Below are 123786 nucleotides of genomic sequence, written 5' to 3' on the forward strand. Positions count from 1 at the left end.
TTTTATGTTGATGTTGTATTTTAATCAAATGTACTGTTTTATATTATGGAAACAGACTTAGGTATTTATTTGTGTTTTACTCCTTTGTATTTCTGAGATCCATCATTATTGATGTACCCTGTTCAGGTCTTTCGTTTTCATTGTTGGATGTTATGCCAATATGTGGTACCTCCACTCTGCTATCTGCGCTTCTATTGATGGACATATATGTTGGTTATAGTTTCTTTGGTGTTAGTAACAGTGGGTATAATATGTTTTGACATGTTCATGAGAGTCTCCAGGGAATCTAACAATGGGAATACTGGGTCACACAAGAATACTTTTTCTCCACTGTCAGGTAGGTCCCAAAGAAACCTGGGACAAGTCTCACTCAGTATCTGTGGCTCCTCTCAGCACTTTTTTTTTCTTTTTTTAAATTGATTTTTTTATTGAGCTCTACATTTCTCTGCTCCCCTCCCTGCCTCTCCCTGCCCCTTCAACCCTCTCCCAAGGTCCCTATGCTCCCAATTTACTCAGGAGATTTTGTCTTTTTCTACTTCCCATGTAGATTAGATCTATGTAAGTCTCTCTTAGTGTCCTCATTGTTGTCTAAGTTCTCTGGGATTGTGATCTGTAGGCTGATTTTCTTTTTTCTTTTTTTTTTGAATTATGGGAATTTATTTATTTTTTTTAATTTTAATTTTTATTCTTTTTTAATTAAGATTTCCACCTGCTCCCCATTTCCCATTTCCCTCCCCTCCTCCCAAATATTGCCCCCTCCCCCACTCCCCTCCCCCTATCCCCACTCCTCTTCTCCTCCCCCCACACCATTCCCCCTCCCTCTCGATACTGAAGAGCAGTCCAAATTCCCTGCCCTGCGGGAAGACGAAGGTCTTCTATCTACGTCCAGGAAGGTGAGCGTCTAAACAGGCTAAGCTCCCACAAAGCCAGTTCATGTATTAGGATCGAAACCTAGTGCCATTGTCCTTGGCTTCTCATCAGCCTTCATTGTCCGCCATGCTCAGAGAGTCCAATTTCAACCCATGCTTATTCAGTCCCAGACCAGCTGGCCTTGGTGGGCTCCCAATAAATCAGTTCCACTGTCACAGTGGGTGGGTGCACCCCTCGTGGTCCTTGCTCATGTTCTCCCTCCTTCTGCACCTCATTTGGACCTTAAGAGCTCAGACCGTTGCTCCAAATTGAGTCTCTGTCTCTAGGCTGATTTTCTTTGCTTTATGTTTAAAAACCACCTATGAGTGAGTACATGTGATAATTGTCTTTCTGGGTCTGGGTTGCTTCACTCAAAATGATATTTTCTAGCTCCATCCAATTGCCTGCAAATTTCAAGATGTTATTTACTGCTGAGTAGTACTCTAATATGTATATATTCCATACTTTCTTCATCCATTCTTCCATTGAAGGGCATCTAGGTTGTTTCCAGGTTCTGGCTATTACAAACAATGCTGCTATAAACATAGTTGAGCATATACTTTTGTTGTATGATAGGGCATCTCTTGGGTATATTTCCAAGAGTGGTATTGCTGGGTCCAGGGGTAGGTTGATCCCGAATTTCCTGAGAAACCGCCACACTGCTTTCCAAAGTGGTTGCACAAGTTTGCATTCCCACCAGCAATGGATGAGAGTACCCCTTTCTCCACAACCTCTCCAGCAAAGGCTATCATTGGTGTTTTTTATTTTAGCCATTCTGACAGGTATAAGATGGTATCTTAAGGTTGTCTTGATTTGCATTTCCCTGATCGCTAAGGAGGTTGAGCATGACCTTAAGTGTCTTTTGGCCATTTGAACTTCTGTTGAGAATTCTCTGTTCAGCTCAGTGCCCCATTTTATAATTGGGTTGATTAGCCTTTTACAATCTAGTTTCTTGAGTTCTTTATATATTTTGGAGATCAGACCTTTGTCATTTACTTCTGACTTTCCTTAAAGATAGACAGGGATATCTTTTAGTTACTCCAAGATTTTTTTTTTGAGATAATTGAGGTGAATAAAGTTGATCTCAAGTTCTCTGACTTCTTTCCCTTTGATAGTCTTTATTTTGTTTTTGTTTTTGAGACAAGGTTTCACTTGGCTATCTTGGAAATCTCTGTGTAGACCAGGCTGGGCTTCAAATCCCAGAGATTTGCCTGCCTCTGCCTCTTGAGTCCTGGAATTAAAAGTGAGCGCCACCAGTCCTGGTTATACTTCTCCCTTTGAGAGATTCATTTTTCATTTCCTTGAAACTGAACTAGTCTAAATAGTTTCAATCACTGGAGTAAAACAATGACCAGTGGCTGTTCTAAACCGAGACTTTAAGAGATTGGGCAGCTGGGGAGCAGAGATGACTCATCAAAGACTTCCTGTCTTTGCAGAGGACAAAGGCATGGTTTCCAGCACCCACATTGTAGTTTATAACCATCCTTAATTTTAGTATGAGGTACTGATGTCCTCTTCTGGCTTCCTCCAGCACCAGGCACACTTTTCAGTTTGTAGACAAAAACACACACATAAAATAAAAATAAATCGATATTGTTTTAAAAAAGGTACTGGACAGTTTCCTCTGTGCTTGGTCCTCTGATTTTAAGTCAGCTATCAGCCCTCTACCAGAAGTGCAGCTGATGAAAATCTTCTCCCATCCCCTAGACTGCCAGTTTGTTCGAATGACTGTGTCCTTGCCGTGCAGAAGCTTCTGTTTCATGCGTTCCCATTTATTAGTTGTTGATCTTGATGCCTGTGCTACCCTTGTTCTGTTCAGAAGTCTTTTCCTGTGCCAATGAGTTCCAGGCTATTCCCCACTTTCTCTTCTATCAGACTCAGTGTATCTAGCCTTATGTTGAGATCTTTGATCCATTGGGAGTTGAGTTTTGTTCAGGGTGATAGATATGGCTCTATTTGGATTCCTCTAAATGCAACCATCCAGTTTGGCCAGCACCTTTTGTTGGAGATGCTGTCTTTTCTCCAGTGTATTTCTGGCCTCTTTCTAAAAAAACAGGTGTTTATAGGTGTGTTGATTTATGTCTGGGTCTTTAGTTTGATTCCAGTGGTCAACATGTCTACTTCTGTGACAACATCATCCTGTTTTTATTACTATAACTTTGTAGTACAAATTGAAATTGGGGGTAGTGATACCTTCAGCAATTTTTCATTATTCAGGATTGTTTTAACTATTCTAGAGGAAAAAAATCCAAAATATTTAAGAAATTCAAGAAACTAGATATCAAGAAAACAAATACCCCATTAAAAATGGGGTACAGATCTAAACAGAATTCTTAGTAGAGGAAACTCAAAAGGCTGAGAAACACTTAAGAAATGTTAAGAAATGTTCAACATCCTTAACTATCAGGGAAATTCAAATCAATACTACCTTGAGATTTTATTTTACATCTGTCAGCATGGTTAAGATCAACAAAACAAGAGACAGCTTATTCTGGTGAGGATGTGTACTAAGAGGAATACTCATACATTGCTGGTGGAAGTGCAAACTTATTCAGCTTTCAACCTGTTCTACCACAGGATCTCAGAACTCGGGGATCCTGTGGTAGAGAAGGCCGAAAGCATCTAAGAGCCAGAGGGAATGGTGAATGCCCAGAAAACATGGCCCTCTAAAGCAACACAGAAACTCACAGAAACTCACAGGGACTGAAGCAGCATGCACAGGGCCTGCACGGATCTGCACCATGTTCTCTGTGGATATACGATGGCTCCAGCTTAGTGTTTTGTGAACTTCTGAGTGTGCAAACGAGTGCGTCTCTGATTCTTATGCCTTCTCTTGGGTTCCTTTCCTTCTGTTGGTTTGTCATGTCCAACTTCAATGTGATCGTTTTTGTTTTCTCATTATAATTTATTTAGTTATATTTAAAAAAAATGAATGAATGAATGAATGACCGAAAACCTGCCACTAGGATAAAGGTCAACAACTGAACTGTCCCTTATACCTGCTGGGAGAGGGAAAACCAGTCTTCTCCAATACAATGGTACTGGCTATATTAGCCTATTCAGGGCACCTCATGTTCAGAAGTAGTTGACAAACATCGACTCCACAGGTTTTATTTTATTTACTTATGTTTTTATGTGTATGTGTGCATGCTTGCTTTTATTTGTTTATAGTTTTTTAAATTTTGGGCATGGTTTTATTTTATTTTGTTTTCTTGCTGTATTGGTTTTTTGGGTTCTTTTTTGAGAAAGAACTTAAAGTTGGGTAGGTAGTGACAGGGAGAATATCTGAAAGGACTGGGGGACAATATGATCAAAATATACTTAAATTTAAACATTGTTTTAAATAATAAAAATATAGTAAAAAAAGAAGAAAAAATATGTCAGTCATCAGATAAGAAGTCATGTAGAGAACCATGAGATGCATACGGAAGGAGAAATGTGTGCGTGTAGGCTTTTCCATTTCTACCAAGACCCTGGTGCCTGCAAAGCCACCTTGGACCCTCCTGCCCAGCCCAGTCACCAGTAAAATAGCACACCACATAGTTGATGCTTACATGAGCCACAGGAATCACCTAATAGCCACTCTTAGTTTGTGACATGAAAAGCAGTGGACTATGAACTACAACAGGGTGGGTATTGTTTCAAGTCATTGTGCTCTAGGATAGCCTGCTGCATAGCTCTAGATAGCTAGAGAAGCTGGTGTTGAGAGAGATGTTGTCGGTGGTAACTCAATGATCCATTGTCTTTCTTCTGGTGAAAGTATATTCTCATGTCTGACTCCAGGAAGGGGAACCCTTTGCCTTTGGAAGCACTAATAGCCATTTTGACAGTGACTCATGCGTTTCAATTTATATGAGGCGATTTGTAGAACTCTCAGCCATGAAGTAATATCAATGGGCAGATTGCAAAAGCTTAGGGGACTTCCATGGGTGCAGCCTCAAAATGTTTAGGATTTTTCTCTGAAGTATCTTACTTTACTTTAGTTACAATTTTGTGTTTGTTATTTAGGCTCAATGTGAACACCTCCCCCCTTATCAGATAAGGTAGACTTATAATGTGTTATTTCCTTTCCTTGGAGTTAAATCTGGTCTCTTCTGTTCTAGTATGTTGAGATTTCTTGGAAAATCCCATATTTACACCTCTGTGAATTAGTAGTTGCGCCATAACCCCGTTATTCTCATTTCGGGCATCTTATTTTTATATTTTCTAATAAAATAATGTGACTTTTTCCTATCCTTGGAAATAATTTCTAAGTACTTTTCAAGGATTGACAATTAATATATAAGATCAAATAATTTTGTGCTGTATGTTCTGTCTGCCCCTGGCTTCTATTGGGCTTATCCATAAAGTCTTGGTTGGTGGTCTTGACTGCCTACTGGTTTTAGGTCAGTCTCTCCAAAGGACTTTTGATCATCAGGTATCCTGACATTCTACTAAGTCATTCCTCTGGTGATGATAGAGGTTTCTGTCCCTCCAGGTCCCTCAGTTATTCAGTCCCAAAGAAACACACAGAGGTCTACATTAATCATAAACTGGTTGGCCTATTAGCTCAAGCTTCTTATTAACTAATTCTTATATTTTACAGTACTCCATAATTCTTGTCTGTGTTAGCCACGTGGCTTGGTACCTTCATCAGTGAGTCATCTCATCTTGTGTCCTCTGCATCTGGGTGATGACTGCACACTGAATCTTTCCTCTTCCCAGAATTCCCCCATCCTGGCTACCCCGCCTATACTTCCTGCCTGGCTACTGGTCAATCAGTGTTTTATTAAACCAATATAACTGACAAATCTTTACAGGGTACAAGACCATTGTCCCATAGCACTCTGGAGGCATTCAACATGGTCCCTTAAAGCCCCTGTTTCTGTCAGGGGGTCCTAGCTCAAGTAGCAGAGATTCAAATTAATTTACAACCTCAAAACTGCATCCATTTAACTTTGCACATCACCTCTGCTAAACTTTTCACCCAATGAGATCAAATACTCAAGAGAAACCCTTGAGTTGGAGTGGATGAGCAAGGCTGGCAAACATACCCCGTGTCCTTATGTCGATTGTGGCACTTTGAGAAACAGTTCTTCAAGTCCCTTTCACTTTCTTGTAGGCTGTGCAACGAGGTTTAGGATGACTTTAGGTCACACTTAGATGACAAGTTCTTCTCATAAGATTTAGAAGGACACCCAGTAGTAGTATGTATTGTAGATACGTTCAAACATACATAAAATAGAGAAAATTGAGAAGTTAGTTCTCATCCCTCAGCCTCAACAATCATCAGTACATGTTCAGTTCTGCTGCATCCATAGCCCAGCTCTTTCTACTACTGCTCCGGTGCACAACTTAAAAACAAACTTCAGATACCATGTTGCTTCATCTGTCAGTACTATATTTATTTCTAAATTTTTGTCACAAGCTAAAGTCACATCTATAGCAGTTATCAATAATTTTAGAGACATATTAAGTATCCTAAGAAAGTAACTTGGCCCCAATACTATTACTGATGTAAGCAAGAATTGCCTTTCTGAGAATGCATTAGCTATCTGTAGTCACACAGTGTAAAATCATCCAGCAATCCATCTTCATTCTCTTGACACACAGTGTTGGAAGAGCTTTAAGTCTCACCTACAAACCGGGCTTTCTGTGCCCTCGCCTCTTTATATTAGCATTAAATAAGACCAATTTGAGCACTACTCTCTGGAGAAGAAAACCTTGTACTTCTTCACTGAGGGGAAATTGCTTTCAATATCTGCCTCATCTTTATGAAGGCATTCCCCTGTCTACATTAAAATATCAGCATTCAGCTATCATTTTTGGCTCCTATTTTTTTTAAAATGTGAAAGAAACCAATATTGTCAAACTTCATGAGGTTTGAATTGCACGCACTAAAACTCACCCGTTTTAAGGAGACAAATCAATGCCTTTTGAAAAAGGTATATAATTATGTAAAAACCACCACTATCAAGCTATAGAATAATCTCATAAAAAGTCTCCATATGTCCCCATTAATACTCTATAGCTTGGTCTATGGTAATAACCACTGCGTTTCCTATTACAATATACTTTTGTCGTATTTCATACCTTCGGAGTCTTTTGGGCTAGCTTACTCCCTGTCCCCCTCCCATAGGTGATGAAGATCAGACCCAGGGCCTCACATATTCTACTGAGCCAATGAGCTACACTGGTCTTTTTCATTTAACTTAATGAAATTTTTTTTTTTTATTGCTTGCACTACTAGGTGTTTTATTTGCCCTTCAATGCTGCTGTTCCTTTGTATGGATATAGCACAACTCTCACCCATTATAGTTGATGAATATTTGGGTTGCTTACAATTTAGGGCTTCTACCAATGTATTCTGTACATTTAAGAATGTGTCTTTCTGTTGATTTTGCTTTCACATCTTGTGAGCAAGTAACAAGAGGGAGTACAGGTGCTATGCCATGTGGTAAATATGTTTGATATTATGAAGAAGTGGTGGTTTTTTTTTTTTTTGTATTCGCAGAATCAGTTTGATTTCTTACTAGACAACTATGAAAGCTGTAGTCTTCTCAGTTCTGCCCGGTGCTTATCAGTCTGTAACTAGTACTGTCCCAGTGGTTAACAGTCTGTAACTAGTACTGTCCCGGTGGTTATCAGTCTGTAACTAGTACTGTCCCAGTGGTTAACAGTCTATAACTAGTTTTGTTCTGGTGGTTATCAGTCTGTAACTAGTACTGTCCCAGTGGTTAACAGTCTATAACTAGTTTTGTTCTGGTGGTTATCAGTCTGTAACTAGTACTGTCCCGGTGGTTAACAGTCTGTAACTAGTTTTGTTCTGGTGGTTATCAGTCTGTAACTAGTACTGTCCCAATGGTTATCAGTCTGTAACTAGTACTGTCCCGGTGGTTATCAGTCTGTGACTCGGGCCTTTCTAGGGCTTGTGCAGTAATAGCTTGTGATTTACCAACTGAGAAGTGAACTGAAAATCTTTAAGTCATTTCATCCTGAGTATTTCTGTTTGTATCTTTTGGTCATTTTGAGAATTAGATTGTTCATCTTGCCACTTTTTTATGAGCTATATTTATTCTAGACATATCTTCTTATCATACTTAAGTATTTTGAGTATTTTTTGAGTTGGTGATTTATTTTTTTCCTGTTTCCATCAGTGATTTTTAAATAATTTTAGAAAATCATATGCTTTTTTTTTTTTTGAAAAACTGTGTTTTTGTGTCTTACTAAGTTTTTTTTTCTGAAGGTCAGTCAGACTTCTCTGCTTTTTTGTAGAAACTGCATAGTTTCATCTTTATATGTAGGTTTCTAATCCATCTAGCATTCATTTTTGTATATATATATATATACACACATGATATATATATCTGCTGTGACATAGGGTGGAAGTTCATTTTTATTTTCCATATGGATATTCAGTTTTACCGCACCACTTGTAAAGGTCAACATTTCCATATTTAACCATCTTGGCACGTCTGATGAAAATCAATGGGCCATATGTGTTTGTGTCTATTTCTGGAGTCTCCATTCTGTTTCCTTGATTTAAGTCTATTGTTAGTCACTTCCACTCTGTCTTGGTTACGGTAGTTTTACTGTGTAATATGTGACTTTCTACACAAGGTATCTCTAGGTTAGTTACTGGGATTGCATTGAATCTCTTAAACAAACTGGGGACATTGAGGACAGATTAGAGCAGTCACCTTGAGGGATCATTGTCACCAAACTGCTGCTGCAATTCTGTCTCTTGAACCTCAAAGAGAATGACTGGGTGTGCCTGTCCAAATTTTACACTTGTGCTCAATAGATTCTTGTCAAGTAATAAGGAACTCTCAGCCTTCCTTAATAAGATAGGGTTAGGGGGAGAAGCTTTTCCAGAAGTTTATAAGGGGCGCTGTATCCACATGTCATTCAATTGTTCATTCTGAAAATATTTATTAAGGTTCCTTTATATGCCAGGGACTAGGTGCCTGGGTTGTAGCATTAAGTGAAGCAGATGAGCACACCCTGAGAGATTGTCTCTTTGTCTTGAAAGAACTACTATCCAGATAGACTTTATTAAGAGTAGAATTTGAAAGCACTCTTCTATGTCTTGACCTAGAACAGTTACCTACACTAATTCTTTGCTTGTTTGGAGACAGAGACTTTCTATGGAGATCAGGATGCCCTCATACTTGCCGATTCTGGCCTTGAACTTCTAGTCCTTCTGTACCCACTCCTAAATACCAGTACTATAAGCTTGGGCCACCTTGCTAAGGTCGTCTACGAATTTATCTGAAGAAAATCAAAGATGTTGCCAAACTTTATGAAAAAATGTGTGAAGGCGAAGGCGTAAGTCACAAACAATCCCACACCAGTTTGGAATTATGATTAATAGAATGGTTATTTATTTAAAGGGGAAAAAACTTACAGATCACCGTCCCAGACAACAGCCCTCTGCGCAATCAGGAAGGGAGTCTAGTCTCCGGAAGCGGAGCAGGAAGTAAGAGAGAGCGAGGAGGGAAGTGGCTGCTTTTTTAAAGAGAGAGAGACCACGCCCCAATGGACTGGTATCTCAGCGGCTATTGGCTGGAGGAGTGGAAGGACCTCCCGCAACAAATGTGTTGTGATATTTATGCTATTAAGCTTTATGGATAAAAATTCAATATTTGATAATAGGGAAGCAATTAAATAACTGGCAACATAGTCATTTGGCCTATTATGTAATAGCTAAAACTTTAAATTTAGAAGGCTATAAAACCATGGACAATTAGAAATGACAAATAGTTTTCTAGTCAGGTTGAACTAAGCTTATGTCTATAAGAAGGGTTTGGAAGCATCTTGCTGGTCTTGGCCTTGCTGTAGAGAGTGTGTAAGAAACCAGAATGAGGACGGCACTCTCTGCGTGTGTCTCATTTGCTACACCAGAAAGCTCATGTGGATAGCTCCGTGACATCTCATTTTTACTTTCAATTCTTTGAAAGTTGCTAGGAATAGTGAACTTTTGTCCATCTGATTAGGTTTTCTTTCTCCTTTGTGAGCTGTCTTTCTTTTTGGAAGGAAGTAAAGTTCAATTTTTTGAGCTGGTACCTATTTAGTAAGAGTTTTGTCCTTTTGTTAGGAAACCCATTTATGGTGCATGATGCAGTTGTGAAAGACACCTGGATCTTTAGAATTCATTTATTTAGGTTTCCTGAGAGGAATGATAAGCTACTTATATCAAGTTAAATTAAAAAATACTCAAATCTGAGTTAGTTCAAATAGTAAATATTGTTGTTTGTTCCTCATAATTCTTTGCTGTTTAAGGCAACTGTCATTGGAAAAAGCAGTGGTTATTGTGCTGATTTTGATTGTTACCTACTGATGTACACATTTGACTGCTCTGTTCATCTTGGTTTTGGTTATATTTGCTTCTATAATTTTACCACATCCAGTTATTGATTTGAGAAATAAAAACTAAAACTAATAAGCCAGGGTCAAAGAAGCAGTGGTGCACGCCTTTAATCCCAGAATACAGGAGGCAGAGGAAGCCGAATCTCTGTGAGTTCGAGGTCAGCCTGGTCTATATATTGAATTCCAGGACAGCCTGGGTTGTTACACAGAGAAGCCGTCTTGAAAAACTGAAGCCAAAACAAAAAAACAAACAAACACATATGACAACAATACATTATTGGTGACTCAGAGTTAATCATGGATGCATTTAATCCATACATATGGTACAATATGATAGAAGCATAATTAGCCGGGCGGTGGTGGCGCACGCCTTTAATCCCAGCACTCGGGAGGCAGAGACAGGCAGATCTCTGTGAGTTCGAGACCAGCCTGGTCTACAAGAGCTAGTTCCAGGACAGGCTCCAAAGCTACAGAGAAATCCTGTCTAGAACAACAACAACAATAACAAAGCTGGGCAGTGGTGGTGGCACACACCTTTAATCCCAGCACTTGGGAGGCAGAGTTCAAGGCCACCCTGGTCTACAGAGCTAGTTCCAGGACAGCCAGGGCTGTTACACAGAGAAACCCTGTCTCAAAAAAAAAAAAAAAAAAAGACTCTAATGCCAGGACATAGAAATACACTAAATCCCGGTGTTCATTACATCCTGTGTTCAAGCACAGGGCTTTGGGGGATAATTTCATACCTTTCCAATGTAACCATTTGCCAGGTTGCAATGTAATTTGACAAAATGGGGATGGGAGTGTGTGGTGGTTTGAAAGAAAATAGTCCCCAAAGGGAGTGGCACTAATGGGAAGTGTGGCCTTTTGGAATAGGTATGGGCTTGGAGGAGGTGTAGCACTTTGGAAGTGGGCTTTGAGGTCTCATGGGCTCAAACCCTGCCCAGTGAGACAGTCTACTTCCTACTGCGTGCATTTCCACATATAGAAGCTACCTCTCCAGTACCATGTCTGCCTGCATGCTACTATGTCCTGCCATGATAATGGACTGAACTTCTGAACCATAATTAAATGTTTTCCTTTGTAAAAGTTGCCATGGTCATGGTGTCTCTTCATAGTAGTAGAAACACTAAGTCAGGGTACAAGGAAAGGAAATTGTCTGCTTTCCAGAGGGAGAGAAACACAGTGAAGTCCAACAAATACAAGGACTTGGGAGCCTGTACATCATGTTTAGCAGAAAGAGACAGCTTTCAGAAAGAAGGGAACTGGTGTTCTAAAGAAACAAGAAAAAGCTGGCTGAAATAGGTAGTATCAGCTCTCAGGAGCCTTAGACACCATGCTGAAGAATGTGGGATTTTTTCTGTGGGTAACTAACCGGATATGAGGATGCAAAGTAAGACATAATGGAAACAACCAAATTGTTTACTGGTCCTCATTTTATCCACAGTCAGATGGTGAAAGGTCATTGGTGTAATGTTGAAGCTACTTCCTTTCCTCCAGGTCATTTATATTTGCTCCAGTGAGTTTGATCAAAGCAAACCCAATGATTTTAAGCACCACTCATTTAAATAAAAGGACAGAAAGATGCTTAACATAGCTCCAAAGAGTAGAGCAGTCAGCAAAGTTGGGAGAATGGAAACAACCCAGCAGAGGCCTTTGCAGCAGGAACAGAGGGGACCATGACCATGACGAGAACTGCAGAAGTCAGCGCATCAGTCAGTGCATCCCTGTCCAGTCATGATCCATTCTGGGTTTCTGGGAGAAGGCTGCTGTTTGTTTATAGAATTAGCAAGCTTTGAAAAGAAAGTTTCTTTGAGTAAGAACCATAAAAGTTTCTTTTTACATATGTGGGCACTTTTTTTTATTAGGGGCACAGATATTCGGGATTGAGACTTCATCTTGATGTATTGTTCTTGTTATGAGAATAAAGTGTCCTTCTCCATCTCTTCTGATTGATTTTGTTAGATATTAGGATAGCCACACCTGCTTGTTTCTTAGATCCTTTTCCCAACCCTTTACTCTGAGGTAGTGCTTGTCTTTGAGGGTGAGGTGTGTTTCTTGGAAACAGCAGAATGCTGGATTCTGTTTTCGTAAGCATCATCAGGCAATGGAACAGAAGCTGGTAAAGAAACCAGGAAGAAAAACTCAGAAACCTAAGGGCAGATTTCCAGACAGGGATGGGCAGCTTCACTAAACACTGTTGCAAGTCAGGGAGAAAGAACAGGGGGTAGTTCTCTGGACTTCTTGATCCTTTGGAGTGCGTCTCACAGAGGGATGCAGCGGAGTGCGTCTCACAGAGGGATGCAGCGGACTGCAGAGTGCGTCTCACAGAGGGATGCAGCGGAGTGTGTCTCACAGAGATGCAGCGGAGTGTGTCTCACAGAGGGATGCAGCGGAGTGCGTCTCACAGAGGGATGCAGCGGAGTGCAGAGTGCATCTCACAGAGGGATGCAGTGGAGTGTGTCCCACAGAGGGATGCTGCTGCTGGCCAGTGCTCAGCCTCTCCCTCTCAACAGAATCCTTATTACTGGAATTTAAACACCTGTCAGCACCCGTGGGGTTGAAAAGTTGTACAAAGTCTTCTGTATCACCACGCTGCTTCTGTGTCTGCCCTGGCTGTCACCAGTGGGCTTTATGGATCCATACTTGTCTTCACTTTCTGCACTTAATATCCATTCTCCATTCTCCTATTTCCTGTCCTTACTGTTTACTGAACCTGCTGGATCCAGGACCACACAGTGCTCCAGTCAGTTTGGGAAACTAGCAAGAATACCACAGACTGGCTCAATCAACAAACAGCTGTTTATCATAGTTTTGGAAACTGAGGCCTCCACCATTGGGTTCTTGGTGAAGGCATTTCTCCTGGCTTATAGCGTGCTACCTTCAGAGTGAGAGTGAGGAGAGCAAGAGCAAGAGCAAGACAGACGAAAGACAGATACAACTCTATCTCTCTCTGATAGTGGCATTAATACCACTTAAAGGATTCTACCACTGTAAACTCCCAAAGTCCCCACTTTCTGCTATTATACTTAGAATTAGGGATTCAGCATGTGAATTTTGAGGGACACGTTCATGCAATAGCACCAATGATCACACTGTTTCCAAATAGGATAAACACATTGCAATCCTCATCACCCAACAGACGAGGAAGCAGGAAATGGAGTAGCAGGTGATGACAACAGAGAGCAGACACCCGTGATTCTCCCAGGACTCCTGCTTCTCTTGCAAGTTAATAATGGCCTCCCCAGCTTGATCTTATATTCACAGCTGTCTCCAGGGTGATTTCAATTAGTTTAGTAGCTTTATTGTTTATTGACCATTGGCTTCCCGCTCTCACATCCAGCACAGACCACTGTGTTTGTTGCCTAAGGAACAACAAGGTTAGAAAAGTGCTGGGCAAGAGTTTTACTGAGATGAACTTAGACTTTCGGCTGACATATGAGAATATAGTTCATTGTTTGTCTAAAACATTACCCAACTGTTCTAAAGACTCTACAAATTATTTTTTATTTGTGCAAATAGCTTATGAGCACATAAGTTTTGCAAAGTCTCTACCCTAACTCCAAATACAACACAATCCATCAAAAGTAAATAGCATTGGCAAATGAATGTATGTGCTCCCTAGGTTTTTGGTTTCATGCTGGAGATGAAACCAGGACCTTGCACATAACGGGCAGGGGCCCCACCACTGATCAACAACTCTAGTCATTTCCTAGATTTTTGTCCACATGTCCATGTGTTCCATATGTACCTATTGAATGGTAATGGTATCTTTATTTGGCTTATCAGCTCACATGTGCATTTAAAAATGGCTACGAGCAGTTAGAGCAGAATAAACAACTGGTGCACATGGACTTCTGAGAGGTGTAGAGAGGAGGAGGAACACATCTTTCCTTCTAGACTGGAGGAGGGGTCAGCGAACAGTTGTGAAGACACCTGGTCCATGTGGAAGATGGACACCTGAGCAGAGGAGCTCAGACAGAAGATGGCTGCTGAGGTAGGAGGCTTGCTAGGCCTGGACCATTAGTCAGGATGTGGTGGGAGGAAAGATGGAGGGGCAATGGCGGCTGCTCCGCAGGAGCCTCCACTGCTTTCCTGGCTATCATCAGAAAACACCAGTTAGTGGAAGTGGAAAGGTATCCTTTACGTTCTGTTTCTGTCTGGGCACAAGAACCCAGAGGCTGAGCACCAGTCAGCTGGGAACTCATATAGGAGGCCCTGTGATGCTGAAACCCTGGGGACACAGGTATATAAGTCAGCGGAAGGAAGACCAGGTTCATGGTGTACGGTACTGTAGGGAAGATGGTGGCACCCATGGGGGCCTGGTAACAAGCACTCCTATGCGTAGAACTGTCTTCCTGGCCCTGATGATTCTCCCCTGCAGTGACATAGGGGCACTGATGTTCTATCCTGTGTCTTAAGGCCTTTAGTAGCTTCAACTTCTCCCTGTCAAATGGGGGAAGAACATTACCTGTGTTTGTCACTAGGACGGAAGCGGTATAACTATTAAGTCTGCAGTACATGTACAGTCAAGCAGTAAGAGATATTCTAGTGACATCCTTTAAATGACTTTCTCTGCGTGTTTTAGGTTCTTAATTTACTTAATCCCTTACCCTTAGCTCCAGGCTAAAGGCTGTCCCCTTTCCCTTTCTTGACATTAATAGCAATTTTGTGACTTTATGCCTTGGTTCTTTCATCCCAGCAGGTTTTGGATGTGTATTTAATTTCTTGCTCTCCCTCTCTCTGTGAGTGTGTGTGTGCATGTTTGCTCACATGCACTCATGTGTGTGTACACACATGTGTGCTAAATGAGGCTCTGAAGGCTTCTTTAATAGTCTGACAGACTCCCTGATGACAGGTTTCTGTGGGCTCCAGGGGAATGTTCCAGAGCTCTCAGTAGGCAGGGAGGAAAGATCATTGCTGCTTTCCTACCCAGTCCAAATCAGGTGACCTGCTTATTACTTATATCACCAGGAACGAGTCAGACTTGCTTCTCCTTATCACTTCACAGTCTCCCAGTCTTTCTCCTCTGCTCCCCTCCCTCCCCCCTTGTCCTCTGTTGCTTCCCAGGCTTCTCTATTAGCTATACAAGGAGGAATTCCTCTAGGGACATTGAATTTCATCTTCTCAAGATTTAAAAATAGTCCTGATTACAAGTGTACCACATGTGCAGTTTGTGTCTGGGCAAGCCTGTCTTTGTAACATCCCATTGGTGTGCCAAGATATTTTTTGAAATGTGACTTAATGAATTTTGAGCTTCCTCTTGCAAACTATTATTAAACAGTCAGAACTGAAGCAACAGCAGCCTATATTACAATAGCTTTCAATGTGCAGGCTTGAGACACTTTCTCTGTTCATATACAGTTCTGTCAAGCCCACACTTCTTTTTATTTGCTCTTTCGAACATAATTCTTCTTCTTTTTTTTTTTTTCTTGATTTTTCGAGACAGTCTTTCTTTGTAGCTTTGGATCCTGTCCTGGAACTAGCTCTTGTAGACCAAGCTGGCCTCTGCCTGCTGAGTGCTGGGATTAAAGGTGTGCGCCACCACCACCTGGCTCGAATATAATTCTAATCATAAAAATTTTGTGTTTTTCTGTGAAAACCAACCTCCTCCTCCTCCTCCTTCTTCTTCTTCCTCTCTCTCTCTCTCTCCCCCCCCTCCTCTCCCACCGATGTGTGTGTGTGTGTGTGTGTGTGTGTGTGTGTAGTGTGAATATCTGCGTGGGAATGCACTTACCCATGTGAGTAGGTGTGGAGGAGCAAGATCAGCATCTAACATCTTCCTCTTGTTCTTCATCTTAGTTTTGGAGGCTGGGTATCTCAGTAAGCCTAAAGTCCCTGTTCCAGCTATAATGACTGTTGCTTTCTGGTATAGACTGCTTAGCCAGCACCCCAGAATCCATTTAGCTGTGTCCTCCAGAGCTGGGGTTACAGACTTGAACCTTCATGCCCAGTTCTCACATGAGTGTTGGGGATCCTCATGTGTGTACAGGAAGCATTTTGTCCACACAACCACTTCCCCAGCTCCTTTGGCTTCTTCATTTTTTAAAATTTGGATGGCTCCTTTGCTGGGGCATAAATGATACAATAGGAAGATTCCTTATTCTTGGTTTCAGTGTCTACCAAGACAAACTATTTGCCTTTCTTGGTTTCTTGACTTTCTTCATATATACTTTAAAAAAATTTTAAATTAAACATGAGCTTGTATGTTGCTGTAACTTAAATAAGACTTCTGAAAAGTATAATACCTTTATATTATATTTAGCATCCTGGAATTTATTGTAGAATTTTATCTTATACTGATGATATTTATTAGTGGAAAGGTATGAGTTATCAAAAATGCAACTTCATTAAAGGCCCCCCTGCATAAACAAGTTGAAATGATGGTAGTAGTTTGTCACAAGGAATAGTATTTTAAGACAGAATATTTTTTTAATATCAAGAGGTAAATTTCTTATAATTATGTTGAAATTAACTATTGAAATATTGGGTACATTTAGTCTTTCTTTCTGTATGCTGTTTTCAATCTTTTAACAACAGACACTTTGGACACATAGAGTGTGTGTGCACTGTCAGGGATGCAAGGTGTGGGAGCTGTGTAGCCAGTGACTTGTCTGTCCCAGTGCTTCTGAAACTCATTGCATCTCTATTTCTCATTCTTTCTGTCCTTTAAATATTTATTTATTTTATTTTATGCATATGAGTGCTTTGCCTGCATGAATGAATATGCACAACATCTGTGCTCGGTACCAGAGAGACCTGAAGAGGGCATCAGATTCCCTGGAACTTGTGTTGCAGATGTGAAGACAGAAGTTTCTGTCCTGCTTCCTGCCGCCCAGCTCCCGGTCACTGGCTAGTTTTACCTAAAATAATTACAGGAAACTGTATTCATTTAAACACTGCCTGGCCCGTTATCTGTAGCCTCTTATTGGCTGATTCTCATATCTTGCTTTAACCCTTATTCTAATAATCTGTGTAGCACCACAAAATGGTGGCTTACCAGGAAGCTTCTAATCTGTATCCATCTCAGAGAGGAGAGCTATGGCATCTGGCTCATTGCCTTCTTCCCAGCATTCTGTTCTGTCTACTCCGCCCACCTAATTTTCTGCCCTATTAAAAGGCCAAGGCACTCTCTTTATTAACCAATGAAAGTAACACATAGACAGATGACCCTCCTACATCATGGCCCCACAGCTGTTCAATCCCAAAGAAACCCACAGAGGCTTATATTAATTATAAACTGTTTGGCATATTAGCTCAGGCTTATTATTAACTAGCTCTTACAACTTGAATTAACCCATAATCCTTATATATGGTTAGCCATGTGGCTTGGTACCCTTTCTCAGTGACACATTCTCATCTTGCTTCTTCTGTGTCTGGCTGATGACTATGTATCTGCCTTTCCTCTTCTCAGAATTCTCCTAGTCTAGTTGCCCCACCTACACTTCTCGCCTGACTGCTGATCAATCACTGTTTTATTAAACAAATCTGTACAGTGTACAAAAGCATTATCCCATAGCATTTTTTCCTTTTTTTCAAAACAAGATCCTAAATCTAACTTCCTTTGTTTAGCTTTTTCCTGACCATTATCCATAAGAACTTGTAACCAAGACACTAAAAAAAGGTAAACATCCATAACTCATTTTTTGGGAATGTTGTTTAGGGTACTTCTTGCTGCCTGGGGAGTGCTGATAATCTTATGGGGACTCAAAGAAAATTTAGGATTATGGTAATGTCCTGCTTGGAGTGTTCTATGAGACTGGATCATCTCAGCCAGTAGTCTTGAAACTGTTCTGGATGCAGAACTCAAAAGAAACTGAAACAGAGGCGCTCTGTTGGATTATATGGGCTATTTGTTCTCATTGGAGATTTTTCGGGGCGGGGGGAATTGATCTTCCTCAATCAACCCCCCCCTTTTTTTTTTATAACTGAGAATGAATCCAAAGCCTCTCACTTCCTGTGGAAACAAAAGCAAAATCTGTTCTCCAAAGTAACATATCTTTTGACTTAAATTTTGAAGTCAAGGCATTTTCAAAATATAGAGGTTGTATTAATCCAGCAGCATTTATAATCAAATGTCTTCTAGAAGCTGTTGGTCCTTTCTCAGCAGTCAAATAATTCAAAGACAACACAATAACAAACAGTATCCAAACTCTCTGTATTTTCTATGTTTACATGTTTTTTTCCTTGCTTTATTTTTTTATTTTTATTTTTTTTAATTTTTGTCTTTTGGGACAAGGTTTCCCTTTGTATCTTTGGCTGTCCTGGAACTCACTCTGTAGATCAGGCTGGCCTCAAACTCACAGAGATCTGTCTGCTTTTGTCTCCCAAATGCTGGGATTAAAGGCATGCACCATTATGTCCAGATACTCTTCCCTTTTTTTTTTTTAAAGGACTTTCTCTACTATTTTTCTTTTCTTTCTCAAGCTTATGTATATTTTAAAACACACTGTAAACCATATAGAGGTTTTGTTTTGAAATTCTGAATCTGTCTTAACTGTGTATCTTTATCTTTTCTTTGACCATATGAGTCTTTAATCTGATGAGCAGAATGTCTAGGATTAAAGCTGTGGCTTTGGTGACTGACTGACTCAACCCCATTTCTTAGCTTTCTGAGATTCTAGATTCATGGCAGAAGTAAAGGCAGGAGGCATATTCATTGCCACAACTCTGTGAAGTCTCTAGGTTCATGCCACCACCAAAAATCATGATGCCAGCTGCTCATAGACACCATTTAAGTGTTTGATGGCAGAGTGTCTTAAAAGAGCTGTGAGATTTTTGCCACTAGTGCTAAGTCAGGAAGCCTCTCTTAAAGAAGCTACACTGTTGCTCACCACCAGCAAACAGAGCCTACTAGAGAAAAGACGGTTACCAAGAAGCTGAGCTTCACTCTGTTCTTGTCTATATAGAATCCTTAAAAAAAACAAAAAACAAAAAACAAAAACTTTCTCAGGCTTTACGTGGAAATTCCTGCCGAATGTTTGGGCATTGTTTGTAGAGAAAAGTTTTTGTCCCACCTGGTCACACAACTATTCAGTCCCAAAGAAACATACAGAAGCTTATATTAATTATAAACTGTTTGGCCTATTAGCTCAGGTTTATTACTGACTAGCTCTTATAACTTAAATTAGCTCATAATTCTTATCTAAGTTTAGCTACGTGTCTTGGAATCCTTTCTCAGTGAGGCCTTCTCATCTTGTCTCCTCTGCATCTGGCTGACAGCTGCATCTCTGCCGTCCCTCTTCCCAGAATTCTCCTAGTCTGGTTGGCCCGCCAATACTTCCTGCCTGGCTACTGGCCAATCAGTGTTTTATTAAACCAATGTGAGTGGCATATCTTAAAATGTACAAAAGCATTATCCTACAACATAGATAGTTGTGAGCTGTATGCGTGTGTCTGGAACGGAATACTGGTCTTTAGCAAGAACAGCAAGTGGTCTTAATCTTTGAGCCATTTCTTCAACCACTTCTCCCTATGTCTTTTGGGAAACTGAATGAAGCTATTTAATTTTGAAAACAAAAATTATCATAAAAATTAATCACTCCTCTACACAACAACATATGCAGACTATATTTAAAATGATTCAATTTTACTTAAAATATCTTTCAAATATAGTTACTTAAAAACCTTTTAAATAATATTTTATCTACATTGTGTTCATGTGTGGGAAGGGTCACACCTGCCAGAACACTTGTGTGGAAGCCAGAAGACAACTTTCAGGAGTGGTGTTCTCTGTTCTCCATGTGAATCCCAGAGATTCAGCTTAGGTTGTTGGACTTGGTGACAGTTACCTTTACCACAAAACTGTCTGGCCAGCCCAAGAAACAGGTATATTTTTAAAAATAAAGATACAATGAAGTATGATTGTTGGGTGGTTACATTTCTTTAGACTCTTTTCAAAACATTGTTTTTGAAAAGACTAGCCTTATAGAATGTTCCATGGTCTGTTATGTGATTATGTTTACAAAGTGTCATTGACCAAGTCACTTTCTCGAATTTTCTGTGAAGTGGGAGTTAGTTAGCTGTACGACCTTCATTATATTAGGGTGATATGTTGGGGCGGAGTGTTTGTAGGTGATGCTGAGTACATCCTACTCATCCATGTTAGGCAGGACATGTTAACAGATTGTTCACTAGAAATGATAATCCTTGTGTCTATGGATAAGGTGAAGCAGGCACATCTTTCGTTGTTTTCCTTTTGTGATGAGCAAAGTAACTGGTGAAATCTTAGTCCTGAATATCCAGTTCCTCCACACTTGATGAAGAGGGCAGTTTGTCTTGTTCTATTTTGTCTACATTTATTAGCTACAATTATTCTGTAATTGTTCTTGAAGAAGTAAAGAATTCCCCACTCGCTGGGCGGTGGTGGCGCACACCTTTAATCCCAGCACTCGGGAGGCAGAGGCAGGCAGATCTCTGTGAGTTCGAGGCCAGCCTGGTCTACAAGAGCTAGTTCCAGGACGGGCACCAAAGCTACAGAGAAACCCTGTCTCGAAAAACAAAAAACAAAAAAACAACAACAACAAAAAAAACAAAACAAAAAAAAAAAGAATTCCCCACTCATGCCCATAGGGAAAACCCTAGTAGTTAAATGCAATGGGTCATGTACACAACAAGACATGAAAGTAGGGACTTGGGGAGAATACACAGTTTGATTGGTGGGGGATGAGGATAGAAAGAGAAGGGGGTTATGATTAAAGAACATTATACATGTGTATGAAGTTGTGAAAGAAAAATAAGCTAAATAAAAATAAGATGACCTCCCTTTTGTTTCCTACTAACAGGATACTCTAAGGGCATAACTACCATTATTTAGCAATTTCGGGGTAAACATTTTGTGTAATAGTACAATTTCTTTATTATTAATAGTGTTACATTGTGTGTGTATGTTTGTGTGTGTGTGTGTGTGTGTATGAATGCCACAGCCCCCATGTGATAGAAAACTTTTGGTAGTCAGTTCTCTTCTTCCACCTTGTGGGTCTTTCAGATTGAATTTAGGCCACCAGATGTTGGTGGCAGTGCTTTTACCTGCTGAGCCATTGGCCAGACCCTAGTGTCGTCTTCTTCTTCTTCTTCTTCTTCTTCTTCTTCTTCTTCTTCTTCTTCTTCTTCTTCTTCTTCTTCTTCTTCTTCTTCTTCTTCTTCTTCTTCTTTCTCTTCCTCTTCCTCCTCCTCCTTTTCCTCCACCTTCTCCTCTTCCTCTTTTTTTCCCTTGTCTTTTTGAGATGGGGTTTCTCTGTGTCCTAGCTGTCTTAGAATTCTCTTTTTAGACCAGGCTGACATCAAACTCAGATATCTGCTTGCCTCTGCCTCCTAAGTGCTGGGTTTAAAGGTGTGTGCCACCACTGTCTGGCTTAGTGCATACTTAAGACTCAAATTTGAGATATTTATAGACCTGTTTAACTGATACATGAGAATTATTATTTTCTTCTAAATATAATATTAAGTTATAATTTGTAAGTAACTCCTTCAATGGCCACATATATTTTCCCAGAGATTATATCAAAATTTCTTTTTAAGAATGTTTAGAATGTTTCCAGTTATTCATGCTAAAAATATGTATTAGAATATTTGTGATCCAATCTTTGTTTAAATTTTGGATTATTTCTTTGACATTGTATTTCCATATTCTTTAAATTTTTAGATTTATTTTATTTTATATGTATTGTCAGCATTTATCTATGTGTACAATGGACATGTCTGGTACCCATGTGACTGAATCCTCTGGAACTTGAGTTATGGATGTTTGTGAACTGCAATGTGGGTGCCGGGAACTGAGCCTGGGACCTCTGTATGAGCAGAGCCCTCTTCAGCCCTTCCTTCTATATTCGTCAAACCAAAACAAACGTGTGACATAAAGCATGCTGGTTAGAACCTTGTTCATAGGTGTAGAGTTCACAGAGTGCCCACTCTCCCCTCTCTGGGTCTAATGGCCATCACGTATTGTGGTTTACCACATGCTACATCAAAATTTTAATCTTATGTTGTTTTTTGATGAATGCATTTAAGTGAATGTCTGAAGTCAGTGTGGATATGTGCCCATGAGTTCAGGTGCCTCTGCTGGCATATTTTACTTTGTTGTGACAAACTTTGGCTTTGGTGGTTTAGATATCATGAAGGGCTCAGTATGGTTTGCTTCCTCCTGTTACAAGTTTGTTGACAGTTTTTCATGTGGTGTGGTATTACATAGGTACTCCCTATGTGTTTCCCAATCAACGCCGTGTCCTGGATGGGATGTTGGCAACCTTGGTGCTGATGATTCTTTAATGCCTGATATACACTTCTACAGGGTGCAGGTGGGAGGGTTTAAGCATGGGTCAGTGAGCAAGCTGGCTGAGCATTGTGGCAGTGTCTGTGCTAGGAAGGCTACACTGACAGATGAGTGCACAGAAGAGGTTCATGTGCATCTTGGACGTCCTAGTTAAACCTTGATTACCCAGAGTGGGATAAGTACTTATTTACTTATTTAAGGCATTAATTACCCTTTAATTTTTCTTTAATGGCTTATTGCCATGGAGTGAGAGCTGATCAGTGGCAAAAGTTCTCTTCGAGGATACTGGTTTTATTTCAGTTGAAGTTAATATTGAAACATTGTAGCCAGGCGGTGGTGGCGCACGCCTTTAATCCCAGCACTTGGGAGGCAGAGGCAGGCGGATCTCTGTGAGTTCGAGGCCAGCCTGGTCTACAAGAGCTAGTTCCAGGACAGGAACCAAAAGCTATCGAGAAACCCTGTCTCGAAAAATCAAAAAAAAAATATTGAAACATTGCCATTTACAGCCTTGTATTTTTTCTTGGTTATTCTTTCCATCTCTTTTTAAAGTCCCACAGTTTTAAAGGTAAGTTTTTAAAGTCTGAAGGTTTCAGGAAGTTTTAAGTATAGGATTATGAACTGTATTTTAAACTAAACCTGGCAGATGTGCAGAATCATTCTTCTGCATGATCAAATGACATCTTTGATGCATAGATTATAGCATAACTTTAAATGAATGCTTACAGAGGCCTGTGAGATGGCTTAGCAGGTAAGTGACTTGTTGTGCAGGCCTGGGGACATGAGTTCAATTCCTGGAACCCACAGTGGAAAGAAAGAACTCATTGCTGAAAATCATCTTCAGACCTCCATGAATACCCTGGCACATATGCACCCACAATCACACAGTACATCATATGTACACACACAAAGTAAAATTATTTTTTAAATGAATAATTGCAATTTGCCTTTTAAAATTGAACTGAATTCTGTAATGGCCTTTATATTGAGGATAAGAGTAATATCTTTATGATAAACCTGTAAGTAAGTGCTCAATGAATGTCCCTTGAATTCATAAGTGAACATTTGGGTTGCTGTTGGTGGGACCAATCAAAGAATAAACATTGAGTCTATGACTTTAAGCTTTGCAGTTGGAGTAGATGATAACAAGAGCTTTTGACTTACTTAAAGCAATTTCAATTATGCCTCAGATAAATGGCATTGGCTCTGATACTGTCACTGTGCAAAGCTAAAGTAAAAATGTCTTTTATGTCTCTTGTGCTACCATAGTGGGTATTGCCATTTGCCTTAAGGAGAGAAATGTTCACAACACATACATACATACACACACACACACACACACAGAGGCACACATATGCATGCATACACAAGCACTCACATGCACATAAACATGCATGCACACATCGCGCGCATGCACGTGCACACACACACACTGTCCTGGAAAAACACTTCAAAATTAGGTATTTCAGTGTTGTTTTAACATTAGCCTGGTTCTCCATCACGACATCCTTATAAAACAATTATCTTTTGTATATAAGTAGACAATTAAGGGACCATGTCTCAGAGTGAATTTGCTAGCATTTGTGTGAGTCACTTGTCTCCTTGCTCCAATGACATATTTAGTACAAGCAACCTGAGCAGAAAAGGTTTCCTCTGGCTTGAAGTCCTAGAGGATGTGGTCCATGAAGGCAGGGAATGTAAGGTGGCAAGGAATGGGCAATATTTACATTGTGCCCACACTCAAGAGGCAGAGAGAGAGGGAGAGGGAGGGAAAGGGAGAGGGAGAGAGAGAGAGAGAGAGAGAGAGAGAGAGAGAGAGAGAGAGTCTTGTGCCTAGCTCAGTTTCCCCTTTTCACTTAACCTGGCACCCCAGCCCATGGAATGGTACTTTCCGCACTTGGGGGAGGTCTTTTCACCTCAATTATCCTAATCTAGACAATCCCTCACAGATGTGGCCTGAACTCTGTTTCCATGGTGATTCTGAATCTATTAAGTTGACATTCCAGATTAACCAAGGAACCCTAATTAAATGTAGTGATGGCCACAAAAGAAGGCATGAAAGTGGGAGTGGCAGCTGTGCGGGAAGAAGAAAGGGTTCAGCTAGAGTGGGAAAGGGATGAGGACAATGGGGGTTGTGATCGAAGTTCATTGTCTACGAATATGAAAGTGTGAAAGAGTGAAGAGAAAGATGAACTGCATGCCGTAAGAAGTTCACATTCCTATGTTAGCTGCAAAGAAGCCGTCCACACTTTGGATGGAATTCCATGTTTTCAACCTCCGTTATTTACAGTCAGTTAGCATATGATAATACATGTGAAGCACCCGGCAGATCTTTCTAAGGGATTGGGAAGCAACTCAAGTATCTTCAATGGGCACATGCTTTCAAGATTTGTTTTTGTTTTATGTGTTTGAGGGTGGCTGACTTGTAAGTGTATGCACTGCGCGTGTGTCTGTGAAGACCTGCAGAGGGAGTCGGATCCCTTGAAACTACAGTTTTAGATGGTGGTTTGTGCTGAGATCCAAACCCTGGGCTTTTGCAAGAGCAGCAGGCACACTTGCTTGCTGAACCATCTCTCCAGCCCCAGGTAGATCTTCAGTTATGGGCACAACAACTGAACGGCATCCCTCTCTGGGCTACTTAGCCACAACTTTACCTGACATTGTTAAATTCATCTCAAATTCCTGTTAGTGGCTTAGGACTACTGTGTTTGCTCTGTTTCTCCACTTACTCCAAGATTCAGAGTGCTCTGATATATATTCTTATCAGATGTGTAGAAGTCTTTGAAGCTGTTCTGGGTCTCCGCCATTCACACGTTCCATAAACTCCCTGTATCTTCACCTTCTATGTGACTGAGTGACTCTGTTTCTATCTGAACATTTACAAGGCCACTCATCTATTCTACCCTTCTCTCAGAGTTCCTGTCTATCCCAGCCTACCTCGAGGAAAGCATGCCACTGACTTCTGGAGAACTAGACAGATCAGACTGTGGTGCTGCCAGTCTGGCTATGTTTTTGAAATATCTATCTATCTATCTATCTATCTATCTATCTATCTATCTATCTATCTATCTATCTATCTATCATTTATATCTATCTTCTATCTATCTATCTATCTATCTATCTATCTATCTATCTATCTATCATCTATCTATCTATCATCTATCTATCTATCTATCTATCTATCTATCTATCTATCTATCTATCTATCATCTATCTATCTACCTATCATCTATCATCTATCCATCTATTATCTATCTATGTATCTATGTATCTATCATCTATCTATCTATCTATCTATCTATCTATCTATCTATCTATCTATCATCTATCTTTCTATCTCTCTCTGTCATCATCTATCTATCGTGTTTGTGTATATCTGTGTGTGTTTGCATATCTATATATGTGTATGTATATTGGGTCATGTGCATTTACTTCTAAAGGGCAGAGGACAGCTTGTAGGAGTCATTTCTCTCTTTCTCTGCTACCATGCAGGTTCCAGGTATTGAGCTCAGCAGGGCAACTTGGCTGTAAGGCTATTATTAACTCACTGAGACAGCTCCCCAGCCCTGTGCTTCCTGACACTAACCTTTAGATTTTTACCACTTCCTCTATCCCAGCAAGCAACTCTGAATGCAGAACTCTTTTCAGGTCTAGTTGAAAACATCCCAGGCATAGCACCCCCCAAAAGGCTACAAACTGAAGAAGATGTGGCTAGGGAAACCTGGGGTGTGGGTGTGGAAGTAAGAATGTGGCTAGCTCAAATTTTAAGCTCTATTCCGAAGACAGATTTTCTTTTCCTTTTCGGTTGCCCCCTTGCCTGTTTCTATTGCTTACTCCATGCTACCTGGTGTGAGGGCAGAAAACAGTGAAGGAAAAATCACTCTGAGATTTTATTGCAACGTTGTTATTTTTATAACCTCTGGGACTGTGGTTAACGTTTCTCCCATTTACAGTTGAAGAAATTGGAGTTCAAAGAAGTTAAGTGATTCATAGAATCAGTAAGCAGCAGAACGTGGGGCTGCTGCAAGGGCCTTTGACTCCTTCGGTATTGTACTTCACTAAATCATGGGGACGACAATAGCTCAGTATTTGGGAAATGACAAAAATGAGCACAAGGGAAAAAATGACTATATTCGGGATTTCAAATGTTAGTCTAGCAAATGCGCATACAGATTCATTTCTGGGTAGGAAATTGTAGAGAAATAGAATGCCAGGCTCTCTCGGAGCTCACTAGATTGGTACAAGTCAACCCCATAAAGGCCATGTTTCACTGCTTTCAAAGTTAATACGTACAGCACCGCAAAGGATGGAGACTCATAAAACCCACAGGAAGTATCTAAAGGGAATCTAAATGAAGAACGTTTTAAAAATGAAAACAGTAGCTTGATGTTAAAGAAAACACATTTGAAAGAGTTGAAGTGAAGAAAATAAAAACCTGCCCTCAGTTACGGCAACGAGAACGGCTAAAATGCAAATCCTTCTTTTTATTATTATTACAACATAACTGCCAATCAACCACAGAAGAGCTGCCTGTGGTATGGAGGGCCATCAGGCATAGCAGGTGACTCAGTGTGTCACGGAAAGAGTTTCTCCGCAGATTCCAGAACATTCTTCAGAGTGGGAAGGGTTGCAGCGTTTAGAAGAGCTCTGCTTCAGAGAGAAGAATGCGTCTGGACGCCTCTGGGACAGCTCCCATCTGTTTCCCATGTCATAAGTCAGTCTGTCTGCTACCTATCAGATGGCAAGAGAGAAAGGTAATGGGAAAAATAGCTGCGTTCAGTCCTGTTTGTTTAAAATGCTTTCTGTGTAAATGTTCTGAAAGCACAATCTTTTCCCTGTTGCTGGATCCTGCTATAGCAATCGAGAGATGGTGACATTCTGTTGAATTTGATACAATGTATATGCTTATTTAACCCCACTTTATTTATTTATTTTTAATATTTATTTATTTATTATATATATAATAGTCTATCTGTATGTATGTCTGCAGGCCAAAAGAGGGCGCCAGACCTCATTACAGATGGTTGTGAGCCACCATGTGGTTGCTGGAAATTGAACTCAGAACCTTTGGAAGAACAGGCAATGCTCTTAACCACTGAGCCATCTCACCAGCCCCTTTACCTCACTTTAAAACCATGAAATTTTTTTGTGATTCATGGCACTGGGACCAGCTTTGGGGGGGGGCGTGACACGCTTCTGCTGAGGAGTCCAGCTGGTGCCCAGGCCACCACGGCCAGCTCTCCCATGGCCTCTGGTGGTAACATGATCCCACGGACATCAACACAGACCCCAGCTGTGGTAGGGCCACAAAACTAGACATGGCCCTCAGATTTGGGGCTGGTTGTCACCACGGCTTTGGGTGGCAGTGCAGGGTACTCATTTTAGTGTGGTTCTGGTGGCAGCTTGGCTCTTGAACATCAACGTGGCCTCAGGTGGTAGCCCTGACCATAGGCATCTCTATGACCTTCTCTTGTAACATGGGCCATGGACTTCAACACAACACTAGCTGCAGAAGGATAGACCTAGACACGGCCCTGGGCAGCAGCACAGGCCAGACATCATGGCCCCAGGTGGCAGTGTGGGCCACCATATACTGCTCATGGTAGTAGCACCTGCCAGGCCAGCCTGGAGCTGGCTTCTGCCCCCAGTCCCAGGATGCAGAGCCTGTTTGTCTTCTAATGGGGGGGGAGGATGGATGGGGTAAGGAGGAGTTGAGGGAGAGGAATCCCAATCTGAATATATCCTACAATACATGTATACACTGTATTTAATCTGTCAGAATAATCGAAAAATCTGTTTTTAATAAAAACTTAAGAAAATACCTCTATAAGATTGGCCTGTGGGGACATTTTCTTAATTGATGTCGGAAGTTCCAGATCAGTGTGGGTGACTCCACCCCTGGATAGGTGATCCTGGGTATATACTAAAGTGGTGAGTAAGTTCCTCCATGGCCTCTGCAGCAGCTCTTGCCTCAGGTTCCTCTGGCCTTAAGTTCCTGCCCCAGCTTCTCTCAGTGGTGGACTGTGAATTGGAAGAGTGAGATTAAATCCTCTCCTCTTTACGTTGCTCTTGACCGTGGTGTTTATCACAACAACAGAAATCCTAAACCAGGCCAGGGTGCAGTGACGCACGCCTTTAATCCCAGCACCCAGGGAGCAGAGGCAGGTGGATTTCTGAGTTGCAGGCCAGCCTGGTCTACCTAGTGAGTTCTAGGACAGCCAGGGCTACACAGAGAATGAAATAAGCATAATCCCTCCCCTCAAAATCCCCACAGAAAACAAAAACAGAAACAAAATAAAACCCTAAGACCATAAGACAGCACCATAATTTATGATTATACATTTGTTTAATCAAAAGCTCATTCTGGTTAGTGCCTACAGTGCTTGCTCACGTTAGCCTTCAAGTAGTACAGAACAGGAGGCAGACTCAGTGAGTTGCAGAGTTTAGCTAGGTAAGTATATACCAGCTGGTAACTGTAAAAACTGGTATTTCAGATGTTTTTGACAGTACTTGGGGTGGGATTTGAGTTTTGGAGTCAGGGAACTTCCTTTCTAGCTGTAGTCTGTTTTGACTCAGTTGCTAATTTCAGGCAAACTTCCGAAGTCCTTCCATGACAGTGATTAAGAGATCAATAGTTTGGTATCGAGCAGAACTTATCTTGGAGACCAGGATTTGGTGTTTGTGGGGATGACAACGCGACCAGAATGGGGTGGGCATAAATCTAAATCCGAGTTCTCAGTGTCTGTGCCACTCGGCACTACTAGTTCTCATTACAAACAAAAGGACGGGTTAGACTGAAGAAGGCAATGCTTGTACACTTCTGCTCTAAATGATGCAATTGAATGCTAAAGAGATTGTTGAAAAGTAGGGATGGCCCTGTCCGTTTGTTAGGGCTGTGCTGGGTGGCCCAAACCACAGAAATACATCGTCTCACATTTCTGGGAGTTCTAAATCTGAAACCAAGGTGTCAGAGGCGTGCTTTGTCTGGGGCCTCCGCTTTGGCTCCCTTCTCACCCCTGTATCTTCATATAACTACCTTTGCTTGTGTTCTTCCTTGTGTCAATTTCTCCTTCCTTTCGGAAGGACATGCTAACAGGGACGGCAGAAAACCCACGAGGCCTCAGTCCTATACCAGGTACTACAGGCAGCTAAAGAACGCTGAGAGCAGGAGAAATAAATGTTTGTCGCTGGGAAAAGTATACCACTTGGTTATCCAATACCAAGTGGTCAGCCCTGAACACATGCATATAAGTAACTTCATTTAAGTTAATCTATCTTTTACAAACTCTCCCCGAATCATATTCTGAGGTACTGGCAATATAACCCTTAGTGTATGGATGAGGGGGCGGAGCAACTTGCAACAATGACCAAGATGCAGTCCTCTGCTCTGGGTTTGATGACTTTATCTTTAGCTTTTGGTTTTCGGTTTCTATCTTGGCGAATCACTTCATGAAGAACTTTTGGCTATGCAAAAGCAAAAGAGTGAAACAAGCAAGCAGGTAAACAAAGAAACATCCCCGCCCTCAAATTTGGTAACCACCAAAACCCACGGAAGCAGCTGGTTGTGACTTAGCTTTTGGTTCTGATGTGTCTCCGGACTGCAAGTGCATACTGCGCAGTTACAACCAAGGGCATTAGTGACAAGAAATGGCTTTTGCATTCCATGCTTCCTGCTGCGGACACCCACTAACCAGCACGTTAATGCCCTGGTGAGCTGTTGCCTGGCAGAGCTCTGTGATTCACTGGACCTCTTGTTTCTGCCTCATGATCTTTTTTTTTTGGATTTTCGAGACAGGGTTTCTCCGTAGTTTTTGGTTCCTGTCCTGGAACTAGCTCTTGTAGACCAGGCTGGCCTCGAACTCACAGAGATCCGCCTGCCTCTGCCTCCCGAGTGCTGGGATTAAAGGTGTGCGCCACCGCCCAGCTTCTGCCTCGTGATCTTAATGCATAAAGACTCAGTGATTGCCAGGCTAGGGAACGCAATTGTTAAGATGTATGTGGACACAGTCTATTGATAAGCCAGTAATTCTGCCATTGGAGTTAGAAGAATGGGTCCACTTATCTTGGGTCAAGGTAACACATTGCCTAGGTGTGAGGAAGATTATGCCAAGCTTAGGGCTTGGGATGGACTTGGTGTTCAGGGAATTTTCTAGTTATTGTTCACTCTGTCAAAAAGTCTCAAATTGCTGCGGTTATAAACATGAAGTGGTTCTATTGTTCTCAAATTGTACTCTGCTTGGCATAATAGGCTCCTGTGTATGGGGTATAATCCTCACAACTCGGGAGTTATACAAGTTATTAGATGAATCTCTCAACCAAGTGGTAAGACTTAATACTATTTCCTACCAACTTGGGATAGGAATAAATATTCAATAGTATTAATTTTTAAGTGTTAAACTCATACTTAACCAAAATCTCTGCTCCTGCACTACATATGACTGGCAAAGCCTTTGACTCTAGTTAGGTGGTGCTGGTAGCAATGGTGATGTTATGGAGAGCAGTTATGGTGGTAATAGAAGTTGGTGTTAGTTAGGAGCAGTGGTGGGGTTGCTGAAGTTTGGTGATGGTGGTGGTGGCAGTGGCAAGGTTGCTACAGAATGGTGGTGGTGAAGTTGGTTATATTGGCAGTGGAGTTGCTGATGGTGGTGCTTGTGGTGGTGGTGAAACAACAGTAATGGTGGTGATGACTGGGGGGCGGTGGTAGCTATGAACTGTGACTGGTTGTTGTTGGTGATTGTGGTGATGGCAGCTTTGGGTTTGATGGTAGTGATGAGATGATATAATGAGGTGGTTTGTGCTCTGATTCATCTGTGGAGTGTGGATACTATCTTAGGTCCCTTAGTCATCTGTGGAGTGTAGATACTGGCTTAGGTACTGATGTGGGAATCCCTTCTGTATGCTGTAAATACCATTGGTTAATAAAGAAACTGGCTTGGCCTGATAGAGCTAGGAGGGGAAAACTAAACTGAATGCTGGGAGAAAGAAGGTGGAGTTGAGGAGAGCCATGTAGCCCCACCGGAGCCACAGCCATACACAGATTAATGGAGATGGGTTAGTTTAGGATATGAGTTAGACTGAAATACTCTTAAACTATTGGCCAAACAGTAATGCAAATAATATAGTTTCTGAGTGATTACTTTGGGAGTCTGTGTGGCTGGGCAACGAACAACGATCTCTCACAGCAAGGTCCCTCAGTCATCTGCGGGGTGTGTTTACTGTCTTAGATCCTTTACTCATGACTCCCTCACACTGTTTCCCCAAAGCAATTGCAGTGGGGACTGAATAGGAAGGCCTGAGGCAGAGGCTCCCTATAGAGTGGCCATAGAGGCACAGTGGCAGTTGCATCTCTATCATACACAATAGCTCTGAGCCACTGTACAGGTCAGTGAATGGTTCTCCTTTATGTCATCATATGACATTACTTTATTTTTGTCACTCTGCAATCCTTGCCTTCCCATAGCAGATTTTTTAAAAGTCATATTTACTTGGTTATAATTTTTATACAGGAAAATCTGTAGACTTTTAAGTCTACAGAGTTTTGAAAAAATATAGATTCTTGAGATACAAAATGAGTTTACTGCTCTAAAAGGCATTCTGCATCTCCTGTAGTAACCTCCCCTCTCTCTTCCCAAGTCTGTCTCTGTAGATTTGCCTTTCTATGGTAATATAGATCTTAGTGAAACCCTCAGGGTTTCGAAAGTTCATTGTGTGTTTCATGGACCACTTCAGTAGCTCTCATCAACTTCCAGACTTTCTTCTTTGAATAACATTTACAAATGCATAAAATATATGTAAGGTTATATAATAAAAATCTGAAATTTTGTTATTAAAGTATTAAAAGAACTATTTTATATACAATAATATGTACTTTCTACTAGTTCATTAAGTATTAAGAACTAGCAATATTCTAATAAGTATTGTAATACCAAGAACTGGTCAGAATACATTGTATTTTGAGATATTTATCTGTAATAGGTATAATAAAATATGACTATATTGGTAATTTTTCTTAGTGAAAACTTGATTTCTGTTCATATATGGCCTTGGGTGTCTATTTTGATAATGGTAGAAAATGGTGAATTTTAAGTAGAGGCTGGTCAAATGAAGCTTTAAAGATCTTTCTAATCTAAACCAGAGATCTCCCAACTTCAATTTATGTATCGTGGCTCCCATGTTTCTAGATTTTCTATTTCAGGCTCTTTTTATGATCTGTAGCCAGTCCATGTGCAGAGAAAGGGCTGTAGGAGATTTTTCTGGACCTGGCCTGGAAGTGGCAGATGTCACCTCTACTTACATTTCCTGGAAAAGAACTTGGTCATGTGGCTCCACCTATCTGTGAGTGGGAAAGGGGACCTGCTGTAACCCTGCACTAGAAAACAAGGTGGCTGGAATCTTAGATAAGTCCTAGGTTCTTTCACACCGCTCTTGCTTCTTTAGCCCTTGTAATACATCCCTAGTGTAAGACTGTCTTACTGATAACAGGAGATTTTGAAAAATTTAATGACAGCATCATTCAGTTAGTAAGCCTGAAATTCAGGGCAAATGTGGGCTTTCTCATTCAGATCTTATGCTTTTTGCAGGATTATCATTTTAAATGCCATGTGGTTAAAGAAACACTGTAAATATCTACATGGATGAGACTATCACTCCCTTCTCTACAGGGCTTCTGTGTTTGGGGTTTAATGTTCTGTGGCTGCTGTGAAACTTCTTGACAGTAAGTTTGGTGGAACAATGTTTTGGAGATGTAGTGTCGGCACATGAAGTTGTCTCTCTTACATCACTTATCAGGCTTTGCAGCTCTCTGTGTCTTGGTGTCCTGGGTCCACCTTGCTTCCACAAATGACCACTATCACTGTCTTCTGGGTCAGTCTACCTTGCCTCCACAAATGACCGTTACCACTGTCTGCCTGGGTTGGCAACCAGGCTGCCTCAGGAGATAGGAAATATCATTGTTACCTCCTTCTGCTCCAATTAAGGGTCCTGGGTTAGAGACTGATACATGCTCTATATTGTCTCAAGACAAGATAAGATAGCAGCCATGTCCGTTTTAGAATTAGAGTACCATAGTGCATTTGTCAGAGGGAAAAGACAAGGCACTGAGCTTATCAAGGAGTTTACAATCCTTTGGGTAGCCTGTCTCCTATGAGTTAGAATGCTGGGCATGGGAGTCCGGGGTTGCCTGTCTCTTTTGAGTAAGAATGCTGGGTATGGGGATCCGGGGTAGCCTGTCTCCTATGAGTTAGAATGCTGTGTATGGGGATCCAGGGTAGCTGTCTCCTATGAGTTAGAACACAGGGTATGGGGATCTACATTTGCTTTAGACCCTGGGCTCAGTGCTTCATTTAGTTGGCCTTTCCTAAAAGTTCCAATAAAAGCAGTTAGGCTTGATTAGACAGCCAAAGTGTAAGACATCCCCTCCCCTGGTCTTAGCTAGGCTTTCTATTGCTGTGAAGAGACACCATGGCCATGGAAGCTCTTATAAAGGAAACTATTTAATTGCGGTGACAGTGTACCATTCAGAGGTTTAGCTTATTATCATAATGGCAGGGAGCATGGAAGCATCCAGGCAGACGTGGCATTGGAGAAGTAGCTGAGAGTTCTACATCTTGTAGGCAACAGGAAGTGGTCTAAGTGTCACAATGAGTGAAGCTTGAGCAAAAGAGACATCAAAATCCATGCCCACAGTGACACACTCCCTCCAACAGGGCCATGTGTACTGATAGTTCCATTCCATTTTGGGGGCATTTTCTTCCAAACAACCACACCCCCAAACAGGTCTCTCTCTCTCTTGTCCCCAACAGAGACTTTCCTGGATGGTTTGTGAGGATCCTGGTTACCTTCTTTCTTTGTCTTGTATTTCACATTAGCATGGGTGATTTAGCTAGTTTTATTGCTCACAAACAAAAAAAGCATCTTAAAGAATCTAATTAATACCAGAGAAATATAGAACTGACCAACTTCCCTTTGTGAACTCCCAAGCAGTAGGGGCAGGTAGGGACACACATCAAGGCTATGAAGGTAAGTTAGAGAGCTCAATGTATGGCCAGGAAGGGCAGACAGAGCATGGGACAAGGCTTTAAGCCTGCTATGAAAGCGGATAGAGCAGGACAGGAAGGGAATGGGATAGCCAGGAGGCAATTCTCCTTTATTTTACAACTTTGCTTCTGTTGGACTTGACTTTGAAAATTCACAGTCCAGAGGAAAGTGGTGGAGGTGCATAGTGGCAGAGTTTACATGCTCAAAACCAAAAGAACATGGGCTGGAGAGATGGCTCAGTCAATTGGAGAACTTGATGCTCTTGAAGAGGCCTTGGATTTGGTTCCCAGAGCCCACATGGTGGTTCATAACCATCTCTAACTCTAGTTCTCGGAGATCCAATGTCCTCTTCTGGCTTCTTCAAGTACCAGGCATGAATGTGGTACACTTATATACAGACTTTGCTAATTATAGACATATTACTTATGTATTAAAAATAACAAAATACTTTATATTTTTAATTTTAGTTTTATGTGGTACATTATGGTAATTAAGTATATACATATATAGTTGTTACAAACTATACATATATAGTTGTTATAAACTATCTGTGTTAGTCCAATTGTGACACTAAATGTTTCCAACTCTACTCATTAATCATTTCAAGTGATAGGAATTTTGAACTCTTCTAACTATTTTAAAATACATCATGTAACTATTAAAGAAATTAAGGATGTCTAAATTTTTAAAAACCAATACCATTTTGAAGAAATAGGTTGGTAATTTTGCCAGTTTGTTCACAAGTAATTAAATTTCAAGTGGTCTTATATTGTTCTCACGAATATGCTGATCAAGTCCTTTCCTTCACTAGGTAAATGCAAGGACTGGGGACTAAAGGTAAAGGCTGTTGTTATGCTGCTCGAGACCACTGGTTCGCCTTCCTTCTCTCACAGCCACGACTTCCCAGGCAGTCCGCATTGCTGCTACAGCAAAAAGGAATGTGTTATGTACGGACTGATGTCTTCCCTTCCTCAAACTTCATATTTTCAGGCCCTCACCCCCAGTCCTCAGAATGTGACTTGATTTAGAAATAAGGTCATTGCGACACAGTTATAGACTAAATGTGAGGTCAAAAGGTGTGTCCCTAACCCACTAAGACTGGTATCTTGATACAAAGGGGAGCTGGGAGACATGCACACACAGGGGCATAGCACACGAGGACTGAAGCCATGCTTCCATTAAGCCAAGGAGCTCACTAGCAAGTCTGTTCCTCCACCAGCGTTAGAGCCACGACTTCAGGATTCTGGAGTATACAGAAGACTACCTGAGATGTCTCAGTTCGTGGACTGAAGAACAGCTGAATTCTTGCACCCTCCATCAGTAAGCAGCTGTTGTTGGGCTAATGGACCACAGCCTGTAAGCCATTCTAATAAATCCCCTTTCTATACATACCATATATACACATTTATATTATATATATATATGCATTTAATGAATTCTGTTGCTCTAGAGAACCCTGACTAATACACTGGAGTTTATAGAATCAGACTTGATTAAGTTACTTCCTGCCTAGATTAAGCCCTTCTAGTTAGCAGTCATTGAAGTCATATATTTCAACATATCTCTTGATATGCACCTTTAATATTGGGAACCCAGCCCACCCACCTGAGACCACGAACCCTGCCACAGCACAGAGGAGGCGTCGTTCTCTCGCGTGAGAGCGGGAGGAAAACATGAAGCAGACAGACCAGTGACTCTTACCCGCTCAGACCTGCTGGCCTAGGTCTATCACGAGTGGCTATGAAGAACCTTTTATCACCCTCAAATTAAAGCCATGGGTAACACAAATTATCTCCACATATAATTCCCCAAACCAATATAATAACCTAAACCTAATAAAAAGAAACCCAGGAAGAAAGTAATATGCTATAAAATCATGAGTCTTTCAAGTATAAGTGCCCCGTATGTCCACACCAGAGCACGTGACAAAGGAGTCAGATGTGGCCGTCTTGCATGCGGAAAACTTGAATTTAAAAGAAGAAATTGCTTTGTATAAGAAGTATGGGAAAATGAAAGAGGAGAAGTATGGGTGGAAATAAAAATACAAGCTAGAATTAGGATGTGCAATAATAGATCATACTCATTTGAATGTGGCGAGAAAGAGGAAATAACCGTAATTGAAACCTGGATAATAGCTGAGAGAAAAGACAGGTAGCTGAGAGGGGAAAAAGAGGAAGTACGGGATTAGTACAAATGAGCTTTCTCTCTCTCTCTCTACTCTCTCTCTCTCTCTCTCTCTCTCTCTCTATATATATATATATATATATATATATATAACTAAAACTAAGTTCCCTTATTATGACACTGGAAAAATGTGATTAACATATCAGATGCAGAAAAGATGCATCTCTTTCCTTAAAATCCCAGTATGCCCAGTTTTTGGTATCAGAAAAGATTTTTGATATCAAATCCTTGACTAGGCTAAGAGGAGGGCAGACCTTGACTAGGCTAAGAGGAGGGCAGATTGAAAAGCAAAACAGTATCAGAAGGTGGAACCAAGGGGAACCAAGGGGATTACTTGTCAGGTTTTTGGGAACAAGACTGAAATACAGTTCAAAAACAATACACCATTAAAATTATGTAATTTTAAAATGTAACTTTCACAACACCAGGCACTTAATCTTATACAACATTAAGCAACATTAAAATATTTTAGTTGGAAACGAGTGAGTATTTTAGTAATGGCTCACTGTTAGCATTTGATGAGATGTCCATGTCTCTGAGTCTGTTAGGAGTCTTGACTTCTGTCAGGGACACATTTACACGTCATGGGGACAAGTGCAGACTGATAAAGAATGCTGCGCTAGCAATTCAAATACAATGAGGGCATCTTGCCTGTCACTGGCGATATGACGCTCCTATGTTCTTCCAAATAAAACAAGGTGTAACTGATGCTGTTCACATGGTAGGTGCATCCCTCGACTTCATTGCATATGTAGCCATGCACACATTCTTTATCATTCTACGTAGACTGATGTTAGATGCTAGGCTTAGACAAGATAAAGGAGCATCTTTATCTGTAGGAAAGTTAATGGTGTATTTCAGAGTCAGGCATTCTAATGCTGCAACAATGAATACACAAATGGGAGGCTGGGAAGATGGCTCAAGACAAAGTCATGCTATGTCTGTCCTCGGAGGACATAGTTTAGATTCCCCAGACTGATATCAATGTTATCTTGAGGTGTAATGGCCTATCTGTAATTCCAGCACTTGGGAGTCAGAGGCAGGGGATCTCCTGGGCAAACTGAATAGCTAGACTAAATGAATGGGTGAGCTTTGCATTCTGAAATAAACACTGCATCAGCAAGTAAAGTCAAGGAGAACTGAGCAAGGTGCCTGGAGCCAATCTTCTCTCTCTCTCTTTCTCTTACACACACACACACACACACACGCACCCACACACACACACGCACACATGCACACACACCATGCACATACATAAGCACGCTCACTGCCACTACCACCACCACCACCACAGCAACAACAAAATGATATACAAATGGCAAGACAATAACAAGTATTGGCTTCAAAAATTGAAACCTTCATATACTTCTGTCAGTATTGTAAAATGGTACAGTAAATTTGAACAGTAATTTTCCTCAAAAATCTTAACTGTAGAGTTACTATGTTACCCCAAAATCACACTTCTAGATATATAACCAGGAAAACCAAGACTATTTGCCCACACAAAACTTCTATACTAATACACAGTAGTATAGAACTTGACTCATAATTCCTCAAAATGGAAACAACCTAAGTGTCCATCAGTGGGGATAAACTTAAAGGTATACCAGTAAAACTGTATATTATTCAGACATAAGATGAAGTCCTTCCATACGATACTACATAGATGAAGCCTCACAGCATTGTGTTAAGTGAAAGACGTCAGACACACATGGGATGATTCCATTTATGTGAAATGCACATGACAGGCAAATCCATAGCTACGGAAAACAGACTTTTGATTGCCTGAGGATAGGGAGGTGAGGAAAAATGGGGAGTGGATGGTACAGGGCTTCTTCTAAATGTCCTAGGATAGATAGGTAATGGTTGTGCAAATCTGAATATACTAAAAGACTTTTAGGGTAGGGAGAGATGGGGAAAGATTTATATAGTGATATAGTCATAGTTGGGAACAAAAGGTTATCCTGTTATATTGCATAGTGAGATGACTATTGATAATGTATTTTTTTTTTAAGAAAACTGGAAAAGAGCTGGAGAGTTAGCTTGGTGGTAAGGACACTGGCTGCCAAGCCTGATGATCTGAGTTAAATCCCTAGGATCTACATGATAGAAGGAGAGAACCAGCTCCCACAGGGTCTCTTCTGACCTCCACATAAGTACCATGGCACATGTGCACCACCACCAACCAAACAAATAAGTAAATTAATGCATGTAATACTGTGGTGGTCTGAATGAAAATGGTCCCCATAGGCTCAAAGGGAGTGGCACTATGAGGAGGTGTGGCTTTGTTGGAGGAAGTGTCCTGGGGGTTGGGCTTTGAAGTTACAAATATTCTAGCCCGGCCCAGTGTCTCTCTTACTGTTGCCTGCAGATCCAGATGTAGAACTCTCTGCTCCTTCTCCAGCACCATGTCTGTCTGTGTGTCACTGTGCTTCCTGCCATGATGATAATGGACTGAATCTCTGAACTTGTAAGCCAGACCCAATTAAATGTTTCCTTTATATGAGCTGCCATAATCATGGTGTCTCTTCATAGTAATAGAAAACCTAGCTAAGACAAATACTCAATAAAATACAACATCACAAATAACAACGAGAAAAAAACCCTAAAGGCTTTTATTTTGGAGACAGGGTCTCATTATGTAGCTCTGGATGTTCTGACTCATTATGTTGACCAGATTGACCTCAAACTCACAAAGCTCTGCTGGCCTTTGCTTAGGATTAAAGATGTGAGACACCAGGACTGGCTACTTAAGGCATTTTAATATTGAAAAATCTGTTTCCACTTTTGGGAGAATTGTAATAGCTACATTAAAGCCAATGTACATCTAATTAAATCTGCATAAAATGCAAAAGTAAAAGCTCTTGAATAATTCTTTAAATAGGTGGATTTCATGGTATGTGACTTAAATGTCAATAAAGCGGTTACTAAAAAGTTAGAACAGAATGTTGCAAGGAATGATCCAAGCAAAGAGAGCTATCTCATATTACTTATCCTGGTCAAATGAATGCTGGAAAACCACAGCTGCTTCCACAGTTTCGGAACTTTCCATAGTAAGAACTGCCAAGTGGTAAGAAAATTGAAAAAGAGAAATCTATCCATTTTGATGAACCAAAGAGATGAGGACAGAAAGTAGGATGTGAAAAATTTTTGAACAAGTTCTCTTTATTCCAAAGCTTTAAAACTCCACAGGAGAGATGAGAGATGCTGGCCTTCTCTTTGCTTTCCCCATTATATACAAATGAATTAGATTAAGGGGAAGGAGCCCCCAACATGGATGAATGATTCTTTGATTTACTGTGTAGATACAGAGAGGAAGCTTCAGGGCAGGACAATGCCACACCTACCACAAGGGTAGTGCTGTGTGGTCAATCAAAAAGAGATGCAATTCACAACCTGATTCTCTCAGTTCTTATGTGTTCTGGATTCTGAGTTTAGTTTGTTAGCTGAAGTGTACAGTGTGGGAAAATTGCTGTATGGAGTGTGTGATCAGTGGACCAGTAAATTCAGGAGGGGCTGAGTGATGTCCACAGGCATTGAACCTTCATCCTTCCTTGCCAATTTCTGGGCATAATGAAGGACAGGCTAGAAGTTCACCTCCCACATATGTTAATAGTGAACAGTAGTAGTATATTAGCTGACCCAGGTTTCTACTCCTTGGGATATACTCAAGAAATATCAAACTATATATTCTAAAAGAAACTTGCACATAAAGGTTCATGCCAACATTATCTATAGTAGTCTGTAATTGAAAACAACCCAAATGTCCAACAAAGGATAAATAAATATGGTCTATATTCAAACCATAAAATAGTATTTGTCACACAACAGACATAACGTATTTGTTGTAGTCTGCATGAACCTTGAGAACACTATACTGAGTTGAAGAAGCCAGAAACAAAACCATCTCATTCAGGATTCAGAGAACACTGCAGAAGAGGTGGTGGAAAGACGAAGAGCCAGAAGTCTGGAGAAAGGTAGTGAGATGCCATCTTCTGGACATACACAGCCATTGCAGTAATGAACTATCAACTACCATGGTTGCTTGCACTGAGCCTCTGCAAGAGTGGGTCCATTATCGTCAGCCAAAGATGGAGGACTGATTCAGGGGCCAACCCCTCACAGTTGAACTATTTCAAGAAAAGGGCAAGTTATTGCCTTCATTTGCATACTAACTGGCAACCAAACTAGGCTCCAATGGATAGTCTTAATCCAGTGATTATATATGGCTCTGGTTAGACCAATGGCCACACAATAATACTAAAGGTCAGGCACCTGGAAAAGGGGCAGGTAGGGTAGAGTGGGGGTTGGTAGGAACGGGAGGGAGAGATGTAAAAATGTGAGGTAAAGAGTAACCAGAATGAGTTATATACATGCACAGATTCGTCAAGGAATTAACTTAATGAAAAATATAAAAATGCAAGTAAAATGATGAAAGGTTGTGTCTATGATTTTTATGTAATTTCAGAGCAATGCCAAGTGGGAAGCAAAAACAGGTTAGTTTCAGATTTTCTCCTCCTGAAGGATGAGAGGGAGCGTGACGGCTAAAAGTTATAGGTTTCTTTGGAGGATAGTTGGAAATTTCTGCAATTAGGCTATGGATCGTCACACAGTTTAGTAAATGTAATAAAGCCCACTAGATTGTTCACCTCAAAAGGTGATCTTAATAGTACGCCAATGATATTGCAGTGAAGAAGAGATATGTATATGTGGACATAAAGGCACACAATAAAACGATGCTACATCTAGTGCACACTTTTGAATGAAGACTGGTGTGTGTGTGTGCGGGGGTTTCTTGCTACACACTCTGCTGCTGCTATTTTGATCTTTGTTAGGTCTCAAACCTGGGACAAATAGCTAACTGTGGTGCCTATTTAACATAGAGTGGACCTGGCTGCTAAGTTCCCCCAACATCCCTTAGTCCCGACTATCTGTCACTGGGTGTGGCTGGCACAATCTACTTCCTATCTTAAACTTAGCCCAGATGCAGGGCTTCCACTTCACTTCCCCTAGCCCGATCCCTATACAATACAGTCATGCTGGTTAAGCCAGTCTCTTGGCCTCTTGATCTGTGGTGCCTCTCTTGTTCTCCCTTCCCTTCTCTCCTCTCATGGTCCAGTTTAGTCCACTGGCAATGCTCAGTCTGAACTCTTCCCTTTACCTGCTTTCTCTCTTAGATCTACAGTAAAAATCTTTTCCATACTTTGGGAGCAGTCATGTCCCCCTTCTGTTATTTTATTTATTTTTTATTCAATCTTAAGACTAAAGTCCTCTTTACATGGCCTTCGAGGTCTAGCCTCATGTCACACATGTCCCCTGTGCAGCCCTCACGCCAACCCTTACTCTTACGTGAAGACCATTGCACCTGCTAGAACTGCTTCCATCAACTTTCTACTTCACTTTATTTTAGTGTGCTTCCTTGTGACTTCTTTAAAAGAGCCTCCCCTGTCCTTTCTGTCAAGGTCAAGTCCCTGTTAGAAGTCTCACAGGCTCCATCTTTTATCATACCATTTAACATATTAATGGCATTGTTTGAATTAATATCTCTCTTCAATTGGACTCTAAACTCCTTGATGGCTAGGACTGACAGTGGTTTGATGATCCCTAGATACATTACAATACCTAACATCCAGTACTTAGCGGCTCTGTAGTGATCTGTTAGATGAGTTCAGAAGAGAAGAGGGTCCTCTTTTGTCCTTGCAATGCCAGTTCAGTTCATTTCCAACAGTGCCTGTCCATTTGTTCATCAAAGCCACCCACCAACTGTTTCCTGTGTACCAAGCAGTGAACGGTTGCTTATGAAGTGGTAATCAGGAGAAAGAGTGAAAGAGTCATTTTTACCTCAGGGTGATTCAGAATGGATCCCAGGAAGAATGCAGGAATGCTTGCCTAAGCTTTCTCTCACAATGCACCCCACACCCAACTCCGCCCACCATCTTGCCATCTCTCTCTGCTGGGGATTGAACCCAGGACCTTGCAATGCTCTTCCACTGATCAACATCCCAGTCCTCTTTAGACTCTTTAGTACATTATCCTTTGATAGTGTCAGTCAACCAATAATATAATGTAATCTTGAAGACTTTTCTAGCTCTTAACTTCGTCCTACTGCTAAACTTCCAGCTCAACTGCAAGTTTAGTTTTTCAGTAAATCAAGCTATGGGAGGATGTAAGAAGGAGACACAATACCCACAAATATTTCTATTCCTCGTCTAGACTTTCTCTGCCAGTCTGACGTTGCCAAAAGCGTTCATAATGACATTTAGTCATTTAAGCAATTGTATTCTTTTAATGAATGAAGTTAATGATATATATTAAGCATAGAAAAGAATGACACACATATTCATTTAATTCCAGAAATGTAAGTGTAACATATTTTTGTTCTAAATGAATATGGTTTCTCAAAGCCTGTGAATTGGATTCTTCTAAGGCGATCACTATCATTTTTTTTTTGACTGAATTGCATGGAAGGCTATTGCTTTTTCTGATTATAAACAAATTAGTTTGGTCCTTCTAATCAGAAAGCAAGTAAACAAAAGCACAAATGCAGGCATGAAAACAGCAGCCTCAATATAACGTATGGAATGACAACAAGAATCGCAGACAGCAAGAATCTATTTGACATAGAAGATAAATTCCGGGAGGTGGAGCCCCATCCTTCATGGAATGGATTCACATTTCATCCAGTCATGGATCCTATGATTGGCATATAGCAGGTGCTCAATAACCCAAATAAATGATGATGCTTGTATGTCATGTTTGATAGTCATAGACAATACAATAACAATGCCTGATTCTATCAATAGGTGAAATTATTGGTGTGTGTCTCAGTTTACAGAAGAAACCAGCAAGGAAAAAAAATACAACTTTGAACTAGAAAGGGGAAGAAAGTATAAATCTCACTTCTTATTGCACAGTTTGTGTGAGACAAGCTTGTTCACATTCACTGTATTTCTACTTTTGAGTACAGAGTCTTGAAATCTGGATTAAGATTTGGTATCAATGTGCCCCTTCCGGTTTTATGTAATTCCAGGGTTAGACGAACTTCAAGTCATTCCCCCTCCACTACAATCTGCCATCTAATCTTTACAATAGTTTGTCAAGGGCATAGTCCAAGATTTCAAGTAGAGGGGAACTTACTACCTCCCACGAAAGTCCACTCAACTTTGGTTCAGTTTGGTTCAGCGATTATTCTCCTGAACTTTATCTTTCTAGGGTTCTCACACTACAGCAAGACTATGTTTTTAAAATATATCCGTTTCCCTTTTCCATGCAACACCCCCATGTGTATTTGAAGTTAATAACATCTTCCCATTTTTATGTTGCAAGTAGAGCGTGGTTTCCAGTCTTCCTTTTTCAGAGCTCCCTCTGGGGATTGTATTCCTGTTTATACCTGTTAAAAAGTGTGTGGCACCCAGGCGGTTGTGGGAATTTTGGGCATGGCTTGTGTTGTGTGTAGCTATTGTGTGTCTGCCATGAGTGTCCAATTTCTCTTTCCCTCACAGTGCAATGACAGTTCCTACCAATCTCTGACTTTGACTCATAGAAGTCTCAGAGTGAGAGTAGTTCAGGTTGGGGAAAATGATGCTTTGCTAGAGCTCGGAGCACACCATGGAGGAGAGTACGCTTTTCTGTTTCTCACGTGCTCAGAGGTCATACAAAGGTTGAAATAAAGCCTGGTAATGGTTTTCCATTTGCTTGCGAGTGTGTTCTGACTCTCACCTGTCCAGCCTGCTGTCTGGCATAAAAATGACTCATTATGTCTTAGTTTCCTTTCCTCTTGTCGCCTCTTTGTATTTTTTTTTTTTTTTGATTTTTTTTCTGTCTCTTGTTAGCACAAAGGGAATTTGGGGATGAATTAGCAGGTGGTAGATTGCTGGCTCTCCTTTACTTCCCAGAAGATAGGATTTCTTCTTTGTCTTTAAACAAAATCCTAAGAACCAGCTAGAACAAATGCTAAGCAAGATAGGCTTCGCATATTTTCAGATAGAGCATCCTAGTTTAACCAAGTCTGTTCCTGCATCTTACATATTAGATACAGCCTACATATGCACCACCATTCTTTGTGTCTCTGGCTGGGTTGTGTGTCTTAAATGAGGAAGAACGAGATTTGAAGGCTTCCAAGACGTGTTTTCTCTCCTCAGCTACAGCGTTAGATAGTTCTTAGTCTAACAAGAGAATAGGAAAAGAGAACCAATGTTGTGGGGGATTTTTGAACATCTTATAGTACTTGTTTCATTTCTGAGCGACTTTGTTCCTGTTGTATAGATGAAACCTGGTTATCCAGAGCTTTGGCAGCTTTTCCAAGAATAAGATCATAAAAAAAAAAATTACTGACTGTCTAAGCAATTTGTTCCGGGCAAAGGCATTGACTTTAGAAAGCTGGGTACTACATGCAGCCATTCCCCACCAGGTGCCAAGAAGAGTTTCTGAGCAGCAGTGGAACAGTGGTGCTGCCGCCCACCCCCACCACCCCCGCTGCCCTCAGCGGTCACTGGATGATTTGGTGCTGACTGACAAGCTATAAGACCTAGTTAGGGACAAGTCTAACCCATCTATTTTAATCTATGTTCTCTCATGTGGTTTGATTGCCTTTACTCTCTGCGCTCTATGCATCTTCTCCCTCCAGCTGGCAACTCCACCTTCTTCTTCCCAGCATTCTCTCTGCCCTGAAATCCTGCCTAGCTATTGGCCATTTAGCTTTCTATTAAACCAATCGTAGTGACATATATTCACCCAGTGTAAAGGAATATTCCACAACACATGACCCCTACTGGGGTTGCATATTAGATATACTGAATATCAGATATTTACATTATGATTCATAACAGTAGCAAAATTACAGTTATGAAGTAGTAACAAAATAATTTTGTGGTTGGGGTCACCACAACAAGAGGAACTGTATTAAAGGGTTGCAGCATTAGAAAGGTTGAGAACCACTGCCTTAGAGTCAGTGATCAAGTTTAATATCAAATAGATATCATGTCACTCTTGCATGTGACAACCTGAGAAAGATCTATCTTCTACTTTTTAAGAAGTGCATGAACTCAATCTAGTCATGAAGAACCATCAGATCAATCCAAAGTGACTCATTCTATAAGGCAGTTTGCTTCAAAAGTTTCTTTCAAATGTCATGAAGGCCAAGAAAGGCCAAAGAACTGTTATGGGTTAAAGGACATCAGATGCAATGACAACGTGTCCACATTGGGCCCTCCATCAAGAGAACTACAGAAATGACAGCAAAGCCTGGAGAATGATGAGAGGCATTATCATATTTATGATAGAGACTGTAGGTGGAATAACAGCTCTACATCAGTGTTAAGTCTTCTAAATTTGTTGGTCATGCTGTTACATTAGAGCAAATGACATCCTTCTCTCAGTAAAGACTCCTGGAAAAAAGTGATGGAATGCGGCCTGTTTGACAGGACTGGGGGAGAGCTTTGTGTTTGAAGGTTCAGTGGGAGGTGTGTAGTGAGGGCTCTGTTGTCACTGTGGCTGACAGATCACAGCCCTTGGCCCCAGGGATGCTGAGACAGAACACTGTGGCAATGAGAAGATTTATCTCATGGCAGATAAAGAGAACCAATTACAGTACTCAAAAGTATGCTCCCAGTCATTGGTTTCCTTCAGCGAGGCCCAACCTTCTAAAACTTCTACTTTTCTCTCATTGAAAATATATCAGAATAAAATCAGGATAAAATGCAATTTACTCTGATTATGGTTTCACCTCACCCAAATCCCCCAAGATTCTACCCACCTCCCTTCCCATCCTAATCCATACCCTTTCTTCCTCTCATTAGAAAATAAACAGGCATCTAAAGAATAATAATAAAATAAAAGATAAAAGAAAAACAGGATAGAGCAAATGAACAAACAAACAGGGAAAAAGCCAAAGAAAAAACACAAGAAACACATAGACACACTTTTGTACACACAGAAATCCCAGAAAAACGCAAAACTGGAACTCAGAATATATATGCAAAGGATCTGCAAGGTACAAATAAACACGCCCTGACAAAACATCACGAGACAAAGTACATCAGAGATGTTATTGGGCACCTTTTGTGCTGGCATTTACTGCTGGGCATGGAATCTGGCCTTAAAAGTGGTTTGCATACAGTGAGACTCTGTTGAAGAAACCTAATGTTATATTTTTTTAAATTGGAGATATCTCTGGATTAGGGATGTGGGATTGTGTCCCCTCTCAGTACTAGGACCCATCTGGCATAAACTCTTGAAAGCCACGTGCATGCTGCCTTAGTCTCTGGGAGTTCACAAGTACATTGGTTCTGTGTGCTTAGAAGGACTTGCTTACTTGGAATCCTCCATCCCCTCTGACTCTAACACTCTTTCTGCTTCTTCTTTAGTAGTTTGAGACTTGAGGGGAGTCATTTGATGGAGATAGCTCATTTGGGACTGAGTGTGACTCACTCTGCACAGTGTCTGGCAGTGGGTGTCTGTATTTGTTCCCATCTACTGAAGGAGGAAGCTTTGTTGATGATGGCTGATCAAGGCACCGATCTATGTGTAGAGTAGATGTCATATGTAGTCATTTCATGGCCACATTTCTTTAGGAGAACAGTAGTCTTTGTTCCTTGGCCTATCTGCAAAATTTCAAGGCAAGTCATCATTGTAAATTGGAGGGTTTGCAGCTGGGCTGGTGTTTACCTTTCTCCTTTAGTTGCATGCTGAGTACCTTGCCCTAGCATGAACACTATAAGGGTGAAGGCTCTATGTTGGCATGAGCTCGACTTCTCTGTGCTCAATGGGTTGTGTGGGTGTTGTTTTCAGGCCTGACTGTAAGTCTGTGGAGGGCAACCAATAGCGTTGACAATAGCCTCGATCATTTGGGGTTTCCATGGGAACCCTTTAGCCTACAACTTGAGTAGTTGTAACCCATTCCCAGCACTGGAAGCTTCATTTGGTGGTGAGAGATTTCCAGTTAGGGTTCTGGCCTATTATTTGGCAATTTCATTTAGATCGCTTTCATACATGTGTATATTTTGGAAAGATTCTACTGCATTAGATTTCCATGTAACCCCTCCAATGGCCCTTAGTTTTAGCTGTCCCTTCTTGTGTCTGCCCCTCCTTCCAGTTTGATTCTCTTGTTCCTACCCCAGTCCACCCATAACTGTCTATTTGATTTCCCCTTTCTAGGGAGCTCCATGCCTCCCCCATATTCTCTTACTCTATACTTAGCCTCTGTGGCTATATGGATTACAGCTTACTTATTGAAGACTTTAATAGCTAACATCTACATATAAGCAAATATTTACCAGATTTGCATATTTGTCCTTTTAGGTCTGGGTTATCTCATTCAGCATAATTTTTTCTAGTTCTATTTATTGTTTGTAGCATGGAAAATAAAAATCCAGAGGCATAAATTGGGGTTCGGCCTGAAAACCAGATGAACAAAGCAGTCGAGCCACTGGAGAAGTCTTACCTCTACCAAAGTCAGGTGACTGTAAACTAAGCAGACTAAGCCTCTCTCCTCCCATTTTATATTCCCTCTAGTGCTGGGATTAAAGGTGTGTGACTCCCTAGGACTGGGATTAAAAGTGTAGGCTGTCACCACCTGGATTTGTTTCTGCATTGATCTTGTGTAGCCCAGGGTGGCCTTGAACTCACAGAGATCCAGCTGACTCTGTCTCCCAAATCCAGGGATTAAAGGTGTGTGTCACCATTACCTGACCTCTAGGGGCTTTAGCTTTGCCCCTGGTTTTCAGGAAAGATTTATTTATCAAAATACAAATAACATAGCACTACACTTGTTCTTCTCCTCCTCCTCTTCTATTTTTGGTTTTTCAAGCCAAGGTTTCTCTGTGTAGCTCTGGTTGTCCTGGAACTCGCTTTATAGACCAGACTGGCCTTGAGCTCACATAGATCCACCTGCTTCTGCCTCCTGAGTGCTGGGACTAAAGGTGTGCACCACCATACCACTTTTTTCAACAGACCAGTAATGCTCCATTTTGTAAATGTACCATTTTTCTTTATTATTCATCTATTGGTGGATATCTAGGCTGTTTCCTCTTTCTGGCTGTTATGAATAGAACAGCAATGAACATGGTTAAGCAAATGTCTCTGTGGTAGGACAAGGTGTTCTTTGGGTATAAGGCCGAGTGGTATAGCTGAATCTTTAGGTAGGTTTTTTTCTTAGCTTCCTGCAGAACTGCCACACTGACTTCAGCAGTGACTGTACAAGGTTGCACTCCTAACAGCAATGGATGAGAATTCCCTTACTCCAGAGCCTCTCAGCGTGAGCTGTAATTTGTGTTATTGGTCTTGGTTATCCTGACTAGTCTAAGATGAAATCTTGGAGTAGTTTTGATTTGCATTTCTTGAATGACTATGGATATGGAACATTTCTTTAAGTTCTTCTCATTCATTTGAGAATTCTATTTAGATCTGTGCCTCATGTTTTTTAAAATTGGGTTGTCTGTTTTCTTAATGTCCGTTTTTTTGAGTTCTTTATATATTTTGGACATTAGCCCTCTATCAGATTGGTAGTTAGTAAAAAATCTTTTTTTTATCCTGTAGCCTACCATTTTGTTTGAACGATGGTGTTCTTTGCCATACGACTTTTCAGTTCCATGAGGGTCCACTTATTTCCTATTTAAGTGTGCACACATTGGTAGAATGTGATCAGAAATACTCACATAGCTAATACCTCTGTCCTATTTCTTCCTCTAAAGTTCTGTGTCCTACATTCCTCTCCTACCCTTAGCTTCAAGTTCTCCAAAGGATGAGAAATTCACTGTGTTTTGAGGACAGAGCATGTGCAGTTGTGGGGGTACAAGGTACAGCATCATATAGTGTGCACTGTCCTCCAGCTCTGTTGGGGTTTTCTTTATCAACTGATTTTCATAACCCTAAAATTAGCGGAGGTCACTGAACCTTGAGAAAAGTTCTCACCTGCTTAGGATAGAAAACCGAAACCGAAACCAAAACCAGAAATAAAATAAAACCTTGGAGATAGAACTCCCAAGTTTTACTGCCTCCAAAACAATCAGTATTTGAAACAAGTGCTTCTTGTCAGTATCTATCTTAAATACGTGTGTAGTTGGCAGTCAAGAGGGACTTTGAAGCTGGGCATAATTCTATTTGGGAGCCCAAGGCAAGAGGATTGTGAGTTGAAGGCCAGTCTGGGATATATTGTGAGATCCTCTCAAAAAAAAAAAAAAAAAATTCGGGCAGTATCATTAGAGTTCCTTGGGCTGTAACTGTGTGTGTTGAATGGTGGAGGAATATTAAAGTGATTGGTGGTTAGCAGGACCAAAGTGGTGATTATTTCAATGGCTTAGGAATGAAGTTTTGGGTAAAAATAATGATTGTGCATATTTGGTCAGAAAATTTTATTTTTATAACCAAGAGAGATCTTGTACCAGTAACTTTTGTTGCTTTACAGCTCTCAATGTTTCCTGGAGTCAGAACTCTGCCTTGCTGTGGCTGAGTGGATAGCAACACTGTTATTAAACCAAGGAAGGGGAAGAACAGGTCTGGTGAGAGAGTAAACTTAGTTTTGGTAATGTTTATTTTGAGATGCCTGGGGAAGTTCACGTCGACTTTTTCGTGAGTAGTTAGAAACACAGCTCATTGGCTCCAACAACAAGTCTGAGTGGTAGCTAAAATTTTAGGAACCATCAGATTACAGGTAACTTGAAGTACAACCTCTAACCTTGGGATTTAATGCTAGCTCAGACATGGTGTTTCCTTATTTGTAAGTGGATACTATCTAACTCAGAGTCTTTGTGAGGGTTCAGGGAGAAAAATATATTGTCTGAATTTAGTGAGGGATTTTCTATTATTATGATTAGATTATAATAGAGTTACTAATGAAAAATGCCATTATAACAATTTTCAGTTTTTTAATGTTTGTGAATTTCATACATGAATATAATGCATTTTGATCAAGAGTATTCCCTATTCTTTCCCCTTTGTCTCCTCTCAACCCCCAACCATGATTTTCCTACCAATTTGATGTATATATTTTCAGAATGCACTAAGTAGACTTAATGCTGCCAGTATGTACAGGGATGTACTGCCATCCGCTGAACCATGGGTAGCTTCTCAGATGTCCCATCCTGGAAGAAAAGTTTCTCTCCCTTGTCCAGTAGCCACCAATAGCTCTTCAGCTAGGAGGTGGGACTTCATGAGACCCATCCTCTGTCCATGCTGGGGTTTTGGTTTGCCCAATCTTGTGCAGATCGTCACAATCATCCTAGTTCATCTGTGCAACAGTCCTGCTGGGTCCAGAAAATACTGTTCGGCTGCAGTCATCTGCTCCTCTGTCTCTTATGCTTTTTGATTCTCCCTTTCTGCAATAATCTCTGAGTCTTGGGTAGAGAGGGTACAATGTCCCATTCATGGCTGCACATTTCACAGTCTCTTATTCTCTGCATGTTGACCTGTCTGGGATTCTGTGTCAACTGCTCTCCACTGCAAAAAGAAGCTTCTCTGATGAGGTTGAGAGGTACATGAATTTATGGATATAATAAACCTTAGAAGTTGGTTTAAGACTGTGTCCACTTAGCAGAATAAAAGCAGCAGATTCTCCCTTTGGGCATGTTGCTCGTCTAGGCACAGGTTCTAGTCCCCACTGACAGCACCAGGAGTAACTACTGTGCTGTGGAGTGGGCCTTCAGTCCTATCTGAAAGCAGCTAGTTGTGCATGGCATTCATGCCATTATTGCATCCGAAAGATTCTTTTGCCAAGGAAGTTGTTGCTTAGCTTTCACAGTTGACAAACATATAAGAACGATGATTCCTTTCTCCCCTGGTAACATGCACAACACCTTCTGCCACTGAGAGCTATCAGCAGAAATAAAGCTTCTAGGCCAGTACCAGCTTGATTTCTCCATGCTGTGTGATTCAAGTATGTGGCATCTTCAGCAACATGGCCTTACTGTCAAATTCTGGAGGGCAACCAAGAGCAATGACCTGTAATGCATGAGTTATAGACCCCTCAGACCAACAACTACAAAAGAAATAACTCATTGCAGGCACTGGACTTTTAATTTGATAACTTACAGTATCTAGGAGGGTTATTATGCTCTGTGTTACAGTGTAATGCCATTTAAATTCTTTTTTGTTTTAAATTTATTTTTGTTTTACTGCATGGGTATTTTGGCTGCATGTGTATATGTGCATGCAGTGTCTGGAGGCTGGAAGAGAGTGCTGGATCCTTTGGAACTGGGGTTACCAACAGTTCTGAGCCACCGTATAGATGCTGGGAACCAAAGCTGGGTCCTCTGGAAGAGCATCCAGTGCTCTTAACCACTGAGCCATCTGTCCAGTCCCTAGTAGATTTTATTTGTTAGATTTTTCGAGACAGAGTCTCATGCAGCCTAGGTTGGCTTCAAACTCACTACGTACAAAATTCACCATGTGTTCATGTTCTCTCTCTTTTCTTTAAAGAAACATCTGAAAAAAATTCTTTTCATATACGTATATGCTTATATTTTAGGAATCCTCTACAGTAGTGGAATTCTATATGGTATTTCAAAGGTCTTTAGTGTTAGCTACCCTTTCTCATATTCCTTTCTTTACCCTGTACTCCCATCCCCCACTCTACGTATTTCCTCTGGTGTTCTATCTCCCCTCCCTTAGACCGTCCCAATGCTCCCTATTTTCCTGAATAGGATTCAGGACGGGTACTCCAATTCAAACATATACATCTAAAGATTCAAAGCTGGTATACACATAAGACAGGGAATCTATTTGTTCTTCTGGTCTGGGTTATTCCACTAAGAATTATGTCTAGCTCTAAATTTACCAGCACATTTCACTTTTCTTAACAGCTAAGTAACATTGCACTGTGTCAATACACCCACTTTCGTTACGCATCTCTAAGTCGATGGAGACTGAGGCTGCTTCCGTCTCCTGGCGATTGCGGACAGAGCAACAACGAACATGGACGGACAGCCGTCTCTGTAGCCGAAACACAGTCCTTTGGGCATATATGCAAGCGTGTTCAAGCTGAATCATTTGGTAGATTTTCTTGCTTTTTGAGGAATACCCACATTGCGTTCTATAGCTGCGGCAACAATTTACACTCCCACCAACAGTGCAGAGCACCCCTTTCCCTATCAATAGCAGCTTTGTTGTGATTTTCTTCTTTTAATTTTAGATATCCCGACTGGGGTTAGATGAAACTCAAAGTGTATTTATTTATTTATTTATTTATTGTTTTCTTTCTATTGAAAATGGATTTTTTTCTCACATAAAATATCTTGCTTACTGTTTCCTCTCTTCTATATTCCCAGTTACTCCCCACATCTCCTTTCACCCCCTTATGTCTCTCATTAGAAAGCAAATAAGTTTCTAAGGGATAATAATAAAATAAAATGTAATAAGATAAAATAAAAACTGACATACTGTACTAGGACAAAAACAAAAAGAAGGAAAAAAATCCAAGAAAATACCCAAGAAACAGATATATGCTCAAAGGTCCACTCTCACGCACATGCTCAGAAATACCATAAAAACACCAAACTGGAAGTCATAATATATACACAGAGGAAGACAAAGCTGACCACTCTCTCTATATCTCTTCAGCATAGTTCTTGAAGTTCTGACTATAGCAACTATACAACAAAATGAGATCAAGGGGAGTCAAATTGGAAAGGAAGAGGTCAAATTTTTGTTATTTGTAGAATATATGTATATATATATATATGTATATATATATGACACCAAAACTCTACCATGGAACTTCTACAGCTGATAAGTACCTTCAGTAATGTGGCAGGTTACAAAATCAACTCAAAAAAGTCAGCAGCCCCCCCTCCCCATATATAAATGATAAAGAAGCTGAGAAAGAAATCAAAGAAACATCACCTTTCACAATAGCAACAAATAACATAAAATATCTTGGGATAACACTAACCAAAGAAGTAAAAGACCTGTTCGACAAGAACTCTAAGTCTTTGAAGAAAGAAATTGAAGAAGATACCAGAAAATGGAAATTTCTCCTATTTTCTTGGATAGGTAGGATCCATATAATAACAATGGCAATCCTACCAAAAGCAAACTATAGATTCAATGCATCCACATCAAAATCCCAACATAATTCTTCACAGACCTTGAAAGAACAATACTCAACTCCATATGGAAAAATAAAAAAAACCCAGGATATCCAAAACAATCCCATACGATAAAGGTACTTCCGGAGGCACTACCATCCTTGACATCAAGCTCTATTACAGAGCTACAGTAATGAAAACAGCTTGGGATTGGTATAAAAACAGAGAGGTTGACAAATGGAATCAAATAAAAGACCCAGATATTAATCCACACACCAGTGAACACCTGATTTTTGACAAAGAAGCTAAAATTATACAATGGAAATAAAAGCATCTTCAACAAATGGTGCTGGCATAACTGGATGTCAACATGTAGAAAAATGAAAATAGATCCATATCTATCCCCAACTCAAGTCCAAATGGATCAACATCCTCAATATAAATCCAATATAAATCCACACTGAACCTGACTGAAGAGAAAGTGGGAAGTAGCCTTTAATGCATTGGCACAGGAGACCACTTCCTAACTACAACACCAGTATCACAGACACTGAGAGCAACAATTAATAATGGGACCTCCTGAAACTGAGAAGCGTCTATAAAGCAAAGGACACAGTCAATAAGACAAAAAGGCAGCCTACTGAATAGGAAAAGATCTTCACCATACCAAATAATCCAATTAAAAAATGGGGTACCTATCTAAATAGAAAATTCTCAACAGAAGAATCCCAAATGGCCGAAAGACACGTAAAGAAATGTTCAACATCCTTAGCCATCAGGGGAATGCAAATCAAAACAACTCTGAGATGCCACCTTACACCTGTCAGAATGGCTAAGAACAAAACCACCAATGATAATTTATGCTGGAGAGATATGGAATAAGGGAAATACTCCTCCATTGCTGGTGGGAATGCAAACTTGTACAAACTACTCTGGAAATCAGTATTGTGGTTTCTTAGAAAATTGGGAATCAACCTGCCTCAGAAACCAGCAATACCACTCTTGGGCATATACCCAAAGGGTGCTCAATCACACTACAAGGATGTTTGTTCAACCTAATTCATAGCATCATTATTTGTAATAGCCAGAACCTGGAAATAACCTAGATACCCCTCAATTGAAGAATGGATAAAGAAAATGTGGCCCATTTATACATTAGAGTACTACTTAGCAGTAAAACAATCACATCTTGAATTTTGCGTGCAAACAGGTGAAACTAGAAAACACCATCCTGAGTGAGGTAACGCAGACTTAGAAAGATGAACATGGTATGTACTCTTTCATAAGTGGATACTAGGTACAACGCAAAGAATAATGAGCCTATTGTCTATGACCCTAGAGAAGCTAAGTAACAAGGAGAACCCTAAGAAAAACATATATAGATCCCCCTGGGAAGGGGAAATAGACAAGATCTCCTGACAAAATTGGGAGCATGGGAATGGGGGGAGAGGGGAGGACAGAAGGGGAGGAGGAGAGGAGAAGGGAAGGCAGGAGACCTTGAGGGAACATGATAGTCAAGATGGAAGGACAGAGATAAGAGCAAGGAAAGAGATATTTTGATTGAAGAGTCACTTATGGGGCTAGCAAGAAACCTGGAACTAGAGAAATTCCCTGGGATCCACAATGATGACCCCAGCTAAGACTCTAAGCAGTACTGGAGAGGGTGCTTGAACTGGCCTTGCCCTATAGTCAGACTGATGACTATATTAAATGTCACCATAGAACCTTATCCAGAAATTGATGGAAACAGAGGCAGAGATCCCAGTTGATCACTGGACTGAGCTCCCAAAGTCCAGTTCAAGAGTGGAAGAAGTGAGAATATGAACAAAGACGTCAAGAGCATGATGGGGGCACCTGAGCTAATGGGAGCTGGACAGGAAGGAACCAGCGCAGGACTAAACTAGACCCTGTGGATGTGGTTGACAGTTGTATGCTGCCAGCATTTATCTCTACTGCTTGTACTGGCGTTTTGGAATCCATTCTCTTTTGATGGATACCTTGCTCAGCCTAGATGTAGTAGGGACGGCCTTAGTACTTCCTCAAGCAATGCATCTTACCCTCTCTGTGGAGTGGATGGGGGAAGTGGAGGGACTGGGAGGAGGGGAGGGAGTGGGAACTGGGATTGGTATGTAAAATGAAAGAAGATAGTTTTTTTTTTTTTTTTTTTTTTTTTTTTCCGAGACAGGGTTTCTCTGTGGCTTTTTGAGCCTGTCCTGGAACTAGCTCTGTAGACCAGGCTGGTCTCGAACTCACAGAGATCCGCCTGCCTCTGCCTCCCGAGTGCTGGGATTAAAGGCGTGCGCCACCATCGCCCGGCTTGAAAGAAGATAGTTTGCTTTCTTTTAAAAAAATAAAATAAAAAACCCAGCTGTTCTATTGATGGTTTTCCTTTACATGTGACTTGGTCTTTAGCTCTTGTGGTTTGAATATCTTTTTGTTTTGTACACTTAATTCTTCAAGTATTTTACACGTGGAGTTTTTATTTGGTGTTCTATATACTTTTTGAATATTGACATGCATCTCTTTAGAACTCAGGAACTTCTCTTCTATGACTTTGTTGAAAATATTTTGTGCCTTTGACCTAATCTGGGTTTCTTCTCCTCCATATCTATCTATATATATCTATATATAGCTACATCTATATCTATATAGTTAGTTTTTAAAGTAGTATCCCAGGGTTTCTGTATGTTCCATTCATTTTTTTTTTTTAAATTTTACATTTACTTCGAATGAGTGATCCTGGTCCTCTACTTTTTCTTCTTTCTTCAAGTCCTGATATTCTGCCGACCACCTGGATCACTCTGATGGTGAATTTCTTCACTGAGCTTTTCATTTGACTTACTGAATTTTTCCAGTTTTTAGTTTGCACTTCAAAAACTATTTTATTATATTTCATTTTCCTAACTTTTGTGTCCACTTCAGCATCATACACTCTGAGTTCTCTGAATACATTTATAATTGCATTTTGAAATCAGTGTGTGAGTCATGTAATTTGCTTTGCTTAGGGGCATTACTATGGGAGTACTATTTATTTAAGAGCAGACATAATGCCTTAGTTCTTCACATCGTGTTTTGTGCTGAGACTTAGGCATCTGGAGTTAGGTCACTGGTTGTGGTTTTTATCTGTCCTACCTTTGTTGGATTGATATTTTGCCTGTTATGACAACTTGTCAGGCAATGGGACAGCTGAGTGGTGATTGAGTTCAGTCTTAGGGCCACTCAAAGATGTACAAATATGGTTATCAGAAGTGGTCCTTGCTCAGCTAGGGTCAGGTGGACTTGAGAGCACAAGAGCAAACCTTCTGAAGGTGTAGAAGATTTTTGTTGCCGATTCTCAGAAGTGTGTAGAAGGTTCACAGTGTTTTACAGGTGGTCCTTAGGTGTCAGGGGCTAGGCTCCAAGTGAGAGTGAGTGGTATTACCCAAGGGAGATATGTATTGGTGGAATTGCAACAGAGGTGGGGGTGACTACATGGGGTGCTCAGGCCAGTGGTCCTCAGGAGGCAGATAAGGACCACAGTGGTGTGAGAGTATTTACCTGGAGGATGTGCATTTAATATTCTGTAAACTTTTTAAATTGTCATAGAAACATGCTTCACTATGGCATATCATAAATATGTATTATTAAATTCTATTCTGGTTCATCCCTACATCCTATTTCCCTGTTTGGCTTTTGTGTCTCATAACTTACATTATCCTCTAATTTTCGTAGGCCCCTTCCCTTCAGTCTTCATTTTTTATCCCCGCTCTCTCCATACCTATCCCTATGTGTGCATGTATTAATATCTGTATTCTACACATGAGAAAACATGTGCCAGAACATGTGCCAGCTCTTTCATGTAATGATCCCTAGTTCCAGTCTAGTCTGCAACTGACATTTCATTCTTTACAGCTAAAACACATTCCCATTGCAATATGTACATTTTCTTCATCCATCTGTTGGTGGACATCTAGGCTGATTCCCTAACTTAGCAACAATGCACAGTATCACGAGAAACGTGATGAACAGATGTCTCTATAATATGCTTAGATTCCTTTGAATATATTTCTGGGAGTGGTATAGGTGAATCCCAAGATAGTTCAATATTTAGTTTTTGTGGAATTTCCATAGTGATTTTAATAGATGGTCCTGGGAAAACTGGACATCCATGTATATAAGAATGAAACTAAATTCATATTTCTCATTATGTACAAAAGTAAATGAAAGAATAAGAAATCTGAAATTATCAAACTACTTGAGGAAAACATTTCAAAATGAAGCCATACACAAGAACTTTTTGAAAAGGGCTCCAAAAGTTGAGGGAATAATTACAATAGAATTGCATTAAAAAAGCTCTGCATAACAAAGGAAAAAATGAACAGCATGAAGACACAGCTGTGGAACTGAAGAAAAATCTTTTCCAGCTACACATTGGACAGGGACTAAAGTTTAGAATATACAAACAAAAACCAGCCAACCAAACCCCAAAAGCCCAAACTCAAATAAGCCAGTTAATGAATTGACAAACAGAATGAATATACTTCTCAGAATACAAATAAGATGGCCAATCCATACATGAATGTTAAACATCCAGTCACCATGGTAATGCAAATAAAAACTACCAAGGTTTTCTCTCCCCCATCAGAATGAATATTATTAAAAATAAGAGCAATTGCTGTTGAGGATGTGGGAAGCAGGAACCTTACACATTGCTTGTGAGAATGTGCTGGAGGATGCTGGGCTTTTGACTAAAAGCTTGTGGTGGATATGATATTTTGTAACTCCTGAGGTCCTATAGCTCTCCCTGGACTGACCTGGCATGCTGCTACTGCATGAGGAAGTCCACGCTACTCACCTTGAGGATGAAAGGCTCCACTGAGGAGATTCCAGTCACCAGACAGCACTAACAGCCAGCTATATGACACACTCGGTCAAGCCTCCAGATGAGGCTTGGTGACTCAGACAAGGCTAACCCAAATTACTGCTCTACAAATTGAGAGCATATACAATGGCTTGATGCGCCAGTGGCAGCTTGGTATGCAGTAATTACATGTGTGAATGTGCCTCAGTCTCTAACACTGAGGATAAGAGTAACTTTAAATCATAAAATATAAGTTGGGTCTTGGAAATGTTCAACATCCTTAGTCATCAGAGAAATGCAAATCAAAACAACTTTGCACCTGTAAGAATGGCCAAGATCAAAAACACTGATGATAACCTATGCTGGAGAGGGTGTGGGGAAAAGGGAACACTTCTGCATTGCCGGTAGGAATGCAAGCTGGTACAACCCCTCTGGATGTCAGTGTGGCGATTTCTCAGGAAATTAGGAAACAACCTTCCTCAAGACCCAGTAATACCACGGTTGGGTATAGATCCAAAGGATCTTCAATTGTGACACAAGGACATGTGCTTAACTATGTTCATAGAAGCATTGTTTGTCATAGCCAGAACCTGGAAACAACCTAATTGCCCCTCGACTGAAGGATGGATAAGGAAAATGTACATTTACACAATGGAGTACTACACAGCAAAAAAAATGACATCTTGAATTTTGCAGGAAAATGGATGGAACTAGAAAACATTATTTTGAGTGAGGTAACCCAGACAGACCCAGAAAGACAATTATCACATGTACTCACTCATAGGTGGTTTTTAAACATAAAGCAAAGAAAGACAGCCTACAAACCACAATCCTAGAGAACTCAGACAATATTGAGGACACAGAGAGACTTACATAGATCTAATCTACATGGGAAGTAGAAAAAGACAAGATCTCCTGAGTAAATTGGGAGCATGGGAACCTTGGGGGAGGCTTGAAGCGGGGAGGGGAAGAGGCAGGGAAGAGAGCAGAGAAAAGTGTATAGCTCAATAAAAAATCAATAAAAAATAGAAGTTGGGTTACTCTATAGGATGAATTTCTTGACTTTTAAGAAGGAATACCAGTTTGAGCCAGTGAGATTCTATCTAAAAAGAAATTGAGGCTGTAATAATTTATTGTCTAGACCATTCATTGCTGTGACCAAATATCTGAGATAGCAAACAGTGGGAGGTTTTCAGAGGTCTCTCAGTTCACACTTCCTGGCTTCATTGGCTCTGAGACTCAAAACATCACAGTAGCAAAATCACATGGCAGAATCATTCATCTCATGGAAGGACAAACCGAGAAACGGACTTGAGACCAGAGAGAACCTCCACTGTCATGCCCCCAAAGATCTCCCTCCAGACAGGTCTTGAATCTCCAAGTTTTTACGCCTCCCAAAACAGGGTCACCAACTTGAGAGAAAATGTTCAACATCTGGACCTGTGGGGTATAGTTCACATTCATACCTGGGATGGTTTGTGAATATGCTCTGTAAAGGTAGGGTGATAATTCTTGGTATCCAAAATTTAAGTTTTAGAGCACCATGAAATTTCAGTGAAGTTCTTGTGAGTTAGCAGCTCCATTGGACTTCATATATGTACAAACTAGTTTTGTTTTATTTACACAGGGTCTCATGTAGCTCAGGCTGGTAGTAAATTGCTACGTAGACAAGAATGGCCTTGAACTCTTCTTCCTTTGTCTCCTGGCATCACTATGCCACTGTGTTCACAGTATCTTGACAGACCTTTCTTCCCAGCTGGCAGGTATGTGAAAGGTCATCTTCAACATACCATGTGATTGACCCCAAACAGCTATGATATAGTGAATCAGTACAAAACTAGAGGCTAAATTCTGAGTTCCTATGTCAAATTGTTTCAGATGTTGGCTCAACTGCCTGTCAGCTGCAAATTTTTTCTTTTAATGTTTCACTGTGGAATGGAAGACAAGGGAAACATCATTGGTTTGCTGATGGAATTAAAAGGGTTAGTACTTGAAATGAAAACATTTTAAGGACTAAACACATCTTAGCTATTACTCCTGTCATTATAGTAGGGCGCTACCTAGGTCTGGAAAGCAGTTATTACTGGTCACTTGTTATTTTTGGGTTCTCTGTTTTCCCAGGTACAAAGTAAGGTTTACTAGGTATTTTCCATGGCTTATTTTCATCTTTAAAACTCTGTGACTTGGTGTTGAGTATCTGTTTTACTCACATCTCAATTTTGTCTGTACTTTCCAGATTTTTAAAAAATTTTCTCTTAGCAATTCTGTGGCCCTTTTAGTAATGGCCAGTTACTTGTACCACTGCACTTACAGTCATCTGTACCCGGAGTTACAGTTGAGACACCATGTGGGTGCTGGGGACCAAACCCAGATCCTCTGCAAGAGCGACAAGTGCTCTGTAGTACTGAGCCATCTCTCCAGCCTCCACAAAACACGTTTTAAAACTAATACCTGGCAAGCACTTAAATTTCCATACGCAATACTTCCCTGGCTTATAAAAGTTTAGTATTTATCTCTATACATGGGATAAATATAATCATGCAAAATTAGGAAAAATGTCTTTTGAAACAAAAGTATTTTATTTCAAATTTTACCACACACTATCTCCAAGGTTGACAGTGTTGTCTTTCATATTTTCACTGCATTTTGAGTAGTATGTATATTTTTGTGCTTTATTGTTTTATTCCATTTCACATAATTATAGCCATTTAAGAGTGGAATTTTAACTATTTACGGAACACTGGAAGAAAAATTATAGTTTTCCTATTGACTGTTAACTCTTATTAAATCGTATATGCTTCATTCAGACAAAAGCATCTATAATTATAACATCTATTACATTTCAAAAATACATCTTGGTTAAAGTATGTTTCATACAGCTAATATTACAGAAGAAAATTTTTGTGCATATATGGATATACGGATTGTGTGTGAATAGGTTAAAGGTCCATGTTGTATGTCTTCAATTGCTCTTGGGTCTCGTACTGAACCTGGACCTCATCTGTTTGGTCAGGCCAACTGGTCAGCAAGCCCCGGGATTCTATTGGCCTCCTTAGCATGGGACTGCAGGTGCACTGCCACCACGAACTTAGTATTTTCCCCCACATCATTTTTTATTGACTCTGTGAATTTCACATCATGCACCCCGATCCCCCACATTTCCCAGTCCTTCCATATCCGCTCTCCACCCTTATAGTATTTTTTTCTAACATGGGTTCTGAGATCAAACTCAGGTTTTCTTGCTTCCTTGCACTTTACTGACAATGTCATCTTCCCACCTTAATACGGTTTTTAGTGGTTGCATAATATCATCACATAGAAGTAGCATATTGACCTACACTCTGCATCGTTTCTTGACAGTGGGGCAGAAGACAAGATCGGAATATACACTGTGTAACTGCAGATCATTTTTCTATTCTATTCTGCTCCAATTGGCCAGGACCTACCTATGCAAGTGGTCTATTTAACAATCCTGTTTGCCTACAAACTCCATTTGTTTACAAACTTTGGTGGGGATTTTCAAAATGGATTTTGGCGATTTTCTTCACAAGCACATATCTGAGTATGGTGGCTAGCCTGTAACCCGGGCTTTGAGAAGCACAGTGCAAAGGCAGGAGACTTGCGAGGTGAAGGTCAACCTGGATTACTGAGTTCCTGGCAGCCTGAGCGACTTAGCAAGACTATCCTCGCTCCCCCTCCCCCCCCAAAAAAAACCCAAACCCAAACACATAGAGAAGCTCGCAAACTGGAAGCCCAAGTTAGATAATTGTGGTTTTCATTAATCTTCAGATAGATAAGGGCAAAGGGGCGCTCTTAAACTATCCTGACCAATAGCTGACACATATTTGAAGTTGGCAAGGGCAAGGGTTGGGAACAAGGTGGGCGCAGCAGCTACTCGCCATGAGAAGCAGCCAGAGGGTTGCAGATTTGACAGAAGACGGTCATGGTCATCTTCGATATTCGGGGATTTTTCCAAGCAGGATGGATGCTCGGGCTAAAGAAGGACAGTGCGTGCTAGCCATGTGAACCAACTTCAATTTCGGGTTACCCATCTCCGCCCATTCGTTTTCCTCCTCAGAGCCCGAAGACGACTCTGGTCTCCCAAGTTCTAGAAGGCACCACAGACAACTGCTGGCTAGCCAACACCTGCCACCCTTTTCGGTCCGAGTCTACCCTACTTCCTCTCCGTCGCCTTCCCAATCCTGCCTGGTTCTGGCGGGCCGAAGCGCAGCGCGCGAGCAACAGTTTGGTGCCCGAGCGAGCCAGCGAGCGAGCGGCGCGTGCCCGGAGGAGGACGCGCCCGCGGCTCTCACACCTCGGGACGCACGCGGCCCGGGGCTTGGGCCGGGACTCCGCAGCCGCCGGGTCGGCGGGAGGACGCACGGGCGCGCGCCGGCGAGGCCCGCCATCCGCCTCGGCGCCGCCGGCCCCGCGGTCTCCCCCCGAGGCCGGCCCCGCGCGTCGCCTCCCCACCGGGGCTGCCCGGCCAGCGCATGCGCGCCGCGCTGCCGGGCGTGCCGGCCACACTCCCCCCACCCACTCCGTGAGCTTGTCACTTCCTGCCCTCGCCCCATCTCCGTCCGGGGTCAGTCAGTCGCTCCCTGTCGCAGCCGGAGACTTGTCTGCTTCCCCCTTCCTACCCTCTCCACGGCGGTCGCTCGGGCTGACCGGGGAGGGGGGACGGCCGAGAGAGAGCGGGACTGACTTCCCTAAAGTTTCCCGAAGCATCTGCTACCCGCCAGGCCCCAGGTGGGGGCCCCGCGCAGCTCCCCGCCCCTCTCCAAAGCCCGGGGGACCGTTGCAGGTGGAGCGGCGCTGAGGGGGAGCCCGGGCTCGGCGCGGCCGTTGCCCTGGCGAGGGGCGCCTCGGTCCTGCCCGCTCCGGTTCCAGCTCCTTCGGCTGCTGCGCCCGGCGGTTCCTCCTGTCAACTGCCTGCGCCCGCGCGCCCGCCAGCTCGCCGGCCCGGAGCGTCGAGGAGGGCCGCCTTGAGCCGCCACCGCGGCCCGGGGACGTGGTGAGCGGTGGCGCTTCCGCGTCCGCGCCGCCGGGGACTCTTTGGGGAGCGCGCCGGGCCGCAGCCCCGTTCGGTTCCGCGCCGTGCGCCGGGGCTGCGCCAGGTGGGGCCCTCCGCCGCGTCGTGCGCCCGGCTGGTGCCGCGGCCCGCTCGCCCGCTCGCCCGTTCCGGGAGTTGAGTAAGTTGGGCGCACTTGGCGGCGCGGACCCGACCTGCGCCAGGGAGACCCCCGCGACGCACGTGCGTGGCGGGAGGGCGCGGGCTTCTCGGCCGCGCCGGGGCCTCGTCGCGCCCGGCTCTCCGCGCGCTTGCCCGCTCGCTCGCTCGCCCGTCCGCCCGCCCCGGCCGGCGAGGCCGCAGCCGCCTGCGCAGCCGGCCAGGCCTTGGCTGTGCGCTGTGCTGCGCTGCGCGCCGGACGCTGCGTTTCCGGGTAGGGCGATGAACCTGTGCGGGGGGACTTGGGGCTGGAGGCCGGGCGGGCGTCGGTTTCGTGGCCGAGCGGAAGGTGCGGGCCTTGGGGTGGGAGAGCTGAGGGCGCATGGTGTTGATGGTCTATGGTGCTGGTAGCCACTGCCTCCCCAGGAAGTTCGGAGACAGTGACGGGTTTGTGCTTCTGTCCGCAGCCAAGCCGCGATGAAGAGCTTCTCACAGTGAAAAGAAAATAGATCGCACCCATTAAAAATGCCTTTGAGAGACAAATACTGTCAAACTGACCACCATCATCACGGATGCTGCGAACCAGGTAAGTCCGTTTTCCTGCCTGGTGTCTTTGCTCTCCTCCTTCAGAGCTGTCTTTAAGAAGCGTTTCCTTACTAACTCGGGGGGGGGGGTCTGTCTCCCCAGCATAAATCTACTTGTAATGCTGAAAGCCTGGACAGACTAGAGATCCCCCTTGCTTGATCCCCCAGAGAAAGTGCTGCAAGTGTCACTCTCAATCATTTCCACAAGACCAGTCAGCTGCTTTTCCTTTTTCAGGCTTCAGTTAGTGGTTTACTCCACGCTCCGAATGTTTAAAACGGAAGAAAAAGGCAAAGATAAATAGGTGGTTGAATACCAGCACTCATCTTCATGAAAATTGCTTATCACTAAAATGAGTTTCCCATGGAGTTTTTTTTTTTTTTTTTTTTTTTTAAAACCATAGCATGATGCCTCCCCCCATCCCTTCAAAAGTTTAGTTTGGATCAAGAAGATCAAGAAGGTTGATTGCACTTGTAGGGAAACCGGGTTTTTTACATTTAAAAACATCTTAAAATGTTTTGGATAGAATTTATTGTATTGTAAATTCCTTGGAGTACTTAAGCATATTTAAGGTATTTAAGTTGGAGTGATTTGGTTAAATTTATGATATTAAAACTTTTGACTCATGAAGAACATTGAGAATTTTAATTTGATAGACATTGTACTTGTAAGCTATTGATGGTTCTAGAACTTTGCCCTTAAAAGGGCATCATGGAAAACATACTGTCACTACAAATAAAGGCTATTCTATTCCAGTTCAAAGACAACTGTTTACCACTTTTTACTTCAAAGTTACCAGAGTTGGCATGCTTTTTTCTACTTTGGCTTGTTTTTAATTGAAATATTTTAATTACATTCATGTATTTAGATTTTTATCATAAGTTTATTTTAAATAATTTTTTTTGAGAAGGGGAAAATGGTGGTAGTAAAGGGGAAGAAACTCCTGTTAAGAAAACGTTGTTGAAAGGGGTCAGGACCGTGATGGTGATACCCACGGAAGCAGCTGACCTGAGCTAGTGACAGCTCACTGACCCTGGACTGATGGGTGTGGGGTGGGGGAGGGAACACAGGACCTGCATAGGACCAAACTAGGCCTCTGGATGTGGGTGACAGTTGTGTGGATGGGGCAGTCTGTGGGGCCACTGGCGGTAGGACCAAGATTTATCCCTAGTGCATGAAGTGGCTTTTTGGAGCCCTTTCTCTTTGGAGGGATACCTTGCTCATCCTAAATATAGGGGAGAAGGCCTTGGGCCTGCCTCAGAGTGATGTCAGACTTAGTTGCCTTACTCTCTCTGAAGAATGGGTGGTATAGGATGGTGAGACGGTGGGGGGAGTGGGTAGAGGGGTGGGAGTGGGAACTGGGATAGATATGTAAAATGAGAAAAGATCATTAAAAAACAATAAATTAAAAAGAAAATGTTGCTGAACATGACAGTAACTATTTGGCTCCAGCCTTATGTCTGTTGTGTTTACAACAGTACTAACCTAATAAAACAGGTGCCTCCAGGATGGGACCTTGTTTTTATCCCGCTCCTGACCCGGCTGACTTCAGTGCCCTTGCATGCTGCACATCTTGTTTATCTGAGGTGAAGATGTATTGCATAGCATGGAGCTGAATAGCACTTACTAGTTTGCTCATTCATTTCTTTAGCAAGTCATTGCTGAGCATGTCTTAGGTGCCAGGTAGTACCCAAGGCATTGGGGTATAAACTGTGAGAAAGACAGTGCTTTCTTCAGATAGCTTTTGAGTGGGAAGAGATACATTGAAACAAATAAATAAGGTAATCCTGAACATGACTTATAGTACACATTGGTAATTAAGTATTTAAAAGGTGTAATGCCTTTAAAATATCATTAATTAAAATAACTAAAAGTTACTGCTTATTAATATTGCTTCCTTAGGTAGAACTAAATACTTTGGGATGTTTATTTCAATGGAAAGCTAGGCATTTGCTGATTTTTAGGTTAGTTCATTGTCAGTATTTCAAGGAAGGTGTGTGCCGAGTGAGGAGGACGTTTCCAGGTCTGAAGGAAGTATCACATGGTAGTGATCAAGATGTCCTCAGGTGGAGGATGCTCATGTGATGGTTGAGACATCTCTAATGGGTTTTCAGGAGTGGGCTGCCTTCATTTGGATTGGGAACAGAGGGCGCAACCTTAGATGAGAATGCTCCTGCAGAGACCATATGCTTTGATGGAATGGGTCAGTTTATAGTGAGAGGTGGCATTAGAAGTTTGTCAGGATATGCAAATTCTTAGTACAGTGGTAGAAGGACTCTGATGTAGCCACCATGCAGGTAGTCATTTATCAGTACATGGAAAATCTTTTTCTGCTGTCTTTACCTCCCTACAATTCCCTTTGCTACTCTCCAGCTACTCCCCCAACTTCCAGTTTTTGGTAAGCAAATCCTAGATATCATCATCAGAAAGATCTTTAAGGAGCTGTTTTAAGGCCGGCGAGAACTACAAAAACAGATATGCGCTCTTGGAAGAGTGTAAAGCAAAATGTTCTGAGGGTTTGGGTGATTTTTGTTGAGGGAGATAATTTTTTTACATGTTTATGACCTGGGTGGGTCTCATCATCTGATCTTGGAACAGACAACAGGATATATAAGAGAACATTTTAGAAAGGTACATATATGTGTGTGTGTGATATATCAATATGTATACACACACACACATATCCATTTGCAAATACATTTTAAATGAAAAAGTCTGTTTTAACAGTGGGAGCTACACTTCCAAGTCTACTAAGTAAATGTGTCCGTGCAGAGCCAAGACATCAGGCTTACTTAGAATATTGTCTCAGGGTGTGTTTGTGCTCTAGTGGAAAGTGTCCTGAGGGTGGTTGGTAAGAACTTTGCTCTAACTCTGAAGCTAAGTATTGTCACATGGCAGTGGAAGTGGTGTGTTACAGAAAGCTTCTGGAGCATACTCCCAAATGAGGAACTCTGACAAAGTCTGTTTCTCCCCAGAGCTCTTTTACTGTTTCTGTTATTTATTTTTTCTATTCTTTAATTCTCTGCTTCTTGCCCCTTATAAAGCCAGACCTTAGTTCTCTACAGTGGTAGATTTTCTCTTTGTAGCTCATTATGTCTTATAGTTAGCAATTGCTGTCACCCACAACTACTGGAAAGAGACCCTTCTACCTAACTCAGCACTAACGGACTGCTAACGAACCTCTGCTGTTGGTTCTCTTAAAGACTGGTTTGACTTAGGTTTTGTGAGAAGATTGTTTCTGATGCAAGGAAAGCACTTGTTTGTATGTGATAATGTGGGTGCTGCTCTATCCCAGGGTGGGTTCTGATTAGTTTGCTATATCTTATTTAATAATTACAAAGTTCCTTTTTTTGGTAATTTTGTTAGCACCATGTTAGAGAAGAAGAAAAGAGACCGGAGCATTTAGTTGTTTTAATTATACCTCAGTAAAGAGCCACACAATTGACATGCAGGAGTATCTTCTGGAGTCTTAAATTCTTTATCACTGCAGTTATTGTCAGTGTTCTCAAACTGAGTTAGTTGTCTGTGTCTATTCTTTTTATATACCTAAAGTTGGTGAAATGATGTAGTCCTGAGGTGGGGTTCCTCTTACTTGAGTACTTGAAATATGAAGGTGAGTCTAAGGCTGCATCTGTATGCATAGGCCTGTAGCCTCAGCTACTCTGTATTAAAAATGGGGTTGCTCTCTAGGTCTAAGGTGCAAAACAGTAGCAGCACACATCCAGCTGAAGGGAACTTGGTTCCCACTCACACCGAGGGAATGGTCCTTGGGTTATGGTGGACATTTTGTTATTAGTGGGTAGGACATTATGAAAACTGAATGGCCAGTTTTTCTTCACTACAGCCTGCTGTCTGACAATGATAGAAACACAGTTGTCCTTGTCAGCTACTGTGTCACATGATCTCATTTTTCCACTCATCAGAGAATTTTGCAAAGGGGAATGGGCAATAATGACTACTAGATACGGAAGTGAAAATTTTTAGTTTTCAGATGGGAAAGTTACTTACTTCACTTGTAAATGCCTGACTTGTGTGCTCTGAAGTAATAGGACTGTGAGGCGGAAAGCGAGCATCATCCTCTGACCCACCCCGACAGAGCCTTTGCTAAACTCGGGGTGTCATTCCAAGGTAGCTTTCTCTTATCTAGACTCATACCTATAGCAACTACATTTATGTATTTCTGCATCTGCATAAATATGTACTAATGTAAATAGGTCATAGTCTATACCCTGTTTTTATTATTTAACAGTACTGACATCCTGCGTTGTCAGTACAGTGGACTGGCTGGTGCTTTTCAGCTGTTAATGTGGAATCTTCATAGCTTTTAGTTTGGTCCCTGTAAAGAGACTTTGAAATTTGAAGTCTCTCTGTAGTAATATTTTGTTTGTGTTTTAACAAATAAAGGTTGCCTGAAGACTAGAGTGTAGAGTTAAGCCACTAGAGGCCAGGCAGTGGTGGCACACACATTTAATTCCATCATTCAGGAGATAGAGGCTGACAGATCTCTGAGTTCAAGGCCACCCTGGGCTACACGAGATTGAATCTGTGTAAAGAGAAACAGAGCTCACACAAAGGGATCCCAGCACTTGGGATCCCAGCACTGTAGAGGAGGAGTGATATGCCTGGGCGGAGGAGGAATGTGAGGCAGGAGGAGATGGGAGCTCAGTGCAGTCTGAGGTTTGGTGGAGACAGTTGTAGTCTGAGGATGCAGTCTGAGGACAGGATTGCCCTTTTGGTCTGAGGATTCGGTAGAGGTACAGTCTCTTTAGTGATTGGCTGCACTGCTTCTCTGATCTCTCAGCTTTCACCCCTTAATGTCTGACTCTGGGTTTTTATTAATAACAATTAGAATTTGTACTACATCTCTCAGTTGAGTACAGTGCTACAGAGTACTTCAATGAAAGTCTTATATGCCTCTAATTGTATACTTGTCTATTGCTTTCTTAGGCAGTTGGGTTTCAGTATTGTCCAGGTTGCTTAATCAGGTGATTTTTAAGGCTTTTGGAAGGATTTACTGGATTTGGTAAGCCACCATAGCCTTAAGGGTTTTTGTTAAATGAAGGTCTTTTCTAAGGGGAATAAAAAGGCAAACAGTAGATACTGAATGATGCCAAAGCAGTAAGCATTTGCTGTTAGACCTAATAACTAGTCTTGATTGAGTCTTCAATATTGAGAATGATTGAGGTTTTCCTTCCATTGCTTCATTTGTCTTATAAAGATGATGGTGAATTTTATATATATGAATATATATGATGTATTCTCATTATTAACATGATTGTGACAAACTATTGTTTAATTCATTAGGAAGTGATTTAAATAACCTTTTTAATTTTTTTTTTTTTTTTTTTTTTGTGGATTGGGTGTGTGTTTGTCTCCCATGTAGTTTATATCCTGGAGCCTGGAGATCCACCTTTATTACAGCAACCACTACAGACATCCAAATCTGGTATTCAGCAAATAATTGAGTGCTTTCGATCAGGTATGAACATTTTAGTTATTTTTTTTTTTCAGACATCACATAGTAATTAAAAACTATCTAGAAGGCCTGCCTATGGATTTTCTTTATAGTATACTTTGAGTCGTCATATTTTTCAGATGAATGAATAAACATTGGCCTGGTCTGGAAATTATTTTTCGATACTACCTACTAAATAGTAATTAAAATTTTTTTACTATAGTTTAGAGGAATCTGGTATATTTTAAGAGAAAATGCTGTTACTTCTTAAGGTAGTCAGTTATTCTGGTTCTTTATAAAGTTGGGTGTAAATTATATTAAGATATGTGGAATATCATTCTAGTTTAATTTCTTATTATTTCTGGTTTGTGGGGCTTACCTCCTGCTAAACTCTGAAGTTTTCAGTATCTTTAGTTGAGCACAGGATAGAAAAGAAAAAAAAGACATGTTCTAGCCCTGATATCTTCAGATACATTCAATAAGCCTTTGTTTCTTTTTTTTTTAAATTTTATTTTACATGTATGAATGTTTTGACTGCCTGTATGTCTGTGTACCACATGTGTGCCTGATGCCCATAGACGCCAGAAGAGGGCATTGGATTCCTTGGAGTGTAGTTATAAACAGTTATGAGCTACCATGTGGGTGCTTGGGATTTAAACCTGGGTTGTCTGGAAGAGCAGTGGGTGATGTAAACCTGAACTGATCACTTACTTGTCCAAACCCAAGCTTGTTTATTGTAGAGTATTATAGGAATTGGCCGTGTTATATTTGTGCAGTTACAGGTCAATGCTTTAAAATAGCTGTTACTCATTACATATAAGCAATTGAGAAGCGAGGACTTCTGTGTTATCATTGAGGTCATAGGCTGCTATGATTCTTATAGCTCCCTTACTCATTTTTCATAGATTTATGTTCTGACATCTTTGTTTAGTCAGATATCAATAAGCAGATGAATACAATGAATTGGCACCTAATCTATGGATATTTGGATCTCATCATTATTTTAAAGCTACTGTCTTAATGGAAAGTTTTTTTCTGAGGTTCAAAGGAAAGCATGATTATGGTGTAACTGTGTGAATGAAGGTTTCTGAATTCCTTGTTTTAAAGTAGTACAGGTGAGGGGTGGGAGAGTTGTTTCAGCGATGAAGAGTGCTTCTAACCCGAGGTCAGTTCTCTGCATCCACATAGCAGCTTACAGCTGCCTGTAACTCCAGCTCCAGGGGACCCAACACCCTCTTCTAATGTTCATAGGTGATTGCATGTATGTGATCTGTATATATGTGTATACACACACACACATACGCACACAGTCACACACAATTAAAATACATTGTTTTTTAAAGAAAAAATGGTAGTGGGGTGAAATAAACATTTGCTTTACTTTATTATTCAAAGAAGTAGAGTATCAGATTAATTTTTTTCTCTATCTCTGAAACCCATTTGTAGACTCAGACGTGGCTTTTATGTCTGTTGTCTTAAGTATTATAATGGCTGTTATATGCCTATCTTTATGCTAGTGTCTACCTGATTTTGAATATTTATAGTTTTTACTTTTGATACCCAGCCTTGATAAACAGGATAATCTGTAAATCAAAGTTGCCTATGATGAATATACAACTTTAACTTCTTAGGAGTGGTTTATATTTCTTACATAAGAGAATAACAATTCATTTTTGTTTGTTTTAGCAACAAAGATAAATATTCTTTTGTTCTTTGTAATGAAAATGAGAATAATGGTTTTTTCCATTAAGTAGTATAACCTGTTTTCTTTTAAAAATCCATAATTTAGAGTTAAGGTTATCTTTTACTACCATAGTTTATTACTATACTATTTTATTAAGTTGAAATTGAGTACTTCATAAATGATTTATCTTATAAAATTCTTTTTAGAAGGATATACACACACACACACACACACATTGTATGTGTGTGTTTTTAAATTTTGGAAGGCTTTCTGTTGCTATACAGAGACATCGTGACCATGGCAACTCTTAGAAAAGAAAGACTTTATCAGGGCTCACTTACAGTTTCAGAGGTTTGGTCCGTTGTCATCGTGGCAGAGAGCATTGAGGTATGCATGGCACTGGAGCAGTAGCTGAGAGGTACACCCTGGTCCACAGGCAGAGAGACAGACATACCGACAGACAGAAAGACAAAGAGAGACACATACACTGGACCTGAGTTGAAACTTCAAAGTCTATCCCCAGCAACAACGTTTTTTCAACAAGGCCACATTTTCTCCAACAAGAGGACACCTCCTAATCCTTCTCATCCTTTCAGTTAGTGACTAAGCATCCGAGTATATGAACCTACCTGGGCCATTCTCATCTAAACCACTACAAAAGGAAAATATTTAAATATGAAGTGAGTGTTTTCTTACTGCACTGTAGTCATCGAGTCTCTGTGTTCGCCAGTTCTTTGCTGTGTCGGCTAAAGAATGGGGCAGGGAGATAGGTAATCTGAATTGGTGTCATCCCACAGCTGTTTATCTTTTGAAATGTGCTTGTTTTAGTTAGGGATTTTATAGCTGTGATAAAATACCATGACCAAAAGCAACTTGGTCAGAAAAGGGTTTATTTCATCTTATATGTTCACATCACAGTCCTTCATTGAAAGAAGTCAGAGCAGGAACCTGGGGACAGGAGCCGATTCAGAGGACATGGAGGGGTGCTGCTTACTGGCTTGCTCCTCATGGCTTACTCAGCTTCTTTCTTACAGCACCCAGGCCCACCTCTGCTCAGGGATGGTACCACCTACAGCAGGCTGAGCCCTTTCGCATCAATCACCAATCAAGACAATGCCCCACAGACAGCCCTACAGACCAAATCCAGTGGGGGTATTTTTTTCAGTTGAAGTTTTCTTTTTCCAAATGGCTCTAACTTGATATAAACATAAAGTTAACATAAAACTATCCAGAAGTCTTTTTTAAAAAATTTCCCCAACACACCAGCCTTGTTATTTTTTAATATAGAAAAATTATGAAAATACTATAATTTTAATTAGAAATGATTTAGAAATGTGCAGTTGTTCAGAGAAATTAATTTTTGGTTATTGTGTCCCATAAATCAGAAAATTGAATGTCCTCAAGACAATAATCTCTTACATATATAGCCAATCTAAAGTCTACTGAAGTAGCTCTTTGTAGTCCAAAGGTGGTAAAGGGTAAGGGAAAATGGGCCACATGACTTGGGGTTTAACGTCCATTCTAACGTGAGATTGAGTTCCTCCCTGACCCAGTCTTCTATAAGCACACCCTCAGTGACTCATCCCTTTCCAGCCTCTTTCCACTGTATCTGGGTCACACACTTTGCATTGAGCAAGCTATCCTGGTAGTGCTGTGTATCTGATTGGTGCTTGACAGTACAACTGTGAAGTCCATGGGTCTGCTTAGTAAGTGACGGAGGCTAAGTCAGATGGATAGGAGTGCTGTAGGATCTGCCTTCAACTTCAAGTCAGATACTTGTCTTCAACTGCTGTGCAGTCTTTGAGTTTCTTACTTTCTTCCTCCTACACTGGACTGTCTGTGAGCTGATACTAATTCCTACCCAAGCTGGAAACCCATAAAGGCCTCTGTGTCTGGAGGAGAAGTTGACTCATTTCACCACCTCAGGTGTGCTACATTGACTGCAGGACAGTTTTAACCCATTCTTACTGTCTTAGAGTTCAGTGTTTGTGTTGGCTTTGCACTATTTTCCTGGCTTTAAGTTAAAAATTCTTTCTTACCTCTGTTATTTTATTTCTAATTGCTTGATTTGTAAAACAATTTAAGTAGATTTTTTTTGGGGGGGGGGAGAAATGACATTGTGGATATAACAGTTTATAGAGCAAAAAGTAAGCTTCCCCTAACCCTTTGCACAAGTGACAACTGCTGCTTAGTGTGTCCTCTTCCTTTTATCCATGCATAAATATATTCTTTGTTTCCTCCCAGTAGAAATGGTAGTAGGCATACATTCTTGTGTAATTTTCTCTGTGGGTAGATTTGTTTGTTGAAATTACTGTAGAGTTAGATGTGGCTACAGATTTTCTGCACTGAGCCCTGATGGATGACTTGAAACCTGATGTTTGCTCCCAGTACTGGCTTCTGGTACTACCTCCGCCATGCCCTGTGCTTTCCTGGAGCCTTCATGCCCGAGTAGATACCTGCAGGATCACACCTGGGATGCTATGTCCTCAGGCTTCCTCCTTTTCTTTAACACATTTAGTTGATCTTCCTCCTTTCTCACTTTCTTCAAAACACAATTTTGAAGAAAAACCACACAATAACTTTAGATGTTTATCTGTTAGGTATTTATTACATTGATTTATTTGAGAATATTATTCTTTGTTAGTCTCTTAGTCATTTTACAGAGGCAAAGAAACTTTAGAATGCCCTAAAGCTAAAACAGGAAAATGAGGGAAGGTGTCCATCATTTAAAACTAATCTTTAATATGAAATTGACATATTAAAATTCAAATGTTAAATTATAATATATAGCCGGGAGATGGTGGCGCACGCCTTTAATCCCAGCACTCGGGAGACAGAGGCAGGCAGATCTTTGTGAGTTCGAGACCAGCCTGGTCTACAGAGCTAGTTCCAGGACAGGCTACAAAGCCACAGAGAAACCCTGTCTCGAAAAAAAAAAACCAAAAAAAAATTATAATATATATAATTATAGAGAAAAGGTTCTATACATATGTAATATACTATACAACTATACACAAGGAACTTCATCCTCCCCTTCCCAGGAAAGAATAAATTGTTAATTTGAAGTATGCTGGTGAAAAATAATAACCATTTTATGTAATGATTCTTGTGTTTGTCTTCCTAGATTTTACCATCTTGAAGTTACTTTTTTTCTGATTGAAGTAACTTTCATTGAAGTTAGTGTAAACCATGACTGAGTTATGATGCTTACTTTTAATTCTTGATAAGCTTGGCATGGAAGTAAGGTCTGTGAGAGATATAACAGAGACTGCTCTGTTCTTTGAGGGGAATCTTTCTTTAATTATTTTGTGTCTGTGTGTGTATACATACGTGTGTATACATGTGTATATGAATGCAGTGTGCAGTGTCTGAGGAAGCCAGAAGAGGGCATCAGATCCCCTGGAGCTGGAATTAGAGGCTGTTGTGAGCCACCTGACATGGATCCTGGGCACTGGAAGTAGTCATTTGAAGAGCTGCAAGAGCTCTCAGGCCTGAAACTATCTCTACAGCCTCTGAGGGAATTTTTCTGATTGTTAGCAATTATAGGAAATTTAAATGGGACTAGATATCTTTTGGGTTTATTATTTTTAGCATGCATCTTCCAAGTATGTCCTCTAGGATTATGTTCCTAGAAAGCAGATATTTCTTCTAGACTGAAGCTGTCAATATCGTGGAACCACATCCTTCTCTTATATGTTTCTAGTGAATTGAATAATATTGTATGTGAGATTTAATGAAAGCTCCATTAAGTGTTTATTAGGGTAAAGTGAAAGATTCATCAAGTAGGCATAGTCTTAAAGCAATTTAATCCTTCTTATAAATTTATTATTGTATGTGCCATTATTCCATTAACAAAACTCTTACCCCATGGTGTTTTGTTTTGTTTGTTTGTTGTTGTTGTTGTTGTTGTTTTTAAGATCCTGGTTGATGATCTATTAAGCAATTAGCAGTGACTTCTCAGGTGATTTAAGAACCTAAGCAAGAAAGAGAGCAATTTTTTGTTAAAGGAATGGTTTGGAGAAAATCAGCATGATTGTTTCTCAGGATTCAGAGTGAGACAAATTTTATGTTCTGTCTAGGTGGCCACGCCTTTGTCTTAGGTGAGGAGGAGCTGTAGTATGACAGAGGCTGTGTTTATTGTGACAAAGCAATCAAAAAAATGGTAGTTCATTTTGAATAAATTCTTTCTGTTCTGGGAAAAGTATAACACATATAACACCCTAAATGATGGCGAAAACTAGAGGAAATCTTTTAGTATCTGTTTATGCAACAAGACACATCTTACTTTTCATGTTTGTAAAATGTCTTGTATGTATGTGGAATTAGAAAACCATTTTGATTATCAAGTCAACTACACATAGATGAAAAACAGTGATATTCATAAATATATAGAAAGTTGTTAATGGAAGTTATCAGGCATTGTCCTGAGAATAGGAGTACAGTGGTGAGCCTCAAAGATAACTTTTCTCTTAGGTATCTTTGATACTAGATACATAGAACAGTAACTAAGTGTGAGATAGCGGGGAAGCTGGGGCACTGACTGCGCATGGTAGCGTCTTAATAGGAATGTCAGAGAAGGAATCCTGGCAGAAGAGACCTCTTGTCCGGATCTCAAGTGAGTCAGCTAGGGAAGGACATGTTATAGTAAGAATAACATGGGCGATGGCATACAAAGGACAGAGGAGCAAGAGAACATTTGTTGTATTTCTGACCCAAAAGAAATTGGTGTGCCTGAGTCAACAGTAACTGGTGTGTATGTGTGTGTGTGTGTGTGTGTTGTGTGTGTGTGTGTGTTTGCATTTTGAGGAAAGTGTTTTATATAACTGATAGGTTAGAGGAGACACCTTTTTTGATGCTTTTGGGTGTAAGTAATATACTTGCTATTGAATATAACTGTGTAACTAGAGTTAATTAAGAAATGATGCTTTCTTTTTCTTTGATTGATATGATGGAAAGATCCCAGTTAACAAACTGGTTACCTAGTTTAAGTTTTTACTTTTACACTTCACTGTTTTTATTAATTATAACCATGTTTATATAAGATTGGTAATACTTTAAATTGTTGCTATTTGCTTATTTAAATTTAAAGTTGAATTTTAAAAAATTCTTAATTTTTTATTTTTTAAAATCACGTCTGTATGTATATATGTGTGTATGTGTGAGGGAGTATACAAATGAGTGTAGGTACCTGCATAGGTCAGAGATGTTGGAACCTTCTGGAACTGGAGTTGTAAGCAGCTGTGAGCTGAGATGAGGGTGCTAAGAACACTTGGGTCCTTTGCAAGAGCACAACATGCTCTTAGCCACTGAACCATCTTTCTAACCCCTTTAGTTGAAATTTTAGTTAAATAGATTTCTTGTTTTTCTGCAGCTGTTTTTCCTCAGTGTTCTGACTACTTTTTAGAAAGCTTTACTTGTTTGTATTTTTTGTGTACAGGTGTTTTGTTTGCACGAATGTTTGTGTATCATGTGCATGCCTGGCACCCATAGAAGCCAAAGAGGTTGTTGGATCCCTTGGAACCAAATATGTGGGTGGTTGTTAGCCTCCACATGGGTAGTGGGAATCGAACCCAGGCCTGCAAGTACAGTAGGTTCTTTTAACTGCTGAGCCATCTCTCAAGCCTCAAAGGTACAGCTTAGACTGGCCTTGGTCATGATCCTCTTGCTTCTGCCTCCACAGTATATCCCCCTGCTGGTGTATTCACCACAGTAGGCTCTGGTGACTCTTTTTTGATTTATTTATTTTTATTGATTGATTGATTGAGACAGGGTTTCTCTGTGTAACAGTCCTAGCTGTAGACCAGACTGCCTTTGAACTGACAGAGATCTCCTGTCGCTGTCTCCCAAGTGCTGGGATTAAAGGCATGGCCCCCACTGCTCAGCTCTGTTGACTGTTTTTAAAGGCAAGATTCAATCTCCGTTCTGGGTATAGTACATCTTCTAATTTAGAATCAGTATGTAAAATTTTCACTTTTTTCTTCCCACTATGCTTATATTCAGCTACCTTTTGTGAAACTAAATATGTACCTGTTATAGAGGCTTAACCCACTTATTTCAATACCTGTTTTACCTCACATAGTTTGTTAATCACTCTGGGGCTAGCTATGAATCAAAGATAGCTGTCTGTCATGAAATTTTTTGTAATGTGAAATGACTAGTTTTGGTTTGTTTCAGTATGATACAAGGTGGTTAAACAAAAAAAATGCAGATATTATATAGCTCTTTAGATAATATAACTAGATAGGATAAGATTTGTTATCTCTAAACACTTAGTAATGTTCTAATAACCTGTCAAGCAATATTTTGCAATAGAATTTTGAGGGATGGCCTATTTTTAAAATGATGATAAAATATACTCTCAAAAATTAATAGTAAATTAAAAATAGATTACTAAAGATTGAGTTAGAAACAATGACCTTTTATAGCCGCTAGTTTTTTTTTCTTTTTATTTATTCTTCCTTCATAGAATACATCTAGACCGTAGCCTCCCCTTCCTCCTCTCCTCCCATTTCTCCCTCTCACTCCCCTCTCATCCAGATCCACTGCATGGGTCCTCCGTTTCCCTTCAGAAAAGAGCAGGCTTCCCAGTGATATCACCTTAACATGGTATAGCAAAATGCAGTAAGACTAGGCACAAACCCCTACATCAAGATTGGGTGAGGCAACCCAGGAGGATGGAAAGGGTCCCATGCAAAAGAGTCTGAGACATCCTACTCCAATTGTTAGAAATTAAGCAACCACAGCGTGTATGCAGAAGACCTATCGTAAACCCATACAGGATCTGTGATTGTCATTTCAGTCTCTGTGAGTCCGTGAACCCTGCTTAGTTGATTCTGTAGGCCATGTTCTCCTGGTGTCTCCACACCTCTGGTTCCTACAATCCTTCCTCCTCCTCTTTCGAGGGATTCTCTCAGCTCCATCTAATGTTTGGGTGTGGTAGACCCTACAGTTTTAATTTCACTGTGTCTGTATCTGTAGTACCAGAGCTTTATAGACAGTAAAATGCATGTTAAATGACAGAATATTCAGTACTTATGTTTTCTTAACGGTATTATTTAGGATACCTTGTCAATGAAAGTAACATAATTAAGGTATTTATATTAATTAGTAAGTTACTATAGCAAAGACCTGTAGAAGGTAACAACAAAAAGTCTTGTTTGTGCTTTGTTCCTTGTGGATGCTTTAAAGATTTGATGATTTTTGCCAATTATTCTACCTTTTTAATCTCCCACCAAAATGCTTAGTAGTCCTAGATCAGTAGCATTTCTTTATTACTAGAATTGAACACCTTGTGATTATAAATATGGCAAGCTTGGTTTTGGCTACTTCAAGGATTTTTAATCAATGGATAAGACAGATACTGGATTATAGTAATTATATTGTTAAGTAATTGGAATTGGGGTAAGAGTTCTTGTAAATGGAGGTGTAATTTTTCTGTCCTGACCACTTAGTCCCAAACAAACACACCAAAGTTTATAATAATTACAAAATGCTCTGAGCCAATATAATAGCTCAGACTTATTATTAACTAGCTCTTACTTTTCAATTAATCCATTTATATGTATTGCCATGTGACCTATGGCTTTACTGGTTCTCTGCTATCTTGCTTCTTGGGCAGCTAACTCACGTCTCTGTCAACTCTGCCCTTCTTCATCCTAGTCCTTAATTTGATTGTCCCACCTAACTTTATCCTGCCTTGCTATAGGCCAAACAGCTTTATTGCTAACCAATTAACATAATACATATTCACAGCACTTACAGAAGGATCATCCTTCAGCAAGTTCTCATGAATAAAGGCTTGAGATATTTAAATTGATGGTGCTATCAAAAAGTCTGAGCAAAATTTTGCTTTACCACAAAATAGCATAACTCCACGTTGGCCCAGAGCCTGAAGTAATATTAACTGAATTTTAAAAGGCTGTTCATAAATAATCCTGTGATAAGAATTTAGACCTTTAATGGATTGGGAAATGTGTTCAAAACCAAAATCCAAACCTCTTTATTTTTCACTTCCATATTTAGAAAAGAGCTGGCAGAACCAGCAGAAAATTTGCAGGAGTGATGGGAAGCATTCCCCCTCCTATCCTAGACCTACCGACTCAGGCTCTCTAGGGAAGAGTCATGTTTACCTTTATTCTCAACTCACTTGAATGCTTTCTCGGATGTCAAAACCACTGCCTTAATTTGTCTGTGAATTGATTGGCTACTGATAGAAAAAGGACATCATTTTTGTCTGTCTTAACTTGCCAAATCATAAAATATTTGCTTTGCATTTACTACTTAGTTAATAAACACTCTGTGGTAGAAATTGACATTGTCTCTGTATTTTGTTTTCAGAGTAACTGTTTTTGGATTATCAACAGTTGGCATTTGATTGAAAAGTGCAGGTCAGAGTTAACTTTTATATATTTCTTTTCCTTCCAGGAACCAAACAGCTTAAACATATTTTGTTAAAAGATGTGGATACTATTTTTGAATGTAAATTATGCCGTAGTCTCTTTAGAGGATTACCAAATTTAATTACCCATAAGAAATTTTACTGCCCACCAAGTCTCCAAATGGATGACAGTAAGTTCTAGTCTTATATTGTTATACATTTTAGAGTTAAGTGTTTTTTTTACTGCTTCTATGTATTTTTAAAGTGGTATTGATATCAGTTATAGATAATTTAGTGATGGAGAATAATATGAAACACTTGACATTGTTATATTCAGTTTCCTGGATAGTACTTTGATATCAGTGCTTTCCACTTGGATTTTCCTAATTTATGAGTTTTAATCTGTGAATGTATTTATTTGTATTGAAGTAATGAGGATTGTTTTTGAATATTTTTGCAGTTCATACAGTTTAGTTAGTATTTGAAAGTTACTATATTAATGCTGTCTTTAAGGGAGCAATTTCATAGTATATTTCTTTCAATTTGACAACTTATTGCTAAATATGATTGATCACTTAGATTCTCTTTAAGTAAATGAGAATGCATACAATAAATAGCAAAGAATGAGTAAATTACTTGATATTTTGGGAATGGCAGAGGAACAATTAAAATATTTATTAATTTTTCTAGTGTTTTCTGGATCTTAATTCGAAGATCAGATTTGTTCTTAGCAGAATGTGTTTAGATGTCACATAGTGTTAGAGTGTATGTAGACTAACAGCATCAGTACTTCTTGTGATTAAGGCAAGTAGCATGCTAATAGTCTTTGTGGCACTAAATGTCTGAATTTATGTACGTTTTTATATGAATAAATAATAAACATATATAGTATTATTATTTTCTTGCTTTAAAGAATTAATATAAGTTCTTTAAAACCTGGTAATACAAGGTAACTTCATTATTTCTTGTTCAGGGATTTAAACTTGGTGGACTTAAAAAATGAGACACTTATTTTATTAGCCTGATACCATAGATATTTTGTAGATCTTTTTGCATTTCAAAAGTTTTTGATAGGGAGATAGAATGCAAAAACTGAAGAGCAAAATATTTCTTTAATTATTATCAAACTATGTTAAGTATATTATAGGGGATAGATAAAATAAATATTTCATATTTGTCTAGAATTTTTTACATGAAGAATATAGTTATACTTATGGACATTCACAAGATAATTCTTAATGATGTTTTATTCATTCTGGGTTATGGGAACTTGGATTGGTTTTGCCAGTCTAAAAATAATAACACTTTCAAGTTTAAATGTTTTTCTTTCTTCTTTTTTCTTTTTTGGTGTTTCAAGACAGGATTACTTTGTGTAACCCTGACTTTCTTGGAATTTGCTCTGTAGACCAGGCTGGCCTCAAGCACAGATATCCACCAGCCTCTGCCTCTCAAGTGCTGGGATTAATGGAATAGGCCACCACTGCCTGGTCATTTTTTATTGTTTCAGACAATTTATGTGCTTGTATTTGAGCTTATTGGACTTTTTATTATTGAGCTATAAATTAAAAAGTAGTTTAGAGGCATCAGTTAAAAAATCCTAACATTTTAATTAAAGTAGTATTTTATTCTTCATGTTCTTCATTGTATTTAGATTGTAGAGGTAATTTATGTAGTGCAAGTGATAAATGGATCTGCCAGATTTTTGTGCATTCTTCTTGGCAGTTCTGCATGTACTTTTATGAAAGTACATGCATTGCTATCTACATAATAATAGTAAAGCTTTACTATTTACAAAAGGAAGAAAGGGCTGGGAAAATGGCTCTTGTCACACGAACTTGAGGATCAGAGTTCATGTCTCCAGAACACACATGCATACAGGGTGGGCATAGTAGCCTGCCTATAACTACAGCCTCAGAAAGTGGAAACGGGAATCCCTAAAGCAAGCAGACTAGCAAGACACATTAGGGAGTTCTAGGTCTGCTTCAGAGAAGCTGCCTGAATAAAAAGGTGAGAGTGATGGAGGCTGACTCCCAGCATTAGCCTCGGGCCTCCATAGCAGACATATACCCCCACACAAGCCTATGTAAACACAGCCTCGGGCCTCCATAACACATATACACATACATCCCCAAACAAGCACCCACATATGTAAACATACTCACACCCATGAAAAATGAGGGAAAAGGGAAAGAGGATTAGAACTATAATGGATTGTGTTATGATTTCTAAATAGTTATTAGATGCAGTATTTGTAACTAGATTTTAGAATTATATGTGGAAATACAACTGACGCCAGCCAGCTTTGTTGCAGCAGACCTTTTGGTTGCCTGTAGAGGGAGTAGTTATTGTACAAATAAGTAAAACTAGATTTATTTGTAAATAGTTTTTAACCAGTTTTTTCAGTAAAGTTTTGTCACGTTGAGAAAATTGCTTGAGACTGCTTTTTCTTTCTTTTTAGCCTTATACCATTTATGTTGATTTGCAGACATTTTTTATTTCTGTGAGATGTTCCAAGTGTCTCAGTAGAATTAAGTTACATTGTTTATTAGACTTATATTAGCTAAAATACTATTATATCATATTAAAAATTATTTATATATATCACATCCTTCCTGATATTATATCCATCCTGGGTTGTAAGAACTTGAGTTGTCTTTGGTATTCTAAAATTTTCAGACTAAAAATAAATAATAGTATTTTTATCGTTTAGGACTTACCATCCATATGCTTATGTATTTTATAATAAGGGAACTTAGAAGGAGCTCTTCAGATTTACTTTTCTCATCTGATGGTAAATTAAAGCAAAGTTTTAATTTAGTTAATAACTAGATTTTATATTCATAAAATGCTGAAAAAAAAGTGCTGTAAAAAGATACATGCACTACTAAAACATAAGCTTCGTTATATATTTTAAAATATTAGAGGGTTGGAACAAGTTAATTATTTCAGCTTAAAAACAGCTGTTTTTTCCCTTTAACAGACCTTCCTGATGTAAATGATAAGCAAAGCCAAGCCATAAATGATCTCCTAGAAGCCATATATCCAAGAGTGGACAAGAGAGAGTATATTATTAAGCTAGAACCCATAGAAACCAATCAGAATGCAGTGTTTCAATATATTTCAAGAACTGATAATCCTGCTGAAGTCACAGAATCAAGCAGTACCCCTGAACAGACTGAAGTCCAAACACAGGAGGCAAGCACAGAACAGCCGAAAGCTGTCCCAGACACAGATGCTGACGTGGCGGAAGTCATGGAGGCCCCTCCTGAAGAGACTGTTGTAGATGAAGCTGTGCCTCCCTCTGAGGAGCAGCCCCAGGAATCACAGGCTGACTTGGAAATGTCTGATAGTTCTGACCTTGGTCACCAGTTGATATGTTGTCTTTGTAGGAAAGAATTCAATTCTAGACGAGGTGTCCGTCGTCACATTCGAAAAGTACACAAGAAAAAGATGGAAGAACTAAAAAAGTACATTGAAACGCGGAAGACTCCAAACCAGTCTTTAAAAGGACGCAGTAAGAGTGTTCTGGTTTCCTTAAGTAGGAGTTGTCCAGTTTGTTGTAAATCCTTTGCTACAAAGGCGAACGTAAGGAGGCATTTTGATGAAGTTCATAGAGGACTGAGGAGGGACTCAATTACTCCTGATATAGCAACAAAGCCTGGGCAACCTTTGTTCTTGGATTCCGCTTCTCCTAAAAAATCTTTTAAGACTCGAAAACAAAAGTCTTCAAAGGCTGAGTACAATTTAACTACATGCAAATGCCTCCTTTGCAAGAGGAAATACAGTTCACAGATAATGCTGAAGAGACATATGCAAATTGTCCACAAGATAACTCTTTCTGGAGCAAATTCTAAAAGAGAGAAAGGGCCGAATAATACTGCCAGCAGTTCAGAAATAAAAGTTAAAGTTGAACCAGCAGACACTGCAGGATCTTCACCTCCTTCTATTAGCCATTCTCCACAGAATGGACTAAAGGGAACAAATCATTCAAATGAGAAGAAGAACACACCAACAGCACAGAAAAATAAAGCTAAACAGGACTCTGAAAGCCCTAAACCAGCTAGTCCTTCGGCTGCAGGTGGCCAGCCAAAAGCCAGGAAGCCAAAACTTTCAGCTGGCTTTGACTTTAAGCAACTTTACTGTAAACTCTGTAAACGCCAGTTTACTTCCAAGCAGAACTTGACTAAACACATTGAGCTGCACACAGATGGGAATAACATTTATGTTAAATTCTACAAGTGTCCTCTCTGCACTTACGAAACTCGTCGGAAACGTGATGTGATAAGACATATAACTGTGGTTCATAAAAAGTCATCTCGCTACCTTGGGAAGATAACAGCCAGCTTAGAGATCAGAGCTATAAAAAAGCCTATTGATTTTGTTCTAAACAAAGTGGCAAAAAGAGGTCCTTCAAGGGATGAAGCGAGACATAATGATTCCAAACATGACGGCACTTCCAATTCTCCTAGTAAAAAGTATGAAGTAGCTGACGTCGGTATTGAAGTGAAAGTCACAAAAAACTTTTCTCTTCACAGATGCAATAAATGTGGAAAGGCATTTGCCAAAAAGACTTATCTTGAACACCATAAGAAAACTCATAAGGCAAATGCTACCAATTCACCTGAAGGAAACAAAACCAAAGGCCGAAGTACAAGATCTAAGGCTCTTGTCTGGTGAGGAACAGTTACAGAGTTTTGTTCCCCCTCCCCCTCATCGAACTAAAAAAAAAATCATTTGGCCATAATTTATAGCTGGTTCCATTTTAACATATTTTCTTTCATAAATCATAGAACAGTAGGAACTGAAAGAGGGATGGATGGTTGTTGCTTTCTCTCCCAGTGACCTTTATTCAGTAGCATGGGAACAAAAGCTAATTTCAGGACACAGGACAATGCACTGTAGCTGCAGGTAGACGACACGGGCCAGTGCTTTTGTTTTAATGTTGTAAAATACATACATTTATTTTGGTCTGTGTTTACATAGAAATCTGGTGTTTAACTAACTTGCACAGGTTTAATTTGACTCAGTCTATTAATTTTATTCAATCTACTAATCCTAATGCATTGCAGGAAAGTTAAATAGATCAGAATGAGTTTATGAAGGAGATAATTATAGAAAAAACATTTTAAGGCACTGTAATTATTGTAAAAATTTGTAGGTTAAATAAAGTGTAGCACTTAGAGAAAAAAATCCCCAGTTGGAATATAGAAGAATTAATACTTGTTATTTACTTTTAGCCCACTCCTTCCCGGGGAAGGGGAAAGTTAGTAAACAAAGTGAATTTTTTCTTCTCCTTGGGAGTATATGTTAGGGAGTTTTGAAGGTTTGATCTATAGAGGATAGATTCTTTTCCTTAGGTACATATACTCTTGTTTCCCTTTCTGTTTAATAAACTTGTGACCATTCAACGTAGTTAGTATTATTCAGAAGTGATGTGTGGTGTGTGTGTGTGTGTGTGTGTGTGTGTGTGTGTGTGTGTGTGTGAGAGAGAGAGAGAGAGAGAGAGAGAGAAATTGTGACCAAAAGGAAAGCAAAATCCCTATTTGGAAGAAAGAACAATTCTACTTTTTAAAGAAAGTTTTGGAACAATTAAACATTTTAAGATGCAGTGTAAGATAAGAAGTAGACTCCCAGTACTTGTTTTCGTAAGTCTATATTTTTAAAGTTTGCTAGCAGCCTTTGCCCTCGCAATTAGACGTCTATGCACTTAGTATTAAATAAGCTTGAGATACAGGCTCTAATACAAAGGCCTTAGTTGAGTGCTGATTAGCATGCTATGTGGTTTGATTGTCACATTGTCTTTGTGTGGAAACTTGAGGTAAAACCATCCTTTAGAAGTCATTTTACTGTTGTGCAATTTTAAGACCAAGGTTTTATTGGTAAACTCAAAAGTGTTCATTTATTCCTATTTCTCCTCAGATAACTTCAAGTGATGTACGAAAAGGTTTGGAGTTCATTTTTGTGGAAAGACTTTAAGTTGTTAGAACCACTAAACGTCTTCACATGGTACTATGAGGAAAAAAAGAACATTTTCATAAATTTTCAACTGTAACTGCTGATTTCTGACTAAAACAATAACCATCTAACCAGTTTCTAAAGGCAATGCCCATTCCAGCACTTTTGAGTAGCTGTGATATTATATTTTGTCTTCATAGACCTTGTACATATGGTCTACAATTTCTACAAAAATGTTGGGAATTTTGCTTTCCAAATTTGTTGATTAAAGTGATCAACAACCTGAAGAAAATAATAGTTTTTAATTGATTGAAACTTTGTATTTCTAGTGGTTTATTTCACTTTACATACAAATTTTATCTAGATTATATAGGTAAATATGATTTTTGTAGAAAGTATGTTGGGATCAAAAGACAAATTAGTATCAATATATTATGAATATTTAGTAGCCTACTGAATATTTATAATTATTTTGCATCCATTTATATTTGAGTTTTTCTTTAGCACTTAAATGTTTGAAAGTTTTATTCTAAAATATATACTACAAAGAAAGTTCCAGTTCATTTTATGCATAGATCATTCTTACATTTATCATTTGTAAAAACATCAGAAGTTTTTATGAAAATGAAACATTCCCCTATTTTTCTTTAAATTTTATATAAAGCACTTTAATGGTAGATGCTATCTTATTTCTCAGTTCCTATTTTTTTAAAGAACACATTTACTAATGTTTATATGAAGGTAATAAATAGCTTACTGATATTTTATAGATGCAGACAATCCATGTGCAACCACTTCTTATGTTTCTAGTTTAGTTCTTTAAATGTTGCTGTAAAAGGAAGATAGGGGTGTCCTTCCTAATTTTTTTCTCCCAAGGAAAAATTTTAAATGACCACTTTAGGTAATATTTGATTCCTACTGTAAAATTGAAAATAATGAATTCTTGTCCATCTTTTGTAATCAAGATTTTAGGAAAAAAGAAATACATCTATCTTTATGAAATTTTGGGCAGGTTTTTGTGTATCAATATTTTGTAATTTTAGGGAATATTTTATTTTTTAGTAATTTGTGTCAAATTATTTTAAAAGGTACTGCAGAAAATATACCGTGTTTTTATGTAGGTTCACAGCTGTACTTAGAATGGACCCTGTCCATCTGTATACTTTTTGTATAAATTTTTAAATGTCAAAGATCTAGAAGGTCATAATAAAATGCTTCTATAGTTAGCAGAACATTTACCCTTCTCAGTGCTCTGCACTAAAATATACTGTGAAAGGAAACTAGAAAGACTGTAATTGTTGCTGGAAATGTTCTATATTGAATGTACATGTTTTTGTTGGAAAAATGTACTATATGTGATGAAAATAAACCAGACGAAAAGTTATTTCAGCTAAATGTGCTTCGACATGGGTACATTGGTTGAAACTTAAATGTTTGATTATCAAACCTACTCAGAGACGATGAGCAGCTACACTTGAATTATATCCTGATAGTTTTATTTTAAGAAGTAATGATTTCTCTTTAATTTAAAGCAGATAACTTTTTCACAGATGGAAAATTTGTACTTAGAGGTCTAACTTTAATGACTAATAACATAATATATTTAGGGACCAAATGTGTAGTAGGTGGCATTTAATTTATAAACCATCTTCATTAGTTGCACATTATTAAACCTGTATTTTTGACATTTGCAAGGTGTTATTTTTTTGTGCATTCCTACACACAATACATACTCTGTTGACCTTTTCCAGCCTGTTTTACTTGTAATTATTGTAGGAAGGAAAGAAAAATAGCTTGATGCTGGAGGAGGGAAGACACACTGCAAGTTCTTTACTTATGACTCCCTATTCAAAGTATGTTTCCCCCTTAGTAGTTCCTGTGCCACAGAAGAAGACCTTAGGAGAAGAAAACACATGTGCCTTCCACAGAATTCCTTAGGCCATTATGGAAAAACCTTGCCTACAGTGGGAGGACCTCGGTGGGGGCGTTTTGTAATAGTAGACAACAGTCTAAACTGGTGCCAGTTTAGATCAAATAAGGTGTTTGAAAGTATTTGTTTTTCCTGTTCCTTTTTGACCTGTGCATATACCTTTTGGGTTTATTGTGTCCAAAGCTTTTCTGCATAGTCTGCATAGAACAAATGTTGATATGACTTTGTTAGTGCACTTTGAAGTGAGTTAGTAGTCATCCAAAACTGGTCATTTATATTTAGACCTGTCTCTGGTTATAAAATTATATCCACTTTAGCTGCTATTTGATCAAGAGTTTTTTCTAAACCAGATGGCGCATGTCTATAACCCAGCAGTTAGGAAACAGAGGCAGGGGAAATTTAAATGACCGCTTTAGATAACATTTGATTCTTACTGTAAAATTGAAAATGATGAATTCTTGTCCATCTTTTGTGATCAGGATTTTAGGAAAAAACCAGATCTCTTTTTATGATAATTGAAAGGAATTTTTCTCAAGAGTTTATCTTCCTTCCTAAAGACACCTTCTCTCCTTGAGGGTGGGCGAGAACAGAAACAGTCACACAGTTACACTTCACCTTGTTTGGATTGGACAGTGCAGTGAGAACTGGATGAGGTCTGGCTGACAATAGGCAGGCGTTCATCGGAATGGACAGACTGACAGGTGGATTTGTTCTTCAAGAAGAAGAACCCCCTAAAAAACATAAATTATTAATTTTTAATATAGTTTTGTTTGTATGAACTGAGCTTTTGGTTTGCACAGGCTGCTTTTTACTGCTGAAAGTACTTTCACATTTTTTAAAGAAATTATTTATTATATTGCTTTGTAGGCAGGATGCCGCCGTGGAGGGCTGTGCAGTTTGCTGTGACTGTGTTGTGAGAACACGGAGCTATCCTCTAGGTTTATGGCAGATATGTATGGAAACGGACAGTATCATTCCCTGTTGTGACACTGCAAATGATCTTCAGGTAGCATCACTACTGACAGTGACATCGAAATGTCCCTCTGAGTTAGAAATCCGGTTCCTAGGTTTCCTACTGTGGCCCGCAGGAGTATTTCAGACCCTTTTCCTTTGGAGTTGGGGAAGTTATTTCTCTAGTGGAATCCATAGTCTGTAAGGATCATGATTTAGCCTTGGTTCTGAGAGTTGATCCTAAGCTAAGCTGTAGGATACATAGCATAATGTTGGCTCTGCTCTTAGACAAAAGCCCTCTTGTGCTCTGTGCTTTTCTTTGTACTCTGGTTTTGTGTGCTAAATATGTAAGGATAGGCAATCTTAGAAGCAGTCAATTGATTGGTTTCTGAAGCACATGCTAAAATGCACAATGAAAACACTGTTTCTTAAACTTACTAATCAATATTTTCCCATTCTAATTCATCTTTCCTCTCTAATTTGCGTCTTTATCTCTTCCTTCTGAGCTTCTAGCTCTTATCTTGCTTTTCCCCTTTGGTTTGATTAAAGGAGATCATTAGTCCCAGATAGCTAAACCATTTTGGGGGAGGTAAGGATAAGAGCATGCAGTTCATTTTCTTCTGAAGCGTCAGTGTTTCACACTGAATTTGGGTGGAGGAGTGTCTTCAGCCTTCTCTATCTGTTTTTGATACCACACCTTCAGAAGCAAAGGAGAACTTCAAACCATAGGTGCATCTGGTTAAGGAAAAAGCCCAGAGAGAGTATTTGGTATTTGTGTCTGTTCTGCAATTAGTTGGTTTGACTGTATATTTTTGATGTTACGGGCCTGATTTGTGCAAGTTCCTGCAATACCTAACACATTTTTGGTTTTTACCTTGTAACTGGTGCTGGCCTCACTTCACAACTTTCTACCTCAGCCTCCTAGTGCTGGGGGTCGAGGTGTGTGTTACCATGTCTGCATCTAGCTCTCTTCATTATCTCAATATTGGTGAGTTCTGCTTTAGAAAATACTAGCTCTACGAAGAGTTTCTGAGAATGAAGATAAGTCTTACTGATAACTAATATTTATGGCATACTTGTGTACCACACACTTGGCTAACACTTTACATGTGTAATGTCTCTAAACTACTAATAGACCTATGACATAAGACCTGTTTCTTCATTATTCCCATTATACAAAAGAAAACTGAACCTTGGAGAAGTTCAGTAACATATTTATGCCCCATAGCCACTAGGAAACAGTGTACACCATTAGTCGACACAACCTTAACATCTGTACATCTTACCAAATATAGAGTGATTCAGTACATGGTTATCTTCTGGTAGCTTATGGAAATAAGCCGGAGCTAGATTAGTTGGTAACATTTTGGATCCATAAATTCTTTCCCTTGTGACCTTTTCAGATCGACTCTGATGTTCTCTGCCTTTGTCATTTCACCTATAAAACAGTACTGGTGTGCTTTACTGGATGGAAACTACATGCAAAATTCTGAGAACAGTGCCTGGCATGTTACTATAAGTGTTAGATGTTATTTCTAGAAAAGGCTTGAATGGCAGAGTCAGCTGGGAACTTTATCATTACTACTAAATTAAGTTTAGATGGTAACTTATGCACTGGAAGAGAACTTTGTTACACACCACATCTGTTGCGTTTGTACTGAATAATCAGATATTAGGAGCTTATCTTTCTTACAGTTTTTTTCATTTCTCTTGAAAAGATATTAGGGAGTATTAAAAAAGGATGTTCATTATAAACCAAGCTTTGTTTTTATGGCCTTACCCTGTAACCATCCATCTGTTTCAAACATCTCATTGCCGTCTGTTCTGTCACACGTATTTCTGGTCATGTGCAAAATATTGACTGGGAACAAATATTAGCTAAATTGTTGGAGTTTTAAAAATAAAACCTTATAGATATTTTGTACTGTTTGAAAGAAGTCATTCACTTACTGAAGGAATAGTTTTCAGGGCACGCTATCTGAGTCAGCAGTGTCTGGTGTACGGCAATGAGGAGATAAGGAACAAGCCCACCCAGTGGCAGTCATTGATGGCAGCACTGCAAACTTCAGTTAAGGCTCTGCGGTTAAAGTGACCTGCTCAAAGAACTTACTCACAAACCTGACCAGCTTGATCTTGTTTCTGTCATTGGAGCTTTCCTTGTTACAATTTGCACCTCTGTGGACCTGGGTGATCTTTGATCTTAAACTTAAGAAATATGGCTGTTTTTGTTATTTTTGTAGTGGTGCTGGGAATTGAGCCCAGGGCCTTATTAATGTGACATAGGTGTTCTGCCATTGAACGTTCTTTTTAGCCCTTTCTGTTTTGAGATAGGGTCTCACTATGTATCTTAGGCTGGCCTGAATCTTATCCTCCTCAGCTTCCTGAGTGCTGAGATTATAGCCCTTCATGACGATTCTGGTACTCAAATGCTTGTATCAAAACTTGTGTCTAGTATGTGAGGAATATTTATGGCAAATTAAATAATGTTTAAGTGACAGAATGATATGGTTAAATTAGCCACCTCTCAAAAAACAAAAGCCCTGTTTTGGATGCTTAGCACTAATAACCAGCCTTCTACCTTGAGTGTTCATACAATCTGTCAACGCTTTCAGAGTATCTAATAATGTTATGTTCAGATGAGATATTATGTAAGAATGAACTTTAAGTGCATGTAGTTTTCATTATAATTTGGATTTTGAATATGGAACTTTGTTTCTTTCTATCTGGAAATATACTGAAAATAAATTAGCTCTGAGAAATAGAACTGTATCGTTTAGTCAGACATTCTCAGCTCTGCAAATGTCTTTTAGAAGTAATTGAGATTCTTGTTCAGTATTAAGGTGCCTTAGTCTTGAACTCAAAGTGTGTGCTAGTTGTGACTGGTAACTTCGATTATGAATGGCAATAAGAAAGAAAGGAGTATCTCTAAGAGAAAAGGAACTGAAGCAGTAGGCATGATGTGCACAGGTAACTGGATTGCAGGGTGAGGTGGGGATGGTTAGGAAAAGGAGCGTCCTAATTTTTTACATAGAGGTAGTTAGGGAAATAGGAGTTTCTGTAGGCGAGTTATTTTCATAGTTTTTGTTTATTAAATATATTGAGTTCCATGGTATGCTGCCTACTGGGTATCTGTGGACATCATGTTGAGAATATCTGAGCATGATCCATTGTGTGACAGGGTTCAGGGTATGAGGTAGGCCAGGAGGTCTCACTTTTCCACAAGATATCTTCATATCTTCCAGTTATCATTTCTGTGCTTGACTACCTTGACTAACCTATGTTTATTCAGTATGATTCTAAGAAAACCAGTTCACTTAGCACACAGTCTTCACACATGCACTTATGCACACATATAGCAAGGAGCTTTTAAAGGAGATAGCTTGTTTCTTGTTAATATTGAAGTTATGGAATTTATAATGAAGAGGTTTTATCTTTTGTGTGTGTGTGCACATGTGTGTGCTGGTGTGTCTGTGCACGTACATATGCAGGCCTGAGGTTGATAGCAGGTGTCTTCCATGACTGTTTTTAGACAGGGCCTCTCACTGAATCTGGCAAGCTTAGGGGATTCTACCTGTTTCCCCACATTCCTGCTCTGTTGCAAACATGGGCTGTCATGCCTGACTTTATAGAGGTGCATGCTGGGATCTGAAGTCAGGTCTTCATGCTTGCACAGCAGACGCTTTACCTTTTCCTCAGCTCTATGTTGTTAGTTTTTAAGGTTTAGCATTCTTTTTGAGATCTGAGACTAGTAATAGGGGTCAGTCACAGTATCTCAACCACAGATGCTCCAAATAGGTGTGGGAATCAGAAGGCATGGATGGCCAGCTACCGTCCAGCGTGTCAGTGTCTAAGAGCTGGTGTGCGAGTGTGTGTGTACTCATTAAAGTCAGGCTCTTTCATTCCTTTTTAGTTGCAAGCATATAATTTTGTTTGACTTGCATCTAGTAAGGAGAGGAGGTTCTTCTGAAAGTTTTAGGTGGGGAGTATAAGGGAGAAGGAAGTAACCGGGCCTTTTGGAATTCAGTCAAATTGGCTTCACTAGATTTCCATTAGGTAGGTGAGATGAAAATGGGGAAAATCAGTGCAACCTAGTGACTGGGTGCTGCTTCTCTCCTTGTAGCCCTTCTAAGACTCACTTAAAACACATATCTCACTCTCTGTCTTCTCAGTATAGTTGTAGCTGCCCATTATGTCTGCTTCCTGCCCTTTCTGACCTTTTAGCTTATTGTTTGTCAGGCTTTTAAGGGAAAGTGTGATTAGTTAAATTGGGTATAGTTAGCAATTTTTATGTAATGTTAGGGTTCTTCGTAGGCTGCTAACTAGTCTATAGTGTAGTAGTCTTTGGACAGATTTTTCTCTGCTAGTCTTGCCATGTGATCATTTTGGACAAGTCAGTAGCATAAAACATGGTCCTGAACCCAACAGAAGGAAGCTTTTGCTGAGGGTATTATATAAAGGATAGTGCTAGACTATAATAAGAATTCTAATGTTTATGAAGACTAATTAGTTTAAGGGCAGCCCATGTCCTTGACTGTTACATTAATAGTCTTAGCCATACTAAGAAAATGTATGAAGATGGTCCTTTGATCAACACTGGCAGTTCCTTCTAAAGTGTTTGATGCATTTCCATCTTTGACTTTGTAGTGTCACGGAAATCCTGGTATTTTAATGGAAAAAGAGCACTTGTGTTTCCTATAGCAGCATTTATGTTATTTATAAAACAAAAATATTAGAAACTATCTTCTACATAGGTCTAATGTAGGAATTTTATAAATTAATGATACAGTATATCTAAAGACTTGACATTATATTGCATTTAGTATACTTGGTTTTCTTTGCCTCACTTAATCATCAGAAACAGTTGTGACTCTTGTAGTGCCCCCTGAAGTTGCTATCTGCTGAAGTGTTCTCTAGCACCAGTTTCTGTGTTATCTTCCCTGGCCGTTTGTTGTTCGTTGCCTTTTGCTTAACTGTTTGTGAAAAGTCAGAGGTAATATCTGTGGTAAAGCCAAGATACAGAGCAGTTTGTTAGGTTAGAGCAAACCATTATTTTATGGGGTGGAGTGGAGTGGAGTGCTGGAATTTGATGACATATTTGGCAGAACCACTTGTTAATTTGGTTCTTTTTTATTGATTTTTATTGAGTTCTACATTTCTCTCTGCTCCCCTCCCTGCGTCTCCCCTCTCCCCTTCAACCCTCCCCCAAGGTCCGCATGCTTCCAATTTACTCAGGAGTTAGTTTGGTTCTTGACTGTTACCTTATTCAACAATATATCTTTCTAAGTTATGATCTCACTTCATCCCTTGATCCCGCCTTTCCTTTCTTTGTCCCTCCCTTTCTCCACTCAACATTCCCACTCCTTTTTCTTGGTAAACATCAGGCTGTGGGTGTATGAATATATTTACAGACAAGTGTTGCCTTGTCTTTGTGCGACCAATGTTTTGTGCTATGCCTGGCACATAACAGGTGTTGAGATGGTTGAAGGAAGAAAGGACCAGGGCATAATTAATTTCTGGTTTATCAGTAGTCCACAGTCTATCTTGGCTTTCACGCCATCATCTAATTCACCATCTTCTAACCATGAGTTGCTATTGAGGTCTTCTACTGGACTTCCACCTACATTCTTTGTGTGCGTCTCCCAGTTTATGCCATTGCTATTAAGTAAAGGTCACAAGTACAAACATAGAGAAGAGCCATATTGACTGCTGATCTTGTAATTAATTGCAAACTGTGAGGATGCTTTTAATAATTTTTTGATAATTTATACCTATTGAGTTTTATAAAATACAGCTCACTTTTGCAATAAATGAAACTTATCGTCTCTGTTGAATAGTTTTAATATCTGCTCTTCCTGTTACCTGGCTAATCAGAATCCTAGAAAGTATTTTGACATTTCTTTCTTACACTCTTGATGCCACCCCTGATCAGTGTCTCTCTGTCCTACTCCCAAAAGCTTCACATTTGACTCCTGCTAGCTCTCCCATTAGTAGTATAGTGTAGACCTTGTCTCTTACATTTCTTTAGTAATAGTCTTTTAGCCAAGCTCTTTTCTCACCTCTGTGCTGTTTGCCAGAGCTGATTTTCTAAAGCAAAGGTTCCTCTGTGCTGTATGTCCGTCCACTGCTTGACTAACTTACTCATCCTTTAAGTATCAGCTTAAATGTCGCTTCTTAATAAAGTCTCTCCCTGAAGTTCAGTGTCCTCTTCTTTTCCTAGTGTCCTCTAATGTAGAGTTTGTAATCAGCTTATATTATGGATTGATTTGTTTATTGTATATCTTTCCACGGAAAAGACTGATGTAAGTTAGATGTACACTTCCATGTTTAGCACGGTAGTTGGGACATGGCAGTGCTTAAAAAAGTGGGTGGATGAGAACTTAAGACAAGAGTATTACAGGATCCTAAACTCTGCCGTCTTGTAGCCCTTGGTTTTAATGCTGCCCTTTCTGATATAATATGGACCCTTTCCTAACCATAGGTCATGACCCAGCCAAGGCAGCTCTAGAGTCACTTTTGTTTCATTCAGGTAATTCTCATTTCTGAGGAAACTCAGGCAGGTAGCAGGTCATTAGATACTCTTCCTGTGCATTTTCTCCAGAAATCTTTCTGGGATAGGCAGTTTTGAAGATGGGGCTTGGAATACTCGTGTCTGTGTAGGAATTCTGTACTCCCTAAGGTCAAAGAACTCACACAGGGCACACAGTGTGTACCTTCAGTTTATTTAGCATCTTAGGAGATAATCCATTTAGTTTGTTATTTCTGATGACAGCAACTCTCCCTCAGGTTCTAGGGCTAACGGTGAAAAGGACTGAATGGTGACCTTTTCAGAAGGTGCACTTCCTTTATAAGCTGTGTTCCTCCAGGATCATTGCAAGTAGGTGAAGCTTAGAACATACACAGTAAATTAGTGTCAGTGAATGCATGCGTTCACTTCAATGATTAAATCTACGTGGACTTTTATTAAAAATTCGTTTCCTAGATTATTTATTTTTATAAAATGTATATGGGTGTTTTTTCTGTAAGTATGTTTGTATACCATGTACATGCCTGGTATCTGCAGAGGCCAGAAGAGGGTCTTGGATCCCTTGAAACTGAAGCTAACAGTTGTTAGCTGGGAATCAGACCCGGGCCCTCTGGAAGAGCAATCAGTGCTCTTACCACGGAGCCATCTCTCCCGCTCCTCCTCTATTCTTCTCAGTACACTTGAGTGACACTTTGTGCCAAGAGGACTGTGCCAAGCATTTTAGGAGCCAAAAAAAAAAATGACACCATCTTGTTATTCACAACAATTAAATGTAGACTTTTTCATGGCTTTCATTTGGGCTGTGCTTTCTAAAGCATATTTTCATATTATATTTCTTAATCATATAAATTTTGAATTATCTTCCCTTTAAAACTTTATTATTTTTATATTCTTTGTTACAAAGATATCCTTCCTGATTATTCACCTTAGAAATGAGTTGCCTGACCTCTTCCTACCTGCAGACCAGCATTTCAGTTCTCCACCTGCTCTACCCCCTTACCATCCCGGTTCTGCCCTTCCTTTCCTGACCTCTGTCCTTTCCTGATTTGGGTCCCCTTCGTGCCCTAGCATAATGACTAAGGTGATAAAACTGTTCTAAGGGACTGTTTGTGCTCACATGGTGGCCACCTCAGACTGGAGTCAGAGGTTTTCTAAAGTAGGAAGCTCTGAGCCACATTCTTTCTACAAGACACTGCGGCCTCTTGTTTGGAGTTTCCCTTGTATTACCTGCCCATCTCCTCTTTGAGGACTTGCCTTCCCTGTCGTAGTAGATGTCCCTTCAGTGTATCAATTCCATTATCTAATTTTTCCTTTATAGCAATTACTGTAGTGCTTTATACTTACATGTGTGGTGAGGTCTCCCTAACTACTGAAAAGCCCATTTAAGGGGGCCGCATCCCTTTGTCCCGTGTCTTAGGTGCCCAGTACAGCATCTGCTCACAATATGTGGCCAACAGGTAGTATTTGTGCAGGAAGTGAGTTTTGGATGGAGACAGACAGTTTAGTGATCTGCAAAACTGCTCCAGAAATATCCCATGACCATTTATTATTGAGAGGGGCATTGCTAAGTTGTATCTTTATGACTTAATTTAGATTCTACATACATTTTCATACTTAGATTACATGACACCATTGACAATCTGTGAAACTGTTTTCTCATATTTTGGTTGAGTAGTATGAATAATATTTCAACATCGATTCTTACCATGTTGTTAAAAAAAAATCTCACAAATTTGTGCTAGTGGGACTTTGTGATTTAGAATGTATTTTTTTCCAACAAAGAGTCAGTGTGGATGGAACTCTTTAGACCAGTGGTTTTCAACCTTCCTAATGCTGCAACCCTTTAATACAGTTCCTCATGTTGTGGTGTCCCCAACCATAAAATTGTTTCATAACTTCTTAATTTGGTACTCTTATGAGTTGTTATGTAATATTTGTGTTTTCCAATGGTCTTAGGTGATCCCTCTGAAAGGGTCGTGAGAACTGCTGCTTTAGAGACTGGCATCCTTCTTGGTTGACCTCAACCTCTGTAGAGGGAGCTTATTCATCTCGTGTAAAGGAGTTTATATAAAAACACAAATCACCATTTGCCCTATCTTACACTGTAGAATGCTTATAATACTGTGAATACATATCTTATTTTCAAAGTAGAAGAGGAGTTTGGTATTTTAAGGAATTCTGTAAAGCCAGTTTCTTGGGTTATGTTAGTGGGTGGTTGTTTAACCAGGATATGAATCTGAATTTCCTATGAAAAACTGAAACTGAAAACAACATATACCTTGGCCTTTCTTCTTGTTTATATATGTAGTTTCTGGTGGTGACAGCTGATGGTATGCACAAGTTTTGTCTTGTCTCAAATGCATGGGACCAGAAGTATCTCAGATTTGGGATGCTTCTGGATTTTAGATGTTTGCATATTAAACAATAGGATACCTTAAGAATGGGATCTAACATCAAAGATGAAGTTTATTTGGGTTTTATAGACACTGTACATATAACCTGAAGTTATTTACTTAGTATTTTTAATTTAGTTACATTTTGATTGTGATCCATCATACGAGGCCAGGTTTGAAATTTTCTATTTGTGCTGGGCGATGGTGGCGCACGCCTTTAATCCCAGCATTCGGGAGGCAGAGGCAGGCGGATCTCTGTGAGTTCGAGACCAGCCTGGTCTACAGAGCTAGTTCCAGGACAGGCTCCAAAGCCACAGAGAAACCCTGTCTCGAAAAACCAAAAAAAAAAAAAAAAAAAAAAAAGAAATTTTCTATTTGTGTTGTCATTGGCACTCAAACAATTTGTGAATTTAATTTTTGGACTAATATGCCTGTTGTGTTTTTAAAAATGTTGAAGCCGGGTGGTGGTGGTGCACACCTTTAATCCCAGCACTCAGGAGGCAGAGGCAGGTGGATCTCTGTGAGTTAGAGGCCAGCCTGGTCTACAGAGAAAGTTTCAGCACAGCCAGAACTACACAGAGAAACCCTGTCGAAAAACAAAAAACAAACAAACAAAAAACCAAAAGAAAAGAAAAAAGATGTTGTTTGTAAACCTTCTGTCATTAATCATGGGCCCAGACCCTTTTAGCTTCCTATCATCAGCTCCCATGAAATTGGGTTCTTTTAAATTCCTCTCTTTTGTTTTTTGTTTTGTTTGTTTTGAGACAGGTTTCTCTGTGTAGTCCTGGCTGTCCTGAAGCTCATTCTGTAACCCAGGCTAATCTTGAACTCACAAAAGTTTGTGAGCCTCCACCCGAGTGCTAGGAATCTGGGGAGTGGTAGGAATCTAGGCGTACATCACTACCGCCTGGCTGGGATCTTTTAAATTCTCATCAGGAAAGATAATTTAGTTATTTACCTCTATAGAACACATCAGAAGAACTTGGAAGCACAAAAAGAAAATTAGTTTCGTTTGGGGGCTATGATAAAGGACAAGGAGGTCACCACTATGACTGCGTGTAGTGGGGGGGGCAGGAAGTTGTTTCCCTGCTACTGATGCGATGCGATGTCCTAGGTGTGCAGTGGAGCAGTTGTTTGCTAGGCCCAGGTAACCCAGATTCCTGACTGATGAGCATGCTGGCTTCACGGCAAGGGAAGGGTTGATCACTTGTCAGACAAGTTGTGTCTGGAGTTTGCTATTTATTTCCCTTTTAGAGATTAAAAATTTGTTTAAACCTTAATGAGTAAAAGATGAGAGAAACTTTAAAATATCAAGTGAAGTTAGTATTACAGTAATAAGTGAATTGTATTTTTTTGTTTTGATTTTTAGACAGGATCTTGTTATAGCTCAGACTGGTGTGGACCATACTATGTAGCCTAGGCAGGACTTGAACTCAGATCCTCCCGCCTGAGTCTTTCACATGCTGGTATAGGTATGTGCCTTGCTTAACACGCACGGCCTCTCCTCCTTAGCAGTTGTTATCAAAGCCAAAGAATTTAATGGACTGTATTCTACAACTTTCGCTATTCTGTATCATCCACTCTGAAGACATCGTGAGCTCAGCTTTCTGTGCTTGGGACACAGAGCTTTGCTAGGGCTCCTTCCAGGTGCTGTGAGAGGAGAGAACTGTGAGGACACAGAGGTGTAATCTCAAGGCACACTGGGTTGGCAAAGTCACTCCTAATTCCTGAATTCAGCCAGATTTAGATGAAGAGACTAGAAGCTACATTTAGGTTACGTGGAGGAATGTGAGACTAGGGGCTGGAGAGATGGCTCAGAGGTTAAGAGCACTGGCTGCTCTCCCAGAGGTCCTGAGTTCAATTCCCAGCAACCACATGGTGGCTCACAGCCATCTATGAGAGCCGGTGCCCTCTTCTGGCCTGCAAGTATACATGCAGACAGAACACTGTATACATAATAAATAAATTAAAAAAAAAAAGGAATGTGAGACTAGACAGTGGCCAAATTCAGATGTTATAGACCCAGTAAGTACTTGTAATTATGTTTTCAAGATTAGGAGTAGCCAATGAAAGATTTTAAATGGGGTCTTCTCATGGCACTCAGGAGAGATGTGGAGTGGAGCAAAAAGATGTGTGTAGTGAGAAAATCAATTATGAACCCGCTTTAGCCCTGTAAATGTGATGGAACTTAAATTCATGTAAATGGCAGAATTTAGAGAGACGGCGGCCAGCACAATTTCAGGGGTGGAATTTGCTAGACAATGGAGATAAGAAATGAACCCTGATGGTTTCCAGTTTCAGGCATTCTGTTTGGGGAGAATTCTCTAAAGTAGGGAATTCAGGAGGAGGAGAGAGAATGGGTTAACTTTTTGATGTGTTGAGTTTGAGGTTCTTGTCTAGAACATTGGGTTAGTGGTCAGGAGAGACTGCCCAGGTTAGACATTTAGGGTCTGTTAGTATTCATGAAGATGTGGAAGCCATAGACTTTGAAGAAATTACCAGATAGAATAATAGAGTCAGTGTATCTGCTACCTCTTACATTCTTTTGGTTTATTTGGTAATTAGATGACACCTAGCTTCTATGTTTCTGTTTTAGTGGTTCATTTGAGAAATGGTGTCTGATGAGAAAGAACCAGGTATCTCTATGTCTGCTTTATATAACAGTGCATTGATATTACCTCAGAATTGGTACGTAAGTTATAGTAGTATAAAAAAATGTGGGTTAGTTGATGTGTTTTATTCAGAGGGCTTTTGAGGTAAATCTCTGATACTTACTTTAAAAGACCACCCCTTTAGAGAGAAATATTTTTAAAATAAAACAGTATGTTAGAGTTCTTGGAGTGAATAGAGTTTTGTTGCTGTTGTTGAATCCCATAATTTTGTACTGTAGGTGTTTTTCATGGACAGTCTTTATGTCTCTGACCAGACAGAAATGGCCTGCGATTCAGCTTAGGCAACATAAAGTATGGGCAGGGCACAGGGACCTAAATCTGAATCCCAGGTACCCATGCTGAACAAGCCAGGAGTAGCTGGATGTACCTGTAACCCCAGTATTGGGAGGTGGAGATGGCTAGATTGGTTCCAGTAGCTGCTAGCCAGCCTCGCTGAAATTGCAGGCTTCTGGTTCAGTGAACTCAAGGCAATAACATGGGCAGAAGCAGAGGAAGATACCTGGGCACATGCTCCTACACACTCACGTTCATGTACAACACGCACCATATGTACATACTTTAAAGTAGGGTAAAATCCATATGATTAACTAATTAGTATCCATAGCCAGAGTATAAGCAATAAAAGATGCTTTATATTTAAAGACTGAACATTGAAATATGCAAGTTTTATTTCCAGAGCTGCACCTTTTGGGTTGATGAGTTCTCAGATGTTAGAACACAGGGCATGCATTTATATCCATTCCTCTGGACTTGACTATGCTTTCCTTGCTTCACCTTTCTCAAGGGAGGACCTAGCAATAAAACTTGCCTTGGTCTTAGATCTGAACAGTACAACAGTTCAGATGGATGTTTTTGTCCCAAGACATGAAGGAGCTTGTTTACCCTCGGCCCAGGTCCTCAGGAAGGGACAGTGCATGGCTTTTCAGAAGTCACAGCCCCTGTCCTGAACTCCACTCATCTAATACCTGCTGGGCTATCCGCTTTTGGGGACTGACTTTAAACATCCGATTTTAAAGGGAAGGATTCCCAGGAGACTGTGGATTAAGTTTCAGTAGATTAAGTTTTGTGGGTGAGTTGTGAGCCTAAAACTTAAGCTTAACAATAGAATGCTAACAGATATGAATTTTAAAAAGACAGAGTAAAGCTATAAGATCTACAAAAAAATGGGAGTAGGGGCTTATAATTTTCTGTACTAATGCCTTGAAAATGGTTTCTTTTATGTTTTAACTTTGAATTAATCACTGAATATTAGCATAAAGGCCTGATACCCCATCAATAGCACAAAGCAGACTGCTGTAGCACTGATCTGTATTATAGCTATAACCTTTTACTAGAGTTTTACACATTTAATTTTAATTTTGTGAACACTGACCCTGTCCCTCAAAGCAGGCTTCCCTACGCAAAGCACTGGAGTATGATTATGAGACGATTATGAATGTAATAGTACGCTCAGGTGTTCAAGAATAACGAAAACCAGAGTGGAAGCTCAGAGCACTTTTCTTGACCTCGCTTGTTTCAGGGCATTTTTATATGTCTTGTTTGTTTCTTGCCTATATGCCAATATTCTAGAGAGAAATTTTGTTTGGAATTTTTTTGCAAAGTTTATCAGTGTGTATTCGGGAAAAGCACACTTCAGTGTGTAATCGGTAACAGCACACTTCAGTGTGTAATCGGTAACAGCACACCCGCTCTTTGTCCCTCCAACAGTGAGCACCATCCATGTGTATTGTGTATTTTGCCTGTACTTGGTTTCTTTCTCTACCTTTTTAAGATTAGTAGGTTACAAAAATAGAAGGTTTATTTGTTGTAGTTGTTGTTTTAATTTAGATGACTTTCTTTTCTCATGTAGTGAAAACTCAGTTATTTCATTCAGCAGGTTCAGTGCATAATTTTAATGGAAAACTGGCACCTCTTGGTTTCCTGGTTTTGTGCTGTTTGGGTGGAGCTGATTTCTGAGTATGAAGGTTATGACAGGAAATAATACGAGGTACCTACAAGAAAACACTGGAGGGCTGCCAGGCATTCTGCGTAAGTTCAGTTTCCTCATGCTCGGGTTCTGCCCTACTGAAGAGTTGGGTCTAGGTGTGTGCTGACTTATAGTTGAGCCTACTCAGTCACTTTCTTTAAAAAGATGATCTTATTTGTATTTATGTGTATATACTTATATGTAAACATACGTGTATATACCTGCAGAGGCTGCGTAATGGGTGTTGAGTCTCCTCAAGCTGGGGATACAGGTGGCCGTGAGCAATTGTGTGCAGCGCTGGGACCCGAACTCATCCACTAGAAGAGCAGCAAGTGCTCTTACTCACCGAGCCGTTTCTTCAGCCCCTAGTTGGGGCTATTCATTCTGTAAAGAAAATTTGGAGAAATAATTTTGGACATTTTTAATGAACTTACTTCTTAGAAGCAGGCCATGAGAAGCTGAGTCGTCACCTTCCTACTGCTTCAGTCACCAGCATCACATTAGAAGAGCTTCCTGCTGGTGACTGCCTCACACTGTCTGTGGTGCCACCAGCCCTTTGCTGGTCACACACACTCCAAAGCCTGTTGTCTGTAAGTCTTCCTCCACTGAACTTCCACATCTGCCTTCCTAGCTTCACTTCTCCTCTTTGTGCTATTGCATTCATATTAATGCAGCCCTTGGAGACCAAGACTCCATCAGTTAAGGCAATGGTATATATGGTTATAAATGAACAACCACCAGACCTGCTCTCATTCTCTTTGCTTTGCAAGGAAGCAGCTGCGTGTTGGTCTCGTCATAGTGCCTTCCTTATGCACGGCTCTTCCTGCTTCTGTCTTTACACCCGTCTACGCTTGCTATCTCTTCTGTCATATCTTGGTTTAAGAAGATTATAAATGGGTTTTGGGAGATTATTGGGGTATGAAAATAAAAGGGTGAGCTTCAGCATCTTCTTATTTTAGGGTTTATTTTTAAAGTATCATAAAAGACTACCAAGTATGTGCATCTATTATTTGTTCATTTATTGGGTTGTGTATATTGAAGCTATAGTTTAGATGTACACTTGGTACAGAGTAGAAAGGGAAACACTGTCAAGTTTGTAAATCTGAATTTTCTTCCAGACTCTTGAGTACTCTGCTGTTTGTACAGCCTTCATGGAGACTGCAGGCAGAGGGTAAATAATTACATGACGTAAGCTGCCACAAAGAAAGGCTTACGGTTTGCTTTTGCCAGCTGGCATTTTATGTGCACTTGTTTAGCCATAATTGTGTTAAACGTAGACTTAGTGTAACTTCATTTTAAAATGGAGAAAACTGATTGCCCGGGTCGCGTGTAGTTACTGAAGAACAGAAAGGAGCCGTCTTGTAAGGTTTGTTAGGTCCTATGTATATCTTGAAAGAGCACACCACAGAAAGGGTGCCGAGAAGATAAGTTTTCTCTCTACCGCATACGTTCTCTTATTTTTCCTTCCCCAGAGGCAGGCAGTTACCAGGGTCCTGGGCTTTTACGAGCTGTCTCATGCATATGCTACCATACACATGTATATATCATCCTAATGCAAATGGTACATATCATTCACAGTTGTGATATCTTTTTAAAAAGGCATGTTCAAAAGTATATCTGGAAATTGTAGAATCCAGGTATTTTTATTTTTTGGTTCATGAACTTTCCACTTATTTATCACTTAGGCAACTGTTTTTTGCTAACCCAAGTGAATAGACTTTAATGAGTTATTTCTATTCTATTGAATCATCTTTGTTTTAATATAATGTACTGTTCATATTTCTTTTAAAAAGAAATCATGGTTGTTGATTTATTTTATAATGAATCATGCTGATGTTAAAATATTTAGAGAAATTTATACAGCAGTTATTACTGCTAGTTACCAAAAATAGAAATTTGAATATTTACTTTTCTATTTAAAAAAGGAAAAAAAATGGCAGAAGGCTGGAGATGTAGCTTAGTGATAGAGTACTTGCTTAACATAAGTGAAGCTCTTGGTTCAGTCCCCAGTATAAAACAAAGTAACAAGAAAGCAAAAATCTAAGAAGGAAATGGTGGGAAGTTTTCAGAAAATTAATTTGCTTTTAGATTTATATAAAAATATGTATGGTAATGTGCAAATAGTTAATCTTAGGGCCAGTGAGAAGCAACACTGCTGTAACCACCAAGCTGTTGTGTGTGTGGATGGCACATGTATGTACTTGTGTGGACATGTTCATGTGGGTGCATATGTGCAGGCTGCAGGTTGGCACTGCCTGTTTTTTCATTGTTTCCTCCGTGAATGAACTCCCTGAGTTCATCATTGACTGGGCTGGCTGGCTAGTGAGCTCCCGGGACCGTTCTGTTTCCAACCACCCATGGCTGGCATTCTAGATGCCCTGACTTTTGCATGGGTTCTGGGGAATCCATACTCAGTCTCCACGAGCCACTGTGTTCGGGCTCATCTACAGAATGACTGGTGCTAGAGGACTGCACCCAGCCTCACAGATCCTGGTGTGCGGATGCCACCGTGCCAGCTCTTCAGTTTACACTAGGAAGTATCAGGAAAGCAAATTATAATCAGTTTCTTTTTTTCTTTTATATTTTAATTTTACTGAAAACAGAAATTTTATATAATATATTGTGATTATGGTTTCTCTATTCCTCCCAGTCCTCCCCGCCCCCGCTGCCCAACTCGTCTCCCATCCAGATCCACCCCCTCTCTGTTTCTTACTGGAAAACAAACAGGCTTATAAGGGATATAAAACAAAATATAATAAAATAAGATAAAACAAACACAAGCCAGGCAGTGGTGGCACACGCCTTTAATTCTAGCATTCAGGAGACAGAGGCAGGTGATTTCTCTGTGAGTTTGAGATCAGCCTGGCCTACAAGAGCTAGTTCCAGGACAGATTCCAAAGCTACAGAGGAACCCTGTCTTGAAAAACAAAAACAAATAAAAAATAAAAACAAACACAGTGGGATAGGTCATAAGAAAGAGACAGAAGGAAAGAGCTCAAGAAAAGGCACGAGAAACAGACTCACACAGAGACCCTCTTATTTATGTACTCAATCCCAAGAAAACACAAATCTGGAAGCCATAATATATATATACATAATATATGTACATATACATATATACATTATATATATATACATATATATATACACAGAAGACCTATTGAGTAAAAAAAAAAAAAACAAAAAAAACCAACCAAAACAAAACAAAAAGATAAAGCTGAAAAAGAGAAAGCTCTGCCATGACATTGAGGGAACCCGCAAAGACACTGAATTTGTTGGCTATCTACTGCTGGGCATGCAACCTACCCTTGTGATTTGTTTCCCCAGTGAGACTTCTTGGAGAAAACTAAATTTTCATATGCAACTGGTTATCAGTTGAAGATTGCTTCTGGGTTATGGATGGTGTATGTGCCCACTTCTTTCAGTTCTAGGACCCCATCTGGTGTAGACCCCTGCAGGCCCTGCGCACGCTGTGTCTGTCTCTGTGAACTCACATGTGCGTCCATCCTGACCCTTGCAGGCCCTGCGCACGCTGCGTCTGTCTCTGTGAACTCACATGTGCGTCCATCCTGACCCCTGTAGGCCCTGTGCTGTGCATGCTGCGTCTGTCTCTGTGAACTCACATGTGCATCCATCCTGTTGGTTAGAGGACCTGGTTCCTTGGTATCTTCCATCTCCTCTGGCTCTTAAACTCTTTCCAGCTCTTCTTGCACAGGCTTCCCTGAGCCCTGAGGGGAAGGATTTGAAGGGGACGTGTCAGTTAGGGCTGAGTGCTGCAGAGTTTTATTCTCTGCATAATGTCTGGCTGTGGATCTCTGTGTTTGCTCCTGTGTGCTGCAGGAGGAAGCTTCTCTGATGCTGGATGAACAAGACACTGATCTATGAGTATAGCAGAATGTCATTAGGAGTCATTTTAGTACTACACATTTTTGTTGTGTTTGTTTTAATACAGAAGTATTTTCTTTTACCAGAAGTCCCTAGGCTATCTAGTCTCAGGTTCTTAATCACAGAAGCAAGTGTGGGGTATGGGTTCCATCTCATGGAGTGGGCTTTATGTCAAATCAGGTATTGTTTAGTTAACTCCTTCCCATAACCTTTGTGCCACCATTGCACTTAGCACATCTTGCAGGCAGGACACTGTTGTAGATCAAAACGTTTGAGGCTGAGTTGGTGTTTATGTTTCTCCTTTGCTAGTGTAAGCTTAGTTTCTTGATAAGCATTGAGTCAGCTTAGTGTGACATCTTTCTCTTAGGAACATAGTTGCTACTCAGACCAGACAGTTTAATTTTTTAGTGTCCTTTCATATTAGGCCATGCACATTGACAATTTTTGCTTTCCTGATTTCTTTACTTAAAGAGGTATAGATTATCTCCTTGAGCACATTCCTCAAACTATAGCTTCATAAAACTGACTAAACAGTTTGAGATAATGTATATTAGCTTAGTTTAGTGTGTGGCACGCAGCAAGTGAATGGTAACTATTAGTAAGCACAAGTGCTTTGGGGTCTACCTCACTTTGTTAGATAGCTATTCTATTTTATCTTATATATCTTTGATATGTTTCTGCCAATGCAAAAGGCTAGATCAGACTAGATTAAAAACTGATATATTCAGGTTTATTGGGCGTGGCTCCTGGCAGGTTCACCAGTCCCAGAGAAGTTGCATGCCCATGCTAAGGCAGGGAGGTTTATAGATCTTAGGGCAGGGTGATGACATGCCAGCTTGCAGCTGGGACGTGTCCCGGTATGGTCAAGAGTCCTGGCACTTGGGTGCCATTCTTTTGGTCAGAGTTTTCTCTGCATGGGCAGCGTTGGGGAAAGTAGGGCAGACAGGGTTTCCTAGCTTGTGCAAGGGGGAGCAGGAGTTTCAATCAAACAATTCTAATTATTTTCATTTTCCCATTTCTTTCTTTTCATTTGCTTCCTTATTGTTGGGTCTCTGAACCAATTAGGGCAATATCATTTTACTCTTCATTTTTTACAACTATTTTGTACTTAAGATGTTTATTACTTTAAAATTTTAGTTTCTTGTACCCAAATACTATATTACCCATGTTTCTTCCATCTACAATATTAATTTGTTGGGACATGTGATCTTAATGTTATTGATTGGCCTCATAATATATTTGATTTTGTGTTTTATTTGAGTAGATGTTGGTTGTGACTTCTTCCATCTAATCGCGCTCATTTTCATCTCAAGCTCTGATTTAATTCTCTCTTACATAGTCGAGAATTATTTTTAAGATGGAGGCAGTGTCTTAATGTAGGGCGTTGGCCATAGTGTTGGGAGATAATGACTGAAAATCTAAGAGTAGAGACAGAATGTTGGTTAATTCAGCAGACCACGATGACATCGCTGATCTGACACACATACAGTAGACCAATCAAAACCTTCTGTATGGATGTGGATACAGGAAAGATGGTTCAGTGGAGCCAGCCAGTCACCCTATTAATGTAAATGGTGCTAGTACCCTGCTCCACCCATCGGGAGGATGGACTTGTTTTTTTGTTTTTTGTTTTTTTTTTTTTAAGAGAACCAAAATAAGAGCGGGAAATGGTGATCATTACAGACTGCCCTAGTGTTGTGAGAATACAGACCACTGTGCTGATGGTCTCACAGCAAGAATTAAGGAACAGCCAGAGATTAGAAGAGGAATTGGAATTGATCATTTCAGACTACAGCACTCAGAAAACTTGTGTGTGTGTGTGTGTATGTGAGAGAGAGTGAGGGACAGAGAGAGAGAGACAGAGAGAGAGACAGACAGAGACAGACAGAGAGACAGAGAGAGAGACAGAGAGAGAGACAGAGAGAGACAGAGAGAGAGACAGAGAGAGAGACAGAGAGACAGAGAGAGACAGAGAAAGAGAGAGACAGAGAGAGAGAGAGTAGGAGGGAGAGAAAATGAGAACTTGGATAGTAGGAGAGGCCCCTCTTAATGACAAAATGAGCACACAAATGGGAAACTTTTTTAAGGGAATATGAATAAAATATTTGGACTCAAATTTTCTAAAATAATGGTCCATAACAGAAAACTGATGCATGTTTTTCACATACCGTGGAAAAGGCAGGCAGCCGTGCTGTTCTTGAGCATGTAATGGAGTGGAACTTGATGCCACTCAGTGCATCCATGTTGGTTCCGTGTCTGTTTTGGGATCAGCAAATACATTCATTTCAGAACTGTGCAAGTCGGAAGATTGTCAGCATCCTCAAACACTGTTGCTCTAGCTTTCACTCCCGCTGAAGTAAATACTACAATGGAAGGAAAAGGGGCACAGACGCAGCGGGGAAGATCAGACGGGGCACCTGCGATGCCAGGTGCACAGCATGGCTTTCCAGGTTGCCGAGCCAAGGATTGACACACATTATTGTTCAGCAGCAGCCAACAAATAGGAACAGAATATATTTTCTCTGTACCACAGAAACATTTTCTGACTTAGCAGAGTATTTGTTTGAATTTGATGGGAGAGGATATAATGTGTGTTCATTCTAACAAGAGTCTTGGGGGAATCTGGTTGTCCCCTTTATACAGACTAACTTATTTTGGCAAGAACACTGAAATCCTATTTGGGCTTTACATACCTTGGTGAGTCAAGGTTTTTAGTACTTGTCGCCTCAGAGGGGATGGGTCAATTGACTGTCAAGATGAAGGACATGGTCGCTGTAATACAGGCCAGACCTCAGATTTAACTAGTAAATCAAATCTCATCAGGACTTAGTACTGATCAGTTAAAACCTTTTACATTACCGGTGTCCCCCACTCCCGCCGCAGGAAGCTTTCTGAAAAGTAGCCTTGTGAGGGAAGCAGCTGTTGTCAAATGTTTGCGTTCAGGAAGTCAGTCTCTAGGGCGTTTCTGTTCAGGCTGCTGCAGGATGACATTTTTAGGCAGAGCCTGAGACTGATCTTTGGCTCTCTCAAAGGTTAACAGCTATTGATTCACATAGTGTGGAGACAGTGGGATGCTGTTATGAATCTGAGCAAAGGAATGAATGGCAGGGAATGAGAAGGCCATCTGAAGAGTATGAGAAGAAAAGCCTTGGCAGGTCTGCAGAGCGATTTAGGGATTCAGGTTACCCTTGGCGTCTGACGCATCCTAATAACTAGAAACTAGTTTTCCAGGTAATCCCCAGAAGAATGGGAACCTAATGACATTTATTTGTTGTTACTGTCTTAGAAAAGCTCCTGAGACATAATACACATTCCAAAATGTTAAATTGAAATCAGGGCTGGCGAGATAGCTCAGTGGATAAAGGTGCTTGCTACCAAGCCTGACAACCTGACTTCCATCTTTGGAACCCGCTGGTGGCAGTAAAGAACCAACCCCCGGAAGTTGTTATTGGACCGTCACATGGCCTGGAATACATACACAAAGTAAATATTTTCTAAAAATTAAAAAATAACTCACTTTAAATCATTTGGTGATGGGAAATTAATTAAATTTCTAAGAGCTAATGCTTTCTTCAAAAGTTCTTACAGCCTTCCTTTTGCTCAGAAAGTTAGTTAACACCCATGTTTGGCTTCTTAGGATTTGTTCTCTTTGTAAATTTTATTTCTGGTATGTGATTTTTTTTTTTTGTTATTAAAGTTGTGCCTCTGGGCATGATAATTCTATCCAAAGCCTTCCGAGGCAGGAAACTTGCAGGGGAGTATGATTAATTATGTCATCAACTTAAGCAACAAAGCGCGTTCCCATAAACACCTAACCTTTGATTTGCTTAAAACCACATAAAACCCATCTGACAACGCTGAGGCCGCTTTAGTCTGAAGTAGTTCTGACGCTCATGTTACAATGGATTTTCTAATAGCAAAGCCCTGGCACACGTCTGTTACCCTGTCGTAGCAAGACAGCTTCCCCGAAGGACGACAGTTAGCCAGTAGTTCATGTTATGTTTCACTCTTTCTCCGATTGAATGCTTTCAGACACCGGGAACATTACTTAACGGAAACACTGGTATTATCTAAAATGTTTGTTCCAAAAGTATGACACCTTTTTCTGTTTTCAGCATACCATGTTCTGAAGTCTGAGGAAATTACAAGTTGAAATTAGCCTGTGAAAAGCCCAGGAAACTTTTTGTTTTCCAAGTAGAAATGACTAAAATAAAATAAGGTGTAAGTCTATAAGAGACCGTGGTTTTGCTTAACTGCTGAAAGTTTAATGGATAAACTACCCTGTAATACTGTGATTAATACAGAGCTTAGGGAGAAGAGAAGCCATCTCCGTGAACCCAGTCTTTAAAATCTCTTTATAACTACCACTTTGCTATCCTCTATAATCATAAGTGGGATAAAATTTAAAAATCATTAATTTTTATTTTAAAAGTGAGATATACTTATTGTATCATTTTGGAAGTCACAAGTAAAATGAAAATAAAAACTACCTGCAGTCTACTACTTGAAGAGAACAACACACTGTTGTGACTTTTCTTCATCATTTTATGAATTTGTGTTGTCTGAATACACAGGTACATATGCCTAGCTCTACAAATGCCAATGAAATAGATTTCTTCATTGATCACTTTATCGTATTGTTAGGTATTGTCTCACAGCATTATTTTATTAGCAAGTTAGTTTGCAGTATAAGATTATAAAACTTTATTGTTGGATATGAAAAACTTCCAATTTTCCTTCCTCCCTTTTCTCCATTTTCTATTACGGATGTTGCACTGAACACTCTTTGAAATTGTATTTGCATTCATAGCTATTCTTTGAGGGGTCCATTTAAAAAAGAATTTCTGGGTCAAGCTCACACCAAGGTTTGGTGACTGCGTCCCTGCCCGTCGCGGGGTGCCATGGGTGCCGGGCTCCTGCACGCAGCTTTACCTGGTGGGTGCGGGGGACGCGGCGCCTCGGCCCCGGGCCGCGCGGTTCCCTCTCGTTGCTAACCGGCGTGTCTTTGTCTTTCCTCCCTGGGGTCCGCTGCGCCCGTGGGGGCCGAAGCCTGGCGAAGCCGTCGCCCCGCAGCGCCGCCATCCTGCGTCCGCCCGCGGGCGCCGTCACCACGCGCCAGGCCGCCTCCAGCTGCCGCGCCAAGCTCCGCGGCGCCGCCAGGGAGCGCCAGCACCCGGCGCGCGCCCTCGGCAAGTCGGCCGCCCCGTGACGCCGCCGCGCGCTCCCGCGGCCGCGCGCCCCGCCGGACCTCAGGCCGGGGCCCGGGTCGCCTCTGCAGACGCCGCGTTCACGGCCGCCCCGGCGGCGTCGTCGTTGCCGGCCCGAGCTCCTGCGCCCGCCTCCCCTGCCTGCCCCTCGGGACGCCGGGCCGCTCACTGCTGCGTGACACGCGTTCCTCCAGGCCGCCTGCAAAATCCCGGCTTCTTTGAAACTCTCACCGCACACAATTCCTTTCCCGTATTTCTTGTACGGACTCCCTGTTCCCACACAGATTCTTTTTATTATTAGCTCTTCGAAGGCAGCCTCGTTTTTTTCGCCTTCAGGCCTCCACTCCCATCTCAAGAGGATTCCTGTTGTCCAGATTCTCGTGGTTCTGGGGTGGCTAACAAACGCAGAGTTGTATCAGGCACAAACTCTAGTTGAGCTCAAACATTAGCCTTTCTCCTCCCTGTAACTTCAGCTCCAATTACCCTTCCTCTCTTTGGAATCTGTCAGTGTTTCTAAGGATCTACTTGTCATCTTTAGAAACTGGATCCTCTCTAGAATATTGTCCCGTGGTGATCACAGGAATGCGCCTCCCAAAGGTGCGCTGGGAAAGCTTGTTGGCTGAGCCCCTCATGGAGGTCGTGCTTCTCCTGGGCTATTTCCAGTGACTGGTCACAGCCAAGGTAGCTGTGACATTCATGTGACATACATGGTCCCTCAGTGAACTATTCTGGGGTGAGGGCCCCTCAACTCTTGGCTGAACTTTCTTAGGAGCGCTGGCTTCAGTCTGTAGCCCTCTTGCCCTTGCCTTTCACAGGTGAGTCAGACCTCTGCCTTAAGGCGTGAAGGCTTTCCTCTCCTTTTCCTTTGTCTTTCTCAGGTGTCCCCTTAACACAACTGCTGCACAGTGACCTTTGTCTTGGTGTCTGCTGCTAGGACCTGAAGTGACACACCAGACATTCCACTCTCTGATCACCTTCTTCCTATCTGGAGCTCTTTGTCCATTGACCTCATTTTTTCTACTGTTGGGCAGGCCATGCCTTGGATATATTTCCTTGACTAGCCCAGACTCCATAGTCCATTATAATCATGCCTTGAAATGCGATTCTCTCAGCACTCTCAAACCTCAGTTTCTTCCGAGTTATTTCCTAGAAAAAAAAAAATGCAACCCTGACCGTACATAAGATAACCTCTGTCTTGCACGGGCCTGACTGGTGCAACTGATCATTTCCTGCAAGAAAATCTCAAGACCCAACCGACCTGTTTTCCTTTCAACACTTTATTGCATATCTGAAATTGGTGTTTTTCCTATGATCGTCTCAGTCCCCCCACATCTAGACCTACCGTTTCTGCGCATGTGTCTCCTCAGAGTACCCCTTTTGATTCATACTTCTCTGAGAAGTAAGAGTTGCACACAGGCACCCGCATCTTCCTCTACAGTGCCTGGAAATGGCCTTCCGTTTTGTGACTGAAAAAGCTTGTAGGCCAGCCCCTTCTCTCAGCGCTGTGGATCTGTCTCTCTCTTGCCTTCTGAGGAACTTCAGGTTCTCCTCTTCCTCTCTCCTGTTACCACCATTTCCCCTCAGTCAGTTGTTTAGTTGCAGTAAATGGCACATCTCATCCAGTGTCTCTAGTCAGAAAACCGGAGGGCCCCTTTGCTTCTCTTTGACCAGCTCCTTACAAAGCAGACCATCTATCTCATCCACCAGTTTTATCACCCAAATATGCCTTTTCGTTTTTCGGAGAAAGGATCCCTCTACATAGTTTGCCCGGAACTCACTGTGTAGAGCAGGTCAGCTTTGAATTTGTAAGGATCTCCCTGCTTCTGTCTTCGAAGGCCCGGAATTATAGGTGGCACAATCCTGCCTGACACAAAGTCATCTTTAATCTGCCTCCTCCCGGATTCAGTACCATCATCACTTAGTCCTGGCCAGCACTTTCTTCTCATGACCTCTATGTCGGCTAGTCCTGCATGGCCTCTCAGCTAGCATTCTTGCCCTACCTCACTACCTTTTTGAGCCTGGTGGTAGTGACCTTTTCATCAAACGAATAAATTGTTGGTTATAGGATAAAATGGAAACTCCTGTACCATAGCTTACAAAGCCTGCACCATCCGACCCTCTCTTATTTCTTCAACATTCTTCTGTTCTCCTACTGTTTACCTTGTGTGGCCATGCTAGCTCCGCCAACTGGCCAAGCGAGATCTTTTCCATACCTCAGGGGGTTGGTAAATACCACTCTCTCTACGCTGCCCTTCATGGCTTCCCTCTCCACCATCACAGTGTAGTCTCAGGATGGGTGCAGAGTTTAGAGAGAGACCTGTCTGGAGCACCATACTGAAAGTGACCTCCCGATCATTTCCTCCCGGTTCTGTGTTTGTCATCTTATTTGTTTATTTTGTTTTATTTCCTTCTCCCCACACTAGAATGTATGAAGGAAGCGACTGTGGCTGTCTGGATTCTTCAACACTGCATTCTCTGCCCATAGCCACTTGGTACATATTAGACGCACAATAACTGTCTGTTGAAGGGATAAATGGATATATATGCTAATTTTTCTGTTGGGAATTCACTTTCTATTGACTTAGGAAGAGGTATTTATATATTAAAACCACTAATCATTTGCGTATTCTGTTTGTTGCAGACATTCTGCCCTTCTCCAGTATGTGCCAGTTTAATTCTTGATGTCTAAGAGATACAGAAACATTGTATTTTTCACAACAATAAATACGTTTTATGAGTCTTGCATTTGGTGATATGTTTAAAAGTATCTTCTCTGTGTCAGTGTTCCATGCATATTTGTTTGTTTCCTTTTATTTTTATTTTTTTAGATTTAAATATTTTCTCTAAATGGAATTTATTTTTGGTATAGGTGTAAGGGCCTACATATTTATTTAGTTGTTACATCATTTATAGAAAATTTTTTTTTATTCTTTTGAATAGTTCACATTTTTGGAACATTAAATTCTTATACCTGAGTAGTCTCTGCGCTTATCACGTGTTTGTTGTTCCTGAAGTCCCTTGGCTGTTGCCATGGTATCAGTTGCTTTATTCTGTGTTTACAATGAAGTAATGTTACTTTTATTTTTAAAAATATTTTTGTTTTTTGGCTATGGTTTTTCATTTATTCTCCTCAATTAGCTTTAGTTATATTTTGGTAAAGTCAAAAAGAAAGTCTACTGTCATTTTCTTTAGGATTATCGCTTTAAGATTGTGGGTTATTTGAGAAAGAGCTGTAAAGCTTGTACTCAGAAGTCTACTGAGGAACTTGTCGTGTGTCAAGGTTACTGAAAACATCTTGTTTGTCCTTCAGTTCTTTTTTAATGTGCTGTAAACTTATTTGTTATATTTTAGCTATTTTATATCTTGTTGCTATTTTACTGTGATCATCCTCCCTCCCCCATTTTTAAGAGCATTTTATGGAAGCTGTTCCTTGTAAGGTCAATTGATTTTGTGTTTGATAACTTTCCAGATCCGTTGCTAATCCTTACTGATTCCTTTCTGCATAGCTGATCATTTAAAGCATCATTAATGATAATTTTGTGTTTCTTTTGCTATGCTTATACCTCATCAAATAAGTGATGGTAATAGCCGTGCTCTTGTCCTGACATTTTAGGAATGCCATCAGTATTTTACCAGGTTTTAGTGTTAACTACTAGACTCAAAATGCAGGCCTTCAGTCAAAGGAAAATTTTTTTTTTTGGTTCAAATATATCAAACATACTTTGGAAGTTCTTGTTGAATTATATTAAACATTCTCGGCAACCAGAGGTTATCAAATGGTTTTATTTTGTGGTCTGTTACCACAATACACTGTTATTAACTGATTTCTTAATACTGGGGTATTTCTGCATATGGTAGAGTCTGTAATCATGGTGAACTTTCCCCCATTTTAAGTATAACAATGTTAAATTCAATTCCTTACATTTTAATTGGGGTTAAAACATTTATATTCATGAAAAGTATTAGATTGCAATCTTATATTTTTATATTCTTCTTTCTTAGCTTCGGAGGTGAATTTCTCTATTGTGTTAGGTATATTAGTAATACTATAGAACTGTCTATTCCTTGATGTCTTGGAAGAACTCCCTCATAACACTGTTTATAAGATAAAAGATAATTCTCTGAAAAGTTTGAAAATTTCTATGGTTTTGTCCTCTAAAGGCAACCATACTTCTTGAATAGCAACTTTAAAATTATATTTTTAAAAGAAAATCATGCATTTTCACAGAATTTAAAAATATGTTAGATTTCTGCATATATTTATCTTATAATTAAAAATATTTTTCTCTGTCTCTGTGGTTGTAGTGTTTTTCTTATTTCCCAACTCTTTAGTCTTTAATTGTATATTTTCTTTTATTGGACTTGCCAGTCTTTCTAAGGAACAATATTTAAATATTTTATTAACTCTTAGTTTTTCTGTTTGTATCAGTGTAATTATTTATCTCTAATTTCTTCTTCTTATTAAAAGTTTAGTTGTTGCTTTATGAGTGTTTCTTTGTAATTGATGACTTATATAATTTTTTAATTTCTTATTTAGTAATAGGACATAAGATTAAAAACTTACCTCTGGGCACAGCTTTATTCTATGGCCCCTTACTGTTATAGTAACTGTCTCTATTTCGTTTTTTAACTGGTGTAATTTGCAATAGTGTTCTGAGTTTTTCCCTGTTAATTCTGCTTCCTTTAATAAAAAAAAGCTTATTGATATTTATGTTGCTATTTTAATAAAGAGCCAATTTTGTTTGCAAGAAGTGAGATTAACTGTGAAATGATTTTTATCTGAAGTAGCATACAGGCACCACCGTAGAGTTTTCCTTGGGAAGATGCTGTTAACAGTGCAGGCTCGTGTCAACTAATTACAGGCAGCAGAACTTTGAGACATCACCCATGCTAGCAGCTTACTGAAACAGCAATTCTTCACTGCTCTAGTTACTCATGTCAAAGTCAAGAAAGATCTCGAAACAAGTTTATGGTATCAGTAACCATCAAATAATATCAAATCTAAAAGGCCATCTAATAATTAGAAAATTTCCGTTCAAATTTATGAAATCAGGAAGGCTTGCATATTTTTTAATATGGATGTCTCAAATTTTTTTATTAGAAAAGATTTCTTTTAGATTTAGAAAAAGTAGTTTTAAAATGTTTGTTAAATTATGGAGGTGTATTTTTTGACATAGATCAGTAGGATTTTTTTTCTTGAGACAGTGTAGTCTTGACTGTCATGAAACTCATCATGTAGACCACGCTTGCTTTGAACTCCCACGGATCTGCCTATCTCTGCTGGGATTAAGGGAATTCACCACCACACCTGGCTATTAGTACATATTTTATGTATTTATATAGTGTTTATGCTTGTGTATCTGTGATGTGTGCATGTGTATGGGTGCAGCTGCCCATGCATGTATGTTTGGAGGCCAAGGGTTGAGGTAAGGGTGTTTTTCTCAATCTCTTTTCTTACATACGTGTGTGTGTGTATGAGAATAATTTATTTAAAAATGTCATAAATAATAATGTGTTTTGAGCATACCCATCTCATTCTCCACCACTGGGTGGTTTGTAATGTGAAAGCATTTGGACATGAGGCATATCATTGTACACTTTAGTGCCAGACTCTATATGTTTGCAGAGATATTGATCTTTGAAGGCTAGAAGCAAACTGTGTACTCCTAAATAATACTGGGAAGTCTGGAAGCTTCAGAGGAAGGTTGCCATCTGGTGTTAACTTGAGAGAGAATTCTTTGTATCATGATACTGCCTGATGGGCCCAAAAGCTTAGAATGAAGCACCTGAGCCTTTGGTCTTGGAATAGCCGATAAATTGGACAATAAGTTCTTATTCAGGGACTCTAAGCCATAGTGAATTGAGGATCAGAGATCCCTACTCCCAATTACTGAACTACAGAAGCTTCCAGAATAGTTCTGTATTCTAACAGGCTTCTCAGAATATGACTGACTTTGGTTTTGATTCTTTTTTTTTTTTTTTAAAATAATACTTAATTCCAGTAAGTGGAAAGATCAGAATTAGGTTTTGTTTTGAAAATTATGCTAACAATTCACCTCTTATACTCCATGTAAAACAGTATAAGGCTTTCAGTAACAAAACTGTAAAACATCCACAATGGCACAAAAAGAAGTGCACAATGCCTTGAAAAAGTAAGACAGAGGGAGAGACCTCTGTGTGTCTGCAAGTTCAGGGAATGTTCAGGAAAACATATTTTATGTTTACCTAAAATGCTTATATAATATACTTTAGTGTATGTGTATACACACAGTTTAAATGAAGTTATACCACTTGGGGTGATGTTATTCCCCCAAGAGCCAGAGACTATCTAATGAAAACCCTAGTACTAACTCCTTTAAGTTGTTGATCAGAGGGATCCAAGGCACTCTCAAAACAATGTAGGCCATTCTCATTGCCCTTGGTTTTCTCCCAGAACTTGATTGCTGAAGACAATACATATTCCAGACCTAGGAGGTGGAGGAATTGAGCTGCAACTGACCTGGACGTTTCCTCCCTGAAGACCAACTCTTATAGTATCTGAAGGTGCTTTGCAAGCTTTCTAGGTAGAAAAACAATCAATGATCCTATCCATGTGTAAAGCCAATGGACCACAACAATTTGGTAGGGAAAGATACCTCCAAGGGTGCAACAGTAGCACTTTTATCTTGGGGCTAACTCACAGTCTTCTAATTGGACTTAAGGCTAGCTCAGTAGGAAAGAATTAATTATTGATATATCAACCCGTTCAACTATCTATGATTGGTGAACTCATGAATCCTAGAGAATATGGTACTGCCACTTTCCTAAAACAGCATAATTTCTAATTGCATTCTAAATGCTTATAGCCACAGATACCATTTATACCACTGGTGTAGGAGGTCCTTTGTCTATGTGTTGTTTTCATTGGTTGAATAAAGAAACTGCCTTGGCCTTTTAATAGGGCAGAACTTAGGTAGGCATGGAGAAGACAGAACTGAATGCTGGGAAGAAGGGCAGAGTGAGCTATGCCATGGATCTCCTGCCTGAGATGAACGGTGGTTAGAATCTTGCCAGTAAGCCACAGTTACGTGGAGATACACAGATTAATGAAGATGGGTTAAACTAATATGTAAGAGTTAGCCAATAAGAAGTTAGAGCTAATGGGCCAGGCAGTGTTTAAATGAATACAGTTTCTGTGTGATTATTTTGGGTGTAAGCTAGCAGGGCTGCTGCATCAAACAAAGGGACCCCTCTCCCATGCTATATACCACTTATACTATTCTATACTTTTATGCCCACAGATAAATGTAACTCTCACACCTCATCAAAGAAACTTCTTTTTGCAACAGATGGGACACCATTGCAGAAAAACACAACTGGTCAAAATGCAGAGAACAATCAATTGTGGTGTGCCCAACCCCATTTAATAAATCAACAATACAACCCCTACAATGAAGGCCCAGGGAGCATTATAGAAGAGGGAGTGGAAGACTGTAAGACTCAGGGGACCAGGAAGTCTGCTGCAAGATATATATGACAGGAAGTGTAGTGATATTTTCTTTACATTTTAACAAATAAAGCTTGCCTGAAGATCAGAGTGTAGAGCTAAGCCACTAGAGGCCAGGAAGTGGTGGCACATACCTTATTTCCAGTATTTGGGAGTCACATGCTTCTGTTCCCAGCACTTGGGAGGTGGAGACAGGAGTGATATGGCTGGGTGGAGAGAGGACTACGAGGCAGGAGGAGACAGACGCTAAATGCAGCCTGAGGTTTGATGGAGACAGTTGCAGTCTGAAGACAGGATCGCCCCTTCAGTCTGAGTATTGGTAGAGGTAAAAGGTGTCTCTAGTGACAGACTGCTCTGCTTCTCTAATTTTCATTATTAAGCTCTATATCTGACTATGGGTTTTTATTGTTAAGACCAATTAGAATTTGTGCTACATCTGGTGCCCAACTTTTGGGGTACGGATTCACAAAAGGCCGCTTGCCTGTGGCTTTTTTTAGCCACCAACATAGGCCAGAGCTACATGTGGTAGGAGTCAATGCCCTGCTGGATAGATTTACTTTCTTCTCTCCTGGTGGGCTTTCCCTGAACTCCCTTCTTGGCTGCTGCCAAACTAGGTAGGTGCCTTGAAATCCTGTCAGGCTTTTACTGTTCTACATAGCAGTAGTAAGCCTCACATCTTTGTTATCATTGGTGACAGATTTGGTGAGAAAATTGGGAATTTTTTTTTTTATTGAAAAAAAATTTTCCGCCTCCTCCCCGCCTCCCATTTCCCTCCCCCTCCTCCCGCCCCTCTCCCCCTCCCCCTCTCCTCTTCTCCTCCCTCTCCAGTCCCAAGTGCAGTCAGGGTTCCCTGCCCTGTGGAAAGTCCAAGGTCCTCCCCCCTCCATCCAGGTCTAGGAAGGTGAACATCCAAACTGTCTAGGCTCCCACAAAGCCAGAACATGAAGTAGGATCAAAACCCCGTGCCATTGTCCTTGGCCTCTCGTCAGCTCTCATTGTCCGCCATGTTCAGAGAGTCCGGTTTTATCCCATGCTTTTTCAGTCACAGTCCAGCTGGCCTTGGTGAGCTCCCAATAGATCGGCCCCACTGTCTCAGTGGGTGGGTGCACCCCTCGTGGTCCTGACTTCCTTGTTCATGTTCTCCCTCCTTCTGCTCCTCATTAGGACCTTGGGAGCTCAGTCCAGTGCTCCAATGTGGGTCTCTGTCTCTATCTCCATCCATCGCTAGATGAAGGTTCTATGGTGATATGCAAGATATTCATCAGTATGGCTATAGGATAGGGTCATTTCAGGTTCCCTATCCTCAGGTGCCCAAGGAACTAACTGGGGACATTGCCCTGGGCACCTGGTAGCCACTCCAAGTTCAAGTCTCTTGCCAACCCTTAGGTGGCTCCCTTAACTAAGATATGAGTTTCCCTGTTCCCCTATCCAACCTTCCTTTATCCCCAATCATCCTGTTTCCCCAAGTTCCCCTCATCCTCTCCTTCACACTTTTCTCTCCCCATCTCCCCTCACCCCCATCCCACCCCACCCCCAAGATTCCAATTTTTTGCCCGGCAATCTTGTCTATTTCCCATAGCCAGGAGGATAACTATATGTTTTTCCTTGGGTTTACTCTCTTGTTTAGCTTCTTTAGGATCACAAATTATAGACTCAGTGGCCCCTATCCATGGCTAGAAACCAATTATGAGTGAGTACATCCCATGATCTTCTTTTTGGGTCTGGGTTACCTCACTCAGGATAGTGAAAATTGGGAATTATTAAAGGGAAGAATTTGTTAAAAAGGAGAGTTTTGCCCACATTAAAAAACGGGAAATACAATTATGATAAAGTTAAGTAACTTTATAAATATTTAGTAGAAAATTTTAAAATAAAGTAATTAAATAAAGGGATAATCAACCAGGATTGACACACTGTTAATTATCATTTGGATAATTCTTGTTGCCATTTTGATAATTCTTGGTTTATCTCTTAAAAGGTTGTTTGGTATGAATGCCAAGATACAGGCCTTAGAAAAACATAATAAAACAGATCACAAAGACATTAAAATCCAGACAGAGGAATTTAATAGAGAATGAATTTTAGCATTGCACTATAAGGTAAAAGAGGAATAGGCTCAGGTTTTTATTCTTTTAATTTTTATTTATTTATTTGTTTGTTTTTTGAGACAGGGTTTCTCTGTTTAGCTTTGGAACCTGTCCCGAACTTGCTCCATAGCCCAGGCTAGTTCCAACATTACAGAGATCTGCCTATCTCTGCATCCTGAGTGCTGGGGTTAAAGGCATGCACCACCACTGCCAGACCAGCCTTAGGTTTTCAGACAACTAAACTTATGTCCAGTAACCTTACAGGAATTGCCAAATGATAGAGAATCTGTAAGAGCTGACTGAATTCCAGTGGCAATGTTAGATTTAAGGAGATTCAAGGAAGCAATAGTCTCATATGGTATGCATTCATGATTTGTGAAGCAGATGTGAAACTCAAGATCAACTTGTAATAGATTTATCCTTAAATACTGGAAAGATTTGATTACAGCAGTCTTGCAGTCTGGTCCACAATTACAGTGGATGGCCTGGTTCAGAGAAGAGTCTAACAATTGAACAATGGAGTAGACTAGACGTATGGAAATCTTTCAAGATCAACTTCTTGGAGAAGGAGATTATGTGTCTATAGAAAGGCAATCCCTATATGATGGTCACATCATAGCTTTATGCTATACAGCAGCTTTGAATGCTTGGGACAGATATGAAAAAGTAGTAAAGAAAGTTGAGTCATTTGCTAAAGCCATACAGGGCCTGAAAGAAACTTTTACTGATTTCTTACAAAGATTGACATCAGCAATAAATAGAATGATACCAAATTTAGAAGCTAGACAAATTTCTCTGACTTTTGAAAATACTAATTCTCAATGCAAAACAAAATTAGGTAGTTAAAGTCTAGGCCAGCACCATTGGAGGAATGGATCTAAGATGCAATCAGTGTTGAGTCTCATGACCATGGTGATGAATGGATAGGAGAGGTGATTTCCAGAGGTTTGAAGAAAAATCAAAATATGAAGTGTTTCAATTGTGTCAAAAAAGGTCGTGTTAAAAGGGATTGTAAACAGGGTGTTCCTAGAAACAACCATTTTTCTAAGCAAAGTTCAAACAAAATGCTCCTTCTTTCTGGATTATGCAGAAGGTATGGCAAAAAGAAGGCATTGGACTAATAAATGTAGGTCAACAAAGGATAGTCAAGGTAACCTTTTCCCATTGGGAAACACCTTTCACAGGCCCCTTATGCCAGTTCTGGTTCAGTTGTTTACTGTAACCATAAGAGGAAATTTCTTCTTACAGCAATTAAAGAACCTAATGCTTACTTTAAGAAAGTATACATCTGTAGAATAGAGCAGCCATAAAAGAGAGAACAAAACTTTGAGAAGAATATATAAAAGGCATATTTTTGGCAAACTTCTATAAATGAACAAAGGCCAAATTAAAAATACAATAAATGACATTGTCATTGAAGGTCTGGTAGTCATAGGTGTGTATGTAACAATAATTTCACCACCAGAATGGCTAAAATCAAAAACACCAATGATAGCCTCTGCTGGAGAGGTTGTGGAGAAAGGGGCACTCTCATCCATTGCTGGTGGGAATGCAAACTTGTGCAACCACTTTGGAAAGCAGTGTGGCGGTTTCTCAGGAAAGTCGGGTTCAACCTACCTCTCGACCCAGCAATACCACTATTGGGAATATACCCAAGAGATGCCCAAACATACAACAAAAGTATATGCTCAACTATGTTCATAGCAGCATTGTTTGTAATAGCCAGAACCTGGAAACAACCTAGATGCCCTTCAATGGAAGAATGGATGAAGAAAGTATGGAATATATACATATTAGAGTACTACTCAGCAGTAAAAAACAATGATTTCTTGAATTTTGCATACAAATGGACGGAAATAGAAAACACTATCCTGAGTGAGTTAAGCCAGACCCAAAAAGAGGAACATGGGATGTACTCACTCATATTTGGTTTCTAGCCATAAATAAAGGACATTGAGACTATAATTCGTGATTCTAGAGAAGCTAAATAAGAAGGTGAACCCAAAGAAAAACATATAAGCATCCTCCTGAATATTAACCTTCATCAGGCGATGAAAGAAGACAGAGACAGAGACCAACATTGGAGCACTGGACTGAAGTCTCATGATCCAAAGGAGGAGCAGAAGGAGAGAGAGCACGAGCAAGGAACTCAGGTCTGCGAGGGGTGCACCCCCACACTGAGGCAATGAGGATGTTCTATTGGGAACTCACCAAGGCCAGCTGGCCGGGGTCTGAAAAAGCATGGGACAAAATCGGTCTCGCTGAACATAATGGACAATGAGAACTACTGAGAACTGAAGAACAATGGCAATGGGTTCTTGATCCTACTGCACGTAATGGCTTTGTGGGAGCCCAGGTAGTTTGGATGCTTACCTTAATAGACCTGGATGGAGGTGGGTGGTCCTTGGACCTCCCACAGGGCAGGGAAACCTGCTTGCTCTTTGGGCTGAGGAGGGAGGAAGACTTGATTGGGGGAGGGGGGATGGAAGGTGGTGGCGGGGAAGAGGCAGAAATCTTTAATAATTAAATAAATTAATTAATAAAAAAAATAATTTCACCAGAATCTTCTCTTCCAAATTGGCTTCTTTAGGAAGTAAACATTCATCTTTTAGGTATTGGAACTTTATTTCAGGTAAAACAGAATGTGAGATAGGTCAGATGTATAGGGCTAGAAAGACAGAGAGGAATATTAAAGCCATATGAGCTAACATAGCAATGAATTTGTGGGGATGTAATTTGTTACAGCAATGGAATACTCAGAATACCATTCCCCCAATCTTAGAAACAAATCACAAATTAACATAGTTTCTGGGAAAAATATTACAAGATATTATAAAGAATAGTCACTAAGCATTCTGGTTCT

General features: G+C 40.2%; 1 protein-coding gene across 5 annotated transcripts; it reads left to right on the forward strand.

The window, feature by feature from the left end:
• The first annotated feature begins 63175 nt into the window (after positions 1-63175).
• Znf800 (zinc finger protein 800) lies at positions 63176-111497 on the forward strand. Of its 5 annotated transcripts, none has more exons than XM_057770679.1 (6): positions 63176-63792; positions 64238-64356; positions 69736-69831; positions 79916-80059; positions 82849-84541; positions 111193-111497. In XM_057770679.1, the coding sequence occupies exons 2-6, from the start codon at positions 64296-64298 to the stop codon at positions 111350-111352; spliced, it is 2154 nt and encodes a 717-aa protein (XP_057626662.1). In that variant the 5' UTR covers positions 63176-63792; positions 64238-64295; the 3' UTR covers positions 111353-111497. The 5 variants fall into 5 exon arrangements, with proteins under 5 accessions (XP_057626662.1, XP_057626677.1, XP_057626685.1 ...); XM_057770694.1 differs by having other exon boundaries at positions 63176-63717; XM_057770702.1 differs by having other exon boundaries at positions 63176-63614.
• The last annotated feature ends 12289 nt before the right edge of the window (positions 111498-123786 follow it).

This window comes from Chionomys nivalis, chromosome 1 (assembly GCF_950005125.1).
Source record: "Chionomys nivalis chromosome 1, mChiNiv1.1, whole genome shotgun sequence".
NCBI lineage: Eukaryota > Metazoa > Chordata > Mammalia > Rodentia > Cricetidae > Chionomys > Chionomys nivalis.

Coding starts and splice junctions, on each gene's coding strand:
- Znf800 (XM_057770679.1), top strand. CDS start 64,296: ATGCCTTTGAGAGACAAATACTGTCAAACTGACCACCATCATCACGGA. Junction 64,357..69,735: donor TCACGGATGCTGCGAACCAG/GTAAGTCCGTTT, acceptor TCTCCCATGTAG/TTTATATCCTGGAGCCTGGA. Junction 69,832..79,915: donor AATTGAGTGCTTTCGATCAG/GTATGAACATTT, acceptor TTTTCCTTCCAG/GAACCAAACAGCTTAAACAT.